General features: G+C 42.0%; 5 protein-coding genes and 1 long non-coding RNA gene across 11 annotated transcripts; 3 read left to right on the top strand and 3 right to left on the bottom strand.

Moving 5' to 3' along the window:
* Positions 1-7,583: 7,583 nt before the first annotated feature.
* Positions 7,584-8,249, top strand: LOC146256956 (uncharacterized). Its single transcript, XR_014729994.1, has 3 exons — positions 7,584-7,699; positions 7,937-8,004; positions 8,131-8,249. It is a non-coding gene; the product is annotated as an uncharacterized LOC146256956 (long non-coding RNA).
* Positions 8,250-14,149: 5,900 nt separating this feature from the next.
* LOC146256955 (uncharacterized) lies at positions 14,150-18,578 on the top strand. 4 transcript variants are annotated; one of them, XM_084674832.1, is made up of 9 exons: positions 14,150-14,469; positions 15,092-15,202; positions 15,331-15,413; positions 15,640-15,798; positions 16,035-16,095; positions 16,158-16,224; positions 16,362-16,457; positions 17,699-17,838; positions 18,440-18,573. In XM_084674832.1, the coding sequence occupies exons 1-7, from the start codon at positions 14,464-14,466 to the stop codon at positions 16,364-16,366; spliced, it is 492 nt and encodes a 163-aa protein (XP_084530958.1). In that variant the 5' UTR covers positions 14,150-14,463; the 3' UTR covers positions 16,367-16,457; positions 17,699-17,838; positions 18,440-18,573. The 4 variants fall into 4 exon arrangements, with proteins under 4 accessions (XP_084530958.1, XP_084530957.1, XP_084530954.1 ...); XM_084674831.1 differs by having other exon boundaries at positions 16,158-16,287; XM_084674828.1 differs by having other exon boundaries at positions 16,158-16,457.
* Positions 16,394-24,811, bottom strand: LOC146256954 (lysosomal amino acid transporter 1 homolog). 3 transcript variants are annotated; one of them, XM_084674827.1, is made up of 8 exons: positions 24,628-24,811; positions 23,866-24,286; positions 23,346-23,475; positions 21,509-21,596; positions 19,574-19,683; positions 19,334-19,429; positions 18,926-19,111; positions 16,394-18,607 (listed from the first exon to the last, which is right to left on the bottom strand). In XM_084674827.1, the coding sequence occupies exons 2-8, from the start codon at positions 24,153-24,155 to the stop codon at positions 18,491-18,493; spliced, it is 1,017 nt and encodes a 338-aa protein (XP_084530953.1). In that variant the 5' UTR covers positions 24,156-24,286; positions 24,628-24,811; the 3' UTR covers positions 16,394-18,490. The 3 variants fall into 3 exon arrangements, with proteins under 3 accessions (XP_084530953.1, XP_084530951.1, XP_084530952.1); XM_084674825.1 differs by lacking the exon at positions 16,394-18,607 and having other exon boundaries at positions 18,806-19,111; XM_084674826.1 differs by lacking the exon at positions 16,394-18,607 and having other exon boundaries at positions 18,806-19,111; positions 24,645-24,811.
* Positions 24,812-31,315: 6,504 nt separating this feature from the next.
* LOC146256953 (uncharacterized) lies at positions 31,316-33,221 on the bottom strand. The gene is made up of 4 exons (XM_084674961.1): positions 33,070-33,221; positions 32,712-32,783; positions 32,436-32,510; positions 31,316-32,142 (listed from the first exon to the last, which is right to left on the bottom strand). Exons 1-4 carry the CDS (start codon positions 33,218-33,220, stop codon positions 31,376-31,378), a joined length of 1,065 nt encoding a protein of 354 aa, XP_084531087.1. The 5' UTR covers position 33,221; the 3' UTR covers positions 31,316-31,375.
* Positions 33,222-43,839: 10,618 nt separating this feature from the next.
* LOC146256951 (ventricular zone-expressed PH domain-containing protein-like) lies at positions 43,840-88,989 on the top strand. The gene is made up of 6 exons (XM_084674684.1): positions 43,840-43,877; positions 44,110-44,336; positions 75,777-75,956; positions 82,794-82,867; positions 86,200-86,411; positions 88,935-88,989. The coding sequence occupies exons 1-6, from the start codon at positions 43,840-43,842 to the stop codon at positions 88,987-88,989; spliced, it is 786 nt and encodes a 261-aa protein (XP_084530810.1).
* ptx3a (pentraxin 3, long a) lies at positions 52,345-58,572 on the bottom strand. Its single transcript, XM_084674960.1, has 4 exons — positions 58,252-58,572; positions 56,487-56,655; positions 55,909-56,357; positions 52,345-54,057 (listed from the first exon to the last, which is right to left on the bottom strand). Exons 1-4 carry the CDS (start codon positions 58,388-58,390, stop codon positions 53,420-53,422), a joined length of 1,395 nt encoding a protein of 464 aa, XP_084531086.1. The 5' UTR covers positions 58,391-58,572; the 3' UTR covers positions 52,345-53,419.
* Positions 88,990-121,896: the final 32,907 nt, after the last annotated feature.

Below are 121,896 nucleotides of genomic sequence, written 5' to 3'. Positions count from 1 at the left end.
TATGGTTAGGGTTTGACTAGATATAGACTAGATATATTTGAATTATTTCAAGAATTGTTAATAAAGGCTTGTTTAAAGACTTGTATTATGACCCTTTGATATACATTGCCCTTTAGGTCTTTTAAGCAGTCAGTTTTATTATTTTTATGGGTGGATTTGCCGCCAGTCAGTCGTCCCAATTTTGCGCACAATCACTTTGAGCGGAGACAAATGCAAATCACAATGCGATGCCAAGTGACAAGTCAATTATCTTTGTACAGTTAGGCTTGGCCTATTGTCAGTTTTTTTGAGACACAATGGGTGAGTGAGCAGACTATACTCCATTTAAATGGAATTGAATAGGTCACACTGTATGTTTCTAAAATATGTACTTAGTCTGCAGTAGTAGCAACAGTTATTTTTGACAATGTATCCAGCAACATCTTACTCGGTAAAGTTAGCATCGGGCGAGATGTATGCCTAGTTATTTAAACATCATACATTGACCTGGCTGTTAAAGGTAGGCTATTAAATAAAGTTTGTAATAAGTCCAATTATGATGGCAGAAAGAACTATACCTTCATGAAGTCTACATACATTAACAGTTATGGCGTTGTAGATTGTTCTTCAACATTGTCAAATGAAATGTATCGAATGGTAGCATTAAAAATTAATTTATTTTGTATATTACATAGAGCATACATTTTTGACGAATGAATATTTTGTCAAGAGAGCTGACAGGCTTGACTGCCCATATTGCCCTAAGCAGACCGTGTGTTCGTCGACGCATCTGCAGAACACCCATCCGAAATTTGCTGTTCACTTTCAAGACAGTGGTATTGGTAAGTGTACTTTTTGGACAATGTAGTGAACATGCTGGTTAAATTTTGTAGCCCACTTTAAAACTAATTTAACTCCTTTGGTAGGCACTTGAAGACATGAGCCCCCATGTTTTATTATAAAGGCTTTTGCTGGGTATTGTGAGTAGTTAACTACAGGCCTAACCAATATGCAACTACGGTATTTGGAAAATAAGACCTGGCTTGTACAACGATTTAACAGTTTTCTTGTGCGGCTTATATTTCAAAGCGTTTTGTACTCCGGCTTAACGATGCAGCTTATTTTCTGTAAAATACGGTAAACAAGTAATTAAACTACATTTTGCCGTATAGCTTACTGGCAGTTCAACTACAAGTATATTTGCGTAGGGTAGCCTAGTTTAATTACTTTATTGACATGTAACTGCTGAAACTAGAAAGTATTTATGGTCATGAATGGAAGGTTATTTTACCATTGACTCCATTATTTAACCCACTTTGAGCCCCGCCCCTTCTTTTCTTTAAACCCGACTCCTTAAGACATTGGGCTTCATTCTCGAACGCAGTTAAGAAGAATTTAAGAAGGAATTTCTTCTGAATACTATTTAGGAAAACATTTGCCATTCATGAAAATGTTCTCATCTGGGATTTGTTCTGAACTTCTGACTTTCCGAACTCGAAATAGCAGTTGTAAATCGTCCAGAGTTGTCTCAAATGCGATTCCTTCAAAAACCACAATCAGAATTAGAAGGGATTTTATTCGCCATGAATGTTTGCACAAACACGGAATTTACTTTGGCAGGGAGGTGCATACATTAAACATATAGGAATATTGAAACTTAAATATGTGGACTAACTATACAAAAGGAGCAAAGTCTAGCTAATACTAAAGGGGGTCTAGCTAATACTAAGGGGAATAAAGTAAAAAATAAAATATAAGTAGTCATAATTTACAATCTAACCTAAAAAAAACAGATAGTGCAAGAGAACGATACAATAGTGCAAATTGCAATGTGCAGGGTGTCATTGTGCAGCTTGTGGTTTAAAGTCAGTGTGAGTCCTTGCCCTTGTTAAAGTGGCCAACAGCGGATGGGAAGAAACTGTTCTTGTGGCGTGAGGTTTTGGTCTTGATGGACCGCAGCCTTCTGCCAGAGGGGAGTAGCTGAAACAGGGAGTGTCCATGGTGGGAGGGGTCGGCCACAATCTTCCTCACTCGCCTCAGGGACCTCGAGGTGTGCAGATCCTCGAGGGAATGCAGATTGCAGCCGATCACGTTCTCAGCAGTCTGCTCTTGTCCTTGGCAGTGGCAGCAGCGTACCAGATGGTGATAGAAGAAGTGAGGATGGACTCAATGATGGCTGTGTAGAAGTGCACCATAATTGTCTTTGGCAGGTTGAATTTCTTCAGCTTCCGTAGGAAGTACATCCTCTGTTGTGCTTTTTTGGTGAGGGAGCTGATGTTCAGTTCCCACTTGAGGTCCTGGGAGAGGATGGTGCCCAGGAAGCGGAAGGACTCCACAGTGCTGACTGGGGAGTCACTCAGGGTGATGGGGGTGAGTGGGGCTATGTTCTTCCTCGTCCACAAACATCTGCACTGTCTTAAGAACATTGAGTTCTAAGTTGTTCTGGCTGCACCAGGTCACCAGGTTGTCAGCTTCCCACCTGTAGTCAGACTTGTCCCCGTCAGAGATGAGCCCAATGAAGGTGGTGTCGTCCGCAAACTTCAAGAGTTTGACAGACGGATGACTCGAGGTGCAGCTGTTGGTGTACAGGGAGAAGAGCAGAGGAGAAAGGACACAGCCCTGAGGAGATCCGGTGCTGATGGACCGTGAGTCAGAGACTTGTGTTCCCAGCTTAACGCACTGCGTCTGTGATCCACCTGCAGGTGGGGTCGGGCACGTTCAGCTGGGTGAGCTTGTCCTGTAGCAGGGCGGGGATGATGGTGTTGAAGGCAGAACTGAAGTCCACAAACAGGATCCTGGTGTAGGATGCTGGGGAGTCCAGATGCTGTAGGGTGAAATGAAGGGCCATGTTAACGGCATCATCCACAGACCTGTTGGCTCTGTAGGCAAACTGCAGTGGGTCCAAGAAGGAGTCTGTGATGGATTTGAGGTGTGCCAGTACAAGGCGCTCAAAAGACTTAACTACCACAGAGGTCAGGGCGACGGGTCTGTAGTAATTAATTCCTGTTGGCCTTGGCTTTGTGGGCAGAGGGATGATGGTACAGAGTACAGTCGTTTAGCCTCTGTCACCGCCTTGCTAAAAATGTTCCTCGACTCCTTGAATCTGTCTCTATCCCCACTCCTAAAAGCTTCCCCCTTCTCTGACCTCAACCTTCTCAGCTCTGCTGAGAAGTTGTTGAAGCTCACCCTGGTGCGTGTTGGTATACAGTAGTCCTCACAGAAGCGGATGTATGATGTCACAGCCTCAGTGAGTTAATCCAGACTAGGATTAAAGGAATCGCGCTGTGTTTGAAGTGTTAATGAAGTTATGAGAAATCGTTGGTGATTGTGTTCACATCAACTCTAGACTATGGCAAGCCATTTTATCATTTAACTAATGAATTCTTGCTATCTAAAATGTGAATTGTTGATATCAAGAATTGCATTTTGGATATCAATAATTCAAATTTTTGATATCAACAATTCATTGGTTAAATGATAAAATGGCTTGCCAAAACAGACATCCTCGGATTTAAATAATTATAATAATTAACCTTGCTTAGTGTGCACACTGTTAGATCCAGTGGAGAACAATTCCACTGCTCATCTTACTGGTATGATGTTGCACCTGTGCACCGGTTGCTTTTCGCTTGGACATAACTTGCGTTCCTGTTGCTTTCCTAATTGTGTTGATTCTGACTGCACTAGGGTTGGTAATGAATAATTGATGATCGATTAATTGTCATTAAGAATTCATTAGAATAAAAATCCAAGCCTAATGAATAATCGTTATTGTATTGCCGCCCATTATGAAAACAACATCTTCCAGTATTTTGCGCAAGCGCGACTTCCTACAGCAGACAAGCAAAGATGAAGCGGGCTAGGAGAAGTGCAGTGTGGGACCATTTCTCAAGGAAAGATGAGGTCTACAGCAGCAAACCATTCAGGCTACACTAGCTAGGAGGACGTGTGATGACAAGCGAGCTAACGAAAGTAGGCTAGCCTGTAAGGTAGCTATAGCCTACATCTTGCTAATAAGTTGCCACAACTGTCAGTTTAAAACAATGATTTAATATGGCATTAAGACATGTTTTGTTATTATTCTTGTGTATTTGTGTCCAGTCTGATGACCAGTCAACTACGCTCATAGTTTTACATTAAGTAGCGTAGTTAAAGGTTCAAACTAAATTGTCAAATAATTAGGCTTCCGCCAGCGTCGAGAAGCCTGACATTTAAAAGGATGGATTTAACCGTGTATATTTCTTTAGAAAATTATTTTCCAATGTTATTTTTCAAAGTCTATGCAGTAGCCAGGCAGTGATGCGTTGCAATCGCTATCTGTTAAAATCCGTCTGATGGCATAATGCGCTGTAAGGGGGGGGGGGGGGGGGAGGGGGGAGTGACGTCATGCCTTAGCAAATAATCGATTCATTGTTCAATAACATAATTAATAATTGAACATGAAAACTCCTGTTAAGTCCCATCCCTAGACTGCACACGTCACTGCTGTTGCGTGCCCTTATAAGGAGCTGTCGGGGCATGTATGTATGCAAATTCAGGAGCACGAGGACACGCTTTCAACTTAAGAAAACTCTTCCCGGGGAGCACAGCTCATAAAACTTCTGCTGCTTAGGAACACATTTTCAAGTGTTCATGAATTTGGCGGATGACTTTTTCTTACGTTGTTTTTCCGAAGCCCCTAAGAAACATTTCAGAAGAAACTTCAGAAAATGTTTGAGAATGAGGCCCATTATTATTAGGCAGCCATCACTACAAGTGACCTCTCTGTAGAACGCATGGGAATTGCACAACATTTCACAACGTAGTTATTACTACCTTTAACCCTTGTGTTCTCCTCGGGTCATTCTGACCCATCAGTCATTGTGACCCACCTTCGTTTGCGACAACTTTACCGCATACAAAAATAAAGGGAAGCATTTTCTTTTAACCGTTGGACTGTCTCAGACCCCCCACATTGCGAAGGTTAAAATATATATATTTATATATTATATACAATTATTTTTGCTTCTGTATTGGGTAAAATTGGGTAAACACAACGATGGTTCGTTATGAACCTTTTGGTCATGTGACCCGAAGGCAGCACAAGGGTTAAAGAAAATAGATTTCTCCCTAGGGTAGCTTTGCTGTAGACCTACAACCTCTTTCAGTGTAGGCTAATTGATTTCTTACAAAGTTGCCAAAATTTCACAGTTGTTTTCCCAACTTTGTGGCTGGGTGTTGCCCACTACTGTATAATGTCATCGTCACTTTCCCCATCTACCATTAGCTGTAGCCTACATAGTCTTGCGTGCCCTCTCTCCGTGAGAGAATGGCTGGCATTATTAGAGTTAGATTATGCGATAAACCCGCCCCTTGCTTCCAATTGGTGGCGCCCCCTCCAAGACGATTTTGTCCGCCCAATTTTGTTTTCTGCCAACAGCATCGCTGAATTATACAACAAAAACAACCAGTCAACAACCAGCTTTGATATCGTATATCATCCCTTTTATTGAAACGAGCAATTGTTGGAAATCAACATATTTGGTCAACGGTTGTGCTATACAGCTATAGTTAGTTTATAATGCACGTGCAAGACTTTCTAATGTAACCTGTTTTATAGTTTGATTGACTGAAGATAATCGAAGTAATAACCTAAATAGCTTTAGGTTGTCAAAAGTTGAATACATGTGTATTATTCTTTTGTATAGTTTCCCCAAAAATAAGTACAGTCCAGGAGGACACTTCCAAAGGCGATGAACATAGCTGTATTCCATGCAAAAAAACATTCACATTGCAGAGCAATCTTCGGAGACATAACCTCAACATTCATGGTACCACCACTGAGCCAATTTTTTTTATAGACAGGAAAAGAGATGTTTATTTTACTGCGAAGGACTTTAAAGGTCAAAGGGTACCGATTCATGTTTGTAAGTCCCCTTTCAACCAGACTATTTCCTGTGGTCACATGTTGTGAATTCATGTCAATTGCTGAACGGAGTGGCCAACCAGGAAAGGAATGTGTTCACCTGTGCCGTGTTCAAAATGCAACAAACCATCTACCTCCAGCTTTGTTGAACCAAACCACACTGGAAGAAATGGTCAATAAAGTGTTAGTGTCCACAGCCCGAAGCAAAGAGTGTTTGGAGTTGGAAAAGAAGGCTAGTCTGGACAGTACCCTTTGTGTTTACCCAGTCTTCTTTGCAGACCATGGATTTTCAGGAAGATTTGCCTACTACTCAGTTTTTACTGGAAAGACTGATTCATGGTGAGTCCTTCCTTGTTTGGACGGACCCAGGTCAGCTTCGACAGTAACACTGGACAGTAGCATTGTCAATGCAGGGAAACTCAGAATCCTTCAAGATGTATCCACCGAGTTTTAGCCATGTAGTGAACAATTCAAGAAAAGCCACAGATTCTTGTCAATCAACAAGACTGTTCTACTGATTTCAGCCAAGCGCAGGAGGACGAAATCAAAGTGGGCTGTGGCACAGCACATGACTTTGTGCACACAGAGGCAATACATGTTTCAGAAATTGAAAAGATGAAAAACTACCTGTTCGAGAAGAAACGGATACCAGAAAACATGGTAAGAAACTGGAGTGTACAGCCTGATGTGCCGGTACAGTTTGAACCTTCAGAGAAAACTTGTCCTTACTGCCCTGGTCCAACTCCTCCAGATCTGTCGCCGCCAAAATTGGTGACTAAAAACGCTGTTGTTTATGGACTCTGTTACATCAAGAAAGGTTGGTACAATATGTTAGCCTGACATTGTCATACTCATAATTCCAGTCAGAATATGATGGCTGTGACTATGGGGCGTGTTTCAACCGAACTCGTAAAACAAATGCCTCTTCGCTCAATTGGATAGACCTACAACCAGTCAGAGCAACGTAATATGTTGTTTGTTGAAAACGAATTCAACCCAAGCGCTCTTTCGTGACGTTGTTGATTACATTACTTTTGATCATCTGTCCATCATCGTATAAAGCCCGCCCTGGCAATTTCATTGGTTCGCCCAGCTCCTGGTTTTATATAGTTGGTCTCCAATATGAGCCCCTCCAGACCTAACTTCCCGACCAAATTATTTTGTGGGCGGGGCTAAATTGGGCTGGATTGTTAGCCAGGCTAACTATATGTACCAATTGTTCCCAGCCCCAAGACCGGGCTTCTACCCCGGCTCCAGCGCCAGCCTGAACCACGACTCCAGCCTCGGCCCCTGCCTCAGTCCTGCCGTGAGCCCCAGCCTCATTCCTGCCCTGCGCCCCAGCCTCGTTCCTGCCCTGTACCCCAGCCTTGGTCGTGCCCTGTAACCCAGCCTCGTTCCTGCCCTGTGCCCCAGCCTCGATCCTGCCCTGTGTTCTGGCCACCTCCTCCGCCCGAGGACTTCTGGCTGCCATCTCCTCCGCCCGAGGACTTCTGGCTGCCATCTCCTCCGCCCGAGGACTTCTGGCCGCCTCCTCCTCCGCCCGAGGACTTCTCGCTGCCGTCTCCTCCGCCCGAGGACTTCTGGCCGCCTCCTCCTCCGCCCGAGGACTTCTGTACGTACTCTTCTGTACTACGTACTCTTGTGCATTTGGTTCCTACCCCTCCTCTGTTCTTTCAGGGATCCATTTGTTGAATAAGAAGTGCCCTGTCTGCAAATCAATTGTCAGATTGCAGGATTACCAAACAGGATTCCATAATTACGATGACAGTCCTAATCGGTATCAAGCTTTGTAAAGTTCTTACATCTTCCCTACAGGTCAGTGTCTCTGTCACAATGTATAAAGAGTTTAATGCATGTATTCTGTTGATAAAAGTGATGGTTTGATTTAATATTCTTTCACTTGATTTCACACAAAATTACACTGTAGTTGGGAGAAGTTTCTCAATACTCGAAGAAACCATCAGCACAAAACTACCACATGACACGTTAAGGAAGGTTTTTTTCCATTACTTGGCAATGACTGCCTTTGGTTATGAGTTCTTCTGTTTACAGTGTGGACACCACCCAGCAGTGACTGTGGCAGATGCTAATTGGAAAGTGTTTTGAAAGTGATCTTCCAGGTAGACATCTGATTTGTTTGTTCATTATTGTAATCTTGCTTGGACAATTATTCTTGTGTTCAATGAAAATATGTCCTTGCACAAAAACAATCTGATAATATCAAAACCAACTCCTGTATTTTGCAGTAAACCTCCTGACAAGACCTGAAAAAACATACATTAAAACCAGAAGACCTGTGCATTGATATTCAGAAGACGTGGCAGAGACTAGAGAAAGAAATTATAGCCACAGGAATTTGCCATGGTAACATTTTTGGCTTCAATCTAGTTTGTAACCATATTGCAACCATTATATTTATACGAATAAGGATGAAAACAACCAGCCCCCCGTTGTCTCCAACTAGTAAACTATAACAATAAAAATATACAGCAACGGAACTATTACAGTAACAATATACAATAACAGGTTTACTTTATTTGTAACATTTAAATGGGCAGTGTGAACATAAGCTAAAATTACAATTTAAAAGTTACATGTGATACACATAGGCAAACGCACACCCCAGGTTTACATAGAAAGTACACACATACTTACTTTTAACAATCATAGAATTGACTAAACAAAAACGTTTTTAATCTAGTTTTAAATGTCGAAACAGTATCAGCCTCCCTAATTGAGACAGGTAATTTGTTCCAGAGAAGAGGTGCTCTATATGAGAACGCCCTACCTCCAGCAGTTTTTTTCTTAATTCATGAAAGTTTTCTCATCTGGGATTTGTACTGAACTTCAGAAGACTTTTTGAACTCAAAATAGCAGTCTTAAATTGTTTGAGTTGTCTCAAATGCGATTCCTAAAAAAACCACAAGGAGCAAAGGAATCGCATTTAAGAAAACTCTGTGTTTGAAGTGTTATGAGAAATCATTGGTGATTGCGTTCAACTCTGCAGACTATGGCAAGCTGTTTTATCATTTAACCAATGAATTCTTGATATCCAAAATTCTAATTCTTGATATCAACAATATCATTTAACCAATTCATCGGTTAAATGATAAAACGGCTTGCCATAAGAGACATCCTTGGATTTAAATAATTATAATAATTAACCTTGCTTAGTGTGCACACTGTTAAATCCATTGGAGAACAATTCCACTGCTCATCTTACCGGTATGATGTTGTACCGATGCACCTGTGCACCGGTTGCGTGTTCCTGTTGCTTTCCTAATTGTGTTGATTCTGACTGCAAACGTCACTGCTGTTGCGTGCCCTTATAAGGAGCTGTCGGGGCGTGTATGTATGCAAATTCAGGAGCACGAGGACGCGCTTTCAACTTAAGAAAACTCTTCCCGGGGAGCACAGCTCATAAAACTTCTGCTGCGTAGGAACACATTTTCAAACGTTCATGAATTTGGCGGATGTCTTTCTCTTACGTTGTTTTTCCGAAGCCCCTAAGAAACATTTCAGAAGAAACTTAAGAAAATGTTAGAGAATGAGGCCCAATGGAATTTGAATGCAAAACAACTGATTGAAGATGATTCATTAGAAATATAATACAAACTTCTTACAGGCAGCCAAGTCAGAACTTAGTTCTGTGTGAAAAATTGGGCGTCTCATCTGTGAGAATGACAGAGGACCTCATTAATGGACTGAAAGAGCTTATGCTCTACAAAGACATTTACCCAAAGATGTTTGTCAAGCTAATGAAAACTGGAGGTCAGTTTGTTTTTATTTACTTCCATTACATTTATGCATTGGACAAAATACTAAGACAAATACTTATGCCTGTTTTTGGTTGTTGTTGTTAGGTGTATTGCACTTTTCCTGCCCTCACTCAGTGGTGTATTAGTCCTCAACTCTGCGAGAGACCACACAGATGGTCTACTGAGTTTCAAACACAGACCTAATGTCCACATCAGACATTGCTGGACGGGTGGCACGCCATACCAACAACAGAACTGAGCAGAGCTACTTTTCTCCCAATGACGGAAGGCTGTGTGAACCCACACAAAAGAACATTGAAAAGGCCAAGCTCAACGAGCTCACAGTTGAACTACCGTGGTTGAAAAAAGGAGGAGGCCAAGAAGAAAGCACCCACTTAGACATGCCACACCCTATCACTGGCTCTTCCCACCATGAGCAATTTGTAAATAGTTTGTATATTATTGTGTGTACTTACAATGGGTGTAGTAACACATTTTCATCTTATTTTTTATCGTCCCAGTGAAAGTAGAGACGGCTATGCCAACAAGTGGAGGTGATACATCGGTTGACAGTCAAGTTTGTTTTTCAGTGTCTTTGTTTTCGGTTGTGGATAAACTTTAGGTTGGTTTTTGTTATGGCTTAATGTCAATGTATTACTAAGTAAACACAGATTATATTGTACACACTTATGTACTTTTTACTGACTGCTAACTATACATTGCACGGTACACTAAAGCAAATGGGACAGTACATGTGATGCAAAGAGATTACATGCTGCATATCATTATTTTTGATCATGAAAATCCTGTACCCCGTATACATTGTTTTTCAGGCAAAACTGACCTACCATAGGTAGGACTGTGGTCATTTTGTTCAGCATAAATCTGCTGAACAAAATGACCACAGTCCTATTTATGGTAGGCAACAACCATGCCACTGTCAGTGACCTTAAAAAATCTGCCCACCAGACCTTTTGGTTTCAGACACATCAACTTCCCCCTCACCATGGTTAAATGATGAAGTAATTAAAACTATTACCTACTAGTTTGAGGCCCAGTAAATAACACATATAATTTTTAGACGGCGATGTGATATTGTTCCATTTAATGTTTTTTTTTTTTTTTTGTCTAACGGGGTTCAACACCAGAATTTCCCAACTTGCTGAAAATGTCCACAATGCGAGTTAATATGAATTTGTTGTCAAATTTTACTGAAAGACAAATATGCGGTCCATTTCTACATTTATATCTAATTTATGACCAGGTCACGGTAATCCCATCCTTCATGTTCCCTTACTGGTGGCGGGATTGGAGAGCTCATCAAACAGTTGGGGACAGGCGCCGGTCCTGCATACAGGTAAAATGCATGTCCTACATTTTCAACTAAATCAATGGTGGAACCAGCTCCCCACCTCCATCAGGGACACTGACTGTCTCCCCACCTTCAAGAAAAGGCTCAAGACGCACTTGTTCCGGGAGTACAACGGCACTTAGGAATGCTTGGCTGGACTTGTTAGTTTCCTCCAGGATCACTATGACTCTTATTGAGTGACTTGTTGCTATTGTAGGTTAGATATAACGAAGTTAAGTCTTGTACTTGCTGTGTAATATTTTTACTGTTGATTGTTCTTTTACAGGTACAGTCCTGCACTTTTGTGGTTCATGTTGTTTTAATTTGTAACTTGTATAACTACATGCTCTTATGGGTCTTCCCTTTTGGCACTTGTTTAGCTTTTTCACAATGTATGCTTCATGTTTTGGCTGCTTGCAATGTTTGGGACTATCTCGTTGTTATGATCAGTGACCTATGCTCTTTTGCTCTCTCTTGGAAGTCGCTTTGGATAAAAAGCGTCTGCTAAATGAATAAATGTAAATCAGCTAATCATAGTGTTCAGATAATAGCATTTGTGAGACAAAACATGAAAAGAATAAGGAGGTAACATGTATGTATTGAATTTGCATGTGTAATTTTAAGACAATATAATGAATTGCTTAAGGATTCCTCTTTACTATTCTTAAGGATGTACGGGCAGACTCAAAGGTCATCTTCCCAAGATGTGTTGGCGGCAACAATGTGGAAAAGGGGAACCATTTCATTGTTTGGGTAATACAGCTTTATCAAAAGCCTTTGGAATTGATCTTTAGGAATCATAGTTTCTGCATATGAAACATCAAGTTTGAGAATTCGATGCAAGTAGAGTAACTGAAGTCATACCAATAACCACAATATTTCTGCATGACAATGACAGATCCACACAGTGAAAAACTGTTGCCAATGAAAACAAATTGCTACATTTTTCTAGATGTTTCTATAAAATGTCATTGCATTTTTTTGAAACAAACAATTTGTGATCCCCCCTAAAGCCTCCTCAGCTTCCCTGGGAAAGTCTATTCAGGGGTCCTGGAGAGGAGGGTCCGCCGGATTGTCGAACCTCGGATTCAGGAGGAGCAATGTGGTTTTCGTCCTGGCCGTGGAACATTGGACCAGCTCTATACCCTCCGCGGAGTCCTGGAGGGTACATGGGAGTTCGCCCAACCAGTCTACACGTTTTGTGGATTTGGAAAAGGCGTTCGACCGTGTCCCTCGGGGGCTCATGTGGGGGGTGCTCCGAGAGTACGGGGTACCGGATTCCCTGATCGGGGCTGTCCGGTCCCTGTACGACCGGTGCCAGAGTTTGGTCCGCATTGCCGGTAGTAAGTCGAACTTGTTTCCGGTGATGGTTGGACTCCGCCAGGGCTGCCCTATGTCACCGATTCTGTTCATTACCTATATGGACAGGATTTCTAGGCGCAGCCAGAGTGTTGAGGGGGTCCGGTTTGGTGACCTCAGGATCGGGTCGCTGCTTTTTGCAGATGATGTGGTCCTGTTGGTTTCATCGGGCCGTGACCTTCAGCTTTCACTGGAGCGGTTCGCAACCGAATGTGAAGCGGCTGGGATGCGAATCAGCACCTCCAAATCTGAGGCCATGGTTATCGACCGGAAAAGGGTGGAGTGCCATCTCTGGGTCGGGGAGGAGATCCTGAACCAAGTGGAGGAGTTCAAGTATCTCGGGGTCTTGTTCACGAGTGAGGGAAGAATGGAGCGCGAGGTCGACAGGCGGATCGGTGCGGCGTCCGCAGTGATGCGGGCTCTGCATCGGTCCGTTGTGGTGAAGAAGGAGCTGAGTCGAAAGGCGAAGCTCTCTATTTACCAGTCGATCTACATTCCTACCCTCACCTATGGTCACGAACTATGGGTAGTGACCGAAAGAACGAGATCGCGAATACAAGCGGCCGAAATGAGCTTTCTCCGCAGGGTGTCCGGGCTCTCCCTTAGAGATAGGGTGAGAAGCTCGGTCATCCGGGAGAGGCTCAGAGTAGAACCGCTGCTCCTCCGCGTCGAGAGGAGCCAGCTGAGGTGGCTCGGGCATCTGATTAGGATGCCTCCTGGACGCCTCCCTGGTGAGGTGTTCCGGGCACGTCCCACTGGGAAGAAGCCCCGGGGAAGACCCAGGACAGGCTGGAGGGACTATGTCACTCGGCTGGCCTGGGAACGCCTCGGGGTCCCCCAGGAAGAGGTGGTGGAAGTGGCCGGGGAGAGGGAAGCCTGGGCCTCCCTGCTTAGGTCGATGCCCCCGCGACCCGATCCCCGGAACAAGCGGCAGATGACGACGACGACAAACAATTTGTTGTACCTGTAGCGAGGAATGAACAACAAAAAATGACTGGTCTAGGGAATGGAACACAAACAGCCATCAGTATCCGAATTATGCCTTAAAATTCCAGCATTTACATTGTCTTGTGTTCTGCACAGGTTTTTGATGGACCATCTAAACAAATACGAGTGTACGACTCTCTGGGCTTGTACAAAACAATCCCGAAAAATGACGGAGTTGCTAAGGTGCTTTAATATGTTATGTATAATGTTGTGGTTCGGGCTGGCGCTGGAGCCGGGGTTGAAGCCCGGTCTTGGGGTAGACCTTCCACTGCAGGCTTCGGGGTCCACAGAGTGAAGCTTAACATGACAACTTTGTCCACACAACATTTCAGTGGTTTCATGTTTAGAAGCATACCTTCATCTTTTAAACCCTAAAATGGTAGCCTAGTGTTCGTTACGAGGTAGTCATCATTGGCAGATTTAATAATTTCTTTAGCCAAAAAAAAAAAATTAAGCTGCTATGAATGTTAAGTTTAGAGTTTGAAACCTATTGAGACAGACTACAAATATAATAAATAATGCACTGACAGACCTGGTAAAATTAAGTTACAATTTTGATTTGTTTAAATGTACAGCTTTGCCTTTTCCAAAATATGGGACATAACTGTATGGGCACAGAAATACCCAGCACAGTGGACGCAAAAATTATGGAAATAACTGGGGTGTTTGACATGACTATAGGGTACTCTGTCTTAAGAGATGTTATTTTTAAAAAAAAACATTTTGTGATAGTAAATTGTTATGTTTAACAAAAAATTACGTTTTAATAGTGCTGTCAGTTTAACGCGTTATTAACGGCGTTAACGCAAACCCAAATTAACGGCGTCAATTTTCTTATCGCGCGATTAACGCTCTTTTTGGCCTTGCAGACTTTGTAGTTTTTTTCACATGCTGTTGCAACAATTACCGACTTTAGAAAAACTACAACTCCACACCGGATCTAGCTAGACCGGAAACAAAACAACAGGCGCGCCACAAACACAGCCGGCTAAAGAGAAACAAACACTTGTTTGGCTTGCGAGCCGGCTAAAGAGTAGTAGCAGAGCCCGTTTACGGATATTAGACATTCTCTTGTAGTAGGCTAACGTTACGTTTTGAGTGGATGGCGAGTGCGAGATGCCGAAATGGATGTCAGTAAGATTCTGAATGGAGAGTTTACTTTTAAAAAGTTGCCAAATGGTTCCATTGACAAGACCAGTGATCTGTGTGTTTTGTCGTTGTAAACTGAGCTATCATCGCAGCACGTCCAGTCTGAAATACCACTTGATGGCCAAGCACACAGCTGATGCGAATTCTCCGCCCCCTCGTCAAAGCCAGGCGATTGCAATGTTGTTTTCAATAAAAAAAATATTGGCACGAAGCAATCCGAACCACTTTTCCATGTTGATAAGAGCATTAAAATTTGAAAAAAAGAATGTGACAAAAAGAAATCAAGGGACATTGAGAATAGATTAAAATGTGCGATTAATTGTGATTAATCGCGAGTTAACTATGACATTAATGCGATTAATCGCGATTAAATATTTTAATCATTTGACAGCACTACGTTTTAATACTAGGAGAAAATATGTAAGGTAATAAATGTCATTGTGAAGAACTATATTTCACCCAGATTTGATTTAGCTTGAATGCAAGACATTCATGAACATTACTGCAGGATATTAATAGTTAATTAAACGTCAATTATGTGCCTTTTTATGCTATAAACTAATGCTCTCAGGGTTCTTGCTGATCATAAGTTTTTCTCTGCAGATGGCACAGATTGAACTGCAGTCCTTGAAAGTTAAGGAGGAGGGTTTGGGACACAACCAACTACAGCACCTTCGCCTTTACCACGCCACAAAGATGATGGCAGATGTGAAAGTATTTATTTGTGTATTCCTTCATTACGCAACATTTAGGCACACTTTCACACATTTTCCAAATATAAGAATGATGCATGTTGTGGATTACACATTTTGTTCTGTGTAATTTTCATAAATGTTTGACAGGTAGAAAAGCCGAAAAGGAAATGGCAATGTACGGCCAATAACATCCATGTATGCGTGTTCCAGGAAGGCTCATCCGGACAACAGTATGATATGAATTAACATACAAAAGAAAGCAACTGCTGTTACTCCAATATCTGACAGCTTAATTGTCAATTTGTATTAAGAACATAACTATACAATATGTATAATATTTGCTTACGATGTGCTTACAATAATATCAACAACTTCCTAGTGTACTAACATCCAGTTATGCATGGTGTGTAAGCTATGAAATGTTATTGTATAATGTATGCATTGATATATTTTCAGAGTACTGTATCCTGATGTCACTATACACCAGTGGATACAGTATGACAGCTGCAAAGAGTGGCTGCACTTTGAATGTGCAGGTTTAAAGCCCGCCGACCTACAGATATTTTCAATTTTTCAATGTGGCTGCCAGAACCCACAGCTATGGGTATTTGACAGGTAGCTACTACTAGTATTGCTGCTTGCTAAGGTTTTTCTTCTCACTGAAAACGCCTAAATGCTTTAGTAAATGTAGAAAATAGTAGACCAGTCCCATCTAATTCATGAGACTGAAAGGTTTTACATTCAGTAAATACCTACCAGCATTTTTCCAGGTTGTGCAAATTGGCCATATAATGTGTAGACTGTATCACATAAATATTTTGGTAAAATGATATTGGTTTTGTTATCAACAGACTCTGTGTGGTAATAGAGGAAAAAGGAGTCCTGGGCGTTGTAACAGAGGAAGAAGTAAAGGTATGGTTTTTGTAGTTTAGTCTTGGTGTGTTTCACATACATTAAATAACTTTAACCAATAGGAAATCCTGGTTGACCTGGAGAATGATACAATAAAGTCCCCAAGAATGTTTCTGTGGAGGAACCCTGGTGCGTCCCTGCGGCTCAAGAAACTGACCCAGATTCGGAGTTTCCAGATTTTCTGGGAAGCCTGTATGTCATTGTAATAAAGATTTCTATAGAATTTGTTAGCCAAATATATTTAGTTATATTGATAACTGTTACAGGGTGATGACTTAATCAAACTGCTAGATAGGGCAGTGGGAGGCAAACCAATGGACATCAGGACTGTGGACCTACTTTTTGATGTCATGATGCCAGAGGTAATGTTGTATTAATGTTTATGCTAATGAACACCAAATCCAATAACTAAATATTTTCTTTTATATTTCTTTCGTCTGTCCATACGAAAAAGGGCCTATAAAGTGGTTTATGCTATCATAATTGAACAGCCATGTCAATTTATGATGTTTTGATAACTGTAGACCTTCTGGCTCAATGCTAACTTTACCGTGTGAGATATCATGTCGCTGGGTCCATATTCAAAAACGACTTTTGCTGGTGCTACAAGACTAAATGCATATTTTCAAAACTTGACTTGTCGCATAGCATGGTATTGTAACGTTTAGATTTGTCTCTGATGTAGTGGTTCGTGCACAAAATTGGAGCGACTGACTGGCGGTTCCATATCCACCCATGAAAAAAATAAAACTGACTGCTTAACAGACCTAAAGGGCAATATATATCAAAGGGTCAAAACACAAGTCTTTATTAACAATTCTCGAAATAATCAAAATATATGTAGCCTATATCTAGTCAAACCCTAACCATAATATATCGTTTTTCAAGTAAATATTGTCATTAGATTTTATTGTTGATTTAGCCTACTTTTGTACGTAAAAAATAATAATAAATAAAGGCATAAATATATAGCCTACACTTAAACAAAACAATTCATACAAAATAACGTGACAAAAGTTATTGAATCATCCAAAGTTGCTGTAGCTAGCTACATGCTATGGTAGCCTTCGGCTCTGAACAGCATCGCCGTCCATGCTCTATGCACTCTGAACAGCATCGCCGTCCATAATATATGCTCCCCTTAGCGACAGACGTCCCCGCTTATCAGGGACGGCACTCTGAACAGCATTGCCGTCCATGCTCTATGCTCCCCTAAAGAGTAAAATATTGTTTAGGTTACTTTATGATAGCATGTTGTCTTAGTTACTGGCATAAATAAAATAAACGTTAACAAAAAATACAGTGTAACTCAGTGTACTCAAGTTAAAATGTAAAAATGACTGACTCTTAAACATTTTAGAAAAAAGCACCAATAATCCCCCAAACTTTCATAAGAAATGAAGTACAGTTTTAAATGCCCCCTAAGCTCAAACCCTTCCTGCTCTTTCTACAACACACATGTATTGCTTTCTGATTGGCTTGTGTCGACTCACATCACTGTGATTGGGAAAAGAAACCTATAAACTACCGATAAATACTCAGTCCTATTTCATGTTCACATAAACTGACAATGACACTTTACGTGCTTCATTCATCCTCCCAGGAGTACATTGTAGAAAAGTTATATTTGACCTAAACAAAGCATGCTCTCCCGGCACACCTGACCATGTAAATCAAGACCACCTACTGAGATGAGGTAGAGACAGCTGTTCAGGTTCTCTAAGTTCTATTTCAACTGGTTGGGTAAGTCAAACATTGACAGACTTGGTATGTTAAGAAGGATGTTCCTTACCTTGCTAGCCTCCATCAGCCATATTGTATGCGAGCAGCAACACATAACAAGGACTGTCTGAGGTATACTTCAGCAGTCTAAGAGTAAGTGGACTTACAAGTAGGATACAAAATAGTCAACTATTGCTGCAGCACATGTAGTTCTTGCTGTAGAGAAAAGGCACACTTGATGAGACATGTCATCAGAAGACCCGTGGACACCACACACTCTTGTAGGGATGACAGAGCATTAGAGACTTACAATTCCCAACACAGACACTAAGTAACAGTCATTCTAATTACTTTACTACAGCATGCTGCAGAATAACACCATTAGCTTAGCATCAGTGCCATCGCTATAGCATATTACTTGACATAGTTGGTCTATGGCACAAATATGAAATTGCACATAATATTGTTCAGTTAGGAAAATGTCATAGAATGTTGCATATTCAAATTTAGAGTAAACGGTTGATTTCTATTGAATACTACATAAAAAATGGTACATACTATGTTAGTTATCTTGTGATGAGAAAATCAAAATGTTTCAATATATGTCTTTTTTCTTTTACAGTGAGCATCCTGAAATGTCAGTGTGTCCTGAACGTTGAACCATTATCTCCCTCTAGACTGTGGTCAGCTCCTCTTCTTCACAGAGAAGAGGTTCCACCTCAGAAACCTTCATAAGCTGGCCTGTCTTGCTGGAACGGTTCTTCCTGTACTTGATGAACTGGACGGTGATCTGACAGTGGGGTTGAGGGTATAACGGACTACAGTGACAGAGTAGACAGCCCTACAGAAAAAGAAGTATCAAAATAACACACTAGTGTGAATAGATGCAGATGATCATCAGATCAATAAAGCAATCCTTACTTTTGCTCATCTTCCAGATACGTTTTCTGAGATAATGTTCAGATACCGGATGACCTACAACTTCAATTCAGACAACCGCAGAATAACAACTAACAGCAGAATGCACTACATCATCACTACCGGGAACCCGGTAATATCTACTGTACCATGCTCCTTGACCCCTCCCCCTGTCTGAGATGAAGGATACCAAGAGGTCGAGCAGCAAGACTCCCAGGCTGCCGATGAGCCAGGGAAGGTGTTTGAGGATGAAGACTCGCTTGGACCCCTGGAGGGCAGGGAGGACCACCATTAGACTGAGCCCGTACGTGCTGTTTCCCATCATGGCCAGGGCAAAGAGCAGGTAGGATGTTCCCTCAGTGGACTGCCGCTTAAACTGGCCAGAGATAGAGAGAAGGGGAGGAATGGTGGAAGAGAGAAAGAGAGAGGTAGAGGGGGAAATCATAGAGGAAGGGACAGAGAGGAGGAATCAATTCTTGGTATTTGCTGCTTGAGATGTTTTTCTGGAGATGTTGCTGGTCTTTATCGTGTTAATTATTCCTAATGCAAGTCCAAACCTCTCTCTAGCACGCACACACTGCATGAAGCTACCACTCACATTTTTGTGGAGCTGAGGAAAGCGTGAGGAAAGGTAGAAGACAGAGGCCAGGTATCCACATGTGTAGCCATAGACCTCCAAGTTGTTAGTAGGGCTCTGTAGGACATAGGTAGAACATGAAAACCTCAAACTTACCTGCCTCAAAGTTAAGTTTTGGTACCAACAGAAATTTGAAGCACACAAAGTTGATATTTTTAACAGTTATTTCAAACCCCAGGTGTCCATGGTGGACACACGTACCTGTGAGTCAAATGAGATGCTGTTTCTGAGGATGAGTTTGGGCAGCCCCAGGAGGACCAGAGTGACCAAGCCAGACCACAGGAAACAAAGCCACTTCAATAAAGGAAGCTCTGGTGCAGGGAGCACATGGACACATCCTATGTTATCTAGTGCATTAAATTCCAGTAGGTTGAGCAGCAACAAGAGAAGAAGTGTGTTCTGTATAAACTCTTTTTTACTAGATTTTAATATGCACGATCACACACACGCAAGATCACACACACACCAAAACAATATTACGGATGCACGATATATCGGCAGCCATAACCGTATCAGCCAATAAATGTTCACTTTTAGAATTATCGTTAGCGGTCCGATAAGAAAATAAGGTTGGTTAATCAAAGTTGATTAATTATGGATTATTTCTGTCGGTTCAACAACTTCGGATTCACAAATAAAATTATTTTATGGGTATTTTGTTTCTTTATGTTAGTAATGTTGTTCAGTGACTTATTCGCATTATTTATGCATAGTAAAAATGTTAGTCAGGCAATAGATTTTATTTATATGAAAGAAAGTTGGCCATAGGAATGTACAATTATTTTTTTAAATTAAGAAATCTGTTCAATATTGGCTACATTTAGTAAATTATTTTGTGAAAAGAAAGATCTAGATGTTTCCCTGAAGCTTCCTTGTTTTCTGCCCTTAACGTTTGTAAATAAAATTATTGTCCACTGTATTTGTTTGCCTATTGTTTTTGTGATCAGGCTCAGCAAAATTAATTTCAAGATTTGTATTTATTGGCATATATATTGGTTATCGGTATCAGCCAAAATGTCCATATAAGTTTATCCAGTTGTAGTACTCGAGACCGGTGTTCACTTTTTAAAGTTCTCGTCATCTACCGCATTTTTACTACAACTGCTGGAATATCACTTAATTTCCCGTGCATTGATGAAGTAATATCATTACTGTTATTGGGTGTAAAACGTCACACTTCAAATGCAACCAATAACTTCACTCATTTCTAATTTGAAATTACCCATCACCCCTCCTTGCATCCCAAAAGTGAATGAGGAAGATAAGTGAAACAGAGGCTGTCTGAAGATGTTAGCCAAATCAGCTATAATTGGATTTGGTTAACTGAACCACAAAGAGTTTACAATAACAACCAAAAGAAAACAGAGCCATATTCTGCAAAGAGACGGTCACTGAGACGGCTGGGACTTGGCCTACGTAAAATTGTTACCGGCATATAGAAAGCAAAGCTATCTACCTAACCTTTGCAATCTATCTCTCTCCAACACTCTTCATAAATCTCTTCCCCCTTTACACAAAGAGATTTGGCGAGTATTAGCTACGAAACATACTGTATGTTCCAGTGCGTTAGTTTCAGTTGCTTGCTAGATTTTGTTTGTGATAAGGAGCAAGACCACATGAAGCTATGTAACTAATGATGAATATAAAGTTATGATACATCAACGTTAACTTATGTAACCTGCATACCTCTCCCGACTTAATACATTTAAGTTAAAAGCCGCAATACTGCACTCCTTCACTTAGGTAAGAGAGAGATGTGAAAGCAGTGACTGAGTACTAGTGCGCCTCCCCTTCCAAGAAAAATAAATAAAATCAGAGTGCTTATTTTGAGTTCAAATGCAAAGTTACAGATCAAATATAACTTTTTACCTAGTCAAACCCTACTGCTTGTGTGTTTTGAGTGGTCTGCTCTTGCCCTGCCTTGGTCTTGGTCTTGACATGGTCTCGAGCCCTCAAAGTCTTGGCCTTGTCTCGGTCTCGATACACTCTGGTCTTGGTCATGCTTTGGTCTCGATTTAGGTGGTCTTGACTACAACACTGGGTGTATCTCTAAACAATATTAATTAACTGGGCACACCAGGGAACTCATGCTATGACATGGAATTGACAGAGCAGAGAACCGATGAGGGGATATACTTCTGCTGGAACTGTTCTTGATCTTGTAATAGAGGAACTGAGAGATGAGGCTCATGTCAGTGAAAATGTAGAATACCCCTGTGATTATCTGAGAACAAAAAGAGAGAGAGAAGGGGGGGAAGAGAGAGACAGCGAGAAAACAAAGTGAGAGAGGGGGAAGAGAGAGAGGATGGCAGAGTAAATTATGTTATTTCGCATAATTTTTTATGGCCAAGCCCAACAAACAGAGCTATGCTTCACACAGCCCCCCAAACAATTAACTACAGAAGGAACATACAATACCATATGTTACAACCAACTACCACTAGTGAGTTGCAGAACTGGAGGATGTCTCGTGGTTAAACAGTAAGTTCTCTACAAAATTGCACTGAAATCAGTTCATCTAGTGTTGGCAAATATGTACAGTATATACGATATGTTAGCAGTGTATGCTACTGCCTGACTAGCTTGGCAGGTTCAGCCATTCAGAAAGCTAATGTGCTCCTTATTTTATGTCATTCTTATCTCTGCCAAATACTCTCAACTCTAAGCTTTTAATATTGATAAGCAATCCTAACACTGTTTTATGGATAATTTCTTAAAGCACTGCTACTCCCACTACACGTCAACCGGAAACCAGTCTCCATGACGGCCAACAGAGAGTCTCCCGGTCCTGTCTTACATCTGTAAAGTTGAACAATTAATTTTGGTGTTTCAAAACCGATTGACACTGTGTGATTATGTTTAGCCTGTGTTCTGCTCCTCTCTCTCACCAACCGTCTCTGGAGGAGGCGATCCCTCTCGGAATTGCTCCTCCCAAAGTTTCTTCTATTTTTTCTACTGTTGAGAGTTTTGGGAGTTTTTCCTTGTCTTCCTTGAGGGTTTAGGTTGGTTGAGGGGCAGTTCTATGAGCGTATGTGATCGTGACATGCTTGCATATAAAAAGGGCTATACAAATAAATGTTATTTGATCAATTTGACTACACGCCTGACGTTGCCCTGTGAATGTATGAATGTGTTATAATTAGTGGTGGTCATAGATTATTTTTTTAATCTAGATTAATTTCACTGTAATCTGGGTGTTAATATAGATTAATCTGGATTAAAATGGCTCATTTGAATTCCGCCGAAGGCATTCAGAATATTCTGTGCTCCCCAAATAATGACTAAAAGTCTTTCAGAACGGGTTTCTCAAGCCAGGTGACTAGGGGCTCATCTCCTGTTTCCAAAACAAACTGCTTGAGAAAACTGTTCTACTATGATAATTGGTGATAAAAATAAATTATGTTCAATAAGATGTACTTGTGTTTATTAACTGTTTATTAGATTAGTTAGCTTGGCTGATGCTTGGCGTCAGCTGTGCTGATGGGCTTGCCTCGATTGCACTCAAACCCTGCGCTACATCAGTGCTTGGCCCGGCAAGAACTCCTACAGTAAACTAATTCCGCATAGCACAAGGTGCAAACAACCGTAGTCTTGTCGAGGTTTACATTGGGAAGCTTCTTAAAAAATAAATTTTCCCTGAGGCAAACCAAGCGGCATCATGGCTGCATCCATGTTAGCACATCACGTTTGAGACACAAACGTTCACAAGGCATACACACAGGTTCGAAGACTCGTTCTCGCCCCCTACAGTGCAATTCGGCTAGGTATACATCCGTGCAAAAATGTCAAGGTGAAAGTCATCATAGCTTGCGTGGTATAGAACCAGCTCACAACCCAACTTTGAGAATAGATTAACGGCAATATTTATTTTTATCGCCCGATAAGAGTCTCATGTTAACGCAGCACGTTAACGCCGATAACGGCCCACCACTAGTTATAATGTATTTTGGATAGAGTTTGTGGTTGATAATACCTGTATCGGTAGCTGATTGGTCAGGTAACAGCCCATAAGGCTGCTCAGGTCTCCGCTGATGAGAAACAGCAGGAACCCAAACGACATGGCCTCCTCCACCTTCCCATTACGATAGGCCTCATAAACTTGACTAGGGAGGGGGGAGCAGGATAACAGTCAGGTGGCTGAGCGGTTAGGGAATTGGGCTAGTAAGTTGCCAGTTCGATTCCCGGCCGTGCCAAATGACGTTGTGTCCTTGGGCTAGGCATTTCACCCTACTTGCCTTGGGGAAATGTCAATGTACTGCTAAATGACTAAATGTAAATAACAGAGGTAGACAAGAAAAGAAAGATGTCTCCATAACTTGATAAACTGGCCCAAACTGTCTTGACAACTCCAACCTATTGATTCTCAGATGTTAACACGCACAAATTATGCACAAAAAATATCTCACATCAGCATTATCTGGTCATAAACTATTAAAGCACAGTTCAAACTTTATATATTACAAAGCAATTAAATTATTATATTTCCTACTCACGGTACAGTGGATAGCAGGAAGCAAAACATTGATATTAATCCAATAACTATGCTCCAGTATTCCGACATGTTCTGTACGCATTCATCCAGTAGATAGAGGATCCAATGAGTTCCGTTCACGCACAGAGGCCGACCCTGGACATACGATAAATTGGCGGCAGCCACGTCTGCACCCTTCTCCTGGAAGCGAGTGTGAGCCATGGGACGAAGGTAACTGTTCCTGCTTGACCCACTTAACTTCCGTAGGCGACCCCTTGGATGAAGCGATGATGTAGAAGTGTTCGCTCGCATAAACACCCACAGTAATGTTGTGGCCAAGGAGAATAATGGAATTTAGAATTTGCCTGGCGTCCCCGAGCCAACATCTACCGCTCGCCAAACACAAGTGCAGTGGCTCCCAGGGTTGATGTCATTTGATGAAGCTGAAAAGGAAAAACACCGACTTACCGTCAGCTAAAACTGACTATTTGCATTGATACGATGCAATTCGTAAAGGAAAAATAAAAGCACACCTTAGCCATTTTGACTTTGGCTTGTACTGCCTACACTAACAAGATGTCTAAATAAGAAAAAACAACAGTACAGCATGTCGAAGATGGGCACTGTAAACTTCATAGCAAAATGTGATATTATTCCTTATAGGATACGACGGATTTTTTCATTTCTCACATAGGCGGTCTATCTCACATAACGTACAGGGATAGACAACACATAGTTAATAAATAAGTGTCCCATTAGGCTATGGATCAAAGATGCTACTTACGAATCATTTGCCTTTACCTTGCACCGTGATGTCTTGACCTTTTGGACAGTGTGCAACAGATTTCCATCTTTGCTGGCAGCAGTGTTGTTATTTCTAAGAGCGTGTTGTTTTGCAGTCAAATGGACGAAGTATTTCAACGCTGTCGGTTGTAGGTCCTGTTTGTCGCCCATTGCTCTGATCTCACCAGTATCCTCCGGAATGACAACAATTTCCTCGTTTTAACTTCCGTTATTTTTACGAACAGTGAAACTTTAGCACCATCTGTTGGTTATAATTCAGTTAAACATGTTTTAACATGTTTTGCAAAAATGTAGCCTATCGCGATATGGAAATTATTTTTTTAAATAAATACATTTTTTGGGCGAGTTCAGGTAATGTGGGGTAAAGTGGGACAGTTATGCATTTTGATTTAATATGAGCAAACCGACATCCAATCACCAGAGCTGATCTTGACTCGTAAATACAACTCTTTTAGTCACTATGCAGAGGTTTTTAAATGTATGACATCATCAGAGTAGGCGTGATCTGACTTGACAAGAGGTCTGTACAGAAAAAACGCGTCCAAAGTTCAGCGGCATATGACGTTCTATTTCTCAATGATAAGGCTGGCAAAGGAATTTAAATCAAGTTACAATGAGCACTATTGCAGCATAATGAAGGGGTATAGCCACTGATTGAAACACGCACATAAATGTGTAAAATAATGCGTTGTTTTGTGTGACTGTCCCACATTACCTGGGGTCTCATTTACAAAGCTTTCCACGCAAAGTTTGTGATTTATAAAAAAACAAACTTGACGGGACACTGTGCGGTCCTTCACGCAAACTCTGACCCTCCCGTAGGCCTACGCACATTTTGGAAACATTTGGAATTGGCGACGCAGTTGACCGCACTGTAGTGAGACTGCAGAAATAAAATGTGGGAAGAACATTATTCGTAATATTTTGTTTTCCTCACACGTTTTTTTTTCATTCAATTTCATGATTATCATGAATATTACATCCAGCAGTGTTATTTGCGTTTTACTGAGTGATAGTTGTTCCATAAACACCTTGTACTGTGATAAATGCATGGGGTCTATTGGCCCAGCAAAGACAATTAAGCACTGATTGGCGCACCTGGGGGTGATTTGAGGAGCGTGTATATAAAGAGCTTGAGGAAGGGAGAGAGGGGCAGAACTGTGAGTGGGCCAGAGAAAAAGCAGGCTGTGTGTGGCCGAGCGGGGTGACCAGAGTCAGAACCAGAAACTGATGCGAGCGGGAGCCAGGGGTGCGCGGAGTCGGGGTGACCAGAACCAGACACCGATGCGAGCGGGAGCCAGGGGTGCGCGGAGTCGGAGAACACGGATCCAGGGAACGGCGGCCAACAACGGGACCAGTTCCACGTTACATCAACGGACGGGGTGGAATACTGAGTAGGCTACGGCGTACCCCAATGCGACGCTACTCGTGCACGCCACTGTTTCGGACCTTTCTGTCGCTCGCCGCAAGTTAAGTGGTCACCAGTAGGCTACGCACTACCACTCCACGTTTGGAGCCAGCAACTCTGGGGACTGGGTTCATTGGGCTGTGGACATTATTTTAATACGGGGCCTGGGCGCGTAGGGCTCAGGGTTTTTAGAGGGACAGCGCTATGCTACCGGGTTGGTTGTTTCCTACAAGTCTACTTACAGCACTAAAGATGTATAGGCCTATTTTCTACGAGCCAGTGTGTGCATTGTTCGATTCACCTCTCCCCCTCTCAAATTTACATAAATTCAGCGCTTCCTCACTTTCAGATTGTCCACTACGGAAGTGCAGGAGGGGGGAGATTCCCCGAAGCAAAAATAGGCCCTGGACTTTGATCCAGACCGGCCCACCAGAACCGGTCCAGTATACGCCACCACAGCGAGCGCCCTGCTAATGAATGCAACTTCTGTGCCTGATGTGATGCCAGTTATAGGGACTTCAACGCTTAATGCGAACGAATTTTTGTGGCTCATTTGAGCTTAAAAGTTTGAGGCTTTATGTAAAACAAAAATAGCCGCCTTTTCAATTGGTAAAACATTGTCCAGTGAAGGTAATTACGTTTACGATTCTTGGCCTGGTTTTCCATCTTTATATTGTCTCTACTGGCTAGCTTTCTATATGTCAGTGTCACTATTGTGTGCATAGCGTTCATTTGGAATAGACCAACTGTCCTGTGGGAAAGGGGGGGTGAAGGATTTAGATTGTTTGTGTCTATTCCAATATGTAATGATGGTATTCAATGACACAAATGTGTTCTAGAAAGAGTGGTCTGGAGTCGCAGAGGTCCGATAATATCAGCTTTAATGCAGCAATTGGAAATCAACAAGTACAGAGCTCTGGGGCTGTCTACGTTTCCCTACCAGCAACAGAGTTTGGGTTGGTTCACGAAGTCCAACTGGTTATCTGTCCCTGCCACAGCATATATTATACAGTGCAATTGAAACAGAAATATCAAAAGGGTTGAGCTTGTTCTCTCGTGTATCAGGGAGTTGTTCTTCCTTATCCCACCTGCTCGGGCTCTCTCTCAGCCCGGATTCAAGGTTGCTTCTGAAATGGAGAGATAACAACACAAAATACAGCCTGTTTCCCACACCCTGTGTGAGACACAATGTTTTAAGCCTGAGCACACTTCTAAATTCATAAAACACATTTAATAAGCACAATACATAATTTTAATACATCCATCCTTTATAAAGTCTTATGAGCATTGTTCCCGTTGCTATATAGTGCACAGTGCCCGTGATGCATTTGGTGATTAAGTTGCCACAAATATTAATAACTGGGATTATAGATAGTGCCATGCCCGTGATACAGCTAATGATTATAGTTCTAGAATTGTATTGTAATGTATTATAAATTCATTAGGGGCCGGCCAACCGTGTTGCTGGCCAACCGCGTCGCTCAATCTTCTGCCGAAATGTTTATTAGTTGTAAAAAAATATATAAGGCAAGCGAATTATAAGGCAACCAGAAGTGCTTCGGCCCATCGGGAATTCTCCAGGTGCTCCCAATGGCCAGTCCGCTACTGTGTAGCCTACTGTAAAAAATGTTTTGTGACGTAGCACCACCTGAGACCGCCATTTCTACAAGTGATTCTATATCAAAAATCAACCATGTATTTTTCAAATTCTCCCGCTATACCTGCGGAGATATTATTAGCGGGGTTGTAGGTTGCGGCAGAGAATGTAGTCTTTTAATGAGACGAGTTGACTGAAAAGCTTGTCTTGTGTCTCCACTAATCAGCTTATACCAATCACCTGTGTTAGTGGCGCGTGTTTGTGTGGTTGCCGCTTTCAAACCAAACGCCATCATTCTCAGACAAAACGCTCTCAAACCAAACGCCATCATTCTCAGAGAAAACGCTCTCAAACTAAACGCCATCTTCTCAGACAAAGTTCTGTTGATTTGTATAGGCCATATGTAGGTTAAATGTCTGCGTTCGCAAGTCTGTAATTTCTTGATATTCATTGCTGCGAAAAGTTTATGACCGCTGTCATTTGCAACGGGTTTTGTGCTTCTAATTCACATCTTTCAAATTCGGTACAATGGGGCTTAATAGGGAGTGGCAAGGCTCTCCTTAAACCGGCTCTGGTAACGGAAAGTCATTGAAACTTGAAGTCAGAAGGTGGGTTGCTACGCACAATGTTTTACCAACTTAAAACGGCTTTGTTTATTTTACACAAAGCTCAAAAAATATGTTGCGCTCAAATAAAGGCACAAAAAATTTGGATTGCGCGCTACGCGTGCTCGCATTAACTATGGATCTTCCAAACTAGCATCACATCTAACTCAGAATGTGCATGCATTAGCAGGGCAGGGGCAGCTGTGGTGGCGTATATGGGGGCCGGTTCTGGTGGGCGGGTCTGGATCAAAGTCCAGGGCCTCTTTTACTCCCACATATACGTGAACCACTTCCGTGAATGCGGGGGTCGCGAGTCACTGGCACCATTATTTTACGGGTCGTGGGCTGAAATGTTTGAGAACCCCTGCTCTAGGTGGCACTGTTATCTCCTCTGGATATAGTTTTTTGTGACGTTAACATTAATTTGGTAAATGTTTTTGTGGTCAAATTTGAATAGCTCTTGGCTAGTAGTGTACATTGAATATGTGATGTAATGTTGAATGAACACTACATTTTGTATTGCTTGAGGGAAGCTGAGGTGCAAAGAGAGAGATAATGGCAAGTTGTTGTTTCATTGTCCTCTGCGAGCAAAAACCCACCCATGAGTTGTGCCTGTTCATGCCCTGAACACATCCGTTAAACTGGCATAGCAGTTGTAGTGTATTAGGGCCTACATCTTTTTTTCAATCAAAAATGCTCTGTGCTGGTTAGGGGGTACTTGGCTGAAAATATATTTCACAAGGAGTACATCACTAAAAAACGATGGACACTACTCGCCCTAAACGGGCGCCATTTTGGCTACGTAGCCAGTGGCGGAGCCAGGGAATTTCCGTTGGGGTGGCCAAGATGGGGCCAGCGATAATTTTCGGGTGGCAAGCATGTGTCTCACCAGGTGATGCAGAGCTATTTAAGACACATAGGAAACATCTCAACATTATTCGGAATTCAGGTGAAAAAAAATAATACACTTATTCTGTATTCATACTTGGTTTAATTTGTTGATTTACCGATTGCTATTTGTGTTTTTTTTTGTATTGTACGACTGAGTCGAACAATGGTTGTGGAGATATGCAATGACAGTAAGGTACTCTATTTTATAGTAGAGATGTCCTCAGTTTATGGCGACAAGCCAAGTCAATTCTCTCAGTGTATCATCAGGAATACAAAACAAGGATGCAAAATTAGAAGTGCAATGTTTTTTTAATCAAGTCTGATCACAATATGGATTTCTTTAAATAACAAAAAGTATAAAATACTGAGCTAATGTATAGAAATATGAAAATAAAATAACATCCTGAATACAATTTGCTGAATTACAACAAATGTAAATATGACAAGCATTAACAGCCTGTTTAAATAAGCAGTGTACATTTTTCTTCAATTCGATCCATAAAGATCTATCAAACACATAATAACAAACATCATATTCACAATGGGTATTAGGGCGGAGTCTGCAAGAAAGATCTAAAGATTAGCCTCCTGTATATAACAGAGGCATTGAACACTTTGATACTTTCCTTTGTGTTATAAAAAATAGTGCCTCTTAAAAAATAAATTGCCTCGAAGCCCTTGGGGATTATTTACATGGAATCTTCCAATGCAGAACTTCTAACTGCATTATTGAAACTATTTACATCATCACTTCATCAGATCATTGTTTACACACTCATTTCAGACGTATTCTGCGGTTATTGTGATTAGCAGCAAATCGATTAACAAATTCATCCAAGTCCAGGGACTTTTCTCGTCTGGACTCCACACTTAAAATACCCAGACTGCTCAGTCGATCATCATCCATAGTGGATCTCAAGTGTGTCTTTATTAACTTGAGTGTGGAAAATCTGTGTTCACAGGAGGCAGTACTGACTGGTATGGCAATAGCAATTTTGCATAACCTGAAGAGCTCATGGAATACCTCTTTAACCCTTGTGTTATCTTCGGGTCATTCTGACCCAAAGTCATTGGGACCCACCGTCGTTTGCAACAACTTTACCGCATACAAAAACAAAGTGAAAGATTTTCTTTTAACCGTTGGGCTGTCTCAGACCCCCCACATTGCGAAGGTTAAAAGAAAATTATTTTTATTTGTAACTCGTGTTTGAGGTCATCTGTGTTACATTCATAAATAGAAGCAAATGCAAATAGAGCTTGCTTTTGGCAAAATGTATTACTTGACGGATTTAAGGCTTGGATTCCCAACATTATTTCACAATTTGGTTTAGCAAATCGTCTGTTTAGCTCACTGAGCATGTTATCCAGCACAGGGTAAAATATGCTGGTACGGAAAGTGTCCATACTCTGCTCTGAACGCTCACCCGTTGAGGACATGACAGCATGTCCATCTAGCCACCGGCTCTGTTTTGTCTTTCTTTTTGAAGTAGGTTCCACCTCTACATCACATTTTTCAGCATTATTTAAGATTTTTCTCCAGAGTCCTTCAAAGGAGTATTCATCCCTGTAAGCTTGAACATTTTGCACAAGGGCTTGAACTAGATCCACAGCTGAACACAAATCAAGAGAGGGAGACTGTAGCATGTCAGAGAGACACCTTGCATCACCAAAAACCTTATTGCATATCACCAAAAGTCCAATGAACTGCAGGTCAAATTGAGCGAGCAGGCCTCGTGCATCAATGCTTCCATCGCCACTGTTTTCTGAAGCCACTTCTACAAGGAGACGCATGATGGCAGGTAGTCTATCAAGAACAGTGTGGCAAGCTATATGCCGGCAAGCCCACCTTGTTTCACTCAATCGCTGAAGTTCTCTGGGTGCTCCAGGATACATTTCTTTCTGTATGTTCAGCCACTTGCTGTGAATGTACGAGCCAGACACAAATACATAGAGTCTCTGCAACAATGCAAAAAAACATTCAGCTTGTGGTACTGCCTTAACTGTGTCCACAAGAACAAGATTAAGACAATGGGCATTACAATGTACATAAAAGGCCTGTTTTGCCACCTGTTTAATACGAGCCTGAACGCCTGAGTGCTTGCCACTCATGACAGAAGCCCCATCATATGATTGCCCGATCAGGTTACTTTTGTATTCCAAGCCACATCTCTCAAGTACCTGTATTATTTTATGCGTCAGGCCTGCAGCATCTAGGCGGTCTGCAGATTCAAAGTGCAAAAAGCTCTCTTTTACAGCTCCTGCATAATAATATCTTAACACTAAAAAGATCTGCTCCTTTTTTTTTAAGGTCTTTAGTTTCATCTGCCATAAGGGAAAAGACTTCACTCTCCTTGACTTCGTTTATGATGGAAGCGCGTACCATTTCAGCTAATGTATCCAAAATTTCATTTTGAATTTGGTGGCTCGTGTATTTTGCATTGCGAGGCCCTGCCATTTTCTTTTTAACAACTGGGTCATGTTTAGCAATCATGTCCAATATAGCCAAGAAGTTTCCCCTGTTGTCTGCATCTACTGTCTCCTTGTGTCCCCTCTGTGAAATATTCTGGGTTGCAGTTAACAGTAGGACTTCTGCTAAACTTTTTATGTAGGCACGATTTTCCTCTATCTGCTTATGATGTTCTTTACTTAAAGTACTCATTAACAAGGCATCTGCTCTCTCATATTCTTTCCAAGCAATCATTGCATTTGTGTGACCCTCTCCCTTTGCATGTCCACAAAACCCTCCATCTCTGAATGTTGCCTTTTTCCAGTTTTTAAAACCCAAGGCTGACGTAAACACTGACTCTGTGTGTGGGAGGCCAAAATGCCTGCATGCATAACAGTATGCTGAGTCTTGTGACAGTGAATATTCAAGCCATGTGTGGATAGAGTACCACGATGCCTGAAAGTGTCTGCGCCTGTCGCCCTGGAGTGTCCTCGGATAGAGTTTCAGACGTGGCTGGATTGGACTATCAGTTCTTGATTTGGAAATGTCTGTTTAAAAATGGAAAAAAAGGCATATTCAATTATTAAATTACAGCAGAGATTAATAATCAAGATAAACTCATACATTGGAGTGTACTATCCCATGTTACATCTAATGGATTATCTGAACACTGTAATCTTCTTAAAAACGTTATAGATTTGAGGCCATTCATCCAACTCTACTCAAGTTGAGGTGAGTGGTATGACTCATACCTGTTTATGAATTATCAGGCCACTGTATCAGATTGGGCAAAACTGAAGTGGAATTAAAGTGTCCAGTATGTGTGAAAGAGTGAGTATACCTGGAGGTCCACTTGGGCCGCCACTCGTTGTTGGAGGCTCCTCTCTCTCGCTGTCTGAATCTTGTCTGTGGGAATCTAAATATATATATTAAAAACATTAATAGGTGTTTAAAGTATTTTCCACAAGGTGTAATGATCCACTATCCAATTTCACAGATACAAAAGATTAAAATTCATTTTCTACAGCATTAAACATATTCAATATAAACTTGTGGACAATATCGATGGAAAAGTTAGCAGAAGAGTACAACATACAATGTAAGATTGACAATTTACCTGGGGATCCACTGGGGCCACTCCTCAGGGAGGACTCTTCTGTCCTGCTCTCAATCAATCTTTCAGAAACATCTAAAATAATTACAATAAGGTGTACAGGTAATTTTCCTAAAGGTTTTATAATGCATGCTATATAGTGTTTAACAAACACACTATAAGCTAAAGTATAATATTAGTGAAAGTGTCTCTGGGTAGCAAATACAAATATGCCATTCTTTAATGTAATAAAAAAATAACTGATATGTTTTACAATGCACTTTCAACCTGATCTGTATATGAATAGACACACTTTAAGCCAATTGTAAATAAGATAACCTCATACCAAGCTGTACTATATGTGAGTCTCTATACTGTATACCTGGAGGTCCATTTAAGTTGCTGCTCTCTGGGGGCTCCTCATCCTCGCTCTCTGCCTGTTTTTTCTCCATCTCATCCTCATTCTTTGCCTTAGCTGTCTTCTTTCCACTTGCCCTGAAGAAGGACGCTATGTCTGCCTTCTTCCTCTTCATTATTTTTCCCTCTTTAATGACATGTTTTTTTGAAAACGAATAGAGTAAAGCTCCATGCAATGTACATTAACAGGCTTTCTAGCTAGCTTAGCTTTCTAGCTCACCTGATTAGCTTGACTACTAGCTAGCTTAGCTAAGTTTTCTAGCTCAACTGATTAGCCTGACTAGCTAGCTTAGCTAGGTACCTAGCTTAGCTAGCGCTTATGGTTAACATGTATGGGCACACATAATGTTGATAGCACTAGCAGGTATTGAAATAGTAAACATTTTTAAAATTACATATGTTTTTTAAATTTAATTACTCCTTTACATTCTTACTATGAATACTTCCGATCTTTGCTGCATGCCTCCACAAATGCCTCTCGAAGATTGAAAATGGAGGTCCCGCCTCTGCAATTCTCTCTGTACAAGCTTCTGCTCGTAAAATGAATGTTCCGTGACACGTATAATACAACTTGAGGAGTCTGCTTTATTCGTGGCGTGTCTGTAGTATCTAACGTCTTGCCCTGTTATATCCTACCGCCCTGCTCCCCGGCCCCCTTGCGGTAGCCTCATCTCCATGCCCATAACCTTACGCCATTGACTAGACCCAGTTACATGACATCTTCCTCCTTTTGAACTGTAGGCTAATTAACAGCATAGAGCTAACAGGGTACAGCATCTCTTCTTAAGAAAATGAACAGTTTACAATGGAAATAAATTCTAACAGAACATGACTGTAACTCAAGCTCTCTGCTGTTGAGTTGAAAGTTATGACACCCAAGACCTTTTATAAGCCCTATCATTAGCTTCTGTAAATGCTTATGATTAAACAATTTCCACATAGTGTTTTAAACCATGAACATCCACATCTCCATAAACTGTTAACAATAACATCTGTGTTTTCTTTTAGTTTCCCCACATTTCACGTCCCTTCCCGTTTATTTTTTCCGTCCGTATACGTATTTGAGAATACGCGGTAACCTGAGGTAATGAGGTAGACTACTCATGTACCTCCATAGCTGCTGGAGAGTATTCTGCTCCAAGAGGCAAGCTATGTGTTAATCACAAAGTCTTTCAGTCTCTCTGGTGGGCGGAGAATCCTCCCCCGTGAAGATACACGAGCCTGAGCAGGGGGCTGTGCCACGGGCCCCAGTGGAACAGTCTGTCTAACAGGTGAAGGTGGGGAATGTTCAGCCACCTGTGTGTCCTGTCGTGTCCGGCTCTTGTGTAGGAGGGAACGTCGGGCGCAAGTGTCGCCTGTTCCTTCGCAGTGTCCCATGGTCCGTGTGGATCAAGTAGGACCTCGGAGTAGGGTGTGGCATTTGGACTGTCCCTGTTGTCGTCCAGCCTGACTCACCATCGAGTTTCACTGCCACACTGTCACCTGGATTGAGAGGCAGAAGTGATCTGGCGCTGTGGCGTGTGTTGTAGGCACGCCTGTAGCTACTTTTGGCCTTGGAGTCAGCTTGGCGCACTTTTGCAAGGTCGGGCCATTTTGGAGACAGTACCTTTTCGACTGTAGGCACTGTTGTTTTGATCTGGCGGCCCATCATCAGCTGGGCAGGACTGCAACCCGTGGCATGCAGCGGAGTAGCTCTGTAGCTCATGAGAGCCAGGAATGGGTCAGCCTGCCGGAGGATCCTTTTCGCCGTTTGCACTGCCCTCTCAGCCTCCCCATTGGACTGGGGGTAGTGGGGGCTGGAGGTAATGTGTTGAAAGTCATAAGTCACAGAAAAGCTTTTAAACTCTTTACTTGAAAACTGTCCTCCATTGTCTGTGCGTAGCTCGTCTGGACACCCCCACCTGGCAAACATGTTTTTCAGCCGTGCACAGGTGGTCTCACTCGTCATGTCAGGCAGATGGGCTATTTCAAGATAGCGAGAAAAGTAATCAATAACGACCAGATAGTTCTGCTTTGCATACCCACAGATGTCCGCTCCAATCTTTTGCCAGGGCCTTTGTGGTAGCAGTGTGGTTATCAGAGGCTCTTTCCTCTGTGTTGGTCTGACCTCCATACATTCTGGGCATGTTGTCACTAGGTCCTGAATCTCGCTCTCCAGACCAGGCCACCACACGCTCATGTGCGCCCTCTCGCGACATTTAGTGATGCCCTGGTGCCCATCGTGCAGACGTTGCAATATGTCACTTCTCATGCTGTGCGGGATGACGATACGGTCGCCATAGAGCACAAGACCTTCTGACACACAGTCCATTCCTCCACTGGTGGTATGCTCTTGCTTGAGCTGGAATGTTATTCACATGTTTTGGCCAACCTTCGATCACCTGTCTGCTTACCACTCGCAGTTCTCTGTCCATGCTCGTCTCCTGCTTGATCCTGTCCAGCTTCAGCAAAGAAACGGGCCATGCTGCATGAGCTGCGGCTTCAAATGCTGAGACATCACATATTAGTTCACACACTTCACTGTGTATGAAGGGTAGTGGCTGTCTAGATAGCGTGTCAGCTACTGTCAGTGTTTTTCCCGGAACATACTCTGCCGTGGGGTTATACCTCATCAGGCGCATAAGTAGGCGTTGGCACCTCAGGGGAACTGCATCCAAGTCTTTATTGTTGATCAGAGGAACCAACGGTTTGTGATCTGTGTGTACTGTGAACTCGTTTAGGCCATACAGGTAAGTGGAAAATCTTTCACAGGCCCAGACCACAGCTAAAGTCTCCTTTTCTATCTGCGCGTAGCGCTTTTCTGTATCAGTCAGTGCCCTAGAACAGAATGCTACTGGTTTCAGTCCCTCAGGGTGTTGTTGCAGTAGCACACTACCCAGCCCATAGCTACTTGCGTCCAAACTCACGATTGTAGGCTTGTGTACATCATAGAAGGCGAGAGTTGGTGCGGTGGTGACGAGTTGCTTTACTCTCTTAAAGGGGTCTGCTTGTGCAGCATCCCAGATGCAGGTTGTGTCATCTTTTAGCAGGTCATTTAGGGGTTGTAGTGCATCTGTCAGGTTGGGCAGGTATCTCCCTAGATAATGGACCATGCCCAGGAACCTTCTCAGACCTGGCACATCCTCTGGCGGTTGTATCTCTGTGATGGCACCGACTTTTGCGGGGTCAGGCCGGATGCCGGCTCTGTCGATGAGATGACCTAGGTAGTTTAACTGCCTCTGACGCATGTGACACTTTTTGTAGTTTAGCTTTAAGCCTGCGTTGTCCAGGGTCCGGAGTACATTTTGGAGCCTTTCCTCATGCTCCTTCTCATCCTGTCCATGAACAAGAATGTCATCCATGTAAATTTCAACTCCTTCCAGGCCTCTGAGCAAGGTTGACATTTCTCTCTGGAATATCTCCGGTGCGCTGGAGGAGGAAAGGGAGTCGCTTAAAGAAGTACCTCCCCATGGGTATGATGAATGTGGTCAATTTGTCTGTATCGCGCTCCAGCGGGATCTGCCAAAACCCGCTTTCAGCGTCAAGGAGGGAGAACACACACGATTCTGCCAACCGAGGCAGTATGTCGTCCACTGTAGGTAGGACGAACCTCTCCCTCTTAACAGCTTTGTTGAGCCTTTTGAGGTCAACACAGATTCTCACATCCCCAGTCTTCTTTGGAACAGGAACCATTGGAGCGCACCACTCCGTTGGCTCTGTGATCTCCTCAATGACGCCACATTTCTCCATCCTCTCCAGTTCGGCTTTGACTTTAAGAAGCAGGGGTGCAGACACTCTCCTCGCCGTGTTAACTGCATATGGTTCTGCGCCCTCTCTTAAACAAATTCTCACTGGCTTTATGTTCAAGAGTCCCAAATCCTGCCCAAATGTGCTTTGGCACACCTGGACTTCCTCCACTCTTTGTACTAGTCCCATTGCCACAGCCACGTTTCGACCTAACAGGTTGCTGCCATTGGCTGTTTCAATCACATGGACCTTATATTTGTAGAACTGGCCTTTGTATTTCGTTAAGGCTACAAATCCCCCCAAACAGCTCAGTTTACCTCCAGGACTGTCAAAGTCTCTGTCGTTCTTTTGTAGCTGGGGCAGGTGTCTGAGCTGGTGATATGTTTCTTTTGAAATCACCGTGGAATCTGCACCAGTATCAATCTTAAAGGAGAGAGGTGTCCCACAAACTTTCAGTTTTACTGTCCAAGGTGTAGTGTTGTTGTCTGAGATGTAGGTGTACGTTTTGACTTCACCTAAAAACCGTCCGTCAGACTGGTCGGCATCCTGTTCCGCTATAGTCAGTTCATTTACCTTGGCAGAGTGACACACAACCGCAAAATGTCCTATTTTCTGACAATTCCTGCATTGTACAGCTTTAGCTGGATACTGAGCATGTTTGTTGTCCTTGCCACACCTGTAGCATTTTGTGTTGGGTGGTTTTCCGCCTCTGTCGCGATATCCTCCTCCGTGGAAGCTGCCGCCCTTTTCTTCTCTTCCACCGTGTGGCTTTGAAGGCCCCGCGCGTGCATGATTCCGCGCCACTTCACTGAGGTAATTAGCTTCAGCTGAGCTAGCTATAGCCTGTTGGCTAACTTGGCTCTTTATCTGGTCGGCCTGTCTCACCATCTCCACTGCTTTGTCCAGTGTCAGGTCTGCCGTCAGCTGTAGCTTTTCAGACATCCCTTTGTCCAAGATCCCTATAACCAGCTTGTCCCTTATGTTTTCAATCTTTGCTGGACCAAACTGGCATGTCTCTGCTAGCTCGTATAGCGTGCGGATATATTCCTCCGCTGATTCACCTTGTTTCTGTGCCCTAAGGTGGAAACGAGCCCTCTCGTGTATAACGTTCACTTTCGGAACAAAATAACTATTTAGTTTGGCCAACACAGTCTCGTAGTCATCATCCTTTTCTTCACCCACGAAAACAAAAGTGCTGAAAACTTGTTCGGCCTCCTTGCCCAACGCATATAGCAGCGTGCTAACCTGTACGACACCGCTCTCGGTGTTTAGCTTAGTAGCTGTTCGGTACCGTTGAAAGCGTCGCCTCCACTCCGGCCACTGCTCCGGCCGTGTAAAGTCCATCGGTTCGGGTGGGTTGAATTTTGCCATTACTCGAATCCGCGTTCTGACACCATGTACAAGCTTCTGCTCGTAAAATGAATGTTCCGTGACACGTATAATACAACTTGAGGAGTCTGCTTTATTCGTGGCGTGTCTGTAGTATCTAACGTCTTGCCCTGTTATATCCTACCGCCCTGCTCCCCGGCCCCCTTGCGGTAGCCTCATCTCCATGCCCATAACCTTACGCCATTGACTAGACCCAGTTACATGACACTCTCCTCTATTGCGATTGGCTGTCTGATTAAACCAATCACAAACGTATTTGTCCTCAGGACAACGTTGCGTAAAGAAAATTCCCACGAGCGAGACTGGACGCGGCCATCTTTCCACTTCCGTGTCTATCTTTAAACAGTGACTCTTTTTTCCCCTTGCTCCCCTAGCTGTGTTCGAAAACTTAGACAGCTGTCTTAATCCTTGATGTCTTACTAGAAAGGTGTCTAACGAGACAGCTCTCTTCGGGGTAAGGTATCTTAAAAACCGTTGTTTTCGAACAGCCTATTAAGACAGGATGTACGTCATCGCGCTGCGTGTACTTATGTGCTCGCACTAGCGCGCTTTGTCAGACGGCAGTCTGCAGCATTGAGTTTATTGTCCCACTACGTCAAGTTAAGCTGTATTTAAACTTATTTTATATATTTTTTTATTTTTTGGGGAATTCAAGTTTTTATTTATGAATATACATGGTACATATCTCATAAGATACAGTGTGCAAAAAAAAATAAAAAATAAAAAGGTCAGAATACAAAATTACATATTGGTTGTGTGTTCCTGGTTAAAAGAAAACAACATACAGAAAAGAAAAGCTACAAATGGCATGCGAGCACCACGGCATTAAAATAAAAGTAAGAGGATAACAAAATGGATCGGAACATGTGTGCAAAGGCCGCTCTTTTTTCCCTTTTCAGTCTGCTAGTGAGATGTCAGGTATTCCATAAAGTAATCGCATTTTCCCAGAACCACATGCCCTCTGCCCCTAATTCTCGCCAACATAACCTCACATGAAGCAGTTTCACTCATCAGAGCCTTCCATTCATTAAATGTCGGTAATGTGGGATCCTTCCAATATCTCTTTTTTGCATTTCCAGCATGTGTTGGTACTTATTAGTCCTATTTTGAAAAGCCTGCACGCTGCACCTCTAGTTTCCTTTATATATGTACCATTATCAGTCAAAATCTGTTTCCAGGTATCATCGTCAATCAGACAGTCAAGGTCCCTCTGCCAGATTATCTTCAAATTGTCACGTGCTGCTGGTTAAATACATTGAACTACTGTAGAATAATGATGCCTTATGGTTGAGTGGGCTTTGAAGTTACTGGGTTGCCTGTTTCATTTGGCCAGCACCTTTTTGTGAAGCAGTGTCTTTTCTGCAGGTATGGGAAGAAACTATATTAACAACATTTCATGTATGTGTGACAACGATTTGCTACACTTGCTACAACAAGGGAGGCAACTCAAGTCATTTCTCCCTGTGCTCATTCAATATAAGTCTATGGCTCATTCAGCTCAATGTAAATCGGCTATCGGCCAGTGTGAACTTTACTGCTCGTGCCCTGTTAGTATCCGCGAGCACATTTGCAGGCAACTTTTATTGACGTAGGCAAATAAATGGGGTGCTAGTTTACCCATTTCGGATTGGTTTCAAACTTAGCAAAAATCAGGAACAATTATTCTATGAAAAAGCTAGAAGTATGAGCCAGGTTCGAGAATTGAACGAAAATTATTGGGGGAGATAGTTTTATAAATATTGACTGGAGTTAATAGAATAAAAACGACCGGAAGAGTCGGGAACCTAACCGTAAATGCAATACCACCTACATCCACCTGGGCCGTTGCTTCAACCCGAGGGGCGAGGGGTGGGGGTCTGTATTAGACTATGGCTGTTTATCAATCCACGTTTTTTCCGTTCTTGTGTTCTTGCGAACTCGTTTGACGTCATCTTTCATTGCCCAAGTACGGTTCCAATCCAAAGAACACAAGTCACCAAGAACGCCCTCTCTTCACACCACCTCACTCTCTCTTCTGTCTCCCTCTCTTTCCCTCCCTTATCACACCCCCTCTCTCCCTCTCTCTCCTGGCCTTCTCAGTCCGCTACTCCCCTTCTCAACTCCCTCCCTCTTCCCAATCCCTCTCTCCCACCCCTCTATTTCTCTTCCTTTTCATCCCCTCCCTCCCTCGCTCTCCCAGCTCCCCTACCTCCCTCTCTCACCCCTCTCTACCCTACCTCCCTCTCCCTCTCAACAGGGGGAGGAGCAGTATAGGGTAAGCATTCTAAGTAGATCGCTGGGCCACCGGCTCCCCGCCTGGGCCCTCTGCGACGCGACTGGCTGGGAACCAGGGTGAAAAAGAGAGGAGGAGAAGAAAGATAGAGGAGGTTCAAGGCTCGCTGAGAGACCACGCCTGTACAAGCTCTCATCTCCCTCACTGACACAGAACAGCATGACAGAGAGAGAGCGAGATAGACAGAGAAAAAAGAGAGAGATAGAATTTGTCTCCATTTTTAAATATTGGGGTGATCAGATCCTGGTTCCAGACTTAAGGGAATACACCAGAACTGAGGAGGATGATTCAGTATGGCCAATTTAAATTTGTCATCCGTAAATTTGATCATTTCATTTAGTATACCATCAACACCACAGGCTTTATTGGGTTTTAGGTTTTGTATTTTATCTTGTAGTTGATTCAATGTTATTGAAAAATCAAAAGGGTTCTGGTAATTCTTAATTGCAGATTCAAGTAATTGGAGTTTATCGTGTATGTGTTTTTGTTCTGGGTTCTTATCTATGTACATGAAAAACTTGGAGAAGTGATTAATCCAAATATCCCCATTTTGAATTGGTAATTCTTCATGTTGTTGTTTATATAGTCTGTTCCAGTTTTCCCAAAAATCGTTTGATTGAATAGATTCTTCAATTACATTGAGCTGTTCTGTGATATATTGTTCCTTCTTTTTCCTTTTTCATGCCTCAGCTCTCTTATCTCTTCTCTCATTGCCGTCAGCTGGGCCTGATAGCTCAACCTTTCTTCCTGTATTTCTTTCATTTCCATCCTTTGTGTGTCCTAAATAATTTAGTACGTTCCCTTGTAAAGTGAAATAATTCCAAGTATCGAAGTTGAGAAAATTGTAAGTCTTGACAAGTGTAAGGCTGGGTGTCAACCTGCCCCCACCTCTCATATGCTAAAGTCTGGAGTTCCTGGACGGCCTCAACTTGATGGCTCTCACACCCCTTTCAAGATTTGGTCTGATTGGTTGGTCTTGTGTTCAAAGGGAATTGTAATGCATTGTTCTGTGGGTTCTTCATCTCCTGGGACCTTCTCCTCAGTTCTCCCTTGTCCTTCTGTCCTACTCCTTGCCACCTCTTGCTTTCTCTCTGACTTACAATGATCACGGTAGAGTAGGTAAGATTTAAATCCTTCATTTTGTAACATGTTTGCCTTGTAATTTATTTCATTCATTTGCAATGTTATTAAATGCGTATTTCATTTAACCGTACTTTGATCATTCTTGCTCTGATTTAACCCATAGAGTCAAATCACTGGAATTCTATTTGTATTGGCATTATTGAATTAACATGGTTCATGTTAATTCATTGTTCAGTTTCCCATCTTCTTTTAAACCATAGGGGAATGCATTTTGGTTGCTTGGACAATATCACCCTACACAAGTCAAAAATAAGGCTAAGTCCAAATGTTGAAAATTATTAAGTGTTGAGGTGGATAGATCCTAAGTCCTAAACAGACGCACTGGAACTCAGAGTTTGATGCAAAGGTTTATTGGAGTATCGAACAAGTGAGCGTGTTCTCTGGAACAGACTGCCCGTTTCTCTCCGGACAATCCCTTTTATAGTTTCTTCCCATTATTTGTGTCATTTTTGCTATTGGTACAGTACAGTTGGTCACAAATAAATTATGCACCCTTACATTATTGGCCCCTTGTCCTGGGGTTTCAGATTACAGGTGTTTTTTTTATACATTGACAATTCTCCCAATTTACGGCAAATGGTACTGTCCCTGAACTCTGCAGTTACAGATATGAGTGTGTGGGCGCAGGGTCTTAAATGTGCCGCTTGATTTATAGCTGGGGGCCTCTGGCTTGTAAAAGTAAAGGCATATCTACAAGTGGTCTTTTCCCGCATTACTCTGCCCCTAATATCCAGATCTTTATACTTTGGGCTTAAGATCTTCTACCGGTTTGCAGTATTGTTAATAATCAGTAAACGGCTTAAGATATGGTTTCCAGTAATATAGAATATACTAAAAAGATGGATGAGAGTTTCATTTAAAATCTGATAAACCATTTTTGATGTAGCAGTATTTGACAGTGTGGGAAAGCTGGGACAGGGACTTTAAAGTGACTAATGGGAATGCATGCATGTGTGTGTATGTAGACATGTGGATGAGTTTGTGTGTGTGTGTGTGTATGTACGTGTTGTTGGTTTGTTTTAGGATTAGTTGGCAAGTCAGTAATGCTTTCATAGCGCCTAACTGGAATCAGAAGGTGGACTCACCTGAACCATAGGTCTGCACTGCCTCACTCTGGAGAAAAGGAAGTATTACATGGTCAGCACACCACTAACAATGCGTGTCCACTACAGCGGAGCAGGCGCGGCACATTGGCTTCCAATTAATTTTCAATTAAGCCGGTTGTTAACACTCGTGTAGGGGATTGTGGGAAGGCGGAGCGGAGCGTTGCGAGTTTTTCTCAACTCTATGTAAATCAGGAGCGTTAAACGCTAGCATTGGGCAATGGGATTGGTTTCTTGTAACGTAGCAACCGTTGGTCAGGTTTCACAGTTTCAAGATGAAGGAGAAATGTATTGTGTGTGGCTGCACACCCAGTCCTGCTCAGAACAAAGTTACGTAATGTGACGAGACTGAATTTAAATATTACATAAAAATTATAATGCATGGTGCTGGGTTGCCGATGTTGTCAGTGTCCCTGGTGTGTTTTTATACTTTTAAATTCAGTCTGGTCATATTACGTGACTGTTCTGTGCCACTGTTAGTTTGCTATCCCAGCCGACACACGACTGGTTGAGTGGCGTAACATGTAGTCTACTGTAATCTTGCACTAGTAAAATATTGTGTATTTTTACACAAATGTTGAGTGAAAGTGCAATTTTGATCGATATTGTGAGTACATGAACCCAAGTCTGCACACTTGGCCATGACTACAACGGTGACCTTAGAGAACTACAACTCTGTATTAACACGCCTCCCAGCATGGTGTACTGTGGGAAGGCAATCGGTGCAAAGCCTTAAAAAACGCTGAAGTGGCCACGTACCGTAACAGGGCTCTCAGCCGTGACCCCAAGCCCTATGGAAAAGAAAAACTTATTGTCATGACCTCCAGTTACCACCTTCTTGAAGTTCCTACAGTCTGCACCCTTGAGGGCTCTAGTGTGTTTTCTGTTCCTGTGTGATCCCTCCGTGGAGCAAACCCAGCAGAGCTGGATGTTAACCACAGCCTCCTGAGGTTTATCCTGGTCTTATTCTCAATTACCGCTGTGCGTCACTCGGGTCCCATTGAGAGAACTAGAGAGGACCAGATGGGTTTAGAGCTGGTTCTGTTATTCCTGTGCTTTGGGGTTGTTTGGGGTTAGGCCTGGTTCCGATTGCACTGTCATCATGCAGCTATCCTGGTACTGTCCTGAGGGGGAAATTGGGTCTGATCCTGTCAGTATTAGCACACAAAGGCCCACCGGCCAGGGTTGAGCAAAACCGGGTGTGACACCTCAAACAGCTTTGTGGTTTCTACCAGAACAACATCTTCAGCACCACAGTGATTCTGGTTCTATGGTTCTGAATGGTAAGAATCTTTCCATGCCCTAGTCTGCACGTGGGTCTGTCATGTGTATTAAGACACTATATTTCACAAAGGGACAGGTATGGTTGAAGAATCGCAACTTACCAATGTTCCTCATCTCCGCCGGTCTTTTCTCTCCTCCAGAACTACAGCCGTCCTCCCGTCATGGTGCTGGCTGGGCCCGTGGCAGTCCGCTTCCTCCAGCGGGGCAACAGAGAGCTGAGCAGGAACATGTCCAGCTACCTCTCCTTGGCCGCCATTGCCAAGGCCGACATGCTGGCTGAACACACCAAGGCCATCACCCTGAGTGTGCTGGGAGGTAGGACTTATACACACACACCATGCATAAGCACACACACCGATACATACACTATGGGGTGTAATCAGTGTCAGCATAGCTGTACACAGAGCATTCACTGCGTACCTGGTACAAGTGAATTACACGTAGGCAACTCTGGCGAGTTTTAGCAAGCGTGGAATGAATACTACACGTGACAGTTTGATATTTAACAATTTAATTTGTTCATATTACATTTGATAAGGCGTCCGTATAGTCACGTGCTATATGTGCTTTGAATACTTTTTTCAGTGATGAACATCCACATCACAAAGAAGCGCAAAACCATTTTTCCCAACTTTTTACTTGCCTTGGCTCAATATGTCATTCATGTTCGTGTTGTTAGTCAGTGGATTATTGCCTACTACAATTTTAGCATGGTGGATGCGAGCCCAGCCATGGATTGTTTGTTTAAGCCTGTGAATGACTCAAAACCAGGGGCAGAGGAGAGATTGTGTTTCAGGGGGGGCAGAAACTGATTGGGGGGCCCCCTGTTATTAATATTTTGCAGTGCAATAAAATATAACCATAAAAAGTAACCAATGGTAAGCTCTATTGTGAACAGCACATATTAGCCAATAATAAATGTGTTCAGTCATCATAGCCCATAATGTGCAAACAAATTGTGGGCCAGTTGGCTTGCATTCAATTACAATCTCTCACACACAGTATACTGTAGGCCTACACAAATCCATGCATAAAATGGGTTTAATGATCTGTCCATTTACCAAATACATTATATTCAAGGTCATAAACCCCCCAAAATGAAGTTAAAGACAGTACTGTACTTAGCCTATAGTCATCCTAACAGTGACAACTTAAAAGTAACCATAGGCCTATATAACAATTATTTTAGCAACAATTTGGGTCGAGCTATACGCGCGATCCAAGCTCCCATAAAAAAAAAAAAAAGAGTGCGCAACACACACACGTGACGCGCACTGCAGTAGGCCACCTACAGCCGGCATGCTACTACGGAACTAAAATTCCATTAGACTATAATCATTTTCTTTTACGAACTCACATGTATTGGGATATTCAAAACCAGCAAACTCATAGCGTACACACAGGTCAAAACACATTATTTAACTTTAGTTTTACAAAGGCAGAATATATATAGCCTGGCTCTGCCCTCTTACGTACTTCCGCTCTATTTGGATTTTGCCTCTGTACTGGGTCTGGCCATTCGGTACGTAAGTCAGACTTTTCAGGTTGATTTTCTACCGGCGAATCAGCAAACAGAAGGAGTGGCTGAGAACGATGACGTGAGCTAGTTTATGTTGGAGTTCCATAATGGCGACAGAGAAAGATGCGAGCAAAGCCATTTGGTCTGTTGTGGCAACACTGCCGAATATCTATAAACTAAAGCCGGAGCAAGAACAAGTTTTGGTGAGTTTTGTTGGTGGCCATGATGTTGTGGCCCTCCTCCCCACGGGTTCAGTTTAATTTTCCACCTACGGCAGCTAGCTCTGTTACAGTAGTGGTAAAGGAATTGGCTAAGGTGAAGGAATTGGCTAGGTGAACACTAGCAATTGGTTATGGCAGATCAGAGTGGCTCTGGGCAGATCCAATACTTCAACAGAGTACCCGCCTACAAGGAAGTCAACGCTTGTCAATGGAGCGAGGGCAGACTTTGTACAAATGAAATGTACGAGAGTCGGGTTAGGACGAGGCTAGAATATATAGGCTATGCAGACATGAAACATAGGCAAGGACATTTGTTGTGGCCTATTTAAATCACCATCTGTCTGTTCTTATCGTTAGAAAATCTGGCGATTACTTTGTTAATGTCAATCTCGATGTCCCTCTTGATGCACAGCAGCTAAATTGGACAGCCGCTCCTCTCCCATGCTTGATTGTAAGAAACTCTATTATTAATTAATTGCAGACGGCTTAGCAGAGCTGCTTATCGGAATTGTCAAGTAAATAAGATAAAGAATGGCAAAGTTGGGGAAAACACGGTCCATGTTGTTGTCAATGAGAAATGGTAGGATGCTGTGTGTGTTTAGTTCATGTTTTTCCATGCTCAGCTCACGGTAGTAGCCTACGAAATGTAAAAAATGTGTCAACCACATCCTCGTCCTTAGACAGATCCTCCGAATAGAACTCTGCAAGCGCTCTGAGCAGCATTGGGGTGACAAAAATGTTGTCCTAAATAGGTAGGCCTATATTAAGTAAAATTGTCTACCATGGATACAATCATAAAAAAAACACAAAAAACATAGATCGGGGGCCCCCTCGGGTGCGGGGCCCAGGGTTTTAGGTGCTCCCACCCCCCATCCGCTACTGCACAAAACTAATTTCTAAAGCGATCTAATCCATGTCAAAAGATCTCACGGGTCTAGGCGGGCAGATGTGCGCAGGTGTTGCTGTGCTGCGCTGTGTCCAGTTTTGGGTGTAATGCGTTACTAAGTAATTTACTTACTTTACATTACTGTCATTAAATTACATGTCCACTGAAAAAGTAAAGTAAGGGATTACTGTTCATTTTTAGGTAATTTAATTACAGTTACTTGTGATATGTACTTGCGTTACATACTGTAAATTAGTCAAGCAGTTCTGTATAAATCTATATTGAATTCAAATCTAAATGTTTCGTTTTAGCGTAAAAGGGAACGCTGCCTCTTTAAAATCGTTGGCTGTAGTGCAGTTGCACGGGAGACGTGAGTTTTTGCTGCACACGCGTGGGCTCTAGCGGTTTGAAGTGGAAGATTTTGGACTTGGCTGAAGCAAGTAGCTCTAGCTGTTTTACCAAATGGAAATATTTTAAGTACTTTACCTTTTTGTCACAGGTTGACAACACGCACATCGTTTGACCATTGTTTTTACACATAAATTACAACAAACCGGATAAAACAAGAGAAGAATCCCTTTTCCTAATGCTACTCTATGAAGTTGTAAACTGAAGATGTCCGAGTGCAGCTGTTACTAAACCGCCATTGGCCCGTTTGCGTTTGAGGGCAAAAATGAACATCCTTAAACAAACAAGCCATGGCTAGACTCTCATCCACCATGTTATTATTGTCTTGCATCTTTTGTGTTGTGGCCAACTGCGGGTAATCTAACCTATATAAATTATGTTGTAAGATGAGGGTCTGGGCTGTGTTCTTTAGTTGGCAGTAGCCTAACACCAGACAAAGAAAGCGACTAAGGACTACCCAACAACTTTCTTTTCACGTAATTTTTCAAATGGAACTGTAATTTTATAAAATATAAACAAACAAATCAAATCAAATGTATTTGTATAGCCCTTTTTACACGCAAGCATGTCACAGAGGGCTTAACATATTTTACCCACATCTTACAGCATAATAATAACATATAATCTATATAGGCTAGTTACCTGCAGTTGGCCACAACTAAAATACTTGGATGTGTAATGGAATAATTCAAATGGCACTGTGTAGATGTGAATTATCAAGAGATGCGGTTTCAATACAATTTATTTAGATTATACAATTACATAAGATTAAACAAAGCTTTGCTGATCAGTCATTAACGAAGGAGGTGCCATCGACACAGATCGTTCATAAGAGTGATGAAGAACTACCCTAAAACCCTGCCTTATATAAACTTAGAACAAATGGTTCTTCTGATGGTCAATCCATCAAAATAGCGGTCTCTGTGATTGGTCAGCACTGCTCAGTGACAGTTTGACATATCAAGTGTCCCACGGTTCTGGAGATGGTTAATGATACACAAACAGTATGTCCGACTTGGCCATCTCCTTAGCCAAAAGGTTAGGTCAGCTCACTCAACTGATAACCATCTCCCCAACCCCCAGACCCAACTAAGACCCTCTGGCTCTTAGTTACTGTAATTTTCAGACTATAAGGCGCACCTTTACATAAGCCGCAGCAGCTAAACTGAATGATGTGTAAATATAAGCCGCAGCAGCTAAACTGAATGATGTGTACATATATAAGCCGCCCGCACTGGACTATAAACCGCAGGTGTTTTAATGTTTAATTACCATATGTAATTAGTTGTCGGGAAAGAGATGGCTGCTTGAGCTGTAAAAATCCATAGATTAGCCGTACCGTTATATAATCCGCAGGGTTGAAAAATGCGACTGAAAAAAATGCGGCGGTTTATAAAACAACACCATAAATACCTTAAGACAATCTGAGTGTCCCTTCTACAGAGCAAACCACACCACAGAGCCTCAGTTTCTTACATTCGACTGAATAACAAAGGAACTTACTTTTTACCGCTTAAAGAAACATAGTTACAATATCTATGTCAAAAAATGCCATTACAGATGCAAGACAATAATTGTATGGTTGATGCAAGTCCAGCCACGGATTGTTTGTTTAAGCCTGTTAACGACTGGAAACTAATGGCACAAAACACATTTTGAAACCGCAATCTCTTGATGTAGGCCAAAGAATTGTCCAGTCTCGGCGGGTAGGCGTTACTGTGCTGTGCTGAAGCATAGTATGCGTTGCACAAATAACACCTGCCTATATGCACGCCTAGATATCCATCAAACAGTTAAATGTAGAGCTCATGTGGCGTAGGTGTCACGTAAATCAAATGTCAGGAGTAGTGTACAGTACACTCACGCGCTGTGCACGCATCTTCTAAATATGTGTGCACATCGCCAGCGCAACACCTATGTGAAGTGTGTAATGCCTGTGTGTCCATTGTAAGTGTATGTAAATTGCGTGTGTGCGTTGAGAGGTTTGATATCATTGCGCAGGCTCTAATGAGTCCTTTGCATATTAACCAAATGCTTGGAATATGCCCCACAGTACACATACGCATACACTAACACACATACTCATGCATGTACGTGTGCACATACACATTGGCATGGCCATGCATGCACAGACACATGTACACAAACTGGCCAAATATGTTTAATGTAGGAAACCTGCTTTATAATCTCATCTATATTTATTGTACGAGAACGACTCATTGTTGTTATAGTGACCGCAGAGGAAGTCTGAGGTCATATCGAACAACAGTTGGTGGACAAAGTCTGGCACACAGTATTAAAGCACACAGACACACACACCATGCACACAGATCCATGGAGGTCCAACCTCACACCAGAGCTCACTGCATTTAAGTTCCATTCAGTGAACCAACACTGTGGTGACTAACAGTGTGTAACTGTGTGTAGCTGTTAACTCAGCTGTATTGCATCCATGTCTGTGTAATTCAGTCCACTACCTCCATTCCTTCTCTCTGGACTGTAGGTCACCCGTTCTTTCAATGTGTGTGTGTTTGTGTACAAATGTGAGTCTGTGTGTGATCTTTTTAACTACCCTCTTGGGGACCATATCCTCACAAGTATAGTGAAACAGGAAAATGGTCATCTTCTGAGGCCCTTTTCCTGGGCCCCATAACTTCAAATGCTTTTATCGGGGGATTTGAGTGGTTTTAGATAAAAGGTAAGAGTTAGTGTCAGTGTTATATTTACACTCTGGGTTAAGGTTAATGTTAGGGGTTAGTGGTTAGAGATAACACAATTTTGAATGGAAGTGAAAGGTCAGGCCCCACTAGTATAGAAGAACCAACATGTGTGTGTTCGAGCGATGGATTTGTTCTCAGAGGTTGTCAGACTACACGCTCTCCAGACCCACCTCTGAGTACAGCTGCACTCACTCCTCTACTTCAACTGCCCTGGTTAGATATTGATCTGTGTATACATTACTCACTCGTGTGTGTGTGTGTGAGAGAGGACCAGGAGAGGTTTCCATAAGGACTACAGTGGCCTTATTGAGTTACTGTTAAAAGTAAGCTAGGATACTGACCTTTTGTGCTTCAGAGTGAATTGGAAGTGAATCAAACACTATGAAAGTCTGTTACAGGAGGAATCACACATTATTCAATTCAGGTTTCAATCATTCAGATCTTAAATTGATGAGTGATGAGAAAGAAAGAAAAGGGTGAATACTTTCTATGACCAGAACGGGAAACATGGTTGGAAAACGCTCTCATAAGAAGCTTATGATGTAGCTAGCATAGTGAACTTCCTGCAGCGTAGCCATTAGTTGCAGGGGCTCATTAGTGGCATCCCTAGAGGTGGTATTTACTACTGCTCGTTAGGGATCAACCTCCCTCCCACCCCTCTCTCTGGTTGATTAATAGACATAGTTTGCATGGTGGGATATCAGGGGTTCAGGGTGGGGGGTTAATGTGCTTGGGGTCCAGGAAGGGTATGGGCTTGTTTGTTATGGGACTAAGTGAGATTATTCCACTATGGGGTGTGAGTGTGTTCAGACGTGCTGAACAGGAACATATGTGCTCCCCATGTTCATATTCTCCCCTCCACCCTCCCAAACTGTAAGTCACCCGTCCTCTGAAAACAAGCCAGTTAATGAAGATTAACCATTTGTTTTACCACCAAACAACCCTGACTCGTGCAAATGTGCATGAGGGCCTTGATCCCTTAAGTATTGGCGAGCACGTCCAGCTAACATTTCACAAGCATTAACACACATACACACACCCTGCAACATTGCTGTGTGTTTGTGAAACTCCTCTCACCTGGTCCTGTTTTGTGATGCATAGTGCCCTGATTCTAGTGCCGACCAATTTCGAAGTTAGAGCCTCGATCTTTGTATTTTTAACTTTTTTTTTTCAGTGCTAATATCTTACTGTATATTTCTAGAGTGACATTAAAAGAGAGAGCGCGAGGAGCAGATAATGAAGAGCAGAGGGTGAGTAACAGAGTGAGGAGCAGAGAGAGTGAGGAGCAGAGAGAGTGAGGAGCAGCGAGAGAGGGGGAGCAGCGAGAGAGGGGGAGCAGCGAGAGAGGGGGAGCAGCGAGAGAGGGGGAGCAGCGAGAGAGGGGGAGCAGCGAGAGAGGGGAGCAGCGAGAAAGGGGAGCAGCGAGAAAGGGGAGCTGCGAGAAAGGGGAGCAGCGAGAGAGAGAATGAGGGCCTCATGTATGAGTACCCCCACTGGCTCCTGTCCAGCCTGCAGACAGAGAGATGCAATTGTTTTAGATACTAGACACTCTACTCTCAGTTATGGAGAGACACATTGGGAGAGGGGGAGAGAGATAGCTAGAGAGTGAGACTGAGAAAGACAGAACGGGAGAGAGCAATAGGACACAAAATACAACAAAATTGAGAGAAAGAAGAAGAGTTCAATGTTACAAAAAAAAATACATTGCATGACATTCAAAGAGATCCTTTCCAGATAGAGCAGGAAATTATACTGAATAGGGTCTTCTAGTGTGTGTTGGGTCAGGGTGACCGAAGATGAGGGTGATGTGGCCTCTTATGTGGAGCAGTGAGCAAACACCAACCACCGCCTGCCCACATCATGTTCTAGTTAGCAGGGCCCAGAAGCAACTTTACAACATTGAGCTGCGTAAGCGATTCACATTGTAACCCCCTCTCTCCCTTACTCCCCAAGTCCTTCAAGCCCCCCCTTTACCCTGTTAAACTCCTCACTCTCTCCCTGCCCCCCACCTCAGAGAACCAATAACAGATGACCTCTCTACTCCCAGCAGCCTCCGGTCCAGGAAGGGGGTGACGTAATGGGGTTCGGGTGAGGTAGGGGGGTGCGGGGCGCTGGTAGTCAAGTTGTTTGTGTGCATGCTTTGAGGTGTCCAAATGGGAAGTTTTACATGCAAACCTTGCATGTGTGTGTCAACTGTATTTACACAATGGATTTGAACTTTAGAGCAACTTACTTAAATGTCGGAGAGGTAGGGCGGCTGCTCTGTGTTTGTGAGTGTGTGTGTAGCCTGGTGGGAGTACAGGAAACGAACAGCAGGATGCAATGTTTAAGTTTTACGGTCAGCTACAGTAAACCCCACAACTCATTATCAGACACACATACACATGAACTAACCATGGACTGAGATTCAGTACTGTAAAACAGCAGGAATCTGTTTCCAAACTCACAAACAGAGGCTGAGGAAGGTACGTCAAACATCGCCCTTCGTCCAGCTACCATCCTCTGCTTTCAGAAAAAAATGATAATCCAGTCAGGATTAGGAGCATATCATCCGCTAAAGCTATTTACTGTAACTGTTTGTTTTATTTGCCACTCCTTTTCAAATCATTATTACATTATGCAAAGGAAAAGAATATGCATACAAGATGTATGTACAATATACATTCATTTTTAACCTCTCCACAGGATCCCCAATGTACTGTACATTATGATACATGTTCCACAACATGAGCAGAAGATGAATGCAAAAGACTATGTAAACATTGTCCACAGTTTCACCTTTCAAATCGTTCCACCGCAAAACTAATGGGTTGCGCAAACCATCACAAAACATATTTGGAATAAAACATAAAAAGGCACATTTAAAAACAAACCTACACATGTAAACCCTCAAATTAGAAAGTTAGAAGAAATGATAGAAATGAACAGATTCACTTTTGGGGGAAAAATTATTGAACAATAGAACAACAAAGCTACAAAGCTTTTAAATATCCATGCCACTCTAGCCAGGTTTCCAAAGTTACTCTTTAAGTATGTAGATTTTTTATAAAAGTAAACCATAACTTAACCCTTACATTAACCCTAACTCTTATTGTGACCTGGAACCCAAACCATAAAGATCAGATCCTTTGGCCTCCATATTCTACTCCATCAGGTCTGAGCAGTGGTTACTCTTTCACTTGCTCAATCAGAGCTCTCCCAGAGAGTTCTTCTTCCACACAATGGTCTGTGTGTCTCTGTCTCTCTCCTTTGAAAATCATTGGTGAAAGCTGTTTGTCTCGTAGGGCTATGGATCCTAATGCTTCTCACGTTGTTTGTGTGATATTGTGTGTGTGTGTGTGTGTGTGCATTACTCCAGAACTGCCTCCAGTCCCTCTGAGCGTTGCAGGGAGGTTTCAGCTGTATGTCACAGTCTTAGCTTGGTCCTTTCTCCACTTTAGGCTACCAGTATGGCTGGTTGCTTGCCATCAGTCTTTACAATGATAAAGATGAGGATGATTATGACGAGGATGAAAATAAGGATGAATATGATAAAGATGAAGACTCAGTTGTTGGTACCATTGCAACCTTTGCTTTGGCAATGATAATGTTTGTATAATAATGACGAGGATGATGATGACAAGGATGAGGATGAAGAATACAGTTTAGTCGATAAATTGAGCGCCGCCGTGTGGCACCATCTCTGTGGTGCCCCAAGCCACCACGTTCCCCCTCTGCTGGCAGCCTTTGCCCTCCTGCAAGGCCTGATGGGAGATCTCCTCCTCCGCCAGAACTCTGTCCCACATGTTCACTCCTGTCATCTTCCCGGCGAACGCCAGCTTGGCGTCCGAGGCGTTCTCGACCCAGCCCTGGACTCGAGCGCTCTTCTCCTGCCCAAGCAGCAGAGAGCCTCCGTCGGACAGCACCTGCCCCTCGGCCACCCCAGGGTTGGAGGCCACCTTCCTCCCGTCGGCCCACAGGGATGCCAAGCCCTGCTCAGAACTCCACGCCCCGCACAGGTGGGTCCAGCCCGGGGCCCCACCCTCCTTCACCACAGCCTGCCCCTCCACCAGGTGTGCCTCCCCTGCTACTGTGAAGAGGGCGGAACTTCTGCTGAGCAGGAGCTGGATCTGGTAGGGGTTCTTGCGGGTTCCGTAAGAGAACAGCACGGTTCTGTTGGACAGGCTGATGGGCTTTGCCCACAGGCAGATGGTGAAGGAGGAGAGGGAGAGAGGGAGGTCGGGGGTGACGGAGGTGTGGATCCGACTGGAACGCATGGGGAAGAGAAGGGCTGTCTCACATCCTGGGATAGATGGACAGAGGGAAGGTGAGAGGTAGTTTTTATTTTATTAACAGCATTTTAAGCAAGAAACAAAAAAAAAAGAAGTGAAAGAGAGAGAGCGAAAAAAAGAAAAGAGAAAGCACTGAGCTCTCATTTGGCCTCATTTCTTACTTCATATGTTTAAACTAGATAGAGGAAAAGAAAGAGAAAGAGAGATTGAGCGATCCCATACAGCCCCTCTGGACGATGCGTCTCCCAGAGACTTGCTGCTCTGTCTGCTTTCCGAGGTGTCTGGGTTATTATGATGTTGTCTCTCCTCCATTAAAGATAAGACATCTCCCACCAGATATTGCTGCTTTTCTCCACTCCTGTGCAACAACTTCACTACATAATGTGTTTGTCTTTCATAGTGACTCACCAGTCAGTTGATAAACAAAACATTTACTCTTCAGCTTTTCCTTCGTAATATCTGAGGAAGGTTCATATGAAAGTGCAGTATGTGTTGAAATGCAATTAAATGGCCGGACATGTTTTACCATTGGTCATGGCGATTCTACAGTCAACAAACGGTCAGGGAGAGGGAGATGCTTAGATCTGTTTCTCTCCCTCTCTATTTCTCTTCTTTTTCTTTTTCTCGCTCCCTCTCTACCCCCGCCTCTCTCACTTTCTCTCCCCCTCTATTTCTATCCTCTCTCCCTCTCTTCTACTCTCTTTGTTCTTCCTCCCTTCCCCCCTCTCTCTTGCTCTCTCACTCTATCCCCCTCTCTCCCCCCTCTCTCTCTCTCTCTCTCTATCTCTCTCACACACACTATCTTGCTCACTTTCTCTCACGCTAGTAAAAAAAAAAAACATTCATCTTAATTGAACAAAACTCTGGTGTGAGGTCAGGACCACTGTCAATTCCTATCAAACACGCCTCCCCCCCACCTTCCTCTCCCCCTCCCTCTTTTTCTGAGAGTTTGACTGATTGATTGTGCATGTTGGTGTGTGGTTCCTCGTTGTGGATCTGAACATGGATCAAGTGTTCATGAGATAATGCATCAACCTGAAGAAGTCAGAGACGGAAAGTAGTGACTTAAGGCTAAGAAATCCCCAAGTCGGTTGGAATCGGTGTTCAGTCCAGGAGCTTAGGTGTGGGGTGGAGGTGTTGGCTGGGGTGTGTGTGTGGGGGGGGGGCAGAGGGGATAGGGCAGAGGGAATAATCAGTTTGGAGAGCTCCCTTTTCTTTGTTTGTCTACATCCCCAGCCTACCTCTACTCTCCACCATGCTATGATAGTTCTTATATGACACACACACAGACATGCACGCACACACTAATAGACATACAGACACATACGCACACACATACACAGATTCTCCTCTTCCTACCAGAGCCTAAATATTGACATTACATTTGTCTCTGGTTTCAATCTCTTCAGTAGTAATGGTAAAAAAAAGACAGGCACCCATCTGGTCCTGCTTTCCCAGAGTGCTTTGGTGTGGTTGGCATGCCGACCTGCTAATGATTATGCCTCTCTTCTCAGGGTTTAGGCAAGATTTACAGAGAGGGGCGAAGGGGGTGGGGGGGTGCTGTATAGTGGACAATGTGTGTGTTTGTGTCTATGAATGTGTACATAATTACGTAGTATAAACAGCATATATTATTATGTTTTTCTGATTAATACTGGGAACTGGAGTGGCACTCTGACAGGGCTGGTGACTATGGGAGACCACACTTGATTTGGAGTAAAATGTTCCCCTCTGCTGAGCTCAACAATACTGTTGTGTTCTCTCTCTCTCTTTTTTGTGTTTGTCTCCTTCGCTGTGGATATGTACTGTTGTCTGTCTGTGGCCCGGGGGGCAGAGTATTTACCAGGGAAAGGTGTTCTTACCAGCAGGTAGATAACTCCGCTGGTTCACCCTCTGGACCAGCGCGAGCTCTGCCCTCGTCTGCTTCAGCTCCATCACCACGGCCGCCAATGCCCTCTCTAGTGGCGCTACCCCTTCTTCTGATGTAACTTCCTGTTGCTTGAGCCCACCTGCTGCTGCTTGAGCATGGGGATGGAACCCCTTGGTCTCCAGGGGAGTTCCCAACCCTGGGGACATTCCTGCCCCTGTGTGGTGACCCAGGCAGCTGATCTCCAGCTTTGAGAGGCGGGTGGCCTGCATCCGCGCCGCCGAGAGGAGCTGCTGCAGCAGCCCCTGGTGGTCCTCCTTGCGGACCTCCCTCAGGTTCAGGCGCTCCAGGGTGTCCCGGAGACGAGACTCCATCTGAAGAGACATCCTCTGCCCTGCTGTCTCCACGGCAACCCTGCAGCCCCCCCCGTACTGTGCTACAAAGCTAGAAATGAGACATCAATTAAGCAACACTATGTCCACAATGGGGTCACTCAACCCTAGAGCAGGTTATACTGAAAGTGAAAGTTTATCCTTCTCTACTGCCCTCCCTTCTATCCATCCCTCGGCCTACCTGAGCATCTCCCCGCGGAGCGCACCCATCTCCACCTTGATAATGTCGTCAGCGTACTGCAGGAGCATGTTCTCCCTCATCTGGGAGTTCTCCAGCATGGAGAACAGCTTGTCCCACTTGGTCAGGTCTGGAAATTTGCAGGGGACCGTCGGGATGGGTGTGGGCGTGGCTGTGGGAAGGAGTGAAGGGTGTGGATAAATAGAGAATAAAGAGTTATGTTGCAAAATATTTATATTGTGAAGTAAAGGAGGGATGAAGAAATAGGGGTAAAACAAGTAAAAGGAGAGAAAAAGAACAAGAGGAGGCATTTGAGAGATCTGTCTACCTTTTTCTCTCTTTTTACCTCCCTATCTTTCCTTTTTTCTGTCTCTCTTTCTCCCACCCTCTCTCGCTTTCTCTTGCCTTTTCTCTTTATGTTCTGGGTTGTGGCAAGCTGAGTTGCTGGCATTCTCCCATACTGGCTCTGGGGGCTGTGCACAATTCCCCATTATGGCTTTTAATCACATCACAATGTCAGCCAAGAATCAGTTATTCTAGTAGTTTATTGTTTGTGTATCAATCAGACACACACATTACATATATATGCCATCACAGGCATTGATTGTGACACAGAGAAACACACACACAGAGACGCCTTCCAGGCAATAGAGGAAATAATTCTCCAATTAAAGAGTATTTGTTTGATCGATGACTAGTCAGTCAGTCGTGATGCACTCCTCCCAACAGGAGGGTAACAGCTCCAATCTCTCTCGCTCAACTTGCTCTCTGGCACCAAACATGTCCACACACACTTTACTAGCCAGCTAAATGTTGTCCAGAGGACCCTCCCAGCCTCACACCCAGCCCCCTATACACAGTAGAATGTGCATATTCTGTAGAACCGACTAGAATACAAAAACGTTTGACAGTCTGGAAGTGAACATCTCTCCAGCTCACTCTGCTGCTGTGAGGAGAGCCATCCAAGTGCCAGAGCACAGCCCGACTGCCCACTGTAACCAGACCTGGCATACTTGGAGCGCAGGACAGATGCCTCAGTCAAGTCTTGTTCGCTTGACTGGCAACACATGCAGAGGACAGAACCTCACAAAAACAGACTTGTGACTCAACCCTGATCATTTTTTCAGATGTCTACTGTACGCACAATGACTACATATATTCATGTTTTGTAGAATAATTTCTTTTTTTACCAGTTACTAGTTTCTACATTCACGTCACTGAGTACAAATAGAATGTACACAACAATTAGTCAATTTCCCAACAGATAACAGTACATTTACATTTATTCATTTAGCAGACGATTTTATCCAAAGCGACTTCCAAGAGAGAGCTTTACAAAGTGCATAGGTCACTGATAATAACAAGATAGCCCCAAAGCATTGCGGGTAGCCAAAACAACAAGCACACATTGTGAACAACCAAAAAATAAATGCCAAAGGGAAGAACCATAAGAGCATGTAGTTAAGCAAGTTACGATTTAAGCAACATGAATCTAAAAGTGCAAGTGTACCTGTAGAAAAAGCAGCGGCAGTAAAAATAAAAATAAGATTAACTAAAATAGAATATTTTGCAGCGAATACAACAGTTTAAATCAACAGTAATGTGCAATGTGCATATTCTGTAAGTTAAACAGCGTTCAGGACAGCCAATCAAGTTTAATAGACAAGTAGACACACATACACATCATCCATTGTAGTAATTGTCTGTGCAGTTCAATTAAGTTTCTGTTATGCTATGTAGTAGACACACATACACACATTTGACTTACGTTCCAGCGATTCTCCTTCAGAGATTTCATTGTAGAAGGTATCTGCGTAGTTCACCTCAATTTCATCCTCATAGCCCTGTGTCCCAGAAACACACACCAGCAACAGCCAGAGAGCCTGGAGCAGGGTCCTTAGAAACATACTGCCGCCCGTATGCAAGTGTATATGAGGGAGATGGTGTGAGTGTGTTTGTATCAGATTCAGTGTATATTTCTATTTGTGTGTCTGAGGAGCTTACTGTGGTGTATGTGTTTGTGAGCGTTTGGGATTTCAGACCTAGCTTGTCTCTCCTCTCTTTTTCTTTTCTTCTCCCTTCTCTCTATATGAACTAAAGTGAAAGAGAGAATGCCACATTTTTCAATCCTTAGCTCTCTCTGTGTCCCTCCTCCCCTGTCTCTCCACCTCTTTCTCCCCCCCCCCCCCCCCCCCTCTCGTTAAATGCTGAGCAATCCCTTGGCAGTGAGCCTGATAGTGTTTTGTTCTCTGTCGGAGGGGAGGTGGAGTGGGCCAAGAACGTCTGCTTGGGCTAAACACACACACACACACTCTCTCTCACGCACAAGCATACAAAGTCTTACTATGTATAACAGCATGTACATCCAGATACAGCTTAGCCAGCAACTCTATTCTAACCAGGGGAGCAAGGCAGTGAAAAATGTGTGTCGTAACCAAACCTATCTGCTGCTCCTGCAACGGGGGACAGAGGAAGGGAATGAGATGAAGTGAGTGGCAAGGAAGGGGAGGATGAAGATGGAGGATGGGAAGGAGAGTGAACCTTAAACTATTCATCTGGGTTTAAGGATTGGAACGATGTGTGTGGGTGAGTTTGTGTTTTGTATGGAACCTGGACTTTTGGGGGTTTTCTGAATAGGGAAATTGTTCTAATTCTCTCCCGCTGCTATGTTTTTTTATTTACCAGTTAAACGGACAGTGACTGGTCACTTTTTGGGGGAACATTTCAGGAATGCGTAGTATAGGTTTAGACACAGAAGGTATTTTAATAGTGCCCAAGGGAAGGTACACTATATGTTCCAGAAACATGAACAAAATGTTGGATGGGGAAAGAGAGAAAAATAGCGAGAGACAGACTGAAAGACACAGGGCACCAGAGAGAGAAAGAGGCAGGGAGAAAGAGAGGCAGGGCAGAAAGAAAAAATATTCTCTTGAACAGGTTATCCCTCTAAAGTCACTCTCACACCTGCATAGGTTAAGGGTCAATTCTGACAAAAAAATTGAAAATAGTTTAATCTTCTGTTCCCAGTCTGACATTCACAGGATCTATAGGAGTAGGGGAGGATGAAGTTCAAGGGTCACGATGCCCTGACTGTGATGTATTCCCTTACTGAGTAACCTGGAGAGACTGGAAACCAGGGTCTGGTAGTTTCAGTCACGGTACACTGTGTGAGGGAGAACTAAATAAAAGTTCATTTCTTACTAAATAAACCCAGGCCAACTCCTTTTTAGGGTTTGCCCTGTTGTCTCTTTTGAGCTCGTGGCTTCACTTATGTTACCATTAATGTTTTTTCCTCCTTAAACTTCATCAACTCTCACCGCCATCACCAGAAATATTTTTATGACATCCATACTTTAAGATATTTAAAGGTACTCGCGTAACTGGCAGAAATCCCAAGCAGCTCCAGGGCTCAACATTAAAAAAAAATTGCCACTGGGCCCACCGGGCCAGTGGGTTTGAAACGTACTGGCCCCAAGACACTTTTTACTGGCCCCCCCTCCAAACGTTGTAATTGGGGTGTGCCTGCCTTCGGTAAGCACAAACCATTGTTATCTCACATATATATTTATTATTTTTTCTTTTCCCACCCCTCAGGATCCGGCAATATTTGGACTACATAAACAATGTCGCTGTTAAATGTCGCTGTAGCTTACAAAAACATCTCAGCTGTTTACAGTAGAAAGTCAAACAAAACGGCGGCACATGTTCGGCACTACCCTTACTTACAAAAGTCTTTCAATAGGTGAACCTATCTGACTAGTGACTACTAACCTGAACTCCATTGCCACAGCCTAAACTTTGTCAATCTGTTCATGAAAATAATTCATTTCAGCCTAGACCGTACAACGAAAGTAGTTAATGTTAAATCGAATTCAACCCCTGCAAAAAAAGACGAACAGTCTAGTAGTAGTACTACAGTACAATTTACAGGGGCAGCTTTTCCACACGGGGCTATATCGCATTTTGCCTTGTTACTGACAATGATCGCTACCACTGACATTTTTATCAATGAGGGATTTTCCCCTAAATAAATGTCAAGCTTATTTACGTTTTTGGGGGCATATTTTCAGTTAGCAGATGGTACTATGTGAATAGCGATTCCATCTGAGATAGCTACTGCTTGTTAAAATAAGCTTCAAAAGGGGGTTCTTTATTAATTAATTAATGCAATATGAGTAGGCTAAATGCCTGAAAATATCACGAAAGGGAAACACTTAGAATGACGTTTAAGTCATAAAAATTAGGTCAGATGTTACACCAGTCTGCCAAATGTATGCGTTTTCATTCAACTATGAGGTTGCTGATCACCATTCCCTCTGGCAGGGGAAATGAGAAGACAACTATTTCATTGTACTTTTCACTCGTAGTATTTTGAGTTGCAAATAGGGTTGCAAAGGGGGCGAAAGTTTCCGGTAAATTTCCGGAAAGTTTCCACTGTAATTTTGGCTCGGGAATTTGGGGATTTTTTTTTTTGCAAAACCATAACTTCAATGTATTTGAGAACAACACTATGCACACCTAGCTCAGCTGGACCCTGAATGCAGCTGGTTGGGAACATTGTCTGCCAGAAACATAAAACCTAAACGCATAGGCCGAATTCCCGGGGGGGACAGGGGGACATGACCCCCCACATCCTGGGAAAATAGGATTTGTCCCCCTCAATAAATCACTGTAAACATAAGGAAATTTAAATAATATTAATATACATTTAACTTATTACAATGTAGTCTGTCTTACAGCAGTAATTTTGGTGTCCCCCTCAGGAATTGCTCTTGAGAAAATGTTTTATAATTGTCCCCCCCAAAATTGATAGCTGATTTTCGACACTAAAAGTAAAACGTTCTGTTGTTTTTGAACGTCTTTGTCATCAGTGTTGCTTTGTCATCAATGTTGCGTCTGAACGTTTCAGTCCCATGCCAGGCAAGTGTGAGAGCGCCGAATTGCGTAGAGGCCAAGAGCGGTATTGCAGACAGATAGAGATTTTAATTAATCAAATCAAAAAATCAAATCAAATTTATTTGTATAGCCCTTTTTACACGCAAGCATGTCACAGAGGGCTTCACATACGCCCATAGAACTGCCCCTCAACCAACCTAAACCCTCAAGGAAGACAAGGAAAAACTCCCAGAAAAACCCAACGGGAGAAAAAAAATGGAAGAAACCTTGGGAGGAGCAATTCAGAGAGGGATCCCCTCCTCCAGAGACGGTTGGCAAGAGAGAGGAGCAGAACACAAGCTAAACATAGTCATACAGTGTCAATGGGTTTTGAAACACCAAAAATCCATTGTTCGGCTTTATAGACGTTGGATGGGACCTGGAAACTCGCTGTGGGCCGTCATGGAGGCTGGTTTCCGGTTGACGACCTGGTCCAGCGTTGGTAGACGACCAGGCAGGTCTTGACAGCTCAGACCCCCCACACCACAAGGGATGTGTGGGGGGGACAGAGAGGAGAACAGGGATTAGAGAATGCCAGGAGCAGCTAACAGTTTCAGTCGTAATAGAATGAGATCCCCACCGGTCAAGTGTGGACTAGTGCAGCAATTTAACAAAGCTAAGAGGGTATTTGATGCAGCCCCACACACCAAGACAGCGACAGCCCCCCTTGGTTGGAACATGAAATCTGTTCCAGGGGAAACAACTCTAAAATAGGTTATATTTATATGAATAAGGATGAAAACAACCAGCCCCCCGTTGTCTCCAACTAGTAAACTATAACAATTAAAATATACAGCAACGGAACTATTACAGTAACAATATACAATAACAGGTTTACTTTATTTGTAACATTTAAATGGGCAGTGTGAACATAAGCTAAAATTACAATTTAAAAGTTACATGTGATACACACATAGGCAAACGCACACCCCAGGTTTACATAGAAAGTACACACATTTAACAATCATAGGATTGACTAAACAGGAACGTTTTTAATCTAGTTTTAAATGTCGAAACAGTATCAGCCTCCCTAATTGAGACAGGTAATTTGTTCCAGAGAAGAGGTGCTCTATATGAGAACGCCCTACCTCCAGCAGTTTTTTTCTTAATTTTGGGTATTACCAGATAGCCGGCATCTTGAGATCTTAGAGTCCTTGCGGGGCAATAGGGTGCAAGGAGACCGGAGAGGTACAGTGGTGCCAATCCATGTAGAGATTTGTAAGTTAGTAGTAAAACTTTGAAATCAGCTCTGGCTTGGATAGGGAGCCAGTGTAAAGAGATAAGAGTAGAGGTTATATGATCAAACTTTCTTGTTTTTGTCAATAGTCTAGCAGCAGCATTTTGTACCCGCTGTAAATTTTTCAAGTAGTTAATTGGGAGGCCAGAGAACAACACATTGCAGTAGTCCAATCGGGACGTAACAAAAGCATGTATTAGTTTTTCAGCATCATCCTTTGAGAGGAATTTTCGTATTTTGGCAATATTACGTAGATGGAAAAATGCAGTTCTGGTGATTTGTTTAATATGGTACTCAAACGAAAGGTCTGGGTCCAATGTGACTCCTACATTTTTTACCAACTGGCTTTGAGATACTTTGACACCATCTAAGTTTAAGGTCAGATTGGATAAATTATTTCTGTATTTTTTAGGGCCGAAAATTTGAACCTCGGTTTTATCCGAATTAAGAAGAAGGAAAGTTGCTGTCATCCAAGTTCTCAACCCGGAAACACATTTTTCCATAGCATGTGGAAATTCTCCAGGCTTTATGGACATGTATAGCTGAGTATCATCTGCATAACAGTGAAAATTTACCCCAGAGCTTCTAATTATGTTTCCTAAAGGCAACATATAGAGTGAAAATATCAGAGGGCCTAGAACTGAACCCTGTGGTACTCCGTATTTTACAGTAGTGCTCCTGGATGAGCAACCATCATAGTGGACATATTGTGATCTATCAGATAGATACGATCTAAACCACTGAAGTGAAGTACCAGAGATCCCAACATAGTTCTCCATACGCTCCAGGAGAATCTCATGATCCACAGTGTCAAATGCTGCACTAAGGTCTAGAAGAACCAGAACAGAGATAGAGCCCGCGTCAGAGGCTAATAATAGATCATTGACTACCTTAGCTAATGCAGTTTCAGTGCTGTGGTGAAGACGAAATCCAGACTGGAGAGGTTCATAAAGCTGATTTGAGGAGAGGTGCTCAGTTAGCTGTTGTGCCACAGCTTTTTCTAAAATTTGAGAGAAATGGCAAATTTGAAATTGGCCTATAGTTGCTAATACAACCTGGATCCAGGTTTGTTTTTTTAAGAAGGGGCTTAATAATAGCTTGTTTGAAATTGTCAGGGACTTGTCCAGTTACAATAGATTCATTAATAATACTAAGCATGGAAGGTCCAATAATAGGGAGAAGTTCCCTACAAAGTTTGGCAGGGAGGGGATCAAGAAGGCAGCTGATGGGTTTTGAGGAATCTACCAGCTCGATGAACGCTTCCATAGAAATAGGGTTAAAGTGGGTAAGAGCCTCAACATGCAGCATGCTGGGTATAGAGTCAAATTCTGTGTTGATGGCCACTCCTCCAGGCCTAGTCTGTAGTTTGTCCCTTATTGCATAGATTTTTTGGTCAAAGAAATCTAAGAAATCATTGGGAGAGAGATCTGAACTAACACAGAGTGTACTTTTCTTAGTGAGTTTTGCAACAGTATCAAATAGGAACTTTGTGTTGTGTTTGTTCTTACTAATCAATTTCGAGAAATATTCTGATCTGGACCTGATGAGGACTTACTTGTACTCAATTTGGCTGTCCTTCCAGGCCAGGCGGAAAACCTCCAATTTAGTGGTACGCCACTTATGCTCTAATTTTCGAGTGGACCTCTTGAGAGTGCGGCTTTCCTCTGAATACCATGGAGCCATTTTCTTGTCTTTTCTTTTCCTTGGTTTGAGTGGGGCAACAGAATCTAGGGATAACTGAAGAACCAAATTCAGATCCCTTGTTTTAGCATTTAATGATTTATTTGGGACGTCCAGTGCTTCTAGTGCAGCAGGTAGAATATTAGCCAGTTCCATAGCTGTGTTTGGGGTTATGCAGCGGCTAGTAGAAATATTCTGGGTGCCTCCAAGGCTCTGGCAGAGATCCATTTTAAAGGTAACCAGGCTGTGGTCTGATAATATAGGATTGTGGGGGTGGACAATTATGTCACTAATCTTGATTCCCCGTGTGAGAACTAAATCCAATGTATGCGAGTGAAGATGGGTAGGTTTAGAAACCACCTGAGTGAGACCTGTGGAATCCAATAGAGCAGTAAAGGCCTTACTTAGAGGATCTTTTGGGTCATCCACATGGATGTTAAAATCACCCATAATTAAGACATTATCAGTATATGTCACAAGATCAGCACTAAAATCTGCAAATTCCTCTAGGAAGAGGGAATACGGGCCGGGGGGCCGGTATAGAGTAACTAAACTAAATGAGGGAGGGGGGGCAATAGTAGAAGAATTAGTCCTTTTTAGAGTAGTTGGTGGTTTCATGCAAATTGTCTCAAATGATTTAAAGGTATTTAGAGATTTTAGGCTAAGGTTGAAGCTAGCTTTATATATCATAGCAACACCGCCACCTTTCTTTGAGACACGAGGGATGTGCGAGTACGCAAAATCCGGAGGCGATGCTTCATTCAGGGAGGAATATTCTTCAGGTTTTAACCAGGTTTCGGTGAGTCCAATCAGGTCCAGGTTGCATTCAGACATCAGATCATTAATCTACACGGCCTTTGGGGATAGAGATCTGATGTTTAGGAGCCCAACATTCCAGTATGGGTTTTTGGCAGCTTTAGACGTAGGTAATCCTTCTGAAAAGGTGGCACTGCTATCAGAGAACTTAGTAGGAAGAGCAACGGGGGAGCAAGGCTGAATACATATCAAATTGGTATAATTCCTAATAATTGAGGGCCGGAATTTGGAAAAATGGCGGGGGACAGACACCGTCTCAATGGGAGAAACAACATCAGCATCCACGCTGGCTACACTACAAGCTGAGCTATTGGGCCCCCAACAGCTCACAACATGCCTATCAACATATCTATCAGACTCTCTAAGAGACTGTGGCCCGGCTTGTTCTAGTGAGTGTCAGGCCTGCTCTAAAATAGCTTCAATATTCCTAGACAAAAGAAAAGCACCTCTCCAGCTAGGATGGAGCCCGTCACTTTTCAACAAGCCAGGTTTGGCCCAGAAACGAGACCAATTATCTACAAATCCTAAACCCTGTTCTGAGCAAAAGCGAGCCAACCAGCGGTTGAGAGAGACAAGCCTGCTGTAGATCTCGTCAGTCCCCCTAACAGGTAGTGGGCCAGAGACTATTACTCGATGCCGACTCATCTTTTGAGCAAGGTCACATGCCCGAGCTATATTAACCTTTGTGACCTCTGACTGCCTCAGCCTTACATCATTGGTGCCGACATGAATGACAATATTCTCATACCTATCATCAGTGCGTGCGCCATGTGCCTTAGCTTGGGCCTTTGCCTTAGCCCTAGTGCTAGCCAGCACCCTAAGATTAGCTTCTATGTCGGTAGCTCTGGCCCCCGGTACACAGTAAACTGTCGCTGGTTGCTCTAATCTAATGTTACGAGTGATGGAGTCACCGATCACTAACGTCTGAGGAGTCCCACTCCCACCATGCTGCAAAGGTGAAACCGGTGGGGCTAAACTTGAGTTCTCCCTCACGCTAGGACTCCCTGTCTGTGATGTTGCGCCAGTCGCATCTAAAGTTACTAGCATACGTTCTTCCTCAAGCGACTGAACGCGACTCTCTAACAGAGTCAACTTATCGAACAAAATGGCACATGTAGGACAAAGTGAGTGGTCGTGAGACATTATAGTTAACTTACGTGAATAGTTTATGCCAACCAAGATAATCCGTCAAGAGCGTTGAGTTGGTTAGTTCAACGGGAACAGTAGGGTCGAGCTCCAAGGAAGAAAGCCGCGCCGAGTAAACCTATAAAGCTGAAACTTTGTCTGCGTATCAGTACGACATCCGCTACAAACCGCTCTTGCCTTCTTTTTATATTTAATTATAGCTGCAACATATTGAAATACATTTATTGAAATACGGACCCCTGCAACCAACGCAAGCAAGCACACCCTACAATTTCCACAGAAATTGTATCCTCTCTAGTTTATCATTGTTACAACAAAATCAAAGACTTATAAGTTATGTTATTCTGTTACCAATAAACATTTATTAAACACATCCTGGATATAAAAAGAACAAAAATGAAATCACATTTATAGTGATAAAAAATAAAAAGGTAATAGTCAGCAAAACAATTGACTTTTAATCTCCAACGTGACGTGGTCTCTTCCCTAATGACAGCCATCTCTGTACAACTTTGTCTGGCTGAAACTGAAACCTCTGAGCCTCAATACTAATATAGAGAAGCTGCCATAGCATTTCATCAGTATGATGACAAGTATCCAAGTCAACACCATTCTTCTGCTGCTCTGGGGAACGAGGGGAACGGCTGGCCCATCTTATTGACGTGATATGCCGTTGTTATGAGCCGTTTTCTTTTTTTTCTTTTTTTTTATATGCCGTTGTTATAAGTCGTGCAATAATTCTTGACCAGCATGGTCAACAGCCTGAAAGATGGATTGTCAACCATCCACTTAGCTATCACACACATCAGCTGCTGTCTGTTAGCATGGCTGGTCAGCGATTGTTTTCGATAATTGTCAGTGCCAGTGTAAAAAGATCCAGTTTTGTCTGCTTTAGACAGGAATATACGACAGACGACACAGTGCATCTTAGTTCCATAAAAAAAGTTGCTTCCGTTTCAGCTCGTAGCTCTACTTTGCTGCCATTTTCACTTTATTATCTCGCGCCAGTCTCGCGCCAGTTGTTAAAAATGTATCAACATTATAGAATTACAATTTGACAACCACTCGTCACTCACTACTCAACTCTTGATTTGCCAACTGTGTGCCCTATGAGCTGAAAAGTTATTTATGCATTTAGCAGATAGCAAAACCTATGAAGGATGTTAACTTTTATAATGCAAAAAAAATCTATCAATAATTTGCAGTGGTCCGATTGGGCCAGTGAGTTGCTAGTTTAACTGTCCCTGCGTTACCTTTTACTGGCCCCGGGCCATCGTTATTGTTGAGCCCTGAGCTCTATTGCAAGGATCTTGACCCTTCTCCAAAACTCTGGTTTTACTGCTTTCCCCCAAGAGTGGCATTGGGGATTGGTGTAGCATGAAAAGGTCTGATATATGGCATTGTATGACATACAGATGCAGCTTATTGACGCATGTTGTAATCTATAGAATACTCTATTTTATCAAATGTTTGACGTATAAAGCGTGGCGTGGGTTCTTTCTGAGCTCAGCAATTCACATTTTTACAACAATGACTAAGGTATTGACTGCGATTACATCAGAACTGCACGAGCGTGGGTCTGCATGCTTGACGTTGAGAAAAACAGGGTGTCACCTCTCTGAGGCATTTCTTAGGTAGTCTTTGTTGAGCGAAGAACAGAAGGCCAGCGTGGGCAGTGTTTAGACGTGTCAGGAGGAGGAGGGCCTTGGCAGCATCACGGTGGCATGAAGGTCAGACGCCCTCAGCTGTACTGGCGCTCTGCTGTGCCACGGCCAGACCCTTCAGAACACAAGGTCCCAGTTAGAATCACACTTTACACTTCAGTGCAGACTAGCTCAATGCATATAAGTTGCCTCGAAAGCCCAAAATCCATACCTGAAAAAGCAACATTTGAAAAGAAGTTATCCCTTTGCTTGCAGAGATGTTTTTGGGGAAATGTGAAATTTGTGCAATAGTCCTGTGTCAGCAACTGTGGTGTAGCACATTGCTCACTTACTGATGGACTGTGCATGACGTGAACACAGTAAGAGTGTATGAGAGGGACAACAAACAAATTCTCAAGTGTGTGTGTGTATGGGTGTGTGTGTGTGCATGGACTTCGGGTCTGTGTAGTAAGAGTCTGTACTGGACTGCTAAATGGCTGAAACAGACTTACAGATGTTTAGGTCATAGCGCGTTTGATTGTGTGAGAATATGCATGTAATTAATCTGTCTTTACATTTAGTCATTTAGCAGACGCTCTTATTAAGAGCAACTTACAGTAAGTACAGGGACATTCCCCTGAGGCAAGTCGGGTGAAGTGCCTTGCCCAAGGACACAACGTAATTTTGCACAGCCGGGAATCAAACTGGCAACCTTCAGATTACTAGCCCGATTCCCTAACCCCTCAGCCACCTGACTCCCTATCTGTTGAAGCTGCTGCTAAATGGCTACAGTGTGTGTGTCGATTGCGCAATATGTGTTCTCATCGCAGCACGTCTAGTCTGAAATACCACTTGATGGCCAAGCACGCAACTGATGCAAATTTTCCGCCCCCTTGTCAAAGCCAGGCAATTGCAATATTGTTTTCAATAAAACATATGCAGTAAGCAATACGATCCACTTTTCCATGTTGATAAGAGCATTAAAATGAAAAAAAATTATGGGACAAAAAGACATCAATGGACATTTAGAATAGATAAAAAGGTGCCATTAATTGCGATTAATCGCGAGTTAACAATGATATTAATGCGATTAATCGCGATTAAATATTTAAATCGTTTGACAGCACTAGTTTTCATAATTATTTTGTCATAGGCAGTGCTCGAAGTTGGCCGGTACTCACTGGTATGCAGTACCGGCACTTCTACATTTTACTCTTAAGTGTACCCGTTCCTTTTGCTTACGTGCTGCTACTTCTCGCATGTAGCCTGCCCGGTACTCTACCACTGACAGAGAAAGCGTCAGTATCAGAGTAATGACCCTATCACTTTGTGACTTACCTCAGATCTTGACAAATCACGTTCTAAAAGAACGCTTGTGCCAGAGCCAGACACGTCAACAGAGGTACAAGTTCAACTACAAACATTGGGTACAAATCATGAGCTTCAAACTTGTTTAAATAAATACATACATATGCATGGCCGTGGGAACTAGGGGTGCTAAGGGTGCTGCAGCACCCCCTGACAGCACGAGAATCTAAAATGAAATGACTTGAAAATCCACAACCGCGGCACAGCCCCGAAGTAGCAGACTGGCCTTCGGGAGCACCGGGAGAAGAATAAAGATGGAAAACCAGGCTAAGAAATGAAAGGGTGAGTCTGAAAAAATGGAGACAAAAATACATCAACTTCACTAGACAAGGTTTTACCAATGAAATAACTGCGATGTTTATTTTACATAAAGCTCAAAAAACTATTTTGTGCTGAAAAAAAGGCCCACATTTTTTGCTTGCGTGCTGCGCGCATGAGCATTAAGTGTGGAAGTACCTATCTTTCTTTTAGAACTAGCATCACATCAAACACATACTCTGCATGCATTAGCAGGGCAGCTGTGGTGTCATATATTATTACTGATGACAATTAGATTTAAAAGAGACTAAAATACAATTTTCATTTACTTAAACTAGACTAAAATGTCATCGGTTTTTGTCAATTAAAACTAGACGAAAATAGTAATGGGTAAGTCTAACTAAAATAAGACTAAAATGCTCAGACTTTTAGTTGATTGAAACTTGACTAGACTAAAAAGAGTAGGAACGTGACTAAAATGAATAAAAACTCAAATGAGAGCTTGACACAAAGACTAGACTAAAACTAAAATTAAAACAGGCTGCCAAAAACAACACTAGTGCTAAATCCACGCAAAAATTAGTTTCTGCTAAGCAGTGTCTACCATAAGTAGCTAGCTACAGATTGACTGTTAGGGTGATCACTGCCGTGTGAGACCCTGGCTTTGTTTACATAATTAGGGTCATTCTTGAAGTCAAGTCAATTTTATTGATCCCACTAGGGGAAATTTGCTTGTAGACAGTTATTAAAACACATTCAATCCATCATAAAATACTACATGAACAGCATACCTGACACCACACAAGACAACACACAATACAGTACAATACAGTACAAGGATCACTTAATATTGAAAACCCAGAATAAATTCTGTCCATAAAAACTTCATGCCATTAATTTATGCACATTTAGCCTCCCAAAAGAGTCCCCAAATCTTTTTGTTCTGTGTGTGGGAGCTCCATATCTTATTCCTGAAGGCAAGAGCTCAAACTCCCCCTTCAGGGGATGGTCAGTTGAAGCCAATATGGACTGGTTCTTCTTCCTTGCGACCTGCCGAACATAAAGCTCAGAGAGCTGGACTTGGTTTACCCCAATGACTTTACTGGCCACGCTGACAAGCCGATCAAGCTTGTTCTTATTAGACAGATTCAGATTACCAAACCATACCACCACACAAAATGTCAGAACTGACTCAATAAAAGTTCTATGAAACAGCGTCATCATTTTGGTGCATACCTTAAAATAGTTCATTTTTCTCAAGACATAGCAAGCTCCTCCCTTCAGCAAGCTGACTATGACCGTGTCATCTGCAAACTTTATGATGTGTCTATTCTCAAACTTACTCTGGCAACTATTTGTGTACAGAATATAAAGAAGGGGAGAGAGTACACAACCTTGGGGTGAGCCAGTGGATGAATGGAGCTTGTCTGAAAGGATGCCATTAACTCTCACACTGTGATCTTTCTGTAATAAAGTCTAAGATCAATCAAATGATATTCATATCAAGATAGAAGTCAAAAATAAGTTTCTCTACTAGCAAGTGTGGTTGAATAGTGTTAAAAGCAGAAGAAAAATCAATAAACAGAAGTCTGGCATGAGTTAGTGGGCCCTCAAGGTGATGATACAAGCTGTTCAGCAGCATCAGAGAGGCATCCTCCACACCCCTACCAGCTCTATAAGCAAACTGCAGAGGATCCAGAGAACCCTGGATCTGCTGCCTAACAGCCCGTCCTACCACTTTCTCTAAAACCTTTATAAGTAAAGATGTAAGTGCTACCGGTCTAAAATCATTTAAGGACTTTGGTTTCGAACACTTAGCGACAGGGACAATAATTGTGTGTTTCCAGATTTTTGGAATCTTTTGTAACTCCAGAGATTTCATAAAAATAACCTAAAAACATTGCAGAGCTGATCAGCACAAGTCTTTAGTACTTTGCCACAGATCTTATCAGGGCCTGGGCTCTTCCTACTGTTGGTGTGCCTAAACAGTTTTGCAACAAAGTCAACATCAATCAGGGTTCAACATAAAAAAAAATTGCGACTGGCCCCACGGGCCAGTGGGTTTGAAACTTACTGGCCCCAAGGCCATTTTTACTGGCCCCCCCTCCAAAAGTTGTCATTTATCATTGTTACAACAAAACCAAAGACTTATAAGTTATGTTATTCTGTTAATATGTTTAACCATTTATTAAACACATCTTGGATATAAAAAGAACAATTATGAAATCACATTTCTAGTGATAAAAAATATTACGGTAATAGTCAGCAAAACAATTAACTTTTAACCTAAAAAATGACGTGCTCTATTCCCTGCTGACAGCCATCTCTGCACGACTGTCTGGCTGAAACTGAAACCTCTGGTCCCTCAACGCTAATTTATAAAAGATTCCATTGCATTACATCAGTATGATACTAAGTACCCAAGTCGACACCATTCTTCTGCTGCAGTTCAATAGCCGGGGGGAACAAGGCGAACGTCTGTCCATCTTAATTACGTGATATGCCGTTGTTATAAATCGTGCAATAACACGATGGGCATCTGCATTTAAATTCCTAACCAGCATGGTCAACGGCCTGGAAGATAGATTGTCAACCATCCGCTTAACTGTCACGCAAACCAGGTGCTGCCTGCTAGCATGGCTGGTCAGGGATTGTTTTCGAAAATTGTCGGTGCCTGTGTAAAAAAGATCCACTTTTGTCTGCTTTAGACGGGAACATACGACAGACGACACATGCATCTTAGTGCATCTTAGCTCCATAAAAAAAGTTGCTTCCGTTTGAACTCATAGCTCTACTTTGCGCTCATCTTCACTTTTGTCTCGCGCCAGTTCTTAAAAAATTGATCGAGATTAGAGAATTACAATTTGACAACCACTCGTCACTCACTCAACTCTTGATTTGCCAAATGTGCGCCCCACGAGCTGCAAAGTGCATTTAGCAGATAGCAAAACATATGAAGGATGTTAACTTTTACGATGCGAAAACATTTTTTTCAATCAATAATTTGCAGTGGCCCGATCGGGCCAGTGAGTTGTTATTTAACTGTCCCAACGTTACTTTTTACTGGCCCCGGGCCATCGCTTATGTCGAACCCTGCATCAATGGTCAATGTTTGACTTGACTGAAAGTGGCTAAATATCCCTGACTTCCGTAATCAGATTTAGAGCGAATAGTGTTTTAGTGCTTCATGAGTGTGCATCGTGACTGTGTCCTGACTAAGTAAGTGACTTTAACTTGTAGTATTTTGCAGTGTTGTTGCTAAATCTTGTGTCTGGGTTGAGCTGAGAGACAGCAGCTATCCAGGCCATTAAGTAGCTAGCTAGAGATCGACTGTTAAGGTGATCACCGCCGCGTGAGACCCTGGCTTTGTTTACATAATTAGGGTCATTGTCAGCTGCGCCTTGCATATTTAAGGCGGCAGGCACTACAGAGGCAGCCTCGCCTGCCAGCCTCAGTGCATGAAGACTCGGTTGAACAAAGACAGGGAGTCTACCTGCGGGAGTCTAGTATCACCCTATTTATATTATATTCTACCTAGAACATTTTCATAGCTAGCATGTGTTTTTCCAGAGCATTCCTGTTCATTACCCTACCCGTAGACGTAGATATGTCACAAAGTATATACGGTCAACTTCTAACCTTCACTACCTATCCAGATCTTCTCAACCTGCCCTCTCTCTTTCTTTAGGGCCCCGCTCCTCATCTTTCTCCACTGGCTACCCATCAACGCCCGTATCAGATTCAAGACCCTGGTACTGACCTTCCGAGCAGTGAACGGGACTGCACCCGACTACATCAAGTCTCTCCTGCAACCTTACACCCCCACCCGTCACCTACGTTCTTCTTTAGACAACCGCCTGGTGGTCCCACTGCTCAAGATGGTCCCAACACAATCTCATCTCCTGCCTGGCCCCCCAATGGTGGAACCAGCTCCCCACCTCCATCAGGGACATTGACTGTCTCCCCACCTTCAAGAAAAGCCTCAAGACACTTGTTTCGGGAGTATAACGGCACTTCAGAATGCTTGGCTAGACCTGATGTTAGTTTCCTCCAGGATCACAATGACTTTTATTGAATGACTTGTTGCTCTTGTAGGTTAGTTATAACAAAGTTAACTCTTGTACTCGCTGTGAAATATTTTACTGTTGATTATTCTTCTACAGGTACAGTCTTGCACTTTTTGTGGTTCATGTTGTTTTAATTTGTAACTTGTAACTGCATGCTCTTATGGGTCTTCCCTTTGGCACTTGTTTAGTTTTTTCACAATGTATGCTTCATGTTTTGGCGGCTTGCAATGTTTGGGACTACCTCGTTATAATCAGTGACCTATGCTCTTTTGTAAAGCTCTCTCTTGGAAGTCGCTTTGGATAAATGCATAAATGTAAATGTACCATGGGTATGTGATGTAAATGCATGTTAGGTGGGTTACTGGATTACCAGGGGTCTTTTTTCAGCATTTAATACAGATACACATTTAATACTTCTCACCTTGTCGCTCCACCACAGCTGTGTGGCTGGCGTGGCCACCAACACTTCCTGTTTTCAAACGTGTTTATTATTTCTCATCGCTGTGGCACCATCTGCCTTCTGGCCAATGAGAAGGCATGGCGAAATAGTGCATTCCATAAGATTTTATAAAAAGTAGTGTGACTTTGTGTCTGTCTTGGGATGTTTCTATGTGTGTGTGTGTGTGTGTGACTGGGTTTCATTTATAATCACCTTTACAGGAACAATTGAATTGTTTCCATATGAGGCAGAATAGACCACTTTGTATGGGAACCTTTTCCTCTGCCTCCCATACACATACACACACACACACACTCTATTTCTCTCTCTCTTTAGGTTTCCTTGCTTCCTGTCTTGTTCCTATCAAGTCAACTATATTTAATCAACTTTATTGGCAGATAGTGTTGTAACTATGGTAGTTAGTGAATGTGATGATGGACCGATTGGTTTCCATTTCATCACAAACTGAAACATATAACTGCATTATCTGTCTTAATCTGTTCTCACCCTCCTATATATCTGCAATTCTCTCTCTATCCCTCCTTTCATCTCTCCATCCCACTTGCTCCCCATCCAAACTCTCTTCCCTGTCCTCCACGATTCTCTCTTTCTCCATACGTCCTTCTCTCTCTCCCTCTATCTCCATCCCTTTCCCTCTCCAGAGGAGCAAGGCCATCTAACTTACAGATGTCTCAGCTGATTGACTGTTTGAACCAGATAGCCGCCTGACTCAACCCAACATGTCTCAATCAGGGACATAAAAGGAGCATAAACAACATGAAAACATGTTGAGTCATAGTGGTTTAGCTGGCACTGGATTTATCAGGCGCACTTCTTCACCATCATTTATCACCACCGTATTTCAGTCATTTATACTCATAAACCTTTGCTGCGGTAAAGCTCCATCACTCTCGATTTTGGAAGGATGCCACCACATGCTAGCTGGAATCGCCCAAACAATTCACAAATGCATATTAGTCTGGAACTTCTCAATTCATTTGCGATTTCCAATGGCTGTTATTAAAAGACACAGACTAAAATGTCTCTGGATATAATTGGATAGATTTGGATAGATGCAACCAATCACAGCACCAAAATTTCTTTTTGGTTGTTTGCAAAAATCACTTTTACGGCAGCGAAATTGCATCTTGGTTGTTTACAAAAATCCCTCAATGGCACTCCTCTGTACAGTCATTGTACTAAACCCACTTCATCTCAGATAAATGGTTGTGATTATCCCTACCAGATTCTGGTTGGAGGGAAATCTGTTTGAATGGGAGGGGGGCCAGACCCATCTGCCAAGCAAATGAGCTGGCAGATTTCTCTGGTTCCTAAGCTATCCACACACAAAAAAATGAACAAAAGAAGCATTCAAATGCTTTGTTTTAACATTGGACATGAAGCTTCGAGTCTAAGATGAAACAGCCATTGTTTTACAATCACAACATCCGCAAGCTGGTTTAGATGTGTGTTGGGCAATGTTGGGGATTTTGGTCGTTTGGATTCTGGTGAGCATGTGGTTATTACCAAGTCATGCAGCAAAAAATACTTTTCAACTTGAATTCAATTACTTTTCCACTTGAATTATTTTAAAAGCAACTTTAAATAAAGTCATCAATTCCAAAGTTGTATCTTTGGAGGACCTAAATGCACAAACTCACAAGTAAACCTACATTACCTAATTACTTCTCCTCTTTTGCCTAGGTAACCACATGCTTTTACGTGTGCTGCCGTCAGTCTACCCCAAACAGCCAGACGCCATCCACCGTCACCTTGGCAACCTGACCGCCATGATGTCACAGCTGGAGTCCCCTGAGCAAAAACACCTGTTGAGACTGATCCAGATGGTCGCTGAGCAACATCCTCTCGTGAGTGTGTGTAACTGATGTGTCAGGAACAGCCTAAAAACCCAGGAACATTGCGCGTTGTCAGGAAACATTCTGAAAATACATTACTCACAAGAAATTTCCAAATTCCTCCATGTGGTAATGCTATATGGCACTCCAGAGACTTGGGGAGTGTGGAAGAGAGAGCACAACATGTACATTTGTTCAACCTATGTTCTCCCTCACATAAAGAGAAAACAAGCCAAGTCATCAGAAATGGCTGCTTTGATGATGTAGAGCAGTCAGCAAGACATCAGGTCACACACACACAATCTTACACACACACACACACTCTTATACTCAAACACAGGAAACTGTCTGACAGATTGGGCAACCCTGAGTCTATCACCCTGTACTCATACACACTAGCAGTGCGCACACAGTTAAATGAATCAGCACATACTTATTAAAATTCTCATTTCTCCTTACACACACTTACAGATACAATCAGACACTTCTACGTCCAAAGCGTTTGTGTGTATGCCTCTTTTCCACTGTGTTTCAGTGTAACATGAAACAAATAAAGACAGCAATAGAAAGAGAGATGAAGAAAAAAGCCAGAAAACGGGAAGCACAGGAAGTACAGATGTGTGCGTTTTTGGTGCTAGGAAAAGCATTACAGAGACAGCACTCAGGCTGTCTCAAAGGGAGAGACAACAACGGAGGCTATTGTGACTGGTTCTAGTCCGGGCAGGTCTTCCCAGCACACATAATGAACTGGAAGTAATAGGGATTGAGTTTAGCCAGTCAGTCTCACAGCTTGCACTTTCAGTCCCATATGACTGAACTCCCGACCTCAGGCTACATCTGTCTGGAGAACCCGTGACACACCGAGAAGCGTCACCAGGGTTGCTATGGTGTTTTTGGTGGTCATGTGATGGAGTCGTTTGTGAAGAGAACCAGTTACAGTGCCGGACTGTCTGTATCACACAGGGTAGGGGACAGTTTGAGGTGTCTGTCAGGGACACAGCTTGTTTTCATGTTGACTTTCCCTCTTTTTCTCTCCAATCGTTTGTTCTTCCCAGACCTTGTTTCTGCAAGGTCATAGGTTCAAACCCAGCCAGAGCTGTTGGGCCTGTCATAATTCTGATTATCTGTTTCGTTAAACAGGATGACATAATTCTGAAGAACCATGAACAATTTCACCTTGATATGTCAAAACATGACAATTACAGCTGCTCAAACGTCCCAAAGCAGACCAGAACTATTACCTGCCCTTTTATATGCATGTAAACTCAACAGTTCATGTGTAGCAGAGAGGATAGAGAGGCTGACTTGCAACCACATGCAACCAGGAGTTTGAATCTCCATTCAGCCGGTTGTTGTTTGCCAAGCATGAATTAATTATTCTCTCTTGTTGTCCAAATCATATGGAAGCCCATTTCCGCTAGTAAAAAAAGGGGACAATTTAAGTCATAATTATGAGATACACAAGTAATAATTATGAGATACTGATGAAGAAAGTGTTTTGTCCGTCTCTTCATAAACGGAGTGACTAAGTTCAGTTGAGTTCTGGATTTTAATAAGTATTTATCAATCTGCAGATTGGAAGAGAAAACCAGACCTCTGACAATAAATGACAACACAACACCAGGCTTAGGTCTCAATCAAGTCTCTCTCCACTCTGAAGGACAGAGGACCATCTTTTATAGGGCACAAGATTGTAAACATAGATAGTGACAGTCAGGCAGAAATGACGTTACAACAGTCTCAGAGAAAGAGATTCACAGCTCCCAACACATAGTTGGAGCTCTCCTTGTAGTCATGACAAGGACCATTTAGCCAGTACTTTCTCCTGATCTCAAACATCTATTAACCCTGACACATAGACACAATCTACTCTTATTAATAGCAAGCTTACATGAGAACATACTAACTAGTATCCAATGACTAGTTCTCTTGATTAGTGAATAATGTAAGCACACAGGAAATCTAAATTTCTTCCACAATACTAAGTCATAATTATGAGATACGCAAATCATAATTATGAGATACTAAGTCAAAATTATGAGACACCAAGTGGGCATGTGCTCCCGTTTGGCGCTGAAAATGAAAGATCCCTTCACCTCGCTGGCCTAACCATCCAAGCGGTGGGGTGTATGCAATGCTAAAAAGGTATGTATTTCTGGTGACTTTTGTATAGTTACATGTAAGATTTGATATATTTTATTCAGTTCGTTGTTGCAGGTAAACAAACTTTGCTGTTAATGTAGCTCTCAGTTTTATAGTAAAAATCTACATAACGCATAAGATGTACGTAACGCTAGCGTTGATCGATTTCGGTGAGTTGCTATTTAATCAAATACTCAAATGCGTTTAAAATCAGCCTCCACATAGCTATTTAATCAATATCTGGCAACTGTTATTACAGCTATAATTTCCTACAAGTTAACACGTGAAGAACAGCCCGTATTGAAAAGTCAAAATAATATTGTACATGTGCCCTGGGTTGCCCTCTGTCGCTTCCAGTTTAGCTAGCTATTCTGGGAAACTTGCTGTGTGTTGCCATACCGATTATTATCAGCTGTGACTAGCACCAACCATAGGTTTCTGTCTTTAGGTTGGTCTGTTGTTTTCAGACAAATTGCATGCATGTACAGTATAGCAGCAAACATGAATATGCGATTGTATAATGTCGTATGCCTAGGTGTCAGACAGCTAGCATGGATAACATTGATTGTTCGAATGCATGGATATCTTGCCTACTTGTCGTCCTATGGAGGACCAAACCTGCCAAAATTTAAAATAAATGAATAAATTAAAAAAGGTGTAAATAAATGTATTTATATATTTTTTTTAAATTACATATATACAATAAATGTATGAAAAAATATTAATTGTGTATTTATTTATTTACATGGCCATTTATTTCGGTATTTCTTTATTTTTGTTTTTATTTATTTCTGTGTACATTTATTTCTGTATTTCTTTATTACTGTGTACATTTATTTCTGTATTTCCTTGTCCTTAACCTAATGAGGTAAGGAACTATTTCTCTGCTGATCAACCCTACGAATGGTAAAAAATAAATTGTAGAAAGATACACTGTGTTAAGTAATTTTTTTTGGCAAGTAGCCGTGTAATAAGCTAGCCTGGCTGCCAGCCCAACTTAGCCCCGCCCACAACAAAACATTTTGGGTTGGGAAGTTGGGTCTGGAGAACCTCGGTTGGGGACAAACTACATCCAAACAGGAGCTGTTCGGACCAATCAAATTGTCAGGGCGGGCTTTATATGATGATGGACAGATGATCAACAGTAACGTAATCAACCATGTCACCAAAGAGCGCTTGGGTTGAATTTGTTTTCAACAAACAACATATTACGTTGCTCTGATTGGTTGTAGGTCTATCCAATTAAGCGAAGATGCATTTGTTTTACGAGTTCCGTTGAAACACGCCCCATACTCACAGCCCAACGGAGGTTTCTCAGACTCATAATCTGACCAGAAAATTATGAGTATTACAACGTCAGGCTAGTAATAAGAGGCATAATGTATAGAACGCCGGTGGTCCTGTGACACCTGACAGTTTCATGCAATACACAGTGATGGCCTTCGGTATGCGTAACACTCCAGCTACCTTCCAGCGCCTAGTCAACCTGGTTTTGGCTGACGTTCCTGATTGTTGCGCTTACTTGGATGACTTAATGGTCCATTCATCCAGCTGAACTTAATCTGGAGAGGGTTTAGGCAGATCACCAACTACAAGCCCAGAGCCCCCCACTCCACAAACGACTTCTGCCTGGCCAACGACCTGAATGAGTTCTAATGCAGATATGAAAGACAATTGGACTGTTCTGAACTACCCCTTCCCACCCATGAGGCCTCCCCCCCTCTACTGTGACGACTCTTTCCATTGAGGAGGGTGAAGAACAGACTTTTCAAGAGGCAGAAAAGTAGAGCAGCTGGGCCGGACTTGCCTCCTGCCACCCTCAAGCACTGCGCTGACCAGCTGTCTCCGGTGTTTACCAACATCTTTAACACCTCCCTGGAGACATGCCATGTACCAGCCTGTCTACAGTCACTGTGCCCAAAAAGCTAAGGCCAACAGGACTACAGACCCGTCACCCTGACCTCTGTGGTAATAAAGTATTTTGAGCACCTGCTGCGGGCACACCTCAAATCCATCACAGACCCTTTCCTGGACCCCCTGCAGTTTGCCTACAAAGCCAACAGGTCTGTGGACGACGCAGTTAACATGGCCCTCCACTTCACCCTACGGCACCTGGACTCCCCAGCATCCTATGCCAGGATCCTGTTTGTGGATTTCAACTCTGCCTTCAATACCATCATCCCCGCCCTGCTTCAGGCCAAGCTCTCCCAGCTGAAGGTGCCTGACTCCACCTGCAGGTGGATCACAGACTTCCTGTCTGACAGGAAGCAGTGCGATAATCAGGGAACACAAGTCTCTGACTCCCAGTCCATCAGCACCGGATCTCCTCAGGGCTGCCTCCTTTCCCCTACCCCACCAAAATACTCCCTGCTAGAGAGTAATTAGTAAAGTAACTGGAGCGTGCTGTTGGGTGTGAACACTGTTTGCCGACAGTTTTCTAGGGTTGTCTCATTCACTCACCCTGGTGAGTCTGTATACAAGGTCAAAGCCTGAGTGAGCTCCCTGGTTACCATAACACACGCACTTGCACACACCCACTTGTGTATACACACACACACACACACAACCTTGCACAGACTCACTCATACAGACACACATTGACACAGACAGGTTTGAACAGACATTAATGAATTTGTGCACACACACACACATTGGCGTTGATCCATGGTTCTCTCCCCTCTAGCAGCGCAGAGTTCATGGTGAGTTGCGTGTTTATGAGGCCTTGACCTTGTAGAGCTGGGGCACTAGGCAACCATGGCACACACAGGTTAATCAAGACAGAGAGAACAGCCATCTCCAGTTCAATGCTGAAAACTTCTTCTCTTCTCAGCTTTTCCTCTACTCTCTTTCATAACCTGGGTCCTGTCACTGAGGATGATGGGGGGGGGGGGGGGCAAAGGAGGGCGTAGGAGATGGAGAGTGAGAGAGAGAACAGCAGGACAGCATGAGGGGTCCCAGTCTCTCGGGAAATTTGGGCCGTAGGGCGCCATCTACGAACGGGCAACCGCTCCACTCAGTGTAATCTGTTTGGCTGTGGCAATGAGCTGTCAGCGCATTTAATTAATCATACCGAACTGAATACCAAACAGATTTTCACGCAGTTTGCTTTGCTGCAAAGGTCATACATGTAGCTATGATACAGGACATGGTTATTATTTTCACAAAATACAACAAATAGTACGGTAGTGTTAAATATTACTTGTGAAAAGTAATCGCCAGAGCCCTGTTTGCGATTGTCCGCCAAATTGAGCAAGAATATGCTGCACATTGCTGGCATCTTGTTTATTCTGATGCTACACAACAAGGAATTGGCCCTGTCCAAGATGGCGGACACATTCTCGCGCCTAGCAGCCAATGCGGCGTCTATTCTTTATTATTTCTACGTGTAAAATGGTTGGTAACTTTGAGTTCAGTTATTTCAAATGTCCATGTATTGCTTATACTTCAAACTATAACAATGCAACATTCATAAATGGTTCGGTTAGTATGATACAATTATCTGAATTTTAAGTTATAATCAAAAATCAATGAAACAACATTCTAAACAAATAGAAAAGCACACATTATAACACATCAACTACTGTCATTGTTCATGACCCATGTAGTCCTTGGGGAATGTTTTATAAATCCAGGAAAGTTAGTTCTTCCTTAGAGTCCTTTGTCTGATACTGTGGGCCATGTGGCCTACCTTTCTGACCCCATGCTGACCCCAAAGCTGACCCCAAAGCCATAAGCTTTGAAGCTTCTCCTGATAAGAAAGGGGGAAAACCTCTTTCTCTTGTCGGGGGTAGGAGAAGAGTGTAGTACCGTGGTCTGTCTGTGTGTTCTGCATTACACTAATGTTACATTGCTGATTTGCACAACAGTCCTGCATTTCTCTGACTAGCCTTGAATGGCTCCATGCATGTCAACAGTTTTAACTAAACTCCATAAGCAGCAAATTTAGTTTGATATCAGTGCATAACACTACTTGCTTTGGTAACATCTATATGCATAACTGTAACAAAATGGTGTCTCATTTTATAGGTGTATGTTTTCACCCCTAGACATTACCCCTCAGTTTCGAGTGACAAGGGCTAGGGGTAAACTAAGGGCTACGGGTAAGGGGTAAGACAGAGTATTGGGATTCAGACGATCCTAGGATCCTCTTTACAGAAACATGCACGCATGCACACACACAAAGACACACATGCACACACACTGTCCTGTTTTAGGTGTTAGCCAATAATTCTTTTGCTATTGACAACAGAATGTGCCTCCTGCCATCCACCTGCCCCCTACAGTGTCCAAACTTTGACAATGCAGAATGGGCTGCAAAGACAAGACAAGGTGACCACATTAGCCTTTTATGCTTCCAAACATTGCCTAGATTTCCACAGATTCGGTCAGAGAACAGAATATGGAGCATGACACACACACAGTGTTCTGTTCCTCTACCATGGGTCTTGTTAGCAGAGTCCTGGAGCCCGCGTGCCAGGTCCGTGGAGGGAGCAGCCAGATCAGTGTGCTGGACTGTAATTAGAGCAGCCAAGAGGAGCAGAACAAACACAAGGCTGATAAAAAGAGAGAACCATAACGAAAAAAAATCATTACGTTATTTTTAAAGGCTTTGGCTTACAACTGGTGCAGCATTATGCTTTCCCCTGCTAGGAAACAATTGAAATGCTAACACACAGGAGGTTACACTGACAAACACAAAGACACACTGAAACTGATGAACCAGATCGGTTTGGAGGTTTTGTGTGGAGTGATTGGAGGCAATGGACTAAATCGGTTGGTGTCTCGCAGGAAATTTGTGTTCAGTCCAGAGGACTGAATCCTGGTCCCGATTTGAGGTTTATACTGTCTAACACTCTGCCAGTCCCAGGGTGGGACTTTGAAAACCTTTTTACAGCTCCTCTGTCTGAAACAAGACCCTTCCTAATCAAACACAACAGCACTCTCAGGGCCTCATTTACTAACAGGATTGCGCCCATTTCAGGCATAAAATACAGTCTGGTCTGGTAAAGACATAAAACCGTATTTACAAAGGCAGCGCACTTGAGTAAAAAGGGAAAGTGGGTGTGTGCCGCAAAGAGATGGGAGGAGAGGTGTATTTCTTCCTTGTAACCTTTCTTCCTTGTTAATCTTAGCTGTAACTTTGTCAACCAATTTGTCTATCTCCTGTTCTTTGAACCTTCTTTTGCTTTCTTTCTCCCGTCTTTTAACGGCGCGCTAATTAACACTAAAGGGCGGAGTAAGGCGCTGATTGCCCAACGAGGATCTCATTTGATAAATACCATGCAAAATGCGGAAATACACTGTGCGCTATTTGCAATTGGGCAAAGGCGCAGATTAAGCTGTGGTCGCAATGTTAGTAAATGAGGCCCTCAGTCTCTCATAGCGTTGCCAGGACGATCCATCCAAGGCTGCTGGATAGTTGTATGTAACTACGGAGTCAAACATGGTAAGTGTTTGGGCTTTAGTTCTAGTCTAGCACCAACACCTGATTCTTTTAAGTGAACCTGATGATGATCTTGAACAAAGCTCTGTCTGTGAGCTTTGTTCTTTGTGGTCTATGGGTGAGCACCATGTTGCATGTCTTGTCAGTTCTGTGGAGAACTTGTGAGGGAGCCCCCCCCCACCGCCCAGCTTCTCCACTCATGACCTAGCAACAGTCTAGCAACAGACCATCAACAGCCTAGCCAGGTTAAACCTGACAGGAGTTGCCCCAGATACAGTATGTAGATAGAGGCATTCTTCCTTGTCCTTCCCAAGGGCTCTGAAAGGCACATAACCATTAGGTGCTCCTTGGTCTGGCTGCCTTTCAGCCTGTCAGCCCATTATGATTTATCTGCACAGTTGTCTGAATGACCCTACAAGAACAGCTGTGGTTGGAACCATATGAGAGCACAAGGGCTGCGGGTTTTGTTCAAGATCAACACCCTTTTGCTCAACTCCTTCCTTCCATAGGTTGAGCGGTCGGGCTTATATTTTGTTGTCACAAAAGTTTGACAGATGGACTGGCAAGATAGAAAGAGATGGATGCAATTGGAAAAAGAGAGGGAGGAGGATCTCTTACGGAAAGAAAATATATTTACCAATATATGATTTGAAATACATTTTAATATATTGTTAATATATTATTTTCCACTACATTGACCAATATATTATATATGGAAATACATGGGACGATATATTGATGATAAATATATTACTAATATATTATAAAGTATATTATATATTCATGTAATATATTGCAATATATTGCAGAATACATCAATGATTGCTGTTTTCCATATATTGCAATATATGGAACATGAATATATAATATATGTGGTTACATATCCCAAAATATATGCAATTATGTATTCATAAATAACCACCATAATCTATGCCGCTTTATATGGGAAAATGTATGGGTAATTTTTGTAAAGATATAGTGTCACATGTATGCTTCATATATGGTAGAATATATTTCAAATATATGTAAAATTATATGGAAAGATATATTGTACAATGCATGTGTACATATATGAGAACATGCACATACAATGTACAGACATATATGGTGATTTTTACATTTAGTCATTTAGCAGACGATCTTATCCAGTGACTTACAGTAAGTACAGGGACATACCCCGAGGCAAGTAGGGTGAATTGCCTTGCCCAAGGACACAGCTTCAGTTTTGTGCTTCCGGGGATCGAACTGGCAAACTTCTGATTAATAGCCTGATTCCCTAACCACTCAGCCATCTACAGGGTATTCTAATAAGGTTGTCAACGGCAGTATTTCAAACGGAATCCCGGGTCAAACAGTACCACCTGCTAAGTGAAAATTTGCCCCCAAAAACGTAAATACCATAAGATTGACATTTATTTATATATGCCTGAATTAGAGCTGTTTGAGCTTGGACCAAATGTGACTATGATTGCCATACGTCAAAACGTCTTCTTTTGTTATTTAGTAACTGAACACTGCAGATTCTAGATCTTGGAATGGCTCAATTGGATGAGAGGTTGTGCTAGTAATTGAAGGGTTCCAGGTTCAACTCCAGACCTTGGCATTTATTTTATTTTTTTACAAAACAGTTTCTAGTTTTCTGGGTAATCCCCGTGTAACTATCTATTATGTCAATTTTAAAATATTTTGCCATTTTGAAGGAGTAATTTGCCATTCCTGCTTGCAGCTATATTTTTTTTTACATATAATTCAAATATATTCTACCATATATTAAACATACATGTGACACTATATATTTACATATATTACAAATACATCTTCCCATATAAATCGGAATACATTATGGTGGTATTTATAGATATAAAATTGCATATATTTTGGGATATATAAACACATATATTATATATTCATGTTGAATATGTTGCAATATAGGGAAAACGGCAATCATTGCTGTATTCTGCAATATATTTCAATATATTACATGAATATATATTATAGTTTATAATAAATTAGTAATATATTTATCATCAATACATTATCCCATGTATTTCCGTACAATATAATTATTAAATCCCATATATGGACATATATTGCCTAATATATCACATCATATTTTCCAATATACTGCAATATATTTTCCTTTCGTAAGGGATAACAAAATTGAGGTGCAGAGGCAGTGGAGGGACGAGTTGTCTCGCTGCACTCCTTCCTATAATCATCTCATTATGTATTATCATCTAATCAGTCCCTGAAGAATTTCTCCCAAGTTTGAACCCCATGTCCAATTTCACCTTCAAAACTTTAATAAGAGGTTGAGTGAAACCATATGGAGAGAAGAAACACTGATGTTAGCCTCAAACATATTTATGAAGGCCAGAGTGTTAATGAGGGCTTGTTACCAGAACATACATGTCCGCTGGCTCAGGACCTGTCAAATAAATACTCTTGATAGTCTGACACAGATATATTGGACACACAAATAAACAGATATTAAGATATTAGTCCTAATTACTGACAATTTGTTATCAGGCCTTCACTTCGTTCCTGAATGGGGTGGATTACAAGTGAGCTGGTGTTGAGTATGTGTGTGTGTGTGCTTGCATGCAAATGTGTCACTCAGTCTCACCCCCCGGTTCTTACAGTTATCTTAACCTGTCTCCATCCCCCCGCCTCCATCCAGGCCCAGGCACGCAGCTCCCTGGCCTATCTGGTGTCCCTGCTGGGCAGCATGGAGCACAGCCTGCACCATGGCCTGCTGCTGGAGGTGAGGGGCCTGACAGAGCGACACAGTTCCATCCTGGGGGGTTGCAGCGGAGACATCTACAGGATGAGCAACAGCTTCACCCCCATCGCACGTCTGCTGGGGAGGAGGCTGGAACAGGAGGAGGATGCCAGCAGGTGGATGGGGGGCAGGTGTACACACACACACATTCATGAATACCACCACACATTCATGAACACACACATTCATGAATACATAGCACACGTATGCATATACGGTATACACATACACAACACACACTACATGCATGAACAGACACACAGCACAAACACATGCATGAGCACACAAACCCACACACATACATGAATACACACGCAACACAGACCCACACACATACATGAATACACACTCAACACAGGTACACACACACAATCAGACATTCTTACATACACACATACATGTACTTGCATGATCAGGTACAGGTATGCATAGTGTTACGGTTTAGTCACAAATCAATGTTCATACACTCACACATAAACACACACACAGGCCTGCACACAAAAGAAACGAGAATCTGTTCCTTGTAGACTTGTAGACTATTCATTCCAACCAGATGAGGTTTGTTTGAACAATGTAACCTTTGTATAGGTTTATAAAACATCATCCTAACCAATCAAGACAAGCTTAACCAAAGCAAACTTTCAAAATCATCATATCCTTTTCAATAAGACGTTTGAATCAATACCTTTACCTCAAAAAAATACCCCTTAAAATAGGCCCCCTGAAAGTGAACCAGTGTGTCTGTCTGTATCTGTTGACAAGTGTGTGTTTGAGAGTATATATTTAGCTGGAAGTTGACTGTCTATGTTGAAGGCATGCAGGCTCAGGCCAGCTCTCCGGCCAGCTTTCTAGACACACAGAACATTGTGTGCCAGTTGCTCTCCTGAGCTTTGCTTGGGGTCGCGGTGGAAACCGAAGACACAGAGGAACGAGGGAGGTTTGGAAAAAGAACAGGAAAAGAGGAGAGGAAAAACAATTGAGTGGAAAGTTGTCGGGTGTCATGGTTTTGACTTTATTGACCACTGGTGGTCTTTTTTGGTTAATATCAGCCTTTGAATGGGTATTTGTGTGGTTTGTGTGTTCTTGGTTTGATCCCAAAAGAGTAGGCCATTGATGCTCAGCAAGATCTCATCTGCAACTTCTAGTTCTGATTCTGAGCGTATCATCCCTTACGGAAAGAAAATATATTTACCAATATATGATTTGAAATACATTTTAATATATTGTAATATATTATTTTTCATTACATTGACCAATATATTATATATGGAAATACATGGGATGATATATTGATGATAAATATATTACTAATATATTTTAAACTCTAATATATATATTCATGTAATATATTGCAATATATTACAGAATACAGCAAAGATTGCTGTTTTCCATATATTGCAATATATAGAACATGAATATATGTGGTTATATATCCCAAAATATATGCAATGATGTATTCATAAATAACCACCATAATGTATGCCGCTTTATATGGTTAATTTATGGTTAATATATGGAAAGATATAGTGTCACATATGTGCTTCATATATGGTAGAATATCTCTAAATATATGTAAAATTATATGGAAAGATATATTGTACAATGCATGTGTAATTAGGATTCCCCCGTCAGGAATAGGCTTTAAGGTGACTTCCCCCTGAAGTACCCTGCAAAGTTTCATTTTAATATGTGAAAATATGACTGAATTAGAGCTGTTTGAGCTTGGACCAAATGTGACTATGATTGCCATAGGAGAAACGTCTTAATTTATTATTCAGTAACTGAACATTGCAAAGTTTAGATCTTGGAATGGCTCAATTGGATAAGAGATTGTGCTAGTAATCGAAGGGTTCCAGGTTCAACTCCAAACATAGACTTTTTTTTTCTTTTTTTTCTGGTTTTCTGGGTAATCCCAGTGTAACTATCTATTATGTCAATTTTACAATATTCTGCCATTTTTAAGGAGGAATTCGCCATTGCTGCTTGCAGCTATATTTTTTACATATAATTCAAATATATTCTACCATATATTAAACATACATGTGACACTATATATTTACATATATTACCAATACATTTTCCCATATAAATCGGAATACATTATGGTGGTATTTATAGATATAAAATTGCATATATTTTGGGATATATAAACACATATATTATATATTCATGTTGAATATGTTTCAATATATGGAAAACGGCAATCATTGCTGCAATATATTACAATATATTACATGAATATATATTATAGTTTATAATATATATATATATATATATATATTTGTAATATATTTATCATCAATATATTATCCCATGTATTTCCGTACAATATAAATATTAAATCCCATATATGGACATATATTGCCTAATGTATCAAATGATATTTTCCAATATACTGCAATATATTTTCCTTCCGTAAGGGATAGCTGCTCTCCACAGCTATGGTGTTACTTTGGACACACGGGCAAGCCCTCACCAGGCAACAGGAAGCAGTAGGAAGTAGTTGCCAGACATGAGCAAATGCTTCAGCAGCTGTGCAGAGCTTGGCTGCAGCTCCAGAGCTTGCTACATCACCCTCCGCTACTCTGCTACCGTCAGCTACACTGCACTTAATTGCTTTACCTTTTGTGCTCTCCCAGTCTCCAAGTGCTGAGCCACAGCTTCCTGGTCCCCTGGATTCTCATGAGGTGTTGAGGTTTTTTGACCCAGCTTACAACCCTCTGTGTTCCTGTCTGATTGATCTTGGATACCCTACTGATGTGCAGATTTTCTATGTCAGGTTGTCCCTAGCTGGGGTCAAGAAGTTGCGCAGCAGGTCCCTGGCAAGACACTGATTTTGGAATGTGCTCTGTTCAATCTGCGGAGAAAGCATGACGCAAAGAATAGTACGAATGATGAGTTATGGCTATCACCGGTGGGCCATTTCCCATGTGCATCATTCGTGGAATTTGTGCTGTTTAAGGGCATGTTTTGTGGTTACAATATTTGTACTGTCCGGCCATACACGAAGGCCATCTGAGAGACATGTTCTTCACTCATGTTGACCACTCTGAAGTGGGGAAGTCACGTGATCCGACGTCGCCTAATAAACTTTATTCAGTATTGTGCCTCTCTTTTTGGCCTGCCCGCCTCCAGACAGAAATACATTCTATCACCTACAGTACCAATTAAAAGTTTGGACAAGTTTTTGTGTCCAAACTTTTGACTGGTACTGTGCATAATCACCCTTTTAACTGGCAAGGCCTGGGCTCCTGTATCTTGGGTAAGCAGGGCCCAGAAAGTTTGGACAATAAACTTTTACCACAGAGATGCTGCACATTTTTGACCAGTCAGCGGCAGGTCAGAAGGCATCCACACAGCTCTTACACCTCCACATGGGAAAAAGCAGCATAGAAGATTATGCTTCTGAGTGGATGGAATCAGAAGGCCCTCAGCTCCACCTTCCTCCAGTCTTTCAGATGTTCTGAAGGACAGATTGGCCTCGGCAGGTTACCTCAAGGATCTTGAGTATCTTGTTTCCCAGGCTGTCCAGCTTGACAACTGTGTCTGTGAGTGTCGGCGGGACCAGACTCACTCCTGGTGGCACAATGAAGTCCAGTCTCATTCTGGTGTTCAAACCCCATTCTTCCTAAGGATAAGGAGCATGTGCAAGTTGGAGGGACTCACTTACCTCAGTCCGAATGGGTTCGCCACAGAAGGGAAGGATGTTGTCTTTACTGTGGTAAGAAATACAATTTCCGAGCTTCCTGTCCTGGTCATCGTTTCCCATTAACAGTTGATCTTAGTTGTTAAGAGCGTTTTCTACAAGTGATTTAAAGGAGAAAAAAAATGTGTGTTTCCCAAACATGCTCGTAACAAGAATGTGTGTACATATCTCTTAAGTACTACTTAACAACACGCTGTCCGTTTTCATGGGGTTCGGATATGTGATTGTTCTGTCGCAAGACACAATAAATAAAGTTTAACCAAAATAATCTGTTGTGGTACACTAAAATAATGTACTGTAGGTACACAAAACGGTTTACTTTTATCATAATCCTTACTATCGTTTTCAATTTATATTGTGGGCTATGTGGTTGTTAAAAATAGTTCACATATGATGTATGCAGCAAGTGTCATGACTTTACAATCAGCGTGATTTGCACTCTTTTTGATGAAAGATAACCAAGCCTAGTTCATTTAAAAGTATCCCAGTTTGAGCTTAATTTATGTAAAAAAAAGAAGAAACATATAGATACATAACCTATAATAAAAATCATTATTTTTATTTAATTTTTAACTATCTTTATGCATCCATGTAGCATAGTTTTAGGTTGGCCTGCTGGTGTCCACGGAGTCTCTTTACTTAAGATGCACTTAGCAATCTACGAATACTCCAGAGCATCTGTTCATCTACGAGCATTTTAAAGTACTACTTAAGTTACGACGGCTTTGGGAAGTGGACATCAAAACTAGGTTCAATCGTAAGATGGATTTACTTAGGCTTACAATGCTTAAAATGAGGCCCAGAGCTACTGGAAATAGGCTAATTCCGTCAAACATGGTGAGAGATGTAACAAGGGCTACTTGTCCTCCCGATTTCCCTGGTGCAGGAGTCTAACTTCCATTTACTCTAGCTTGAGGAGCACAGTGACACCCTTTCCAAGTTTTAGTCGATTCTGGTGCAGCAGGGAGTTTTATGGACATCAACGTTGCCCGTAGACTGCAGGTGCACCTCTTCCTGGCATAACTCTCGATGGCCGTTCTAGGTGAAGGCAAAGTGACCCTCAGTACCATTCCTCTGTGCCTTCAGGAAGAGATTCACCAAAAAGAGATCTCTCTACACTGCATTGATTCTTAAGTTTCCTGTAGTTCTGGGTTTCTCCTGGCTCCATCACAACGACCCATTGATTGGACTGTCGAAACAATTCTGGAGCGGGGCCCAACCTGCCATGCTACCTGCCTCTTATCAAGTCATTTCCCTCAACCTACTGAGCCTGTTGATTTTTCAGTTATCCCAAGTTCCTGTCGAATATTTGGACTAGAAAATAAGTCTCCAGCAAGAAAAGCACCATGTTTTCCCCTCACAGACCCTATGATTGCAGCATTAGGTTATTGCCTAGAACTATCCTTCCAAGTTGGCAAATCTTCTTTTTGTCACTGCCAGAACATGACTCTAGAGAGTACATTAAGGAAGCCTTGGCCTCTGGATTCTTTCAACCTTCCACTTCTTTGTTGTTTTTTTGTCGTGGGAAATAAGAATGGCAGACTTAAACCCTGCATTGAATATTGTTGCCTAAATAAGATCACCATCCGCAATCGCTTCCATCTTAATGTCTACTGCATTTGACTGGCTCCAGGGTGCCACAGTTTTCATTAAACTCAACCTGTGGAATGCCTACCATCTCTGAATTTGAGAAGGTGATATGGAAGACAGAATTCAAGACTCCAAAAGGGCACTATGAGTACCAAGTCATGCCTTTTGGCCTTGATAATGCATCCTCAGTGTTTCCAGTGCTCATTAATGATGTCCTCATATGATTAACAACTTTGCCTTTGTCTACTTGGATGAAATACAGATTTTCTCTTTCTTTCAGATTTGAGATGAGTCCTACAGTGGTTAATGAAGAATCCAAAGAAAATCCAAGCCGTTTTCGGGTAGCCTTTCCTACGTAGTTAGCTCGTTAAGGAGTAGCGTTGCACAGATGTGATTGTTCGAATGTGGGTCTCACAGCGTAAAGTTGCACATATGCAATTTCGACATCCCAACTGAATATTTTTCGATAGACAAAAATTATATGACAAACGCTATAGTATGGCTTCAAAATGTACTAATGAGGAGGTTAACAAGTAACACTAGCATGGTAGTAACAGTGCTACAAGTATTATGCTAGGTAACTAGGTAACGGAAGCTAACTAAAACGTTCTGTTTCAGAAAAATAACTGACACTGTGGGGACCATCGGAAATATTTAGAACTCATGCATCTCAAGGTTAAAGAGGTTCAGAGTTTCTTCGGATTTGCAAACTTCTACAGGCAGTTCATCAGGAACTTCATTTCAGTGACTGCCCCTATATTTCCCCTAACCAAGAGTCTGGATTCCTAAAGTGGAGAGGAGGCCTTTCACCTGCTCACGAAGTTTCTCATCTGCATCCATCCTGACATTACCTGATTAATCACACTGATTATTTTTTTAGGTGGATGTTTCGGATGTAGGCATTGGAGTCATCCTATCCCAGCGCTCAGTGGTAAATTGCACTCTTGCGCCTTTTATTCTCGTCTCTTATCTCCTACTGAGGCCAGATATGATGTTGGGGGCTGGGAATTTCTAGCTGGCCCTTTTAGAATGGCGACATTGGCTGTAGCGGTCCCAACACCAATTTCTAGTGTGGACTGACCACAAGATCTTGGAATATCTCCAACAAGCTAAGTGCTTGAATCCTTGTCAGGGTCAATGGGTACTCTTCTTCAGTAATTTTGACCCCATCTCTTGTCCGTCTGACACCAAGAACGGGAAGCCTGACACCCTTTCCAGGGTGTTCCAAGTGTCCAACTCTGGAAGATAGGAGCCCCATACTTCACAGTTCTTGGATTGTGGCCACAGTTTGCTGGGGCATTTAGACTGTGGTCTTAATGTGGTCACTTCAGCAGGATCCAGGTCCTGGTACGGGACCTGCAGATCATCTCGTACCCCCAATTTTTCCAGTGGGGCCACTCTTCACACCTTACGGCACATCCCTGATCCCACAGGACCTTTGAGTCTTAAGAAGACAATCTGGCGGCAGAGAGGGAAAAGGACATCAGGGGCCTCATGTGTAAAATGAGGCCCCTGATGTGCAGCTTTCATACCAGAAGATGGCGTACAGCCAAAACTTGAAAAGTACCTATGCACAGAAATATTCACATGCATAAAACTGGTCGTACGCCAGGTCCTGCGCACCTTTCCTTTATAAATCACAATCAATCCCCCCCACACATCCCCTGTGGTATGGGGGGTCTGAGCTGTCAGGACCTGCCTTGTCGTCGGTCTACCAACGCTGGACCAGGTCGTCAACCGGAAACCAGCCTCCATGACGGCCAACAGCGAGTTTCCAGGTCCCATCCAACGTCTATAAAGCCGAACAATGGATTTTTGGTGTTTCAAAACCCATTGACAAACCCATTGACACTGTATGACTATGTTTAGCTTGTGTTCTGCTCCTCTCTCTTGCCAACCGTCTCTGGAGGAGGGGATCCCTCTCTGAATTGCTCCTCCCAAGGTTTCTTCCATTTTTTCTCCCGTTGGGAGTTTTTCTGGGAGTTTTTCCTTGTCTTCCTTGAGGGTTTAGGTTGGTTGAGGGGCAGTTCTATGGGCGTATGTGAAGCCCTCTGTGACATGCTTGCGTGTAAAAAGGGCTATACAAATAAATTTGATTTGATCAATGTGAGATTGACCGCACATGAACGAGCCACTGACCCCGCCTTGCCTCCTCCCATAAATGAATTTGCAAATGGCCTATAAATGCGCTCCTGAGGTAATTTCTTTGTCTTAATTACCGTATTTCTTCAAATAAACGCCGCCCTCAAATAAACGCAGCACCAAAAATGAACCTTGTTTAATAAACGCTGCAGCGTTTATTCGAAGGAATACGGGAAAATGGTTAAACACGCAAAAAAGAAAACATTCACAGACTGTGAGATTGAGGTTGTCACAACATAGGTGGAGGCGAGAAAATGTGTCCTGTTTGGCGGCCTGTCATCACAAAAGAAAGTCGGCGGAGTGGGAAAACTCTAATTCACTAATTGCGACCTTTCTTTTTTTGTTTTACATGTAGCACTTTGAGATGTAGTTAAATATAAAGTGCATTACAAATACAATTATTATTATCATATGGCCGTAAATGCTGTGGGTTTGGAGAACCGGAACATGGCAGAAATTATGAAGAAATGGTCTGATGTAAAACTCGAAATTAAGAAACGAGTGGTGGCGCATTGTAACAGCATGCCAGCTATAAGGTATGCATTTCCTGAGGTATTTTGTAAAAGCCAGACAAGACTTTGTGGACGGTCCGCACATTCTCACATCTGCTCAAAGGTTTCCGTGATGGCCTGCACATTCTTACGTCAAGTACATTTTTATACATCACACCGTGTGCGTGAAAACCAGCGTACGCAAGCTTTTCGTGCGTACGCAATGTTTATACATGAGGCCCCTGGTCTTTTGTGGCAGCCTGTTCAGTATGCGTCTAAAGCAAGGACCAATGTCAACGTCCTCAAGGGTTGCTTCTTCCTCTCCCAATTTCTAGTCACCCCAGGTCTCCTCTCTTTATGGACTTTATAACAGGCCTGCCAAAATCTGAAGGTAACAGTTCTCCCTGGTGTGGCGGGCCTTCTGCAACCTGTCATGGACGTTTTTAAGAGAATCAATCATTAAGATGAAGTTGGGTGAAGTTAATGTTTATTTGAAGTATGACGCAATATAACATTGTAAACCAATCTATACACAAAACCACCTGGTCATGAATCAGATAATCAGAAGTAGCGCACGCCCAAACAGCGTCTCAGTCTCATTCTCCAAAGACAATACATCACAGTTGAAACAACGCAGCCTCAGAACCTGATATACCTTCCCCCCAGGTGATAAGAACTCTCATGCTGCATTTCTCTCCAAGTCAGGAAGTCATAAAACTCTAGAAGTTGACCATCCAAAACGTTCAACTGTCCTTTGTGGGGTCATTCTAAACACTAGCTTATTAATTATACATACAATTACTTCACTTTTCTCCACAATGGATTATGAACTACAAAAGGTCTCAACAGCAAAAGGTCATAAATATCTTAAACCACCCAGACTTTATGTCTCCAGATGACCCCCTTCAAGAAATAATCTCCATTGTATCAAGAATCTTAGAATCATTCGCTTGACGCAACTCCTTAACTACCAACTGTAAGCTACTATTAAACCACCATTAAAACCCACATTCATTGTACATACATCCTCAAATTATATTACAAACCTCATAGTAGACACAGTCAGCCTCTCCTCCGGGCACCACCCCCTGTCCAATGTCTCATCAACTGGTATGTCTCCTGTCCAGTGCCTGTTTGGGTTCCAGCCACCATTGTTTCTAGAGGAGGATAGAGACATGACTGTGCCATCAGCAATACACTTCGTGAGAACCCGGAGACAGGTCCGGCAATCTGTTCTGCGAACCAGCTTCAAGCCAACGGAGACATCCTCCTAGTTTCCGCCCTTAACAGAAGGTTTGGCTGTCTGCAAAAAAAATCCCTTGCATGTGGAATCCCCTGGAAGATGTTCCCCTGCGTCTGGAATCCCAGTAAACCCTGTGTGCTGCCCCCAAAGCCCCCTATCCACCCTGGCCAGCCTTCATGATCCGCTATTTGTGGGCTGTTTGTGGCGGTTGATGAAGAAAGTGTTTTGTCCGTCTCTTCATAAACGGAGTGACTAAGATCAGTTGAGTTCTGGATTTTAATAAGTATTTATCAATCTGCAGATTGGGAGAGAAAACCAGACCTCTGACAATAAATGACAACACAACACCAGGCTTAGGTCTCAATCAAGTCTCTCCCCGCTCTGAAGGACAGAGGACCATCTTTTATAGGGCACAAGAATGTAAACATAGATAGTGACAGTCAGGCAGAAATGACGTTACAACAGTCTCAGAGAAGAGATTCACAGCTTTCACCTGTGAATGCACAACCCTGGCTGCTCTCGTTATCTAGTCCATCTGTGTCAATGATAGTTGGAGAGACAGGCAATCTCATTGGTCTCCCTTCAACTATCTTGTGTGGGGAAAGTACATTTCTCCTCTGGGGAGTGGACCTCATGGCTATAAGAGCTAGTGGAAGTGCATCAGGCCACTTCAGGCCTGTCTCCACATATCTTGGCTAGTTTGTTTTTTCAAAGTTCCATGTTGCCTCTCCACTGTCCCCGCAGACTGTGGGTGGTAGGGACAGTGGAAATGATGGTTGATCTGGAGCGCTTATCAAAGTTCCTGAACAATTTTTACCTGTGAAATGTGAACCTCTATCACTGGACAGTCTTGTGAGGATCCCATATCTACAGATCACATCTCTTATAATAAAATCTTGGCTACCATGGTAGCATCAACTTTCCGACATGGGTAGGCTTCTACCCATTTAGAGAACATGACAACAATTACAAGTACACACTCAAAATTACAACACTTGTTCATCTGCATAAAATCAATTTGTAAATTAATAAAAGGACCACTTGGTGGTGGGTGGGCTGGGTCTCTTCTCTTTGGTCCCTTTCCGGGAATATGCTGCTGTTAAATATGACACTGAGCACAATGTTGCTCAGCCTTTGTGGAAAAACCAGGTGCAAAACCAATCTGTATTTACTATTGAGACCATACCCCCCTTGCTCGTATGGGCACATCCGTGCGCCATGCGAGCCAACCAAGGGAACAATGCACGTGGAATCTTTCACACAGCCAACAGATAACCAACCATCCCTCTCAGTGTTATCAGCAGCGACTTGAAGGTCCACCACAACATGAAGAGAGGGAATGCGTGTTTCTGGTTGCTGAGACACAAAAAAACTAATACAGACCTGGGACACATCAGAGGGCCGCAGCCTTTGCTGCAACATCAGCTTTAGTATTTCCTCTTGAAACATTTTTTCTGCTATTGTTAGTATGAGCTTCACACTTAACAATAGTTGGCTTTCTCAGTAATAGTATTAAATTATCAAATCATCTTTCCATTCTTAATTGCTCCACCTGAGGAGTTAATGAAACCTCTTTCTGGCCATATGGCACCAAAATTGTGAGTAACTCCAAATCCATACCTCGAGTCAGTGTGAATATTTACGACCTTGCCTTCTCTGACAAACAACATGCCCTTGTCAAAGCAAAACTCTTCCTGCTGTGCAGACAGTTTACCAGATTCGAATGTCTCACTGTCCGTGCAGACCGCTTATCCGGAGTTTAGAAAGCCATCCCATGCTCAGGACGAAGATCCATCTACGTACAACACAAGTTCAGCATTATCCCTAAGTTTGTCACAACATATCAGGTCTGGGTGTTAGCACTTTATCGACAACCATCTCACAGTCATGTGGTTCACCATCATCAGGGGTGGGCAACAATGAAACTGGATTCAATGTGGGGCATCTATGGAATGTAATGTTACTTTGAGTCAAGAATTACAGTTCATACTTTGTAGCTCTAGTGGCTGACAGGTGTTGGCATCACTGCCAAGGGCGACCCCAGCACTATATCTGAAGTTGCTTCCACACATGTTGCCGCAGCACAGACTGCTCGTAAGCACGGGGGGAAACCTGCTGCCACAGTATCTAAAGAAGAAACTCACATAGGCGATAGGCCTCTTAAGATTACCATGCTGCAGGGTCAGTACACCCTGGTGTATTCTGGCAGACCGAGAGCTGGCGCTTTGGCCAAGGCCTGCTTAAGAGATACAAATGATTTATCAGCTTCAGTTTTCCACAACAAATGAGTATCAGTCTCCTTCCTTTTATCAAGGAGGGGTCTAGCCAACACAGCATAATCAGGGATCTACTAACGACAATACCCGACTGAACCTAGAGTTGTTTTGGTGTTCTAGGTTTCGGTATCCATCGGATGGCCTCCACTCTATCAGGCGTCAATAGACGCTCTGTACCTTTGAGTGTATGGCCCAGATACTTGACCTCCTAAGACCATAACTGCAGTTTTGCCTTTGAGGCCTTGTGGCCCTTCTCAACCAGTGCCTGTAGCACAACAATAGTGTCCTGTTGGCAGGAGGCAAGATTCTTAGAACATATCAAAAAGGTCATAAATATATTGCACCAGAGTAGAGCCGGCTGCTAAGGTGACATCCTGGAGCTCCTCTCGTAATGCTTGACTAAACAACGTAGGTGATTCAGTGTACTCCTGCGGTACAACTGAAATGTATAGTAGACCTGGCGAAACGTGAATGCGAACAGTTACTGGCTCTCTTCTGCAATGGGAACAAAGAAGAAAAGCAACCAATAGTCATTTACAGAGCTAGAAAGTAACAGGGTTACTTGCTAAGTATTGTAACAGAGTTAGGCACAACAGGATGTATAACACAGGCATTACCAGCTTATAAACCCATAATAAACTTCCAAGTATTTGATTAGCCTTAAGGGATCAAATTGACCTAAGTTTACCTATGACTCCTTGTTTCAACAAAGCATCAATAACTGGGACAATACCTTTCCCTACTTCTCTATCACTAGCATACTGAGGTCCGGTTCTCAAGAGTCGTACTACAAACAATGATAACAATATGATTAGGTTGTGTGGACCACAGGAGCTCAGGCCCAGCTTCTAGCAAGGCCACATCTGCGGTCGCTAAAATCTCTGCATTCCACTGCTGGGGGATGTGTATGGAATTGCTAGGCCAAGTGTTCTTTATCCTAAGGAATAGACAAGAAACATCAGTAGTGCATATCATTTCGGTTTAGTTTGCACAACAAATTCCTTTCGAACAGATTTATTCGACACCCCATAGTTGAAAGAAATAGAACTCTAACCTCAAGGATTTCAACCTATTTTTTTTCTTTAGAGGATTCTAACCTCAGGGCCTCTAACCCTATTTTTTAGAGGACTCTAACCTCAGGGCCTCTAACCCTATTTTTTAGAGGACTCTAACCTCAGGGACTCTAACCCTATTTTTTAGAGGACTCTAACCTCAGGGACTCCAACCCTATTTTTTAGAGGACTCTAACCTCAGGGACTCCAACCCTATTTTTTAGAGGACTCTAACCTCAGGGACTCCAACCCTATTTTTTTTTTAAAACATATTATTTTCTTTCCGTAAGAAATTCATTTGCAATGTCATTAATTTCTCAACTTTCTTTCCTGCATTCTCCTGCATCAATGTACAATTATGTTTGACATAATCCATAACCATATCAACAGTTTTTGTTCTCCCAATGTAGAACCTGTTTCTTAACTTCTACCTGGAGTTCAGGAAACAATCCACATATGAACACTTGACAAAGTGGCACGGGGATGCTGTAATATCAGAAAGTTTTTTTTTTTTCTTTTTACATTCTAGTAAGTCTTAAAAGTATAGGTATGTTAGCATTGATAACTATTTGTAAATCTCTTAGAAAATGTTGCTGAGTCCTCTCATGTCAGGAAATCCCTTTTCTAGCTCCCTCAGCTCAGTCACTGACCATGGGCGATAAAGGTACAGAAGCTGTCATACATCAGGGCCTGGATGAACCATAGGGTTCATTGATACCTGGGGGTTCAATTGATAGTTACAGGCCTTCCTGAATAACCTCACCAATCATATTTGTTATATATGAACCTCGACCTTCTCTTGTAAGTACTGTTCTGGCTGTACCTGACCCGCTGCTTCCCCTAATAATGAATTTTCCCTGTCTCTGGCTCTCCTCTGTATAGCCACAGCTATAGCAACAGCATCATCTTCATTGTCGGTAAATAGGCTACAAATCTTAGGCAGACTCTCTTGTTTCACTTGAGAATTAAGCTACCTTCAGCCTGTTTCACAACTACTGACTTCTCACAATTAGTTTTTTGGCCCTGTTCGTCTGTTCAAGCAACTTCATGCTAACATGTTCAAGCAACGTCTTGAGTTCCCTCACTCTATGACTTTGTTCAGTCTGATAACCTTTTAATAATGACTTTTCTGTTCATCTCGTCTCTGTCTGAATAGACTAGCATTCTATCAGAATCAGTTTTAGCTTGACCTTCTGACCTTCTTTCTCAAGAAAATGCCACATTGTCTCTTAGATTCAGTTAACCATATCAACATTTGCCAGCTTTAATATTGTTTACACGTCCGACCTTCTCATGGTCTTTAGTTGTGCTCATTCTGACCACCCTTGGAATGTCAGGAGACTTTCCTGGGAGGGGCCTGTCATGATTTTGGACTTTGTAGACCTCTGGTGTACGGTGTTCATTCGAGGGCATCCTCAGATCTCAGACTCAATTGTCAGACTCAAACGAAAAGGCGTCAAGCCTCAGACCAAACGTCGTCAGACTCAGGCAAAACGGCTTCAGTCTCAGAAAAACCTCTGTCATTCTCAGACAAAACGCCCTCAAACTAAACGCCGTCAGAAAAACCTATCATTCTCAGACAAAATGCTCTCAAACCAAACGCCATCATTCTCAGACAAAACACTCTCAAACCAAACCCCATCATTCTCAGAAAAAACGCAAAAAAAAAAAAACGCCATCATTCTCAGACAAAACACTCTTAAACCAAACGCCATCATTCTCAGACAAAACGCCCTCAAACTAAACTTTGTCATAATTGTTTTTGCAAAGTTAGCTAGATGGGGAAGCTGCTGACTAGCTTTCTGAATTAGCTAAATTCACAGCTTTTAAAGTGAATACCATGGTGTTTCTGTTAACTGGTACAGCAAGAAAACTTACTTTTGATATAGCTAATACAAAATAGTTGTTTTCTGCAAGCTAGTTCACTCGTGTAATGTAAACCCTTGTGTAGTCCTCCGGTTGCCATGGATACTGCAAACAAACTTTGCTAAGGAATCATAAACGTCATCAGCACGCGGTGCACAAGGATTTTCTGATGCCGTTTAGTGTGATGTCGTTTTGTCTGAGTCTGAGATCTGAGGATGGTGGAGTTTGTTTGTAGTATCCATGGCAATCGTACACATGTTTTTGACTCGAGGCTAAGCATATGTGAATGTGTGTGTCGCTAGTTGTGTTGTTTTTGGCGGCCTGTTTTAATTTTAGTTTTAGTCTAGTCTTTGGGTAAAGCTGTAATTTTAGTTATTAGTTTTAGTCACGTTCATACTCTTTTTAGTCTCGTCAAGTTTCAGTCGACTAAAAGTCTGACCATTTTAGTCTTATTTTAGTCAGACTTTTCCATGACTATTTTCGGCTAGTTTTAGTCTACAAAAACTGATGACATTTAGTCTAGTTTAAGTCAATGAGCAGTAGTCTCGAGAGGCATGTTAATGCCAAAACCATTTGTTTATTGTAGGCCTATTGGTCTAGAATAAGGTATTCAAAGTCATGTTGTTGATGCCAAATTCAGTTCAGAGTGATGTGAATGACAAAACTAGCGACAGTATTTGGCCAACAAGGGATGCTTAGTACACATGCAGTCAGTCAGGTAGGAACTAAGAACCCACTTTACACTCTCTCATACAAACAAATACACATGCACACACCCAGTAGCTACACACACTAGTCACACATGGTAACCCACTTTACACTCTCTCACAGAGGTGTCAAGTAACAAAGTACAAATTCTTCTAACTGAAGTATTTATTTTTCAGACGACTTTCTACTTCTACTCCTTACATTTCCACGCAATTATCTGTACTTTCTACTCCTTACATTTAAAATAGCCTCATTACTCCAACTTCAGTTCGGCTTGTTTTCATTCTGGTTTGTCATCGTTCAAAAAAACACTCACCACAATATAGCTGCAAGCAGCAATGCGGGCTCCTCCGCAAAATGGTAAAATATTTAAAAAATGTACAATGTGAAAGCAAAACAACTTCATGTTTGGCCAACAACAATAGGCTGAATGGGGATTTGAACTCATGAGCAAAAGTTTAAAAGTTAGTCTCTCTATCCTCTCTGCTACACACCAACTGTTGAGATTTTATGAATAGAAAGGGCAGAGTATACCTATGGTCAGCTTTGGGACAAAGGTTAAGAAACTGTCTACATTTCAATGTCAAATTGCATGAAATTGCACATGGTACTACTTTAGAATGATGTAATGTCAAAGCCAATAAGGTTTGAAAAACCATCAGTCAAAATAATATTGTATTTATTGACACAACGAAATTGAGGCAATTAGGACATTTACATAAATACAACCCTTTCAGCCACTTTGTATTGCATTTCTTATTCCATCACCCTACATAAAAGACACATCAGCCCACACACAACTTCCATTAATGCTGTTTCCCTTTCTCCCATTGCAGGTCATGCCAAGGCAGAAATATTTGGTGGCCACATGTCGTCCAAAACATGCCTCACACAATCATAACATTGAACGCAACACCATTTGCAGTATTTCTCAAAGATGGCATAAAACATTTACATTTATGCACTTAAGAACGCTCTATCTCTCCAAAGCGACCCCCAAAAGAACCGTATATAGTGATCCAGTCGATTCACTGGGCTTAGACACAGCCCATATTCAAAACCCTGCGAGTGTTGCACATGATAATTGCTAAACTGGTTTTCATAGGAACAGAAATCAACAAATCAGATCAGTCGAACTTTATTCAGAAAGGGGGGGGGGGGGGTGGTAGCGGGAACATTAAAAGTGTAGGGTACTGTAAAAGTGAAATGGAGCGTGTCTTTCTGCCTTGAAGCTGCGTGCGCATCATCATCAAGACCCCATGTATATGTCAAGATAACATCCAAGCTAACAATTTCGCCAAATCTGACTGCAGCTTTGTATACCATCTGTACTGTGTTATGGTTGTTTGAGTTAAACAACTTGCTTAATGAATCAAATGGCTGTTAAATGTCAAATCCAACTATAAATGTATAAAAGAGAGAGTTCGAATCAAATCTGAATTATTTTTATACCTCGAGGTTTAAAAGACAACCTTTGCCTAAACTGACATACACCAACTCAGAGAACTGAGTTTCAACATCCATTTACACATTTATTCTCTATTTTTTACTCTACTCTTATGGCATAACTATGTTTAACTTAATGTCTGCACGTCTCTGTCACCAACTGTCTCTGGAGTGGGGGGTTGGGGCTTCACAGGGTGTCTACAGGTGTAAAAAGTTCAATTTAAGGCTTTTTAAGACCCTTTAAGACCATTTTCCAATTGAAATTAAAGACCACATTTACGATGGAAATGTCTGTTTAATATGAACAATATGGTAAAATTACGACAATCGGCTGAGTTTAAGAACATTGACTAAATGTGTGTAATGCGAAAGGATAACACAAAAATGTAATTGCTGTCCTAAATTTATATTTTTTACTACACAATGGTGGAGCACAAACTAGAAATTCCATGAATCCCATGGAAACAAGGAACTACGTAATGATTTACAATGCATAACAGTGACTGCACAAATATACTACAGTAAGCGTAGTGCACACTACTTCTTTACCTGTACATTATGTACAGAATGATACCAGTTATTGATACTGTATGATACTGGTAGCGCAGCTCCTTCGTTCTCTCAGAGTTCCTCTCAAATGGTACTCTTGTTAGGATAATTTCTCAAGTAATGCACAGAGTCGTCGGATTCAAAGAAAGTACAATAGTTTAATGCTTGCCAGCAAGGAGACAAAGTCTGATCGCAATACTAAGTTTGTCCACTAGCATGTTGTGCTAGCTAGCTATTTAAGCAGAACCGCTCTTTACAGTCATTGGTTAAGACAAAGGCATGCAAATGTTCCATTGCTCTTCTTCATTGGCTCCTTGGATAGACCTGGCGCAGGAGTGTGTGCGTGCGTGTTTGAGTGTGTGTGCCTTTTGACCCCTGTAAGCTTGACCACATGATTCACCCAACACAGATAAGGCCAGACATCTTTTATGGCCTCTCCAGTAAGAGAGAGTGGTCAGCCCAGGTCACCTTGTTTACATATGCCTCGTGTTCCCCAAAGTTCAGATTTGGGGGTAGGCCTCTCTCTACACACAAGGAATGCTGAACACAGAATCATTCTTATACAGGATAAATGTGCTACATCTTCAATTTTCCCAACATATCCCTCCTGTTTATCCTGAATAAAATGTCTTATTCCAAAACCACGCCTACACACAGTCAATAAAATAAAAATACATAAAATAAAATAATTCATAAAAATCAAAAATGTGTAAAATTCTAAAGACTACACAGCATTATAGTCTAGTAGTGTGAATGCTTGGACATGAGGGAAGCCCATGGTATTGGGTAAAACCCGTCATCACGCAGCAGAATGGTAATTTGACGTCTGATGAGTTGGACCTCATCTCAGATCTCCTTAACCACACAAAATCAAATTGAAACAAAGATTGCAACAAAGAAATCAATACAGAAATTTTCAGGATATAAGAGCATGCCTACTTGTTGTCAATATGGTCATCTCTAAAACCATCAAACATTCAGTACACTGTCAGTCAGGTTTTTCTAAGACAGGCCCTGATTGTGCTCTTCCTCTCCAGGTTAGGTGATAAGCATTTCTCTCCAGGTCAGGGAGTCATAAACCTCAGTTACCCAAACAAAACCCTTTTAACCCTTAAGTCACCCCAGATTTTGTCTCCAAATGTACTCCCCCAGTCAACCTTATCTCCATTTTATAGGTGGCAAAAGCTTCTCCCCCTTCCCGAAGGTGATCTCCTACAGAGTAGTCAGGACTTACGATCAACAGACATTTCTTTCCAGCCTGCTGCTAACTCTTTTACAACCTTTGCATGATAAGACATCACTTGGGCACAAATCCTGAAATCTCATTATATGTTATCAATTTCTGTTTCTTCTCAAATTAATATCAATTTTCTGTAGTATAACCAAGTTTCTCAAAAACTAAACATGAAGCTTTAATGCAATTCCCAAGTAATACTTCATCAAGTCACATAAATGAAACAGCATTGTTATCACCTCTTCCGACAGTCCATAACTGTTCTCAAAACATTCAAACTTCTGCCCTGGAACATAACAAATCAACTGGAACATATTTACGTAACTGGTAGAACGTATCATGATAGGAGTGTTTGTACCTAAATTTTATTCCACAGAAAGGTTTCTAACCTATCTCAAGATTAAAACTTCACTTCTAAATCTATTTAACATTTGCATTGTTATCAATTAAACAGTTAGATCTTTATGTCTCCTTGTTTCTCAAAGTCCAATTTGCTGAAACGGATGCCATGATTGTGTGCATGATGATTGTGTAATCTTCCCATAGAAAATGTAGTGTAGTTGATCAAATCGGCAACCTCAACGCACTGTACTATAGGCACAGCGTGGAGTTTTCCTTAAATTTGACTTCAAACAAAATGCACGCTTGACTCACATGTACCATGCCATCCTCTCTGAAACTAGCCAGGAACGACCTTGTTCACCTTGGGTCATTTTCCAGGACTTAACGTGTCAAATCCGTCACCACAATCCAGTCTCCTTAGGTCAGGGACCTCTCACTGGATTGAGACAGCATCTCTCTCCTGTCTGGAATTTCAGAAGAAGTTGACTACACAGTAATTAAAATTACATTCTCACAGAGGTCAGTTGAAAGCAACTGACTCATCATCGGCCCACTCCTGAATCTTTACAACATTTCTTTAACTCAATAAAGTTCATGCATATCTTGCTCTCACTCAAATCGGGTATGCTAAAAAAGTTTTTTCTTAAAGTTTTCTTGAATAGTTTGCAAATCCACATGCTGTGAACACTCTTTCGTTATCACTCCCTCCTGTTGAGACATGATGAATCTCATGGCTCAATATTATAGCATAACGAAATAGATTCTTCAGTAACATAAGTTCCTCCTGTGGATTTACACAACCCCTCATTTTGGTGACAATTCTTGCATATCTCTCAAGACAGTCTCATCCCCATTATACCTTTTCTAATGTCAAGACAGACAGACTTGTATGGCTGCCTCTTTCGCTGCCACACATGTTTTAGCATTCACAGAAAAATAAAATCAATGTTATCAGTATGAACATCTAGTTGAGCAAACAAATTCTTCATAATCAATATCTTTCCTTGTAGATAGTCACTGAGGTTAAAACATTGCATCTTTTAACCATAGCGAACAGTAATGAGATGCTATTTCATTGTTCAGTAAACATAAAACTATTGTCATAATGTTGAAGCACACATTATACCCTGTGTAATCTGTTGAATCAGCCGGAATAGCACTGTGCCTAGTTGAGGTCTAGCTTGGCGCATGCAAGACAGTTGGACTTCCCTTTTTGCGAGTTTAAACATCATCCATTCCAACCACTGATTTTCTGTCAGTAAATCCAGTTCTTAATACTAGTGTGTTCTGCTCGTCTCAGCGGTGTTGTCTTTATCTGTCCTATTGTTTCCACTAGGAGCATCATACAGGAGCAATCACTTTTTCAAACCATAGTATAGGGAAGAATATTATTAATATTAGCAACAGTAAGCTAAATATGGTACCACAGATGTCACAATACTACGGATGAGGAAATAGGTCATCCATCTTTTCTACCTGTCCCTGCTTACTGTCTCCTATCTTTTTAGCCTATTTAGTCTACACCCTATGTCTCTGTTGGCTGTTGGTTTCTTCACTGAGGTTGAGACGTGCCTTTCTTTAAGAGAATGACTCCCCTTTGTAGTCAGACTTGTGCCTCAAGACTGTGGTGCGTAACTAATCAGTCCCTGTATCAATGTCCCTTACTTTCTTACAATGTGACAAATGCATCTAAGACGTCCTCTCTGCTATTTTGACTGCAGTGGGTGTGGTGAGGAGTACCTGTTATGGTCCCCCCCACCTGGGCTGGACCAGTTCTTTCTTTTAATAACTTTAATCAATACCCAATCTCCTGGTTTAACTCATCCACGCTTTGGTTTACTGCTTCACCTGGAACAGAATTTAGCAGAAGATATCTCTTTTCTAGTTAGCATTTTGTAACGTTTTGATCCACCTCTTCAGGAATTTGGACTACTTCTAGTAGAACCAACACAAGTTCTTCAGAATTCTTATCTTTCCAAGTGATCATTGCCCTATTTATCCATTGTTGAGCAAACATATATAACAAGACAATACCTCATCATTTGATATTCAACTCCTATTACTTATGTCTAGAAATCTGTTTCTTTGTTCCCTTTTAAACAAAATCAACTGTTAGTCTAATTTCTTTCACTCCAAAAACCTTTCTTTGTTTAAAACCTGTTAAGTTTAAGACCTATATCATTTTAGATTCTCTGTTTAACCAAATCACACCTCTTTTTGTCAAAGATATGATAAAAACCATTGTCATCCCAAACCAGAATTTATTCTGTATGTTTCTCAAATGAAAATATAAACCACATAATGTTCTTAATGTAGCCATTAACCAAACATTTTTTCCCAACTATATTTTCTATAAAGGTCAGATAGGTAGAACTTCATAACCTGCTTTGGCTGCAGTCCAAAGCAAGCTAATTAGCACGAACCATCATAACCACAATTTATCAGACCAAATGAGTCTTCCCAAATTCTTTCAGAACAAAGGTTATAATAACCCTCCTTATGCACTGAAACCATTCATTAATACAATCTCACCACAGACTAACTGTTTATCCCAACCATTGTGTCATGCTCTTGACAAAACATCAAAATAAAATAAAATAAAGCCAAATTACAATCAAACTCAAAATAAAAGTATATTTTAGTTATTTTCTCTTTCTCATTTGTAACCAAATTGCCTCCAATACCTTTATCAAAACTCTTAAAAACCCTAAATTTGACTATTTGAAAAATGTTTTCCCATATACCTAAAGTATATGCGATAGTCCCCTTTTCAGAACATCAAAGTGTTTGAACCAATAAACAAAACACATTCCTTTGCCAAATAAAAACAACCTTCCTGTGTAAACACAAACTTCCCATAAGTTCCCATAACACCCAAGGTTGCCATTATTGACTAAATCTCACTTTTGATTTCAAAATTAGCCTTCTACTTATTCTCTGAGCCACATTTTAATTTGCTTTAAACTATCGTTATCATAATGTTGTTTTATCAAATCAATGTTCGGACAGTTAACTGCTCCTAGACCTAAGTCACTCATGCCAGTATTTCGCTCCGTAATCACGTCAACCAAACAATGCCCTTAAGACAAAAGAAAATATAAATTCTCCCTTTTTCTGTTTTAAACCTTTAAATTCACAATTTAACAAGAGTAACATAAGCCCGTAAAACAAAACCTTACTCTATAACTTCTCAAAAGTCTTATCAAAGCATGTAATACAGAATACGCCTTTGAATATTCCTATATTTACCAGCCATTGTGCCCTCGGAATGCGTAATGCACGGACAATTCTTCAAATCTCAATTTTGCGGACCAAAAACCCTAAATGAAAATATTTAATTTTAATATTTTATAGTTTGTATTATGATTTAATGCAACACTCTTGTTACTTTCTCAATTACTCTTAATTTTTAATAACTCAAATTTATCACTGTTTCCATCAGCGCCCGCTTCAAACTCGAATCAAACAAACAGCGCGCTCTGGAACAAAGCAAAAACGTATTTTTCTTTGCACAACACAGATGGTTGGCTTTTACCTTCTATTCACTTAATTTTGCTCTATAACTCTTCTGATTGTAGGTATTAGAACCAATTTTTAAACCAGGGGTGTAATTTCTGCATTCTTATTGAATACCTTCACACAGATATGCCGCTTATAAATACAAGTTCTGGTCGGAAAGGCTCCAAAAACCTCCCTGTTTGGCTAGGAATTACAACAAATGTTGATCACGCATTCGTTAACCACCAAACTTCGAATTCATCCAAACGGACACATCCTTCAGCATTAATACTCACATATTTATGCAGAATTACCCTCTGGGATCACCTTTGTAAAACTTCAACGTAACGGGACACTTTTAGCCCCCACCTTTCCTCGGAATTTCTGAAACTCATGTAAAATGTACTCAAACAACCAAAAACCTTGTTAGCAAATATTTCAAAATACTCATCACGTAACATGTTTTAAAAAATCACCAAATTAATATCAAATTCGCCTATTTCTCTAAATTTGCGTCTTTTTCAATCTCTCAATTTCTCTACGCATGCGTTATGCGGTTACTCATCTCTGATCTCATATGTCAAGCTGCAATTCCTTTACTAGCCTGTACCCGCCGCCATCGCTGTTGATTCTGTCTGTAAACTATGACAAATACCTTTGCCATTTTTCCTGTCTCCCTGGACACTCACGAAACCACAGCCTTGATCCTTCCGATCCAAGCGCTGTCTTTCTGGCAATTTTTCTGACATTATTCAACAGACAGCGGACTGGCAAATTCCTAGAATCATGTCAGCCCTCTTTGTGATTCATTTGAGACAAATTACCACATTCTCCTCACTCTTTAACCCCCAAAACTGAATTCAAACTTCAATTTCACCATTGAACCCGAATTTTGGTTTCCATATTTCTAAGCATTTCACACTTCCAATGTACAACTTTTAAAACAATTAACCATGGTTATATTTATATAGAACCTCGATATTTACAATTCTATCAACTCTTAGTACTATTTTAATAACAACATAAAAATTAGGCCTTAACAACAATCGCGAATTATTTCCCCTTGTATACACTTCAGTCCTTCAGACTGGATCTTTTTTACGGGCGCACGGAGATATCTTTTACCTGTAGCCTTCTCACAGGCTGTGGACAGCCTACCCGCTTCACTGGTATTCTACAGAACTTAGTAAAATAGGTTACTAACGCTGCTTCCCGGACTCCGGCACCATATCTTAGCGAGTATGACTCTGTGATTAGTCTTCACTATCTCACAACTGGATCTGAATTAAGCAAATGTAGGTGATAGAACTGCACGTCTAATTTAACTTTAACTTAAAAATCGAGAGTTCAAATTCTGCATTGTACACTGAAAAGTCCTATCTTTTGTTCACACATATATCTGAGTCCTGGTCGCCCAGGCCTCAACCTGTTCGTTTGGCTAGGATTTAATAACACATGTTTGTAAGGCACGTGTCTACCACCAGACCCAGATCTATCAAAACAATTACATCTCAGCAACAATAAACGCACTAATGCAGAACTCCACTCTCTAATGGCATGTCAAACGCCTTTACCATGTGTAAATTACAATTCCCAATTCATCAGCAATAACAATCAGTTATTATGTGTCAAATTCAACCAATATACATTTACAGGTCAGGATCCATTTAGAGTTTTAGTGTACAACTTCACAGCGGAGTATTTCATCCCTCAGTTTTACTGCAATGGCATTCCCACATAAATCAGCAATAATCTTTCCATTTGGTTAGGTATTTAACTACCACCAAACTCAGATATGTTTCAAATATCTCAGTTCTGGTCGGTCAGGCCGTAACTGATTCTGTTTCCCGGATCTCCCGGCGCCATATTCTTAGCAAAACCTACTGTCTATTTACTTCACCGATCTTTCTGCTCCCAATGCGTCACAGATCACGGATCTCAGTAAATATGACGCCCTACTTGCTGCACTGGGCTTTAACCAGATCTTAGCAGATAAGGACCAGAGTGCACCTTTAACGACTACACTATGGAATTTTTAAATCAATTTGGCCTTAAACATATTAGTAAAAATAAAACACAAATCTTGTTCTCACCTTGAAATTCAACGAGACTGTGCCTCAGGCTATTCTTTTAATCTCGTCACTTCTTTACCAACCTCCAGTGGGACCGGCCTTTGAGAAACAGCAATTAGCTGCAAGGTCTTTTTATCAGGAGTTTAGAAACCCCTGCCGTGCACGGATTCGGTCCCGACCCTGGACAGCGGAAAAAGATATTGAGATCCGGCTCGAAGGACCAATTTGTTAGGATAATTTCTCAAGTAATGCACAGAGTCGTCGGATTCAAAGAAAGTACAATAGTTTAATGCTTGCCAGCAAGGAGACAAAGTCTGATCGCAATACTAAGTTTGTCCACTAGCATGTTGTGCTAGCTAGCTATTTAAGCAGAACCGCTCTTTACAGTCATTGGTTAAGACAAAGGCATGCAAATGTTCCATTGCTCTTCTTCATTGGCTCCTTGGATATACCTGGCGCAGGAGTGTGTGCGTGCGTGTTTGAGTGTGTGTGCCTTTTGACCCCTGTAAGCTTGACCACATGATTCACCCAACACAGATAAGGCCAGACATCTTTTATGGCCTCTCCAGTAAGAGAGAGTGGTCAGCCCAGGTCACCTTGTTTACATATGCCTCGTGTTCCCCAAAGTTCAGATTTGGGGGTAGGCCTCTCTCTACACACAAGGAATGCTGAACACAGAATCATTCTTATACAGGATAAATGTGCTACATCTTCAATTTTCCCAACAACTCTGTACAGTTGCTTCATATTCATCTGATTTCGATTCAGGACCCTGTCAATTGTCGAGATGCTGACAGCGTTAACATCCTGGAAGATGCCAGCATTGTCCTCTAAGATTATGGTCCGGATTTCTCTCAGTGTGATAGCATTGTTTGCCATGACAATATTGCAGATTTCTTGTTCTTGCTGTTGGTTGAGAATTGCTCTTCTGCCACCCACACCAGGTTGTCGTCCAGTCCTGAACATCAGAATTCACAAATAGACTATTACAATTTGTAATTAGTTGTTTTACTTTGACTTTAGTTACATATACATTTGAATACTACAGGTACAGTAACTACCATCAATAATTCGATAGTAGACTGAGCACATACCTGTTTTCCCTGTGGAATGTTTGGATGATAGAGGACACTAGCGTGTGGCACATTAGGCTGAACCCAACGACCTGCCTCTGCCATGGTTGACCACATGGTCCACAAGTGTTGCCCGAATTTAATCTGGCACAGCATGATGCCTTCGTCCTCTTTGGCCTCTTCCCCCTACTCCACCACCACGTACCCTTGCTCCTCTTCTTTTTCCTCCTCCTCTTCCTCGAGCAGGCAGTTGTTCTTGGTTGTTTCCATGGCCGGTGCTTCCATGTTCTTGAATTGAACTGAATTTGGTCAAGCTCTACATATTTGATGGAAGCATTTATATTCCTGGATAGCACCTGGCAGCTAACTGAACTTACTGTGTGATTGGTGATCGAATGTGTGACACTCCCCCTTGTTTAGTAAAGTTCTTATTGCACGTGACAATTAAGCAGATCATCCAAGAGATCCATATTACAGTATATACCATGATGTTTTTCATGGTATTATGTGCCTGAAAGATTTTGACAGTGGAGTGAACTATTGTGCAGGTGATGATGTACACAAGGAAATTATGACAATATGTTTTGCAGAGAACAACCACTTGACTGAGAAGCAACAGTCAGTTTAGACCAGCAAGATATTTTCAATTGCTAATTGGCCTATCTAAAGGTAATTATACCTAACCATTTCAAAGATGTGCTAAATCATTTGAAATATGTGCAAACTGTTGGCAATTGCACTTGTCATTTAGAAGGATGTGCCAATACAATTGCAATTTGATTAAATGAATGAAAAATTCCAATCTGTTGTGAACAAGTGCCCAGCGGTTTGGAGGTTTGCACGTGTTGTTATGAGAATGTAATTTCTGTTTCGTGAAATGAGCCAAACCAATGGAGAAAAACTGTAATAACCCTTCCAATTGAAATTAAAGACCAAATTTACGATGGCAATACAAATCAAAAGTGGAAATATACAGTAATCTTCCCAAACACTGATGTCTGTTCAATATGAACAGTATGGTAAAATGACAACAATCGGTTGAGTTTAAGAACATTGACTAAATGTGTGTAATGCGAAAGGATAACACAAAAATGTAATTACTGTCCTAAATTATATTTTTTATTACACAATGGTGGAGCAGAAACTAGCATTTCCATGAATCCCATGGAAACAAAGGCAAATGTGTGAGATGAACTGATGTGGAGCACAAATCATCCAAGAACATCCCCGGTGGATATAGGTGGTATTGCATGTCCGATTTTCTACCCGACTCGTCCGGTCGTTTTTATTCTATTAATTCCAGTCAACATATCTAAAACTATCTCCCCCAATAATTTTTGTTCGATTCTCGAACCTGGCTCATACTACTAGCTTTTTCATAGAATAATTTTTCCTGATTTTTGCTAAGTTTGAAACCAATCCGAAATGGGTAAACTAGCATCCCATTTATTTTCTTACGTCAAGAAAAGTTGCCTGGAAACGTGTTCGCGGATACAAACAGGGGACAAGCACAAAAGGGAACATCAGCAAATCGCTGATTTACCTGAGCTGAATCAGAACAAGGAGAAAGGGCTTGATAATCTACATTTGCTTGCCTTTATTGTAGCACGTTTTACAAATGGTTGCACACATACATGACGGTTGTTTGTAGAGTTTATGTCCGTTATTTTAAAGCAGATTTAACCATTTCGTAATGAACGCTATTATGCTCACGGCATGACAAACGTAATTATAGCATAATATAATTAGTTGTAATATCGTGGCATGTTACAGCGTCATTATTGATTGTTGACATGTTATTCTGGAGCAAAGACGAATATGAATAAATCATGTCTGATAGCCAGAATATGGTCGTTATATTGTTATAACTTTATGTCAACACTAACGATGGCATTAACAATAAGCTTGTAATAGTAAACAACACTCATCATCATTATAATAGTAACATAGTTTGCTATAGGCTTAATTTAGCTTCCTTTGCAAAGCTAGAACAATGACGGAGCCAGATATAAGTTTACAGTTTATTTAGGCTATCCGACACAATACAGCAGTCAAACTATGAACACGAAGCAAAAAGAACAACGTATAGGCCCTGCACGTATAATACTACAGTACTAATAGTATTGATCTTCGGAACGTTCACATGTATCTGCTTCTTGATTGGACTTGTTGTACCACATTCTGACAGTTTTCTGCTATGCCTTAGCTCCAGCTCACAAGCTCGCGACTGGTTGTCGCAAAGTATGACGTATACAGCTTGCACAGGTTTCGGAGCTAGGAACAAGCTTCTGCGCAAGACCGGACGAGTCGGTCTGGAAAGATGGCGCGGTCCGTTAGGAGCTCTCGCTTGCCTTACTGCACCACTGAGCACTTTTCATAAAAATGAATGGGGACGCCATCTTGGAAGACAGAAGAAGCTGTCTCTAGTTATATTAACTCTATGGACCCAGCTGACCAAGGAGATATATAGTTCGATTAACTTTCCATACCAATAGAGTTCTTCAGATCGCCAAGATCCTTTATTTCACACGGATGAGTTCTTGTTTGAGCGATATCGATTCAGCCGACAAGGACTCATTTATTTGCGAGACCTTCTCGGGCCGTACATTGCAAATATCACACGCCACAGCAAGCTATGCTTTATGAGCTTATGCTGCTGTATGTGAATAGCCTATGTAACGCTATGTTTTAAGAAATGTCTTATCTGTTGTGCCTGTGCTTTTTATGTTTCACTGTGGGAGAGCGGGAAACGTCATATCGATTCCTTTTCATGTCTTGACGTGAAGAAATTGACAATAAAGCTACTTGAAACTTTTACTGTGCTTCAGACTCTCTGCATTGCCTTAAGGTTTTTCGCGTCAGGTAGGCTACATTTTTATACAGTATAGGGGATGCAGAAAACATTGGCAAAGCCGCAGCATGCGTTGCTGTAAGAAAAGTATACTTGGCGCTTAACCAGCTGATGAATCAATTCATCATATTCCCTGGCATGTCCCAGTCAATGAAATCAAAGACGGATTTACACATAGGCCTACATGCATATACATATATATATACGGTGATATTAGGTAAAATGGGCCATCAGGTAAAATGGGCCATTTAAGGTTTGGGGGTCCCATCCCTGACAAGTAACAGGGGATTTGATTGCTTTATGGTTGCAATGGTGGGCGGGCCAATAATTCAAACAAGACTGCACCAGAAAGCTAGCCTGACGTCATACTCATAATTCTAGTCAGAATATGAGTCTGAAAACTCTCCGTTGGGCTTTGAGTACGGAGCGTGTTTCAACCGAACTCGTAAAACAAATGCCTCTACGCTCAATTGGATTGACCTACAACCAATCAGAGCAACGTATTATGTTATTTGTTGAAAACGAATTCAACCCAAGGGCTCTTTCGTGACGTTGTTGATTACGTTACTGTTGATCATCTGTCCATCATCGTATAAAGCCTGCCCTGGCAATTTCATTGGTCCGTCCCGATTATGGGTTTTCTGTAGTTGTCCCCGATACGAGACCCTCCAGACCCAACTTCCCGAACAATTTTTTAGTGGGCGGGAGAAGTTGGGCTGGCAGCCAGGCTACCAGAAAATAAAACAAAAAACATGCGCATAAAAAAACTATGCATAATATCTGTCTTGATGGCATCAATCAGAAATAATGTTGTTAGTTTGGTATATGAACATATATTTTGAAAAAGTGATGTTTTTCTTGGTGGCCCAATTTACCTTAACCCACTGAGGTAAAATGGGCAACATGGTTTCAGCTAAAATGGGCCATCATCTGTGTCCCTCACAAACACACATACACATGTGTTGGAGTGTGAGTGTGTGTGTGAGGGTGTGTGTGTGTCACACCATGACCCCCCCAACAGTAATAATGGTAGTATATATTTTATGTACAGTGAGTATGGCGAACAAGAAGGAAGCGAGAGGAGAGGAGAGAGGGAGAAGGAAAGAGAGAGAAAAGAGAGGAGGAGCAAGGACCAGAGAGGAAAGGATACAAAGATAAAACAGGGATGGAAAGGAAGGCCAAACAATTACTATCTGTGGAAAGAGGAGATGATGAAGGGAGCCTTAGATGAATACATGGAGGGAGAGAAGAAAGGAATTACAGTGAGTGTGCACCTCTTATCAAGAGCATGGGGTGTACCGCGATCCACACTGCAAAGACGCATCAGTGGAAAGGTGACTGGCAGTGAACATGTGTCAGGGCGGAAGCCCTACCTTCCACAGGAGGCGGAAAGGGAGCTTGCTGCCACCCTCAAGACATTGGCGCAGAGAGGGTTTCCCTTCACAAAACGTGATGTTCAGCAAGCGGCCTTTGATTTTGCAGCCAAGAACAACATATCTAGTTTCTCCAAGACAGCAGGGAGGGCTGGATATTACTGGTTTAAGAACTTTCTGAAGCGCAACCCAGAGCTTGGGATGTGCAAGCCAGAGGTCCTGTCTGCAGCACGGCCTGCTGGACTCAACAAAGAGGTGGTTAGCCAGTGGTTTAACCAGTGTAAGAGCCTTTTGGTCGAGCTGGGTATTGAGGGCACACTGTCACATATATATGGAACTGTGACGAGTCTGGGCTTCAGGATAAAAAAAAATATTATGGCACATATGAATATGTTTGTTTAATGCAGTTTAAATGTTATGTGGCTGAATAAGCAACTGTGTTTTAAAATTAAAATTGATGATAAATTACTATTTCCCTTTGCAGTTTCATTGGCCCATTTTACCTGAAAAGCTGGTCCATTTTACCTGAAACTGCTTGTGCAAAAAAAGTTGGCACACCTGATGTTTCAAGAACTGTAGGGCCTAAATAATTTTATTACATCATTTCAACAACAAAAAATCAAAAACAGTCATTAGTAATCATAAAAACACATGGAAAAGGCAAGGTATTGTATTATTGTCCCAAACGTTTTACCAAAAAGTGGCCCATTTGACCTGATATCACCCTAGTACATGATATAAGCGCTTTCAGTAGGCCTACATATATCCTCATAAGTGTCTATGAATTGGTATCAATTAGAGACTCTTTGGCCTTGTTTTTATACTTATTCTGAAAGAGTTTATATAATTATTTTTGCTAGCAAGATCTCATTCGATGATTAATTTCCATTAAGCCTACTGCCAGCATGCACATTTAAAGAAATGTGATCTGATTGATTGGGGTAATAAGGCACTAAAGATGAGCATATACATTTTACCAAAATACGCATTTAGTTTATCAGCAATTTTTTTGCCAAGCTGCCTGTCTTGCTCTGGCAGCGGTGGCGGTATTTGACTTAGCCATGATAATATGCTTATTGCGTTTGTAGAGACTCATTATAATAGTTTGCTCAGATGGCGAGAATATCACCGCTCTCTCTTTCGTCTTTTCCGCCATCATACCGTTAGAATATCACGGTTTTGGTGATCGACCTTTCCTGCCTTTTGAAGTAGGACGTGCTCGTGCACTTGCCCTGATAAGTTTAGCCTGATTGAAATAAACCACATGATTTGAATGCGGATCAGCCGTTGACGAACCGATATTTGCGGTTCTCAGTTAGCTCGCTAATTTTAACGGGCTAAAGGGACAATTTATTAACTTAGCTTCAACCCTTACGACGAACGGCCCCCGGGTGTGACTTACCTTATTGATAGATTTGTCATTAACATAGATCTTAGCTTTTTCTTTATCATATTTCTTTTTTCTGCCTGCAAAGATAATTAAGTTTGTTTTTTTACATGGATGGATAATCTATTTGCCTTAAACCATAGATTTACCTTGTACAATTCATTATTCATAGATGTCACTAAAGTGTCAACATTTTTGTGGGACATAAATAAATTGGTATCGTCTGCAAATAACACGGCCAATTTTTTTTAGGTACGGACGCCAAATAATTAACATAAAAAGTAAGGAATAAGAGGGGGGCCAAGAATGGATCCTTGTGGTACACCACATGTTAATACATTTTCGGTGGAATTATTATTTTGATTAGAGACAAACTGCTCTCTGTTAGTCAAATAGTCTTTTAGCCAACATAGGGTGAAGTCGGTAAATCCATATTTGAATAGTTCCTTGAGAAGTATATTGTGATCTACTGTATCAAATGCTTTTGAAAGGTCAAGAAATATTCCAATAGTATATTTGTTATTTTCTAGAGATGTGGTGATTTTATCAACAAGTTGTAAAAGCGCCATGTATGTTGAGTATTTCCTTCAAAATCCATATTGATGTGTGTATAATATATTATTAACTTCTAGGATTCACAATCCGTTTATAAACTACATTTTCCATGATTTTTGAAAAGGCCAGTAAGATTGATATTGGACGATAATGAGTAAAAACACACAACTTTTGCTATCTTTAGGTCTGCTGGCACCGTTCCGTTTCTCAGGGAAGTCTTAAAAACATGTGTTATTGGCTCAAAGATTTCGGGAACAATCTGTTTTAGGAGAAGGGCGCTTATTTCGTCTTGACCAGGGGCTGCGTTTATTAAATTCACAATGACTTTATAAACCTATACTCACTTCAGACAAGTGAAGTACAATAGTGCAATATTGCTGATAGTGCAACCACTAGCTGAATCAATGTCAATGTCCATTCAGAAGCCTGATGGCCCTTGGAAAGAAACTGTTGTCCAGTTCAGTCCAGTATTGCATCTGACAATAAAAGACATGAACTTAATAATAATACATTTTATTTATATAGCGCTTTTCAAAATACTCAAAGTCACTTTACATGGTTAAAATAAACATAAAACAAGTACATCAACTTTAACTTAAAGAACACGCTTTCAAAAGGGATGACATTTTGACCCCATCAGGCCAAGATGTCTGAAAGTTGGTATGCATGCCTTATTGCTCATTGGGAACAAAAATTTTGCAAGAACCCATAATGTCGGCAGTATAGATTTTTCCCTACAGTGACAATTTGACAACGTTTCTACCTTTTCTTATTATTAGGGTTCCTCCGGTAGGAGGGAACCTATTGTTTTTGTTAGTATTATTAGGGTTCCTCCGGTAGGAGGGAACCTATTGTTATTGTTAGTATTATCATTATTATTAGGGTTCCTCCGGTAGGAGAGAACTTGTAGTTTTTGTTAGTATTCTTATTTGGTGTCTTCCGGTAGGAGGAAACCTATTGTTTTTGTTAGTATTCTTATTAGGGTTCCTCCGGCAGGAGGAAACCTATTGTTTATTTTAGTCTTCTTATTATTATATTTCTCTGCTAAATGGCCCAATAGCTCAAAAAGTCCTCGACCCAATTTGGCCCAATGATACAACAGGTCACTCATTACTCCCAGATGGCTAGTGGCCCATGTACACCCGTAGGTGGCGCTATAAAACACACCCAAAGTCTACTTGATTTCCTCAGCTCCCCATTGGTCCAAAATGCCTGTAAATTGGTAGACATGCCTTATTTCTCATGGGGAACAAAAAAGCCTCAAGAACCCATAAGGTCCGCCATGATAGATTGTGTTGTACAGTCGAACTTTTGGTACAACCTTCAAAACCCTTCTACTCATGAACCATAGATCCAATCGACTTTTAAAAAATCAAGATGTGTAGAATACATGTCTTTACATAGGGTGACATGGAATAAGAAATGCAATACAAAATGGCTGAAAGGGGTGTATTTATGTAAATGTCCACATTGCCTCAATATCTTTGTGTCAATAAATCTGATATTGTTTTTCAAACCTAATAGGGTTCAAGACGACATCACTCTGAAGTACCATAAACAATTTCACCTTGGTATGTCTATATATGATTGAGTTCAATTGAATTGCTCCACAGCGCGTGCTCCAAATTCTCACAGGCTCATCCTGCTCCTTGACACGAGGGTGACCACCTGTCCCGCTTTGTGTTGTGTGTCGCACAACATTTTCACCCCTTCTCCCGCACGTTGCATATTGAATAAGCTGTGCGATACAGCGCAAAGAGGGACAGGTGGTCAACCTACTTGACACACGCGCGAACTTGTCGAGACGCACACACATCTTTTCTGAAAATGGTGTGCTGACCAAGCCCCCACCCTTCAGCTCTTCAGCTCCTGTTTAATTTTGCTTCCAATCGCAGCTCGCTGTTACGAATATAATTTCTTTTTCGGTGGCCGTTATTGTTTTCAACTGGAATCGCCTGATAGCCGTGTTGGAGACAGCCACGTTCGGTAAGTCCTATTTTTACACATTTTAAGCTAGAATCAATGATTCGTGAAAGTACACTACTCTTGAATTATAGTGAAGGTTTGACCTTTAGATCGTGAGTTTGAAGTGACGGAAAACCGAACTCGAAAAGTAGCTAGCTTTTTCCCCTCTGTGTAATTAGTGAATCATGTAGCATTCCCCACAGACCTGTCGGCTCAGAATTTTGATTTGGCTCGTGAAAGTCTTTGTAATAAGCCTATGTGCCAGGAAGACCGCATAGGCTTAGGCGGCAGCCATGTTTTGGTCGCGTCATGTTCATAAGTTCACCATTTCACAGTTCGGTCGACACCAAAAATGTCGAGGAGGGCAGCCTTTAGGAGATGTGGGAATTGTGCTTTTAGCCAGATGCTCCGATTATTTTTGTGATTTGTGGAAAACTTGCAAGTGGAGTGAGACTGCGTCCCGGGGGTACATTGTTTTGACTTAGCCTCAGTGACAGACTCGGCTCGCTCACTCACTCACTGGCAGTGTAAACAATATCGTAATTCACTAAATTCAGGGCTGCTTTTTGTAGACATGAGCCTGCTGAAGATAGCCAGTATATAGGATCTTTCAAAACAAGCCTATTTCATTTGTCATTTTCCTGAGAAAGCGACCTACGTTAGCCAGGCTAGTTTCACTCGGTCAGCGTATTAAGGTCTCTGACAGTCAGAATCACTGTTTACAGGCAAAGGGCGAGTCGGTCTTTGGTCAGATGTGTATATTGACCAGTTTAGAGCTAAATACTCCTGCCAGAGCCTGGAATCGAGCCAAATGTTTGGAGTGACTTTGCATGGCCGGGTCTCCATCAGTTCAACACATTTGGATTTAAGTTCAAGTAATGTCATTGCATTTCACAGTCAAAACTGTAGTTTATGTCAAGTGTAGATGTAAAAAGCTTCATTTTTCACAACTGACATGGATCTTTTCTTCACTTTACCAGGTCTGGAGGGTCATGCAGAGGCCTGCTCAACAAAAAATACGGAGTGTAACAGAGGATGCCCCGCAGCCTTCACCCCCACCTGTTTGCCTACAGAGCGAACAGATCCACAGGAGACGCAGTGGTGGCAGCACTCCATGCCGCTCTGTCACACCTGGAGCAGCAGGGGAGCTATGTGCGAATGCTCTTTGTGGATTACAGCTCTGCATTCAACACCATCCTCCCACACAAGCTAGTGATTAAGCTGGGGGACCTCGGGCTCCCTTATACCACATGCAGGTGGATCAGCGGCTTCCTCTCTGGCCGCAGACAGTCAGAGTGGGCCATCACACATCCACAGCCCTTAGCCTCAGCACTGGCTCCCCCCGGGGCTGTGTGCTCAGTCCCCTGCTCTACTTCCTCTACACACACGACTGCACCCCTGTCCATCACAGTAACACCATTGTAAAGTTTGCAGATGACACCACAGTGGCGGGGTTTATCTCTGGGGGGGATGAGCCCGCCTACAGAGAAGAAGTGGAGCGGCTGTCGAATTGGAGCACGGCCAACAACCTTCTCCTTAACACTGCAAAGACAAAATAACTCATAATAGACTACAGGAGATCGACTAGAGGAGATCACACCATTGACCATCAGCCAGATCAGTGTGGAGAGGGTGGCAGACTTTCGCTTCCTGGGGGTCCACATACAGGACAGCCTATCCTGGAGTGTGGACACCTCTGAGCTGCTGAAAAAGGCCCAGCAGAGACTGTCCTTCCTGAGAATACTCAGGAATTGAGGAGTAACATCACACAAAGACTGCTGGTGTTCTTTTACCGAGCCTCCATTGAAAGTATGCATAGGCATTTGGTATACCAGCTGTACAGTGGCTCAGAGGAAAATGCTCCAGAGGGTCATCAACACCGCTCAAAAGATTGTTGGCTGCCCTCTCCCCGCACTGGGAGACCTACACAGATCCCGTTGTCTCAAAAGAGCCCAGAACATCATAAAAGACACTTCACATCCTGGGCACTCCCTGCTGTACCGTCTGCCGTCAGGCACAGATCAATCAAGGTAAGGACAAACAGACTCAAACACAGTTTTTATCCAACTGCAATAACCACTGTCAATGCTGCCAAAAAATAATGTGCACAATGTCATGTTATGTTTTATGTGATGACTGTGGATGTATGACATGGATGTGTTGTTTATGGTACTGTCTCAGG

The sequence above is a fragment of the Hypomesus nipponensis genome, chromosome 15 (assembly GCF_054491055.1).
Source record: "Hypomesus nipponensis isolate SF chromosome 15, ASM5449105v1, whole genome shotgun sequence".
NCBI classification, from domain to species: Eukaryota; Metazoa; Chordata; class Actinopteri; order Osmeriformes; family Osmeridae; genus Hypomesus; species Hypomesus nipponensis.
Note: the sequence above shows the minus strand (reverse complement) of the source record. Positions and strands in the feature narration are given on the sequence as shown.

What these genes read in the sequence shown, in the direction of transcription:
- LOC146256955 (XM_084674830.1), top strand. An exon ending in CAGCTATGGGTATTTGACAG is followed by an intron (nt 15,799 to 16,034) that starts GTAGCTACTACT and finishes TGTTATCAACAG; the next exon opens with ACTCTGTGTGGTAATAGAGG. An exon ending in TAACAGAGGAAGAAGTAAAG is followed by an intron (nt 16,096 to 16,157) that starts GTATGGTTTTTG and finishes TTTAACCAATAG; the next exon opens with GAAATCCTGGTTGACCTGGA.
- LOC146256951 (XM_084674684.1), top strand. Translation starts at nt 43,840, where the DNA reads ATGCAGCTATCCTGGTACTGTCCTGAGGGGGAAATTGG. An exon ending in TCTCGTGAGTGTGTGTAACT is followed by an intron (nt 75,957 to 82,793) that starts GATGTGTCAGGA and finishes CTGATGAACCAG; the next exon opens with ATCGGTTTGGAGGTTTTGTG. An exon ending in GTGTCTCGCAGGAAATTTGT is followed by an intron (nt 82,868 to 86,199) that starts GTTCAGTCCAGA and finishes ATCCAGGCCCAG; the next exon opens with GCACGCAGCTCCCTGGCCTA.
- LOC146256954 (XM_084674825.1), bottom strand. Translation starts at nt 24,155, where the DNA reads ATGCGAGCGAACACTTCTACATCATCGCTTCATCCAAGGGGTCGCCTA. An exon ending in TTCCTGCTATCCACTGTACC is followed by an intron (nt 23,476 to 23,865) that starts GTGAGTAGGAAA and finishes CCCCCTCCCTAG; the next exon opens with TCAAGTTTATGAGGCCTATC. An exon ending in CAAGAACAGTTCCAGCAGAA is followed by an intron (nt 19,684 to 21,508) that starts GTATATCCCCTC and finishes TCCCTGCACCAG; the next exon opens with AGCTTCCTTTATTGAAGTGG.
- ptx3a (XM_084674960.1), bottom strand. Translation starts at nt 58,390, where the DNA reads ATGTTTCTAAGGACCCTGCTCCAGGCTCTCTGGCTGTTGCTGGTGTGT. An exon ending in TGAAGGAGAATCGCTGGAAC is followed by an intron (nt 56,656 to 58,251) that starts GTAAGTCAAATG and finishes TCCTTCCCACAG; the next exon opens with CCACGCCCACACCCATCCCG. An exon ending in CTCCGCGGGGAGATGCTCAG is followed by an intron (nt 56,358 to 56,486) that starts GTAGGCCGAGGG and finishes TCTCATTTCTAG; the next exon opens with CTTTGTAGCACAGTACGGGG.
- LOC146256953 (XM_084674961.1), bottom strand. Translation starts at nt 33,220, where the DNA reads ATGAAGAGGAAGAAGGCAGACATAGCGTCCTTCTTCAGGGCAAGTGGA. An exon ending in TGGCCCCAGTGGATCCCCAG is followed by an intron (nt 32,511 to 32,711) that starts GTAAATTGTCAA and finishes ATATATATTTAG; the next exon opens with ATTCCCACAGACAAGATTCA. An exon ending in CGGCCCAAGTGGACCTCCAG is followed by an intron (nt 32,143 to 32,435) that starts GTATACTCACTC and finishes ATTTTTAAACAG; the next exon opens with ACATTTCCAAATCAAGAACT.